The sequence below is a fragment of the Gobius niger genome (assembly GCF_951799975.1).
Source record: "Gobius niger genome assembly, chromosome: 19".
Classification (NCBI taxonomy): domain Eukaryota; kingdom Metazoa; phylum Chordata; class Actinopteri; order Gobiiformes; family Gobiidae; genus Gobius; species Gobius niger.
In genome coordinates this window covers 5,604,754-5,748,932 of record NC_136870.1, presented here as the reverse complement: position 1 = coordinate 5,748,932, position 144,179 = coordinate 5,604,754, and the positions used below count along the sequence as shown (strand labels likewise).

At 41.7% G+C, this 144,179-nt stretch overlaps 5 protein-coding genes and 1 long non-coding RNA gene across 7 annotated transcripts; 2 read left to right on the top strand and 4 right to left on the bottom strand.

Moving 5' to 3' along the window:
* Positions 1-23,011: 23,011 nt before the first annotated feature.
* Positions 23,012-24,771, bottom strand: LOC306978757. The gene is made up of 3 exons (XR_013793923.1): positions 24,592-24,771; positions 23,716-23,771; positions 23,012-23,176 (listed from the first exon to the last, which is right to left on the bottom strand). It is a non-coding gene; the product is annotated as an uncharacterized lncRNA (long non-coding RNA).
* Positions 24,772-35,205: 10,434 nt separating this feature from the next.
* Positions 35,206-49,784, bottom strand: narf (nuclear prelamin A recognition factor). The gene is made up of 12 exons (XM_079578065.1): positions 49,514-49,784; positions 45,534-45,604; positions 45,399-45,461; positions 43,212-43,340; positions 41,565-41,697; positions 41,294-41,428; positions 40,081-40,199; positions 39,185-39,314; positions 37,641-37,713; positions 37,432-37,569; positions 37,202-37,359; positions 35,206-35,770 (listed from the first exon to the last, which is right to left on the bottom strand). Exons 2-12 carry the CDS (start codon positions 45,588-45,590, stop codon positions 35,526-35,528), a joined length of 1,380 nt encoding a protein of 459 aa, XP_079434191.1. The 5' UTR covers positions 45,591-45,604; positions 49,514-49,784; the 3' UTR covers positions 35,206-35,525.
* Positions 49,785-50,340: 556 nt separating this feature from the next.
* Positions 50,341-54,176, top strand: cybc1 (cytochrome b-245 chaperone 1). Its single transcript, XM_079577888.1, has 6 exons — positions 50,341-50,468; positions 51,292-51,379; positions 51,451-51,492; positions 51,595-51,765; positions 52,490-52,634; positions 53,807-54,176. The coding sequence occupies exons 2-6, from the start codon at positions 51,292-51,294 to the stop codon at positions 53,958-53,960; spliced, it is 600 nt and encodes a 199-aa protein (XP_079434014.1). The 5' UTR covers positions 50,341-50,468; the 3' UTR covers positions 53,961-54,176.
* Positions 54,177-55,675: 1,499 nt separating this feature from the next.
* hexd (hexosaminidase d) lies at positions 55,676-66,390 on the bottom strand. Its single transcript, XM_079577980.1, has 11 exons — positions 66,137-66,390; positions 64,553-64,668; positions 64,220-64,307; positions 62,245-62,409; positions 61,735-61,918; positions 61,151-61,222; positions 59,929-60,127; positions 58,566-58,727; positions 58,386-58,493; positions 58,181-58,270; positions 55,676-56,076 (listed from the first exon to the last, which is right to left on the bottom strand). Exons 1-11 carry the CDS (start codon positions 66,218-66,220, stop codon positions 55,899-55,901), a joined length of 1,446 nt encoding a protein of 481 aa, XP_079434106.1. The 5' UTR covers positions 66,221-66,390; the 3' UTR covers positions 55,676-55,898.
* A 101-nt stretch (positions 66,391-66,491) lies between these two features.
* On the top strand, positions 66,492-123,277 carry ogfod3 (2-oxoglutarate and iron dependent oxygenase domain containing 3; the record flags this gene model as incomplete). The annotated part of the gene is made up of 9 exons (XM_079577999.1): positions 66,492-66,661; positions 67,800-68,026; positions 77,313-77,388; positions 77,477-77,519; positions 82,394-82,458; positions 83,613-83,669; positions 86,819-86,972; positions 99,448-99,571; positions 123,135-123,277. Exons 1-9 carry the CDS (start codon positions 66,594-66,596, stop codon positions 123,275-123,277), a joined length of 957 nt encoding a protein of 318 aa, XP_079434125.1. The 5' UTR covers positions 66,492-66,593.
* A 31-nt stretch (positions 123,278-123,308) lies between these two features.
* Positions 123,309-142,016, bottom strand: LOC306979143 (urotensin-2 receptor). 2 transcript variants are annotated; one of them, XM_079577992.1, is made up of 3 exons: positions 141,031-142,016; positions 136,878-137,036; positions 123,309-123,327 (listed from the first exon to the last, which is right to left on the bottom strand). In XM_079577992.1, exons 1-2 carry the CDS (start codon positions 141,957-141,959, stop codon positions 136,919-136,921), a joined length of 1,047 nt encoding a protein of 348 aa, XP_079434118.1. In that variant the 5' UTR covers positions 141,960-142,016; the 3' UTR covers positions 123,309-123,327; positions 136,878-136,918. The 2 variants fall into 2 exon arrangements, with proteins under 2 accessions (XP_079434118.1, XP_079434117.1); XM_079577991.1 differs by lacking the exon at positions 123,309-123,327 and having other exon boundaries at positions 136,877-137,036.
* Positions 142,017-144,179: the final 2,163 nt, after the last annotated feature.

Here is a 144,179-nt window from a genome sequence, read left to right as displayed (position 1 = left end):
CTAGACTCCAGATGACCTAAGTTGATCTTGATAAGGTTTACTGACTGTGTGCTTTGCCTTGGGTAAACCTGGAGCAAACCTAGTCACAGGCGGAACATGCGAACACTACACAGAACTACTGCCATTGAACATTATTTTCTTTTATAAAGCAGGTTTAATAAAAAGCTTCATACTTGAAACACAGTTCATCATCATGGAAATGTAAGAGAGGCGTTTAATGTTCCATTCGTTATCATTGGATTCGTTCCAGCACTCGTAAAAGTGATCCGACTGGTCTAAAAATTCCGAAGGCAGTTTCAGAGCAAAATAACAACAGCTCCATTCATTACATTCATAATAATTGCCATGCTATGTGACAGTTTAAACAGATTACTGAAGGATAAATGATTATATGGATGCCTAAGAGAAAGCCGGAGGGGAATAACGCTGCTGCTGCTGCTGCTGCTGATCTTTCATCTTTGATTGCTTGGGTTATGTACACAGTATGTGCAGTAAGAGTGTTCATTGACTCTTTTGGCAAGTAACCGAGCGCATTTTCTCCAGCTTGGCATGACCTAAATCTAAAAGCTTCTTGAAGTCGAGCATCAAAACAACTGTGAAAACAAGGATGAAAATACAACCAAAAAGTGACCAAAAAAAGCAACAGAAACAAAATGAACCGGCGACAAAAACACAATAAAAAGAATTATATCAAAATTAAATAAAATTTGATGAAAACATGACCAAAAAAAAAGCAAGGGAAAAAGAGCAATGGAGAAAGTAACAAAAAAACACAATAAAAACACGGCAACAAAACAGTCACAATCAGTTTTGTAGGTCTTAGCTTTCAAGTGAGGCGTGACACTGGCCCATAGGCTTTAACCCCTTAACTCCCACCTGAACCGAGCACATTTTCTCCAGTTTGGCTTTAACCCCAGTCCAAAAGCTTCTGGAAAAAAGCTGTGAAAATAGAAACAAAACTGAGACGAAAACAATGATGGAAATGCGACAAAAAAGTGACGAAAAATGGATGAAAATGTGACAAAAATGTCACAAGAAATGGACAAAAAATGGACAAAAAATGGACAAAAAATGGACAAAAAAATGACAAAAATGTGACACAAAAATGTGACAAAATGTGACCAAAAAAACGACAAAAATGTGATACAAAATTGACAAAAAAATGACAATAAAGTAACAAAAATGAGTTGAATACCCAACAAAAATCTGATGACGTGGGGAAAAAGATCCTCTCGGTTCAGGCGGGAGTTAAGAGGTTAAACTCCAGTCGAGAAGCTTTTAGATTTGGGTAATGCTGAACTGGAGAAAATAGGAATTTAAGGGATTTGGGCACAATCTTCATGTTTTTGAAGCCGCAAAGTTATTATGCACAACTTGGAATGATTTGTAATTTCTTCTTTCTACTACACCAGTATCTGTACTCCTACTCAAGTAGTGTAATCGAGTACTTTGACCACCACTTCTGAAGGACAGCTTCATCCACCAGGCTGTCAGGAAGCTGAACTCTCCCCTTCCCTCCCGCTACTGCCCCTGTTGGGTTTTGCGGGTGACATCACAGCGTTCTAAAGGCCTGTAACATTATATAGAGGTAAAATTATCTTGTATTTGAGGAAATCTTTGGTCTTGTACAGAGATCATGGACCCAGTGACTGGTACCAAGGATCTTTTTCATAATTCATAGATGTTCTTTTTATATATGACTTTTAAAAGTGTATTGCAGTTAATAGGAAAAACTGGCTCCTGCCCCCACTGGGTAGTGTGACATCATTACATTCTAGAACCAGAAAACAACCAATTACAACCATACAGCCATACAGTCAGGGCCATAAATATTGCGACATCGACTCAATTCTTATGTTTTGGCACCACAATGGATTTGAAATGAAACAAAGACTTGCTTAAACTGCAGACTTTAGCTTTAATTTGAGACAATTTACATCCAAATCGGATGAACGGTGTAGGAATTACAACTGTTTTTATGTGAGCCTCCCACTTTTCAAGTAATGGGACAATGAATCAATAATAAATCAAACTTTTTTTATTTGTAATATTTGGTTGTAAATCCTTTGCAGTCAATTACAGCCTGAAGTCTCGAAGGCGCAGACGTCACCAGACGCTGGGTTTCTGTCAGGCGTCTTCAGCTCCTGCTTGTTCTTGGGACATGTTCCCTTCAGTTTGGTCTTCAGCAAGTGAAATGCTGCTCAGTTGGATTCATGTCAGGTGATTGACTTTGCCATTGAATAACATTCCCTTTTTTTGCCTTTAAAAGCTCTTTGGGGCTTTGGCAGTAGCTTCGGGTCATTGTCCATCTGCACTGTGAAGCATTTGGCTGAATATGAGCTCACAATATTGTCCGAAACACTTCAGAATTCATCCTGCTGCTTTTGTCAACAGTCACATCATCAGTAAATGCAAGAAAACCAGTTCCATTGGTCCAAACAAGCCCAGGCCATGATGCTGCACCACCATGTTTCACTGATGGGGTGGATGTTTCCTTTAGTTCTCCATACTCTTCTCTTCCCATCACTCTGGTGCAAGTTGATCTGTGTCTCATCTGTCCCAGGATGTTGTTTCAGAACTGTAAAGGCTTTTTTAATGTTTTTTGCCTCCTGTTTTTGAGGCTCGCCAGTGGTTTCCACCTTGTGGTTAATGGTCTGTGTCCTCCCTGGTGAAGTCTTCTCTTGATGGTTGACTGATGTTGTGAAGGGGTTTTCTTCTTCTTTGGTCATCCAACCACATTGTCTTCCATGTTCTTCCAGGTGTTTTGGTGTTGTTGAGCTCACCGGTGTGTTCTTTCTTTTTAATAAAGTTCCAAACTGTTGATTTATTCAGCCCTAATGTGTTTGCTATCTCTCTGATGGATTTGTTTTGATTTTTTCAGCCTAATAGAAGAAGCAGATCTTTATTTATAAAGCGTCTTTCACAGACATGGTCACAAAGCGCTTTACATGAGACACTTGTACATTCACTCCATACTCAATGGTGGAAAGCTACGTTTGTAGCTTCAGTTTCCCCTGGGGGAGACTGACAGAAGCGCTTTCGCGACTACACACGTCTGCGCCGACGGACCCTCTGACCACGACCATACATTCACTCACACACATCATTCATCCTGGCCTATTGTATAATGGCTTAATAATGGCTTGCTTCTGTGATAGTGAAAGCTCTTATTCATCTCCTATTTATAATTAACAGCAACAATATCCAAATGCAAATATCACAGTTGAAATGAGCTCTGGACGTCTCATCTGTTAATTATAAATGTGATAATGAGGGAAGAGCAAACACCAGGCCATGGAACAGCTGAGCAGCCACTTGTCCCATTACTTTTGGTCCCTTGAAAAGTGAATACTCTCAAATGAAAGCTGAAAGTCTGCAATTAATGGACATCTTTGGAAAACAGAAGAATTGAGTCAATGTCCTGATATTTATCGACCTGACTGACAGTTGTAATGCTGGTATGTGGTATTGCCAAAGGTATTTTTCCGTCATTCATGACATTCGTAGCATGACTTAATGCATCGTTATAGGGTTCGTCACCGGTTCGTGACATTCCTGATGTTTGGCCAAAACAAAGTGCTTGAAAGTATTTGATTTAGCAAATAGAAATTATTTTGAAAATTCTAATTGACCTAAAAATGTGAAAGTTAATTCTGGTTTTACGTCAGACATTGAGAAAAAAAGGCTTATGTGTGTTTGTATATTGTGTGAACATGGGTGTGTAAACTGGATCCCACTGTTAACATTCTTAACAGAATCCAGGCAAGACTTGACAGTTCCCAATGGCCCGCAGCGGGACACTGCCATTTGTGGGGGTGCACGTGGAAACAGTCATTGACAGTTTGTGATGGAGCGTGACGTTTCTCCCTGAATCATCAAATTCCATCAGCATTCGTGATCCTCGGGTTGCCCTATGGATTTGTGTTTGTGCAAATCAACCATGACACAAATCTCTGCATGTGCTAACTGAACCTAAACACTATTACCAAGCTTTACACAATCATATCTATTCATTCTATTAAGAGGCTCTGTGCATCGGGATGGTTTTGGCTAACTTCCTGTCGGCCAGTGTGTATGGTAGCAACTACTTCCTGTCCACATTTTTACGTAGATAAAAAATGAAACAAAATGTTTAAAAAGAAAGAAAATTGAACTAAACAAGAAGCTTGGAGTATTTAAAGAAAGCATCAAATTAGCCTGTAGCTTTAAAGAGACTATACAGAATTTAAAAATGTTAAAATGATGTATTTTCCACCCCCGACATGTTCCAGCCATGTCCTAATGTGTAGCACAGGGGTGTCAAACTCATTTTGGGTCGCGGGCCGAAATTCAGCTCCCACGGCGGGTCGCGGGCCGCATATAATAGAGAAACTTTTCCCAATAAATGAATAATTATAAGCTGTGATTTGGTCAAAGCCCCAACTTAACTGTAGCTGCATTAATAACAACGGCTTACACTTGTTTTGCACTTTACAAGCCCGTGTCCTTCATAGTACTACATAGTAGTCATTATTCATTCACTCCACACTTGGTGGTGGTAGGCTGTTATTGAAGCCAAAGCCGCCCTGGGGCAGACTGTCCATTTACCACGTGGCTATATAATGTGTTTTTCATATCCTGAGCTCTTATTATGTCAGTGCCCTCTGCTGGACACGTGTGGAACTCTTTGACTAGAGGCTAGAATGAGCATTCTGGATATTCTTTAAATAATCCTAACTCCGCACAGGAATGGGCTAGAGACTTACTTTTTTCCCTACATACTCTGAAATGTGTGCTCTATAAGGCAGGGGCATCCGGCCCGCGGGCCGTATGTTTGACACCCCTGGTGTAGAATGAGCTCAGACCTGTTCACAACAACTGACTCTAAAATCCTGCACTGCCACTGAAAAACTATCGCCATCATCATGCATGAAGTTAAAGGAACGTTTTTACATACTGAGATTATGTTGCCAACAGAGCTGACCACATTTTTCACACCAGGCTAAAAATGACTTATATTAAAGCAAACTTGTTCCCATAATGTACTGTAATTTGTGTGTATACAAGAGTGTGCAAATTAATGCTTTGGAATAAATGCAGTGTTCGTTAATTTAATGCTGTTTTGGGGAAATGTATTATTCTGTATTCATATTTTTTATGACTTTTTATCTGTTGACATCAGTCTGCCCAGGGACTGCAGGTGGTGCTACAACCTGGTCCAGCATCTCTCCCTTTTGAGGTGAATGTATATTGCACACTGTCCCTGTTCAAATAAATAAATAAACAAACAAACAAACAAATGTTCTTCCCTGGGCTTAGACGAGTTGATGCGCACCTGTCTGGTCTTTATGTGTGCGCTCAGTCACGCAAAAAGACCAAAGATGTTGTTAGCATTTAGCCTCTCCTCCTCTCCTCTATGGGGCCAAATGGGGTGAAGTTAGAAGCGACCGAGCTCTTTCACGTTCCCCCTATTTAAATACGGTTACACAGACACAGAGAATTCTATAGGCGTGAAGATATTACTGCGCGGACGTCGAAGTGCATCTATAAGGTGTTATTACGCCTTCAAATATAGTACTTTTTAAAATTTTACATGTTAAATTTTGTGTAGGCAAGAACATATCTCAGTATGTAAAAACTGTGGCCTGTTCCTTTAACACAGAGACTGCAGTTACGCAAAAGACCAGAGGTGGCAGTGGTGAGTAAAAAAAAACAACAACTTCCGTCCGTCTAGTCCCTTTAATGCTAAAACACGCCGCATATATTGGATCTATTTAGCAATTTGCGCCAATTTATCCAGGAGGCTCAGGACCAAGAAACATTCTTCCAAGTGCCGCGTCTGGCCCCGGGACCAGGGTTTGGACGACACCAATGCCAGGTTAGACACTTTGTATCATAAGTGAAAGTTGTAAAAGTGGTCAGACAACGATGGGTGGCGGCGTTCTGCATGTGAGCAAACACACCCGTAAAGGCTTTTGTCCTGTCTTTAATCCTTTAGTGGTTTCTGTTGCAGAAGGTGAATTCAGGAAGTTCCCAAACCCAAAAGGAAATGATTACAGATCAACTAGGATTTAGGGCAAGGGTAGGCAACGTCAGGCCCGGGGGCCAAATCCAGCCCTCCAGCACAGAACCTCTGGCCCCCGATATGATTTTGAGAAATATTATTATGCAAAAAAGGGCCCAAATACCTGTTAAAGTACTCTAAAAATGCAAGAAATAGTGTCTTTTTAAAGGTCCTTGCAGAACATCCCACTAGATCATATATAATGTAAAACAGTGATTCACACCTGGTGGGTCAGGGCTCAAAAGTGGGTCGCGAGCCTACAGGGAACTTTTTTTTCTTCAATATTTTCCATATAAAACTACACGACAACACACTGGAGTCTGTTAAAATTAATGTTATTAGGTTGTTTTTTTTAATCATAATTTCAGTCTAAAGAGCAAATCTACGGCTTGTTCAATAAAAAACATGTGTGGTAGATACAATATTCTATACGATATATGACAAATGACAGTTTTATTTGGGTCGCAGCTTGTCAACATTTGCAGAAAATGGTTCTTAACTTTAGGCTACCATGGTGAGGTTCGGCCCTCCGTGTTTTGGCATTGATGGACGTGGAAACAAGTCTTAACATTTGTGATGGAGCGTGAAGCCAACGGCCTGAATCATCAACATTCCATCAACATTCGTGATCCTCGATTGATTAAGGTAATGGCGGCTCTTGGAGCCGGACCACTGTAGAACCACTGATGTAAAACATTTGCATTTGCAGAAAATGGTTCTTAACTTTAGGCTACCATGGTGAGGTTCGGCCCTCCGTGTTTTGGCATTGATGAAAATCGGCCCTCTGTCACGCAAACTTGCCTCCCCCTGATTTACACAGAGATGTTCACTGGGAGGCTCCACAGGTTTGTAAACACACCCTTAAAGGCTTTTGTCCTGACTTTAATCCTTTAGTGGTTTCTGTTGCAGAAGGTGAATTCAGGAAGTTCCCAAACCCAAAAGGAAATGATTACAGATCAACTAGGATTTAGAGCAATGTTAAAAAAGTTACTATAAAAGCCAGAGTGTAAATGAGGGCTGCACAATGTCTTCACTCTGACGGAGATTTTCACCTTTTTGTTGTTGCAAAAACAACCAAAAGGGAGAAAAAACATCCAGGTACGAGTTCAATCAATTGTGCAACCCGGGATTTCTTGATATAAATACTGACATTCTGCAACAAAACATGGAAGCACCTCCAAAAAAGGCTTGCACCAAGATACTTATTTTTATACTGACAGTTATTTCACGGACTTTGCCCCCGCCGTGTTTTAATGTTTCTGAATATTTGAACATGTAAGTCACTAAACTATCCACCTGTCTATCCAGCAGTGGACGGTTACACATGACAGCGCTGTGTTTGAAACCTGCGCAGTCATTAACCTCTTAACTCCCACCTGAACCGAGCACATTTTCTCCACTTTGGCTTTACCCTAATCAAAAAGCTTCTTGGGAAAAAAAGCACATAAACAGCTACAAAAAATGAGAAAACAAGGATGTAAACGCAACAAAAATGTGACAAAAACTCAACCCAAGAGTGACAAAAATTCAACAAAATGTGACAAAAATTCAACAAAAATGTGACAAAAATTCAACAAAAATGGGACAAAAATACAACAAAAATGTGACAAAAACTCAACAAAATGTGACAAAAACTCAACAAAAGTTCAACAAAAATGTGACAAAAAATCGACAAAAATTCCACAAAAATGTGACAAAAACTCAACAAAATGTGACAAAAATTAAACAAAAGTTCAACAAAAATGTGACAAAAAATCGACAAAAATTCCACAAAAATGTGACAAAACCTCAACCAAAAAGTGACAAAAATTCAACAAAAATGTGACAAAAATTCAACAAAAGTTCAACAAAAATGTGACAAAAATTCAACAAAAGTTCAACAAAAATGTGACAAAAACTCAACCAAAAAGTGACAAAAGTTCAACAAAAATGTGACAAAAATTCAACAAAAGTTCAACAAAAATGTGACAAAAATTCAACAAAAGTTCAACAAAAATGTGACAAAAACTCAACCAAAAAGTGACAAAAGTTCAACAAAAATGTGACAAAAATTCAACAAAAGTTCAACAAAAATGTGACAAAAAATCGACAAAATTCCACAAAAATGTGACAAAAACTCAACCAAAAAGTGACAAAAGTTCAACAAAAATGTGACAAAAAAAAAAAAAAAAAGGGGACACAACACAGCAACAAAACGAGGAAAAGATCAGTTTTGTGGGTCTTAGCTTTCAAATGAGGTGTTACACAGGCCTATATAATAGCCAAAGAGGACAGAATGCATTTGGTTTAGACGGGTGGTAAGAGGTTAAACAATTTCTGATTCAATCTAGACGACAAAGATACAGCATCTGAAATACGAGTCCAATCAATGGAACCAGCCGGATCCAAAGGCAGATCTTGTGGGACACAGTCGGACCCGGCCTTGGTCGTCTCGTTCTCTCACTGGGAGGCTCCACAGGTTTGTCCCTCCATCAGGCTGTGGGATGAAGCCACTTCAGCTGGATGCCGTTAAACTATACCTGTCTGGTATCGGAAAGAAAAGTCTCATGACCTCATAGTGGCCCAGTGGCTCCATCAGTGGGGGAAACCTTCCAAATAATTGATTCTGATTCGTCCTAGTGACCACTGTGATGGAAAGTAAAAGTAAAGCTGGAGCTGCCCAAATCACGCTGCACCAGCCTCTATGGCTCCTCCTGCAGGTGGTGGGTCCACAGAAGGACGGCCTCATGGTTCTAACCAGGCCTGTCGGTCTCTCATAAGGGGTTTCTGAACCGCTCTTTGTCTGACCCGTCACCTAGGACCTGTTTGCCATGGGAGACCCTACCAGCGGCATGAAGACCCCGACAACAGAGCTCCAGGATCATTCGGGCGCTCAAACTCCTCCACCACGTTAAGGTGGCGGTTCCAGGAGGGGCAGTTCATTTATATTCTATTATAACTTTATTATATATACCTGAACTAAGTGAAAAATGGGTTGGCCAAAAAAAAAGTGCTTCATATACAAACACATATCCAATACAATGGGTACTTTTTCATGGTTTGTTTGTTTATTTGTTTCAAGTCAATGTTTGACTTGTAATTGCATCTGATTTGGCTTCAGTTACAGAAATTGAATAACCTGTAATCCTGTAGTGACATAGATATTTAGATCAGGGTGAAATATTCTACTTTCATTGGGCCAGAGCATAATGAATAATTGGGTAGAGCATAATGATTATTAGCATCACATTAAACAGGAGGACTGCACCAGGGACATGGGATATTTGTGCTGAGAATAACACATTTGTCACTTTAAAATAGGCACTAAATGCTATTTTACAAAAAATAATGATACTATATGATGTCTCTGTGGCCCACAGGCCTGAACAAAAACATGCGCGCGGCTAATTAGAATTCATTTGGCGAAAGTAACGTGCGCGACCTGTGGCTTTTGTCACTGTATTGGCCTGATGGCTCAATTATAATAAACATGAGGAAAGAGAAACTTTAGAGGTTAAAACGAGGAGAGAAGGAGCTCTGTCTCTGTCTCTGCACCTGCTCCATCCTCTTCTCAGGTAGGTCGAGGCAGGATTCACTTCACCTCATGTTTAACTGTCATTTATGACAAGAAAGATGCCTCTAAGGTCCGCTAGAACAGGCTAGTGTTAAATAAAAGCACATTAGAGCGAGGCCAGACTAATATATGTCTTTCCCAGCTCTGTGTCATTACATTACAGAATCCACCTCATCAGAGTCACTGCTGAGCTGAAGTGCACGGTGCTGAACACCAGTGTTGTTTGTGCAAAATTCTGTGTAGCAACCATTGTATTTTAGCCCGGGTGTTTTCAGTTCTTACAGCATCAATTATGAGGAAACTATAGAAAGTACAATACAGAACGCTTTCTGCAGCATTTTTGAGGGCCCCTACCCTGCTCTGGGCCCTGGGTTCTCAGCACCCTTTACCCCCCCAGTCCGACGCCCCTAACAGTATAAGCACAGAATTATCATTGTCGAGTGTGGCCACATGGGTGTAATAAAAAACACTAACCACACGAGGGCAGTATTTCTTCAGAAATAACAGCTTCCCTTATTGCCAAGAAATCTGAATTCCTACTTCTTATCCATCCATTCTTGTTTATTTCCACCGTTTATCCAGGATTGATTACTTCTTCTACAACTAAATGCGACAACCAAATAGTGTTTCAAAGCTGTGATTGGAGAACCATAAACCTGCCTCCTTGACAAAAAGCTGTTTGTGTGTGAGCGGCAGATTCTTCTCCGGGACCCGCAGCCTGGAGCCCGTGTCCGTTTGGTTCCATCTCCAGGCAGAAATGGCAGCTGACTCTGTAGCTCCTGAAGAAGCCCTGGTGTTTGTGAACCACTGGACTTGCAAAAACAAGGACGTTGACCCTCTGTGTCTCACAACTACAAACTAACCTGTTCTGACCAGACCACTGTAATGTAATGGTGCAACTGAAAAAACAAACTCCTCTGTCTCTCATTGAGGCAAAATCTGTGCTGTTTATAAAACTGTACTTGTAACAACTCCCCAATGCTTTCTAAATAAGCTCTGAACAAAAAAGACAATACAAATCATCATTCTTATTTACTTACGTTTATTTCTCACTGCTCAAAGTGTTGTACAGGTGGCGCTGCACAGTCAGGGGGACACATCATAAGGACACGGCTGCAGCGCCGTCTCACCTCTGCCGGAGCTCCTCTACGGGCAGGTCAGGGACATGTGACTTCCACAAGAAAGGAAGACAGTGGTGCAGATGGTAGAGCGGGTCGTCCTGTGACCGGAGGGTCGGCGGTTCCAATTCCTCAGATGCAAACTGTCATCGTGTCCTTGGGCAAGACACTTCCCCCTCCTTGCCTCCGGTGTCTGTGTACACTGGTGTATGAATGACAGAGTGAATGGGTGAGTGGTTCCTTGATGTAAAGGTGCTATATAAATGTGAGCATTTACCCTTTAGAGCGGGTGGTCTCGTGATCAGAAGGTGGGATTCCTGGCTCCTGAGCGTTGTGTCCTTGGGCATGTGGTCCACCTGGCCTCCAGTACCTGTGCACATCGGTGTATGAATGAGAGCCAATGGATGAGCGGCTCCTTCTTTATATATACACATATATAAATATACATATAATGTTGAGACAATTTACCATTTATAAAGAGCAGCGGCCTCCTGAGAAATCACAGGTCACTCCGAGGTCGTGTGGTGTCGGGTCAGGACGTCCTCTGCTGGTGCGGCGATCACTCCCAGTTGTTTCCCCTGTAAACAAACAAAACAAAAACACACACAACCCGACCGCCGAAAACTAACAGTCCTATTCATCTCCAATATTCATGTATCATCAGAAATGGAAGGCATTAGGTGAAGACGTTTTGGCCCATTTTAAATTAACTTTTATTATAAAAAGCTCCTTCTCTGTCACACCTTTTAATATTGGTTTTGTTTCTTTTGACAAACCAAAATCAAGTGCAAAGAGACAAATCCTTTTATTAAACATGTTAATACAGTTAATACAATACCAAACAAAAACATGAGAAACGGGGGAAGTAGGGAGTGTCCCACAAACTGCTGAGGTCATGGACAAACCCAAATCTCCTGGTTACAGTTTATTACAGTCAGCAAGTGTGAATGGACCGGCTCCAAACACACACTTACCTTACAGTACAGCAGTCAGTCATTCACCCACACACGCTCTCCACTCACACATCTACACTGGGGCAATGCGGGTCAAGTGTCTTGCCCAAGGACACAACGACAGTGTGCGCTGCCAGTATTAGAGATCGAACCACCAACCTTTGAATTAGAGGTGGAACTCTACCAGCTGAGCCACTGCTGCCCCAGGACAACGTTCAGTTTACAACACACACAGCTAAAATACAGAGAAGCAGTCGCACCAACAACCCTCTGGTTATGGGACGTCCTGTCTAACACTGCTCTGCCCAGAGTGGAAAACAACCCTCTGGTTATGGGACGTCCTGTCTAACCCTGCTCTGCCCCGAGTGGAAAACAACCCTCTGGTTATGGGACGTCCTGTCTAACCCTGCTCTGCCCAGAGCGGAAAAGGGCCGACACAAAGAGAAGAAACTTTTTTCTCTCATTTTGTCTTAAAGTGCAACAGTTATGACTAAGAGTAGAATAAATAGAGTCATTTTTAAACAGATACTTTTACATTTAGAAAACTAGAAACACAGATACTTTTACCACATTGTTTTATGTCTTTTGTTTTTAGAGCACACACATAATATTACTACTACTACTACTACTACTACTACTACTACTACTACTACTACTACTACAAGAAATATGTTTTTTGTCTTTTTGTTTATAGAGCACACAAAAATACTACTACTACAATAAATATGTTTTTTGCCTTTTTGTTTTGAAAGCACACAAAAATACTACTACTATTACTACTACTACAACTACTACTACTACTATTACTACTACTACTACTACTACTACTACTACTACAGAAACGTGTCTTTTGGTGTTTTGAAGCACACGCAGACACGACTAAGTGAAGGTTATCTACAGGTCAAAGGTCAGCGCGTGGACGGTGGTAAATGTCGCCATTACGGACTTTCCAGGTCCGGAATTCAGAGGCTAAAGTTCAGTCCGAGTCTGAATCCGGGTCCTGGAACAGGTGGGGGTGGAGGAAGTAGCGGGTGAAGCCTCCGGACGTCCCAGCTGAAGTGGAGGGGCCGTCGGAGTCTTCAGAGGAGGAGAGGCGGGGGCGCTTGGCGTCGTCTTCCTCGTCTTCATCATCTTCATCCCTGCTGCGCTTGGATCCGCCGAGGGGCAGGAAGTCCGGAGCAGGGCCTGAAGACAAATCCAGGACGGGACGGGAGGGTGCAGGGAGAGAGAGCTGACCGAGGTCCTGACGGTGAAGCGCTTCCTCTTCCATCCTCTGCAGGGCGCTGAAGGCTGGAGACGGGCTCTCTGCTCGCTGCTGTGGGGCAGGGATCTGGGGAAGACCCACCGGCTCCACAGCTTGAGCAGGAGGGGCCCGGAGCTCCAGTCCAGGAACGCGCAGGTCTTCATCTTCCTCTTCCTCTTCCTCTTCAAGACTTCCGTAGCCAGAGTCCCCGTCGTCCCAGTCCTCCTCCTCCTCCTCCTCCTCTTCATCAGAAAGGGCGAACACCTGCAACAAAACAGGAGCCCAATGCACATGAACCTCACCTCCGTCGTCCGCGTCTGAGTCGACCGCCTCCGCTGGAGCGTCCTCTGGGTCGTCCCACGGGTCGTCCCACGGAGGGAACCACGGAGCGTCCACAGGGTCTGAAAAGTACAAACATGAGCAACTCGCACCAACCAGAGTTCATTTTGACAACATGTTTTTAGTTCTAGTCTTTTGACGGAAATGCAATTCAATTTTAGACACGATTCAGTCAAATAGTTCTCTTCAATTTCACTCTAGTTTTAGTCGACTAAAATTGCAGGTAAGATTTTGTCGACCGAATCGAAGACAAACTTTTATTTATTATGATCATATTTAATCCAGGTCCTCGGCTTCATGGAGCTTCTCCTCATGAACAAAGCTCAGAGCTGTTCCTTTGGCACTGACTGTAAATGACATGAGGCTCTTTCAAACTGTCATTGGAAGTTTGGATGATTTTAGTTTCTTCTTTACATTTTTATCTAATATCTGGACATTTTAGTCATAGTTTTAGTCTCATTATCAACTTTTAACTTAGTTTTAGTCCAATTTTAGTCGACAAAAACATACATTGAATAAAATTATGACTAAATATTTGAGTCAACAAAATGAACACAACAACAAATGTAATTCATGTTAATAATTCAATATGACTGACCTCAGGCTGGCATCTCTGATGTAAGTTTACAGGGCACCTGGTAATGCCATCCAAACCTAACAACGCATCAAAAGTTAACCAATATTAATCTACTTTTAAGCAAAGCAAATGCATTTCTGAGAAATAATCGACCAATTTAGAATGTTGGGCTGGAAAGGTTTACATCAAACAACGATGATTTTCGACGCCCAGAAACTAAACTATCTCAGTTTTCCATCAAATTCCTTGATGACGTTTTACTTAAGATTCCTACTGATAAATTTAAACCATTTTTATCAGGTATTAACCACGTCCAAAATAGAAATAGACCAGTGAAAGTTACCAAGTGCTCTCAAGACTGACCGTTCCGTTAGCTTGACCACTTTTGACAACAACAAGACGTCGTGAAACTAAACTACCTTATGTTTCCAACAAATTCCTCGATAACTTTTTACTTAGGACTCCTACTGATAAATGTCAGCGATTTTTATCAGGTATTAACCACGCACAAAAAAGAAATCGTCGAGTGAAAGTTACCAAGTGCTCTCAAGGCTGATGGTTTCTAGCTTGACCACTTTTTACTACAACAAGACGTCGTGAAACTAAACTACCTTATGTTTCCAACAAATTCCTCCATAACCTTTTACTTAGGACTCCTACTGATAAATGTCAGCCGTTTTTATCAGGTATTAACCATGCTTTAAAAAGTTATCGTCGAGTGAAAGTTACCAAACATGACCAGCTTCCTTAGCTTTAGCTACTTTGACCACTTTTGACCAAAACATTAGCATTAGCAAAAGCCGCACTGCCCCCACACGGACAAAACGGGTACTAACATTGAAAATTCAAGCTATTTTTGCAATATTTGTTGATATACAGTATTATAAAGACACTTACCGCCAGGGAAGAGCTGCAGATTCGGTGCCATGATCAATCAGAGTTGAGCGTTGGTTTGTAAATCTGGAAAAAACACATACAAGCACAGAAACAAAGTGTTAGAAAGCGTTTTGAATGTGTCTATGAGCAAGAACTGACAGAAACTTGGTGAGAAATGAAGATACAGACCTCTCGTTTAATCTCTCAGTCGAGCGTCAAAGTGACTGTGAAAAATGACGTTCCAGTTGCGGTTTATATAGCGCGCCTGTTGCCAATGGCAACGACGCCAACGACGCCGACGCCATGACACAGATGTGAGATTTATTATGATAATAATAATGATAATAATAATGATAATGATAATAATAATAATAATAATAATAATAATAATAATAATAATAATAATAATAACTATAATAATAATAATGCAGACTTAGAGCATAGGGCATGGCGGGTGGACAAATATGGGCAAAAAGAGGCGAGGGAGGAATCAGTTCTGCTCCATTGTACTAAGAGGTGGTCCCAGGTGTTATTGTACTTTGGAGACTGATTGTGCTCTCTAAAGTTGCATGATCTGTTAGCAACAAATCAGGACCTTCAGCTGCTCTGGGGCGGTTTGCAGCCGAGTGTGAAGCGGCCAGGATGAGGGTCAGCACCTCGAGGCCATGGTTCTCCACCGGAAAAAGGTGTCTTCCCCTCTTCAGGTCGGTGGGGAGTCCTTACCTCAAGTGGAGGAGTTCAAGTATCTCGGGGTCTTGTTCACGAGTGAGGGACGGATGGAGCGTGAGATGGACAGACGGATCGGTGCGGCGTCAGCAGTGATGCAGTCGCTGTATCGGACTGTCGTGGTGAAGAGGGAGCTGAGTCGGGGCAAAGCTCTCGTTTTACCGATCGGTCTACGTTCCCGCCCTCACCTATGGTCATGAGATTTGGGTAATGACTGAAAGGACAAGATCGTAGATACAAGCCGCCGAAATGAGTTTCCTTTGCAGGGTGGCTGGGCGCACCCTTCGAGGAAACCTGGCTGGCTGCCTTCAGTGCTCCTCTGATCCTCTGAAATGGTGCACCGCCTCCTCCTTTGACAATGTTTCAGAGCGTGGTGTCCTGCACTGGTCAGCTCCCCCTCCTTCTTCCTCTTCTTCCTGCGCAGCTCCCTCCGCTCCACAACAGTCTTTCACCATCTTCTCCTTGGTCCCTTCCTTGTTTCCTGTAGCAGCTCTTGTGATGCCATCATTGTGCTGCAGGTGTGGGGGCTCTCGGTGCCACTTCAGTGTTTCAGAAGAAGAAATGTGTAGGTCTCATATGCCCTTAGCTCATATACACCCAAATAATTTACCTGAAGAATAAAGTATATAAACACAAACTACATCTATTTTATGTGTCAAAGTAAAGGTTTTTCTTTTCGAACTGTGGAACGAGTAACAATCATTTTTGCTCATGTAAAAGTACACATACTTCATTCAAATATGACTCAAGTAGAAGTATAAAGTATCAATCAATCAAACTTTATTTATAAAGCGCTTTTCATACCAAAAGGTATCACAAAGTGCTTTACAGATTACAACATTGAAAACAATGCGCCTGGGACAACCTCCCATATATGTATTTTATATATTAGCATTATGAATAGATTAGTCAGTTAAAAGCTAAGCTACTCTTGAAAACATGAACGTTCTCTGCAGCCCTGAGCTCCTCCTCAGCCCTGAGCTCCTCCTCAGGTCTGAGCTCCTCCTCAGCCCTGAGCTCCTCCTCAGCCCTGAGCTCCTCCTCAGCCCTGAGCTCCTCCTCAGCCCTGAGCTCCTCCTCAGGTGGTTCCAGAGGCGAGGGCCGCAATATTGGAAAGACGCCTCACCATGAGTCTTTTTGTTGACTTTAGGAATGACTAGGAGACCCCTGCCGGAGGAGCGAAGGGGCCGTGAAGGTTCATAAGGTAAAAGCAGTTCTGAAAGATAGAAGGACCAAGACCATTAAGACATTTAAAAACCACTAAAAGAACTTTAAAATCGATCCTGCCTCCTGGTCTTCGTCAGGACACGAGCTGCCGAATTTTGTAAAAGTTGTAAACCTGAGATCCTCTTTTTGGGAAGACCAGAAAGCAGGGCATTACAGTAGTCGATACGACTGGTGATAAAAGCATGCGTGAGCGTCTCCGTGTTGGCCCGAGAGAGAATGGGGCGACTCTGGCTATGTTCTTTAGATGTAAAAACCTATCTTTGTAATATTCTTAATGTGTGGAATAAACGCCAGCTCAGAGTCAAAGATCACACCAGGTTCTCCACCTGTGAGGAAGGATTCATAGACAGTGACTGTAGTTTGGGTAAAAGTCTCTCTCTCTGGGCCTCAGGGCCGATGATTAACATTTCAGTTGGCTAAAATATAGTAAAAAATAAAGTAGGCCTACCATATTTTAAAACTCCTCAGGGCAATGACTTCAAAAAGTAACTGGAGAACTACTGGAATGGAATATTTGAGCCACGTATCAGTGATGAAGCACATCTGCCTCTGCAGTGTGTGACCTGATGTGTGAAGATAAGATATGATAAGATAGGACTTTATTGATCTTACAATGGAGAAATTCACTTGTTCTCTCAGCTCTCAAGAAACACTCATGGGGTGCAAAATAGGCAATCAAGTAATAGTAACTAGACATATTACTTGATATATCCTGTGAGTTTTATACCTCGATTCTTGCACACTAGGGATAATTAACAGTATTCAAACATAATGATCATTGCGGAGTGTAATCATCATGGAGGGGTCGGGCTGGACAAGTTATTCAATTCTTCCTACTCCCTTTGAGCGGCACTGCACTTATGCTTATTATGTTGTGAATAATTCTGTAAATGATATGTATACTACACCTGTATGCTTCTTTTATGTTGCTCAAACAAACTAAACTAAACATCATGTCAATTTTGAAATATGAAAACCATGAGCGATATATTCTGTAGCCGACTTTCAATCCAACACTCGGAGGCGCCAAAGTAAAACAAACTTAGAGTGAACGGAGAAGAATCAGAAACTGCAGGAATGGATCATCATCGGAAACAACATGAGTTGGGCTATAGCCTACAGTCGTACCCAAAGTCAACATGATCCAGTTGGAAAGCAGTACATACTATACTTGAGCTTGATGCAGCACGCTGGGTACATAGTAAAATGTACACTGCTCACACAAACTTAGGGCACACTCAAAAAACACATCCTAGATGTCAATCAATTCGATTTTTCGGATGAAAATCTTTATTCATAGTGTAGGGCAATGTGTTGAGAACAAAATAACATAAGAATGATAAATGAAAATCAAATTCTCAGCCCCTGGAGTTCTGGATCCAAAATTATAGTCAAAATCAAAGTGACAACTCAGGTCACTGGTTGATCCAAATTCTGTAGAAATTCCTCCAAATGAGTCTGTATCATCCTCAGTCGTGTGTGTGGCCTCCACATGCCTGAATGCACTCCCTACAACGCCTGGGCATGCTCCTGATGAGACCACGGATGTCCTCCTGAGGGATCTCCTCCCAGACCTGGATTAGAGCATCAGTCAGCTCCTGGACAGTCTGTGGTGCCACCTGGCGTTGATGGATGGACCGAGACATGATGTCCCAGATGTGCTCTATTGGATCTAAGTCTGTGGAACGGGCAGGCCAGTCCATAACATCAATACCTTCATCATGCAGGACCTGCTGACACACTCTTGCCACATGTGGCCTGGCATTATCAGGCATCAGAAGGAACCCAGGGCCCACAGCACCAGCATATGGTCTTACAATAGGTCTGAGGATCTCATCCCGGTCCCCAATGCCAGTCAGGGAACCTCTGGCTCGCACATGGAGGGCTGTGCGGCCCTCCAATGAAATGCCTCCCCAGACCATCACTGACCCACCACCAAACCGGTCATGCTGGATGATGTTGCAGCAGCAGAACGTTCTCCAGGGCGTCTCCAGACTCTGTCACGTCTGTCACATGTGCTCAGGGTGAACCTGCTCTCATCCGTGAAGAGCACAGGGCACCATTGGCCAATCTGCCAATCGCTGTGTTCTCGGGCAAATGCCAATCGGGCTGCACGGTGTTGGGCAGTAAGCACCGGCCCAACGCCCTCATACCCCCCCATACCCCCCTCATGGAGTCGGTTTCTGACCGTTTGAGGACCAACATGCACATTTGTGGCCCTCTGGAGGTCATTTTGTAGGGCTCGGGCAGTGCTTCTCCTGTTTCTCTGTGCACAAATGAGCAGATAGCGGTCCTGCTGCTGGGTTGTTGGCCTCGGTCGGCCCCCCCCAGGTCTCCTGGTGTACTGGCCTGTCTCCTGGTGTCTCCTCCATGCTCTGGACACTGCGCTGGGAGACACAGCAAACCTTCTTGCCACAGCATGAATGGACGTGCCATTTTGGATGAGCATCACTCCCTGAGCAGCTTCTGTGGGTTGTAGATGCTCCTCATGGTACCTCTAGTGGTGAGAACACTGGACAAATGCAAAAGTGTTCCAAAAATACGGTACAAAGGATGAAGACAGGGAAATGGTCTGTGGTCACCACCTGCAAAACCATTCCTCTTTTGGAGTGATCTTGCTAATTGCCTCTCATTTCCACCTGTTGTCTGTTTAATTTCCACAACACCAAGTGAAACTGATTCACAATAAGCGTGGCTTCCTAACTGGACAGTCTGATATCCCAGAAATTTGACTGACTTGGAGTTACATTGTGTTTTTTGAGTGTGCCCTAAGTTTTTGTGAGCAGTGTATAATGTCAGGTTGAACTGAATGTTTTCCAAAATACATGCACTTAAAGATTACACGTGCATGTCTGGAAGTTATAACAACAGAATATTGAATAAAAGTTCATTTATTTCAGTAATTCAAAGTGAGTTGGATTGCATGAGTGGTGCCAACCATGACAAAAAAGACAGTTGGTTCAGAATGCCATGCTACTGTGTGCACAACATCTATGTTACACGTGATCTAATGTGACGTTGTTAGTTACATATTTCTTTAAGATAGACCTGGACCCCATTACCTCCTGTGTTAGGCTGAACCCACCAGAACACTGCTTTACTTTTTTGTATTTATCATTTTTAATTGAATGATGTGTGATATTGGTTGACCTGTTCTGTTGATTAAAGCAATGATACACAGTAAACAGATGAAAAGTGTTCTGATTATCTCAAAGACACACTACAGACCATTGAAATGATTCCATCCAAAGGTGTACTATGCACAAAAGCATTTTAGAGCTGCCAGTGTGGCCACATGGGTGTAATGTAAAACACTAACCACACGAGGGCAGTATTTCTTCAGAAATAACAGCTTCCCTTATTGCCAAGAAATCTGAATTCCTACTTCTTATCCATCCATTCTTGTTTATTTCCACCATTGATCCAGGATTGATTACTTCTTCTACAACTAAACGCGACAACCAAAACGTGTTTCAAAGCTGTGATTGGAGAACCATAAACCTGCCTCCTTGACAAAAAGCTGTTTGTGTGTGACCGGCAGATTCTTCTCCGGGACCCGCAGCCTGGAGCCCGTGTCCGTTTGGTTCCATCTCCAGGCAGAAATGGCAGCTGACTCTGTAGCTCCTGAAGAAGCCCTGGTGTTTGTGAACCACTGGACTTGCAAAAACAAGGACGTTGACCCTCTGTGTCTCACAACTACAAACTAACCTGTTATGACCAGACCACTGTAATGTAATGGTGCAACTGAAAAAACAAACTCCTCTGTCTCTCATTGAGGCAAAATCTGTGCTGTTTATAAAACTGTACTTGTAACAACTCCCCAATGCTTTCTAAATAAGCTCTGAACAAAAAAGACAATACAAATCATCATTCTTATTTACTTACGTTTATTTCTCACTGCTCAAAGTGTTGTACAGGTGGCGCTGCACAGTCAGGGGGACACATCATAAGGACACGGCTGCAGCGCCGTCTCACCTCTGCCGGAGCTCCTCTACGGGCAGGTCAGGGACATGTGACTTCCACAAGAAAGGAAGACAGTGGTGCAGATGGTAGAGCGGGTCGTCCTGTGACCGGAGGGTCGGCGGTTCCAATTCCGCAGATGCAAACCGTCATCGTGTCCTTGGGCAAGACACTTCCCCCTCCTTGCCTCCGGTGTCTGTGTACACTGGTGTATGAATGAGAGAGTGAATGGGTGAGTGGTTCCTTGATGTAAAGGTGCTATATAAATGTGAGCATTTACCCTTTAGAGCGGGTGGTCTCGTGATCAGAAGGTGGGATTCCTGGCTCCTGAGCGTTGTGTCCTTGGGCATGTGGTCCACCTGGCCTCCAGTACCTGTGCACATCGGTGTATGAATGAGAGCCAATGGATGAGCGGCTCCTTCTTTATATATACACATATATAAATATACATATAATGTTGAGACAATTTACCATTTATAAAGAGCAGCGGCCTCCTGAGAAATCACAGGTCACTCCGAGGTCGTGTGGTGTCGGGTCAGGACGTCCTCTGCTGGTGCGGCCATCACTCCCAGTTGTTTCCCCTGTAAACAAACAAAACAAAAACACACACAACCCGACCGCCGAAAACTAACAGTCCTATTCATCTCCAGTATTCATGTATCATCAGAAATGGAAGGCATTAGGTGAAGACGTTTTGGCCCATTTTAAATTAACTTTTATTATAAAAAGCTCCTTCTCTGTCACACCTTTTAATATTGGTTTTGTTTCTTTTGACAAACCAAAATCAAGTGCAAAGAGACAAATCCTTTTATTAAACATGTTAATACAGTTAATACAATACCAAACAAAAACATGAGAAACGGGGGAAGTAGGGAGTGTCCCACAAACTGCTGAGTTCATGGACAAACCCAAATCTCCTGGTTACAGTTTATTACAGTCAGCAAGTGTGAATGGACCGGCTCCAAACACACACTTACCTTACAGTACAGCAGTCAGTCATTCACCCACACACGCTCTCCACTCACACATCTACACTGGGGCAATGCGGGTCAAGTGTCTTGCCCAAGGACACAACCACAGTGTGCGCTGCCAGTATTAGAGATCGAACCACCAACCTTTGAATTAGAGGTGGAACTCTACCAGCTGAGCCACTGCTGCCCCAGGACAACGTTCAGTTTACAACACACACAGCTAAAATACAGAGAAGCAGTCGCACCAACAACCCTCTGGTTATGGGACGTCCTGTCTAACCCTGCTCTGCCCAGAGCGGAAAAGGGCCGACACAAAGAGAAGAAACTTTTTTCACTCACTTTGTCTTAAAGTGCAACAGTTATGACTAAGAGTAGAATAAATAGAGTCATTTTTAAACAGATACTTTTACATTTAGAAAACTAGAAACACGGATACTTTTACCACATTGTTTTATGTCTTTTGTTTTTACTACTACTACTACTACTACTACTACTACTACTACTACTACTACTACTACAAGAAATATGTTTTTTGTCTTTTTGTTTATAGAGCACACAAAAATACTACTACTACAATAAATATGTTTTTTGACTTTTTGTTTTGAAAGCACACAAAACTACTACTACTACTACTACTACTACTACTACTACTATTACTACTACTACTACTACTACTGATACTACTACTACAAGAAATGTTTTTTGTCTTTTTGTTTATAGAGCACACAAAAATACTACTACTATTACTACTACTACAACTACTACTACTACTACTACTACTACTACTACAGAAACGTGTCTTTTGGTGTTTTGAAGCACACGCAGACACGCCTAAGTGAAGGTTATCTACAGGTCAAAGGTCAGCGCGTGGACGGTGGTAAATGTCGCCATTACGGACTTTCCAGGTCCGGAATTCAGAGGCTAAAGTTCAGTCCGAGTCTGAATCCGGGTCCTGGAACAGGTGGGGGTGGAGGAAGTAGCGGGTGAAGCCTCCGGACGTCCCAGCTGAAGTGGAGGGGCCGTCGGAGTCTTCAGAGGAGGAGAGGCGGGGGCGCTTGGCGTCGTCTTCCTCGTCTTCATCATCTTCATCCCTGCTGCGCTTGGATCCGCCGAGGGGCAGGAAGTCCGGAGCAGGGCCTGAAGACAAATCCAGGACGGGACGGGAGGGTGCAGGGAGAGAGAGCTGACCGAGGTCCTGACGGTGAAGCGCTTCCTCTTCCATCCTCTGCAGGGCGCTGAAGGCTGGAGACGGGCTCTCTGCTCGCTGCTGTGGGGCAGGGATCTGGGGAAGACCCACCGGCTCCACAGCTTGAGCAGGAGGGGCCCGGAGCTCCAGTCCAGGAACGCGCAGGTCTTCATCTTCCTCTTCCTCTTCAAGACTTCCGTAGCCAGAGTCCCCGTCGTCCCAGTCCTCCTCCTCCTCCTCCTCCTCTTCATCAGAAAGGGCGAACACCTGCAACAAAACAGGAGCCCAATGCACATGAACCTCACCTCCGTCGTCCGCGTCTGAGTCGACCGCCTCCGCTGGAGCGTCCTCTGGGTCGTCCCACGGGTCGTCCCACGGAGGGAACCACGGAGCGTCCACAGGGTCTGAAAAGTACAAACATGAGCAACTCGCACCAACCAGAGTTCATTTTGACAACATGTTTTTAGTTCTAGTCTTTTGACGGAAATGCAATTCAATATTAGACACGATTCAGTCAAATAGTTCTCTTCAATTTCACTCTACTTTTAGTCGACTAAAATTGCAGGTAAGATTTTGTCGACCGAATCTAAGACAAACTTTTATTTATTATGATCATATTTAATCCAGGTCCTCGGCTTCATGGAGCTTCTCCTCATGAACAAAGCTCAGAGCTGTTCCTTTGGCACTGACTGTAAATGACATGAGGCTCTTTCAAATTGTCATTGGAAGTTTGGATGATTTTAGTTTCTTCTTTACATTTTTATCTAATATCTGGACATTTTAGTCATAGTTTTAGTCTCATTATCAACTTTAACTTAGTTTTAGTCCAATTTTAGTCGACAAAAACATACATTGAATAAAATTATGACTAAATATTTGAGTCAACAAAATGAACACTGGCACCAACAAATGTAATTCATGTTAATAATTCAATATGACTGACCTCAGGCTGGCATCTCTGGTGTAAGTTTACAGGGCACCTGGTAATGCCATCCAAACCTAACAACGCATCAAAAGTGAACCAATATTAATCTACTTTTAAGCAAAGCAAATGCATTTCTGAGAAATAATCGACCAATTTAGAATGTTGGGCTGGAAAGGTTTACATCAAACAACGATGATTTTCGACGCCCAGAAACTAAACTATCTCAGTTTTCCATCAAATTCCTTGATGACGTTTTACTTAAGATTCCTACTGATGAATTTAAACCATTTTTATCAGGTATTAACCACGTCCAAAATAGAAATAGACCAGTGAAAGTTACCAAGTGCTCTCAAGACTGACCGTTCCGTTAGCTTGACCACTTTTGACAACAACAAGACGTCGTGAAACTAAACTACCTTATGTTTCCAACAAATTCCTCGATAACTTTTTACTTAGGACTCCTACTGATAAATGTCAGCCGTTTTTATCAGGTATTAACCACGCACAAAAAAGAAATCGTCGAGTGAAAGTTACCAAGTGCTCTCAAGGCTGATGGTTTCTAGATTGACCACTTTTTACTACAACAAGACGTCGTGAAACTAAATTACCTTATGTTTCCAACAAATTCCTCCATAACCTTTTACTTAGGACTCCTACTGATAAATGTCAGCCGTTTTTATCAGGTATTAACCATGCTTTAAAAAGTTATCGTCGAGTGAAAGTTACCAAACCTGACCAGCTTCCTTAGCTTTAGCTACTTTGACCACTTTTGACCAAAACATTAGCATCAGCAAAAGCCGCACTGCCCCCACACGGACAAAACGGGTACTAACATTGAAAATTCAAGCTATTTTTGCAATATTTGTTGATATACAGTATTATAAAGACACTTACCGCCAGGGAAGAGCTGCAGATTCGGTGCCATGATCAATCAGAGTTGAGCGTTGGTTTGTAAATCTGGAAAAAACACATACAAGCACAGAAACAAAGTGTTAGAAAGCGTTTTGAATGTGTCTATGAGCAAGAACTGACAGAAACTTGGTGAGAAATGAAGATACAGACCTCTCGTGTAATCTCTCAGTCGAGCGTCAAAGTGACTGTGAAAAATGACGTTCCAGTTGCGGTTTATATAGAGCACCTGTTGCCAATGGCAACGACGCCAACGACGCCGACGCCATGACACAGATGTGAGATTTATAATAATAATAATAATAATAATAATAATAATAATAATAATAATAATAATAATAATAATAATAATAATAATAACTAGAAATGCAATGGCTGCGCCATTGCGATTGACTGCGGAAATGCGGGAAGCGAATACAGAAATTGCATAAACTCTTCAATTTGCATAATCAAATTTGCATAAACTGGTAAAATGCATAAAATGTCATGTTGCATAAACTGTATAAACTGCATAAAGTGGTATAATGCATGAATGGGTTAATTTGCATATATTGTGTAAATTGCATAAACGCTTTAAAATGCATAAATCCTAAATGGCATAAACTCTTAAGTTGCATAAACGGTTTAAAATGCATAAAGTGGTTACTTTGCATAAATTATTAATGTTGCATAAACTTTTTAAATTCCATAAACTTGTCAAACTGTTGAAAGTGCTTGATTGGCAGAAGCTGCACAAACGGCTGAAAGTCCTGGAGTCTCCTGATTGGCTGGATTCGCACATACACACCAATGCAAACATTTCAAACTCTCGTATAAAAAAACTGGAAAACTGCAGAAGCCAATTTTTTCTCAAAACCCACAAGTTGCAGAAGCTGAACATGCACAAAGTGCAGAAAATGCAGAAAAAAGTGCAGAAAAGCATGGATTTGCGGCAGCCCCATTATAAGTCAATGAAAAAAATCTCCGACATTTTGGCCGATTGCGGAAAAACCGTAAGTTGCAGAAGTCCCAAAAGTAATAGCACCCTTCTCCTCAACATGCGGAACGTTCTGATGCATAACTTGCATAAATTGCACAAAGCATGAAGGTGCTGAAAGCTCTAGAAAATCGGGAAAAAGATGGAAGAGGAATAATAATAAAGAACATGAAAACCAATAATTGACTGCGGAAGAATTCCGCAGTCAATCAATAATAATAACTATAATGATAATAATGCAGACTTAGGGCATAGGGCATGGCGGGTGGACAAATATGGGCAAAAAGAGGCGAGGGAGGAATCAGTTCTGCTCCATTGTACTAAGAGGTGGTCCCAGGTGTTATTGGACTTTGGAGACTGATTGTGCTCACTAAAGTTGCATGATCTGTTAGCAACAAATCAGGACCTTCAGCTGCTCTGGGGCGGTTTGCAGCCGAGTGTGAAGCAGACAGGATGAGGGTCAGCACCTCGAGGCCATGGTTCTCCACCGGAAAAAGGTGCTTCCCCTCTTCAGGTCGGTGGGGAGTCCTTGCCTCAAGTGGAGGAGTTCAAGTGTCTTGGGGTCTTGTTCACGAGTGAGAGACGGATGGAGCGTGAGATCGACAGACGGATCGGTGCGGCGTCAGCAGTGATGCGGTCGCTGTATCGGACTGTCGTGGTGAAGAGGGAGCTGAGTCGGGGCAAAGCTCTCGTTTTACCGATCGGTCTACGTTCCCGCCCTCACCTATGGTCATGAGATTTGGGTAATGACTGAAAGGACAAGATCGTAGATACAAGCGGCCGAAATGAGTTTCCTTCGCAGGGTGGCTGGGCGCACCCTTCGAGAAAACCTGGCTGGCTGCCTTCAGTGCTCCTCTGATCCTCTGAAATGGTGCACCGCCTCCTCCTTTGACAATGTTTCAGAGCGTGGTGTCCTGCACTGGTCAGCTCCCCCTCCTTCTTCCTCTTCCTCCTGCGCAGCTCCCTCCGCTCCACAACAGTCTTTCACCATCTTCTCCTTGGTCCCTTCCTTGTTTCCTGTAGCAGCTCTTGTGATGCCATCATTGTGCTGCAGGTGTGGGGGCTCTCGGTGCCACTTCAGTGTTTCAGAAGAAGAAATGTGTAGGTCTCATATGCCCTTAGCTCATATACACCCAAATAATTTACCTGAAGAATAAAGTATATAAACACAAACTACATCTATTTTATGTGTCAAAGTAAAGGTTTTTTTTTCAAACTGTGGAACGAGTAACTATCGTTTTTGCTCATGTAAAAGTACACATACTTCATTCAAATATGACTCAAGTAGAAGTATAAAGTATCAATCAATCAAACTTTATTTATAAAGCGCTTTTCATACCGAAAGGTATCACAAAGTGCTTTACAGATTACAACATTTAAAACAATGCGCCTGGAATAACCTCCCATATATGTACATTTATATATTAGGATTAAATAAATAGATTAGTCAGTTAAAAGCCAAGCTAAAAAGGTGGGTCTTGAGCTGCTCTTGAAAACATGAACGTTCTCTGCAGCCCTGAGCTCCTCCTCAGGTCTGAGCTCCTCCTCAGCCCTGAGCTCCTCCTCAGGTCTGAGCTCCTCCTCAGGTCTGAGCTCCTCCTCAGGTCTGAGCTCCTCCTCAGCCCTGAGCTCCTCCTCAGCCCTGAGCTCCTCCTCAGCCCTGAGCTCCTCCTCAGGTCTGAGCTCCTCCTCAGCCCTGAGCTCCTCCTCAGCCCTGAGCTCCTCCTCAGCCCTGAGCTCCTCCTCAGCCCTGAGCTCCTCCTCAGCCCTGAGCTCCTCCTCAGCCCTGAGCTCCTCCTCAGGTGGTTCCAGAGGCGAGGGCCACAATATTGGAAAGACGCCTCACCATGAGTCTTTTTGTTGACTTTAGGAATGACTAGGAGACCCCTGAGGAGGAGCGAAGGGGCCGTGAAAGGTTCATAAGGTAAAAGCAGTTCTGAAAGATAGAAGGACCAAGACCATTAAGACATTTAAAAACCACTAAAAGAACTTTAAAATCGATCCTGCCTCCTGGTCTTCGTCAGGACACGAGCTGCCGGATTTTGTAAAAGTTGTAAACCTGAGATCCTCTTTTTGGGAAGACCAGAAAGCAGGGCATTACAGTAGTCGATACGACTGGTGATAAAAGCATGCATGAGCGTCTCCGTGTTGGCCCGAGAGAGAATGGGGCGACTCTGGCTATGTTCTTTAGATGTAAAAACCTATCTTTGTGATATTCTTAATGTGTGGAATAAACGCCAGCTCAGAGTCAAAGATCACACCAGGTTCTTCACCTGTGAGGAAGGATTCATAGACAGTGACTGTAGTTTGGGTAAAAGTCTCTCTCTCTGGGCCTCAGGGCCGATGATTAACATTTCAGTTGGCTAAAATATAGTAAAAACTAAAGTAGGCCTACCATATTTTAAAACTCCTCAGGGCAATGACTTCAAAAAGTAACTGGAGAACTACTGGAATGGAATATTTGAGCCACGTATCAGTGATGAAGCACATCTGCCTCTGCAGTGTGTGACCTGATGTGTGAAGATAAGATGTGATAAGATAGGACTTTATTGATCTTACAATGGAGAAATTCACTTGTTCTCTCAGCTCTCAAGAAACACTCAGGGGCTGCAAAATAGGCAATCAAGTAATAGTAACTAGACATATTACTTGATATATCCTGTGAGTTTTATTCCTCGATTCTTGCACACTAGGGATAATTAACAGTATTCAAACATAATGATCATTGCGGAGTGTAATCATCATGGAGGGGTCGGGCTGGACAAGTTATTCAATTCTTCCTACTCCCTTTGAGCGGTGTGATGTTTTCCAAAATACATGCACTTAAAGATTACACGTGCATGTCTGGAAGTTATAACAACAGAATATTGAATAAAAGTTCATTTATTTTAGTAATTCAAAGTGAGTTGGATTGCATGAGTGGTGCCAACCATGACAAATAAGACAGTTGGTTCAGAATGCCATGCTACTGTGTGCACAACATCTATGTTACACGTGATCTAATGTGACGTTGTTAGTTACATATTTCTTTAAGATAGACCTGGACCCCATTACCTCCTGTGTGAGGCTGAACCCACCAGAACACTGCTTTACTTTTTTGTATTTATCATTTTTAATTGAAAGATGTGTGATATTGGTTGACCTGTTCTGTTGATTAAAGCAATGATACACAGTAAACAGATGAAAAGTGTTCTGATTATCTCAAAGACACACTACAGACCATTGAAATGATTCCATCCAAAGGTGTACTATGCACAAAAGCATTTTAGAGCAGCCAGTGTGGCCACATGGGTGTAATGTAAAACACTAACCACACGAGGGCAGTATTTCTTCAGAAATAACAGCTTCCCTTATTGCCAAGAAATCTGAATTCCTACTTCTTATCCATCCATTCTTGTTTATTTCCACCATTGATCCAGGATTGATTACTTCTTCTACAACTAAACGCGACAACCAAATAGTGTTTCAAAGCTGTGATTGGAGAACCATAAACCTGCCTCCTTGACAAAAAGCTGTTTGTGTGTGAGCGGCAGATTCTTCTCCGGGACCCGCAGCCTGGAGCCCGTGTCCGTTTGGTTCCATCTCCAGGCAGAAATGGCAGCTGACTCTGTAGCACCTGAAGAAGCCCTGGTGTTTGTGAACCACTGGACTTGCAAAAACAAGGACGTTGACCCTCTGTGTCTCACAACTACAAACTAACCTGTTCTGACCAGACCACTGTAATGTAATGGTGCAACTGAAAAAACAAACTCCTCTGTCTCTCATTGAGGCAAAATCTGGGCTGTTTATAAAACTGTACTTGTAACAACTCCCCAATGCTTTCTAAATAAGCTCTGAACAAAAAAGACAATACAAATCATCATTCTTATTTACTTACGTTTATTTCTCACTGCTCAAAGTGTTGTACAGGTGGCGCTGCACAGTCAGGGGGACACATCATAAGGACACGGCTGCAGCGCCGTCTCACCTCTGCCGGAGCTCCTCTACGGGCAGGTCAGGGACATGTGACTTCCACAAGAAAGGAAGACAGTGGTGCAGATGGTAGAGCGGGTCGTCCTGTGACCGGAGGGTCGGCGGTTCCAATTGTGTCCTTGGGCAAGACACTTCCCCCTCCTTGCCTCCGGTGTCTGTGTACACTGGTGTATGAATGAGAGAGTGAATGGGTGAGTGGTTCCTTGATGTAAAGGTGCTATATAAATGTGAGCATTTACCCTTTAGAGCGGGTGGTCTCGTGATCAGAAGGTGGGATTCCTGGCTCCTGAGCGTTGTGTCCTTGGGCATGTGGTCCACCTGGCCTCCAGTACCTGTGCACATCGGTGTATGAATGAGAGCCAATGGATGAGCGGCTCCTTCTTTATATATACACATATATAAATATACATATAATGTGGAGACAATTTACCATTTATAAAGAGCAGCGGCCTCCTGAGAAATCACAGGTCACTCCGAGGTCGTGTGGTGTCGGGTCAGGACGTCCTCTGCTGGTGCGGCGATCACTCCCAGTTGTTTCCCCTGTAAACAAACAAAACAAAAACACACACAACCCTACCGCCGAAAACTAACAGTCCTATTCATCTCCAATATTAATGTATCATCAGAAATGGAAGGCATTAGGTGAAGACGTTTTGGCCCATTTTAAATTAACTTTTATTATAATAAGCTGCTTCTCTGTCACACCTTTTAATATTGGTTTTGTTTCTTTTGACAAACCAAAATCAAGTGCAAAGAGACAAATCCTTTTATTAAACATGTTAATACAGTTAATACAATACCAAACAAAAACATGAGAAACGGGGGAAGTAGGGAGTGTCCCACAAACTGCTGAGTTCATGGACAAACCCAAATCTCCTGGTTACAGTTTATTACAGTCAGCAAGTGTGAATGGACCGGCTCCAAACACACACTTACCTTACAGTACAGCAGTCAGTCATTCACCCACACACGCTCTCCACTCACACATCTACACTGGGGCAATGCGGGTCAAGTGTCTTGCCCAAGGACACAACGACAGTGTGCGCTGCCAGTATTAGAGATCGAACCACCAACCTTTGAATTAGAGGTGGAACTCTACCAGCTGAGCCACTGCTGCCCCAGGACAACGTTCAGTTTACAACACACACAGCTAAAATACAGAGAAGCAGTCGCACCAACAACCCTCTGGTTATGGGACGTCCTGTCTAACCCTGCTCTGCCCAGAGTGGAAAACAACCCTCTGGTTATGGGACGTCCTGTCTAACCCTGCTCTGCCCAGAGCGGAAAACAACCCTCTGGTTCTGGGACGTCCTGTCTAACCCTGCTCTGCCCAGAGCGGAAAACAACCCTCTGGTTATGGGACGTCCTGTCTAACCCTGCTCTGCCCAGAGCGGAAAACAACCCTCTGGTTCTGGGACGTCCTGTCTAACCCTGCTCTGCCCCGAGTGGAAAAGGGCCGACACAAAGAGAAGAAACTTTTTTCACTCACTTTGTCTTAAAGTGCAACAGTTATGACTAAGAGTAGAATAAATAGAGTCATTTTTAAACAGATACTTTTACATTTAGAAAACTAGAAACACAGATACTTTTACCACATTGTTTTATGTCTTTTGTTTTTAGAGCACACACATAATATTACTACTACTACTACTACTACTACTACTACTACTACTACTACTACTACTACTACTACTACTACAAGAAATATGTTTTTTGTCTTTTTGTTTATAGAGCACACAAAAATACTACTACTACTACTACTACTATTACTACTTCTACTACTACTACTACTACTATTACTATTAATATTACAACTACTACTACTACAAGAAATATGTTTTTTGTCTTTTTGTCTTGAAAGCACACAAAAATACTACTACTACTACTATTACTACAGAAACGTGTCTTTTGGTGTTTGAAGCACACGCAGACACGACTAAGTGAAGGTTATCTACAGGTCAAAGGTCAGCGCGTGGACGGTGGTAAATGTCGCCATTACGGACTTTCCAGGTCCGGAATTCAGAGGCTAAAGTTCAGTCCGAGTCTGAATCCGGGTCCTGGAACAGGTGGGGGTGGAGGAAGTAGCGGGTGAAGCCTCCGGACGTCCCAGCTGAAGTGGAGGGGCCGTCGGAGTCTTCAGAGGAGGAGAGGCGGGGGCGCTTGGCGTCGTCTTCCTTGTCTTCATCATCTTCATCCCTGCTGCGCTTGGATCCGCCGAGGGGCAGGAAGTCCGGAGCAGGGCCTGAAGACAAATCCAGGACGGGACGGGAGGGTGCAGGGAGAGAGAGCTGACCGAGGTCCTGACGGTGAAGCGCTTCCTCTTCCATCCTCTGCAGGGCGCTGAAGGCTGGAGACGGGCTCTCTGCTCGCTGCTGTGGGGCAGGGATCTGGGGAAGACCCACCGGCTCCACAGCTTGAGCAGGAGGGGCCCGGAGCTCCTGTCCAGGAACGCGCTGGTCTTCATCTTCCTCTTCCTCTTCCTCTTCAAGACTTCCGTAGCCAGAGTCCCCGTCGTCCCAGTCCTCCTCCTCCTCCTCCTCCTCTTCATCAGAAAGGGCGAACACCTGCAACAAAACAGGAGCCCAATGCACATGAACCTCACCTCCGTCGTCCGCGTCTGAGTCGACCGCCTCCGCTGGAGCGTCCTCTGGGTCGTCCCACGGGTCGTCCCACGGAGGGAACCACGGAGCGTCCACAGGGTCTGAAAAGGACAAACATGAGCAACTCGCACCAACCAGAGTTCATTTTGACAACATGTTTTTAGTTCTAGTCTTTTGTGCAATTCAATTTTAGACACGATTCAGTCAAATAGTTCTCTTCAATTTCACTCTAGTTTTAGTCGACTAAAATTGCAGGTAAAATTTTGTCGACCGAATCGAAGACAAACTTTTATTTATTATGATCATATTTAATCAAGTCCTCGGCTTCATGGAGCTTCTCCTCATGAACAAAGCTCAGAGCTGTTCCTTTGACACTGACTGTAAATGACATGAGGCTCTTTCAAACTGTCATTGGAAGTTTGGATGATTTTAGTTTCTTCTTTACATTTTTATCTAATATCTGGACATTTTAGTCATAGTTTTAGTCTCATTATCAACTTTTTACTTAGTTTTAGTCCAATTTTAGTCGACAAAAACATACATTGAATAAAATTATGACTAAATATTTGAGTCAACAAAATGAACACAACAACAAATGTAATTCATGTTAATAATTCAATATGACTGACCTCAGGCTGGCATCTCTGGTGTAAGTTTACAGGGCACCTGGTAATGCCATCCAAACCTAACAACGCATCAAAAGTTAACCAATATTAATCTACTTTTAAGCAAAGCAAATGCATTTCTGAGAAATAATCGACCAATTTAGAATGTTGGGCTGGAAAGGTTTACATCAAACAACGATGATTTTCGACGCCCAGAAACTAAACTATCTCAGTTTTCCGTCAAATTCCTTGATGACGTTTTACTTAAGATTCCTACTGATAAATTTAAACCATTTTTATCAGGTATTAAACACGTCCAAAATAGAAATAGACCAGTGAAAGTTACCAAGTGCTCTCAAGACTGACCGTTCCGTTAGCTTGACCACTTTTGACAACAACAAGACGTCGTGAAACTAAACTACCTTATGTTTCCAACAAATTCCTCCATAACTTTTTACTTAGGACTCCTACTGATAAATGTCAGCCATTTTTATCAGGTATTAACCACGCACAAAAAAGAAATCGTCGAGTGAAAGTTACCAAGTGCTCTCAAGGCTGATGGTTTCTAGCTTGACCACTTTTTACAACAACAAGACGTCGTGAAACTAAATTACCTTATGTTTCCAACAAATTCCTCCATAACTTTTTACTTAGGACTCCTACTGATAAATGTCAGCCGTTTTTATCAGGTATTAACCATGCTTTAAAAAGTTATCGTCGAGTGAAAGTTACCAAACCTGACCAGCTTCCTTAGCTTTAGCTACTTTGACCACTTTTGACCAAAACATTAGCATTAGCAAAAGCCGCACTGCCCCCACACGGACAAAACGGGTACTAACATTGAAAATTCAAGCTATTTTTGCAATATTTGTTGATATACAGTATTATAAAGACACTTACCGCCAGGGAAGAGCTGCAGATTCGGTGCCATGGTCAATCAGAGTTGAGCGTTGGTTTGTAAATCTGGAAAAAACACATACAAGCACAGAAACAAAGTGTTAGAAAGCGTTTTGAATGTGTCTATGAGCAAGAACTGACAGAAACTTGGTGAGAAATGAAGATACAGACCTCTCGTGTAATCTCTCAGTCGAGCGTCAAAGTGACTGTGAAAAATGACGTTCCAGTTGCGGTTTATATAGCGCGCCTGTTGCCAATGGCAACGACGCGAACGACGGCGACGCCATGACACACACGTGAGATTTATTAAAAGCAATAAAAATGATAATGATAATGATAATTCTTAGAATAAGAATAAAGCATAAAAACACAAACTACATCTATTTTATGTGTCAAAGTAAAGTGTTTTTTTCTAACTGTGGAACGAGTAACTATCATTTTTACTCATATAAAAGTAGCCTACACATACTTCATTAAAATATTACACAAGTAGAAGTATAAACTGGCAGGAAATGCGCAATCAAGTAATAGTAACTAGACGTATTACTTGATATATCCTGAGGCTTGTATTCCTCCATCCCTGCACACTAGGAATAATTAACAGCAGGGGCGCAGCACCAAATTCTGGGCCCTGGGTACAAACTATCTTGGTTAAAGTGCACTGTGCTTGGGCTGAACCATTTGGCACATTTTTAAAGGGGTGTCAGGGCCCTAAGATATTATCAATCTTTGTTGTTTGCGCAAAATTCTGTGTAGCAACCACTGTATTTCAGCCCGGGTGTTTTCAGTTCTTACAGCATCAATTATGAGGAAGCTATAGAAAGTACAATACAGAACGCTTTTTGCAGCATTTTTGAGGTCCCACAGTACCCTTTACCCCCCCCCAGTCCGACGCCCCTGGTCCCAGCCCTACTATCTCCGTAAATACTATCTGCCTAGTTCCTTTGTAATATGTCATCATTATGAAGTTGTAGTATTTTTACTAACAGCGAAGAAAATAAAGCAATGAAGAGACAACACAACACAGCTCAAAGCTCATGGACCAAACTGCATTTTACTGTTTTGTTGCATGAATCCAGTTTACAAGTTAAATTAAAAACTCCCACTGACCCCCCCCCTTTGTCCCCCCCACCCCCCCGACAAAAAAAAGGAAGACATGCTACACATTATTGGACCATATTTGATGAAACAATGCCCCTTCTTTGGGTCACAAACAGTTCTCGTGCTCCTTTTTGGGGAGGCTGACAGCACCGCCTAGTGGCTGCAGGGAAGAATAGCTTGTATACATAAAGTCTGGTGTGAGAAGTTCAGATGGAGGGCGGGGGGTCGAAATATTTAGTCAGAGGGAAAAAAATGACCAAAAAAAATCCCTAAAAAAATAAATGTATGGTTCAACTTTGTGACATATTAGTAACAAAGACATTTTCAGAGGGGATTGTGGATCTTGTTTAGTTTTTGAATTATCGCATTTTCAAATGGGGGAACTTGGAGGTAGCAGTGAGTAAAGTCTCTGAGCTGCTGCCCAAACTCAATGTCTGCAGTGGCTCAAATACTTTTACTTTATGGCTACTTTAAAGGCAATCTTTGGAAGAATTTACGAGCAAGAAAATCCACACTTGAATTGATTTTGGGGGATTTAGTTGGTGATTTGGTTGATGAACTTGCTATTTTATTCTTAAAGGCCCTGTACCCCGTTGTAGTAAGTAGTTTGTAAACAGAAATAAATCTGGTACAGGTCCTTTAAGTCCTTTCAGCTTCTATAGTCACTGCTTCTGAGACGACGGTGAAAAAAACGTGACGAACTTGGCTGCCCTCCATCCGCTCCACACTTTGTCTTCACTTCTGGCACCTCCGCGGAGCTCTGGCCCGTCACCACTGCATGTGCGGCGGCGGCGGGTGCGCGTGGTTGCCGGGGCGATACCCGGTGTGCAGCAGGGCGTTGCTCTGAGGCGAGTCCTGCCCCTGGAGCCAGTCCTGGTACAGCGTGTGGACGGCGGGGTTGAGCTCCGGCAGGCGGACGGGGAGGCTGGTGTAGGCCTCCTCCATGTGCTGCACCAAAGGCTTGTCCACGCGGCCCCCGTCGGACTCGGCCTGGCCCCGACCGCTCAGGCAGCCTGGGGCAGAGGAGGAGAACGCGTCACATGTTGCAATCAATTCTGGAGCCGCCACAGTCTGGAGCCATTTGCCAGTTTCCTTCTGTTGGCTCTCCTTTGCAGTGGAGTGTCTCGCTCAAGGAAATGACGAAAGCAAACGTCTTAGTAAAAACAACAGTTAAGCGGAAATAGTGTTTTTGCAGCTGATAAAAGGTTTGGGACCTCATGCCTTTAAAAGATAAGATAATGGATAAGAGATCTTTATTGTCTGTCCCAATAGAGGCAGAAATTCATCTTTGACATGGGTTTAAATCATGTAAAAAGAAAAAAGGAAAACAAACAGACCAATTTACACACAATGCAAATAGATTCAAATTTGCGTACATACAAAAAGGCCAAATCTGTGCAAAAATGAGGATTCAGTGTCATTTTCTGTCTGGTAGAACTCTATCATGACGTCCGGATGACAGAGGCAAAAAAAGTTTGGGTTGTTGAGCTACATAAGCAGGGGCCTCTCTCCAGCCAATCAGATCCTCCGGCTCAGTGCTGGGGATATCCCATCAAAACGTGAATTTTATTTTTGGCCTTTGCATCAGGATGTCATGACAGAGTGACACACAAATTCACCTTTTTTCACAGATTTGGTCTTTTAAAGGCATGTGGTCCTAAACTTTAGATTTTTGAGTATTTCAGTTTCATTGTTGTTTTCAAAAAGAGCTTTACTTAAAATGTTTTCTCTCTTTTCTTCTTGTTGTCTATTGAAGTTCTACTTTGAACTTTATTCAGATCCAAAGATTTTTTTGGTGCCATTTTTCAACTGGACTGTGCCAGCGCCGAGGCACCAAAAATAATGTCTATATTTGAGCAGGATATGTCCACTTTAAAGCATATTATTATTACCCAATTATTATTATTGCATGACTTGACATTTATTGATAATTTGTTCATTGCTACTGCACGTCATAATCAACCTAAGGTTCGAACAGCAAACCAAACACATATCCCACCAAACACATTATTATAGCAGGGGTCGTCAAGACAACATGTAGCAGTTTTAGCGTTGAAGCTAAAGGCCAATGTTAACTTGACGCTAACAAAAGTCAAAATAGCGCCACAATCTCAACTAATTGTTTGGAAAAGCGCTCTGCTCAATGTTCATGTGGAGTTTCTTTAGCTTTTTAATCAAATTTAATTTTGGAATATTAAAATGTTAACAAGAAGTGGCTGTTGCCCTATACTGGCCAACAGGAAGTTAGCCAAACCATTGCGTCTACTGAACCTTTTTTAGGTCCTACAATTCTGTCACTTTATAACAAATCATTTATGAAACTGAAAGATCTCTCTCTTCATTTGCTTTGTTTATCCATAAGTTAGTTTATTTATAAAGTTGCTGTTCAGAATAAAAACCCTGATAAAAACCTCGCCCCTGCGGATTAGCAAAAGCACGCTTACCTCCGGGACAGGACAGCACCTCCACCAGCTGGTAGGGCAGGCGGCCTTTCTTCATGCGGTGGACCAGGGTCTGAATGTTCCGGAAGCCGTAGACCGCGGCGAACTGCAGCAGCGTCTCCCCATCGCGCTCCAGACTCACCTCCTGGAAGTCTCGGTTTCTACAAAACATGACTGACATGAAGTAAAGCCGTATTCCCACATCTCAGGATCGGGTCCACCACCGCGCGCACCTGAGCGTCTTGTAGGTGATCTTGTGGACGTCCAGGCCGAACAGCTCTTTGGCGGCGTGTTTGAAGACGTGCTCCAGGAAGCCCTCGGAGCCGCGGCCCTCGTGCCTCAGCAGCTCGGTGTCCGCACTCTCCCCCAGGCTGAACGCAACACAGCATTCACTCTTCACTGATCGTCATGTGGACAGAGTGCAGAGCAGTGCAGTACTCACATGTGGTCCAGAGGGACGGAGTCCAGCTCCTCCACAGACACCTTCTGCTGCTCCATCAGCCCAAACACCTGACCTGCAGAGACACATGGACAGTAACTACAAGTGTACAAATCATCTTTTTTACTCTGTGAACTACTTTTACATAAACAAAACCATCAGAGAGACACTTGTTCTTCAAAGACACTCGTGTAACTCGTCGACCAAAATGGGTTTTTCAAAGACTGATTCTGATGTGGACTGCTGATCATTTAGTTTAATCTATAATCCTGTGTATGTACAGTCTAAAGTGTGAAATGTGTCAGTGTTGGACTGTGAGAGCAGAGGCTCATTTGAAAGACAAAAATCAGCAGAATCCAAAACAAAAAATGTCAAAAGTCAAAAGGTCACATTTATATACGCGCTTTACATGAAGGAACCACTGACCCTTCCACACTCTCATTCACTGTGTGTACGCAGACACTGGAGGCAAGGAGGGGAAAGCGTCTTGCCCATTGACAAGACAGTGTGCGGGATTTGAACCGCTGACCCTCCGGTCATAAGATGACCCGCTCTACTCCCTGTGCCACTCTCGCTCTGACAAGTCTCTCTCTTATGGTTCCAAACAAGTAAAGTCTGCAACATAACATACATGAACTAGGTGTGCAAACAAGTTTGATTTTCAAAGCGATGTTTCTCAGTGTGTAAATACTCACTTTATGTCCATGTTTGTTTGTTTGTTAAACATTTGTTGTCTTAAATGTACTAGGACTATGGCTGGAAAGGAGCCCATGGCTAAATCTGGCACATTTACACAAGTATGTACTGAGTGTTCATTAATGTGCACTGTCCTCTCTAAATAAACTAATAAAGTGAAGTAAAGTCAGCTCCTCTGAGGCCTAGGAATGTGTGGGGTGCATTTGAAAGTCCTGACGAAGCTCTTTCCAAAGCAAAACACCGAGAAGTCTCTACGACTTTCGGTTCCGGAGATATCAGCCTTTTATTTGCATGATATCAGTCCATAGCAGATATTGTAAAATACCCATATGTATCGGTCTGATATATCGGTTGGCCTCTAGTTTTAGTATATATATTTTTAAAGATTATGTGGCGAACGTCCTGGTAGAACTTGATGTGCGATAGATACATAGTACTTCACTAGAGGAGATGTTTGTTCATAATAGTAAGAGAGTTTGTCTTGAAGCTAAAATCACTTCAATAAAATCTAGCCACGACTATTTTTATGCAGATTAGTTCAGATTTGCTGAAATATTTGTGAATTTGTCTTGAAGAAAGAAAATTCTCAAACTCCTTCATAAACACAGATGTCCTCTCCTCTGAAGTGTTTACATTAGACATCAAGTTCTAAACAAACAGCGACACAAAACTTACTGTCCACCATGTAATTAAAAATATTAACAGTATGTGTCAAACAAATCTATTATCCACAGGAAATGAATATGAATGAATGACACATTTTTATGTTCTTTTGTATTCATGTTAGCATGAGCATGAGCATGAGAAGTGCTAGCATTAGCATTAGCCGCAGAGATCTGGTGGATGTGGACCTGAGGTGAGGACACAGTCCACGTCGCGGCTCTCCAGGACGCTGTTGTAGAACTCCTCCCTGACCGCCTCCAGCTTCTTATCGAAACACGGAGCCACCACGAAATGGTAGAGCTGTCCCGGGCTCAGCTTCTGCGGGGAAACGACAGGCCGAGGCGGGGTTACAACTGCTGCAGAAGAAAGACATGGATGCAGCCACCGAATATTTTGTTTAATCTGATTCATGCTAAGGACTTTCTAAACGTTATCATCTACCACGGTCATTCTTATTTTCAAATTGCAGTTCACTGATTTACCACGAGGGGCAGTACACACACAGTTTTAGATGGTTTTAGATCGGGTACAAATCTCATTAGTTTACAGTAAAATGGAAGGAAATAAGTGATTTTTTGTTGTTGTGATCGCTTCACACATAATCAACAGTCAAACAAACATTGCACATTTTCTCCACTTTGACTTTACTCAAATCTAAAGGCTTCATGAAAAAACTCAAAATAGCGACAAAAACAAGACGCAATTGAAGATTAAAATGCAGTAAAAAAAACGTCAAAAGAGCGGCAAAGACGCAACCAAAAAGTGATGAAAAAGTGATTAGTTTCATTACAAAACTAATCTAAGATGCTAATTGCGGGTCTTAGCTTTCAAATGAGGCGTTACACTGGCCTGTAGGCTGTAAACTCCAGTCGAGAAACTTTCAGATTTGGGTAAAGTTGAACTGGAGAAAATGCGCTTGGTTAAAAATAATCATATTTCATCAAAAGAACTATTATACTATACTATTATATGGAAAAGTTAAGACCAAATCAGACAGAATTCCTTTAGCATCTTCTTGAACCGGAATGAACGTTCTATGATTTCTGGTGAATGCGACCGCTGGAGAGTCGACCAGAGGGCGGACCTGCTGTTTGGAGAAGTAGTCTTTGATGAGGCAGCCCATGACCTGCTGAGGGGAGCGGGCCGTGCAGATGTGAGGGGTGACCAGGCTGCCCAGGACGCGCTCCGCGTACCGGATCCACCCTGGACACACAAAACATCAACTCAAATCAGCGAGTTTCCCTCCAGGCCCTGAGAAAGAGTCACACTCTCCATTATCATTGCCTTTTAGCCTTTGAGCATGTAATAATATTCTCTGTGGCTGTGGTTCATTTGAGTAATCATTTAGAGCAGAGTATTCCATTCCATCAGTCATTCACCTAAAATAATCATTAGCTGGACTCCAAAACATGCGATTAGAAAAGACAGACAAAGGGGTTTTCAAAATAACACCGGAAACATTTAGAATAGGGATGCACCGATACAACTTTTTCTAAAACCGATACGAGTACGAATACTTGGATTTAAGTACTCGCCGATACCGAATACCGATACGAGTACAAGGCATTTTCTTCAACATTCTTACTTTTTTCACAGCAGATTGGTTTGTAATTAGTAAATTTACTCATAAGTAAAGTAGGCGACACATTTAAGAGCAGTTATATTAGAATTGTGCTTATTTATTTATTTTTTATTTTCATTCAATATAATTTTTAATTTTTAATGCACTGTCCATCATAGACAGAAAAGCCCATGTCCAAAAGCTCCCAATGCCTGTGCTTTATTTATTCATGTCTTTTTATTGAACAATAGTATTGAGATGTTACTTAAATGGTGTCTTTTCGTCTTTACTTTGCTCCGTGTGGATTTTCTCGCGTGTTTGTAGTAACTTAGCGAGAAGCTACAGCGTTTTCATTGTTCTGCTGCAGCTCATTTTCGCTCAATATAAACATGCTGTATGTCTTTATTTTGGATTTTCTGAGGACTTTTTAGTCGCTGGGTTAGTTTTTTCAGATGAATAAACCCCTGGGCATAAAACGGCGTCAGAATGGCCAAAACTGCTAGCCGCGAGTTAGCAACATTAGCCTGTATCTCAGGAATTAGAAAAGACAGATAGAGGAGTTTTCAAAATAACACCGGAAACATTTAGAATTTGCTATCTTGGGGGAGTGGTGCAGAAATGTCCCCTATCTCACTGCACCAGCTCTGCTTCTAAATAACAAGCCCGGCCTGGACAAGTGCAGGCAAATACAACATGTTAGAGGAAAGAGGATGTTAGACTGGAGGGAAAAGATGACCTGGGCAGGAGGAGGTGAACATGGGCAGAGCGTGACTGTCGTGGCTCCTCCGTCTGTACCTCTGGACAAACTCACTCTGGCTCTCCAAAACACTGAAGCCCGCCGCGAGCGTGGTGTCGAACACGTACTGGACTCCTGCAAGCACAACAACACATGAAGGAGAAAATATAACAAAAGAAATTTAATGTAAATACGTACACAGCCATTGGTCTCCTTTTCCTCGTCAACATCTTTTGAAATAAATGTGAAAAATGAAAATCCTTCAGCTCACCTAGACTCTTTAGAAAGCCGCAGAGTTTCCGAGCCGCCTCGCTGATGTCCAGTCCGAACTTGACCGCGAAGAAAGGCAGCGACTGCGGACAGACCGACGCCACCAGGACCTTGTGCTTGGACGCGTCGCATTTCTATGATGGGAGATCGGCAGGTTACACTTGTGCTGTACATTTACTCCAGGGAAAAGATGTTACTTGTTACAATGCTTTTTTTTTTCAAGTTGAGAAATTCTCTCAGAGTAACGCAACCTTTGTCCAGAAGAAGGGATGTCCTGATCCGATATTCAGTAGCCTATCTGGACAATTTGAGAGTATCGGATCCGATTTAAAGCAGAACTGAGTGACTTGTTTACCTTAATAAATAAATCTCGTAGTCCCTCTGGGTGTAATACAAGTGTTAATGAGATGATTGGGGGTCTTTCATCTCCCCCTGGTGTCTCTGGCCAGGTAAACCACAATTGCAGCTTGCCCTGCACCGGGTTGGAGTCACCAATACACACTAATGGAATCACGAAGAAGAAGCTAACAGGCTAACAGGCAAAGCTAACTCCGGGCCAGCGCCACTTTAGCAGTATTTATACAGCCAAGTGAAAAAAAATCTCCATTGTGTAATTGGGTTGTGGCACAATGTACGATATCCTTCTCTCCTTTTGTCTTTTCTGTCAGCGTAGTATTTACTAGTTAAAAAAAAAACACAACTACACGACCACAGCTATGTCACCTGCAGTCATCAAAAAACTCCAAATTTAAGGTTTAAAATTTTACTTTCAAAAATTTTACTTAAGTAGGAAATGTTTAAAGCAGTACTAAGTAACTCTTCCCCCTAGAGGCCATAAGCGCAACTGCAGGTGTAGTAGCAAGTTACGATTTTTTCACTTATTAATTGTCTTGGAGAGTAAATACTACGCTGACAGGAAAGGCGAAGGGAGAGAGGGATACTGTGCATCCAATTATACAATGGAAATTCTTTTTTCACTCAAACCTGGCTGTAAATACTGTTTAAAGTGACGTTAGCCCGCAGTTAGCTTTGCCCGTTAGCATGTTAGCTTCTTCTTCGTGATTCCATTAGTGTGTATTGCTTTCTCCGCACCGGGGGCAGTCAAGTTGCAAACATGGTTTTCTGGCCAGAGACACCAGGGGAGATGAAAGACCCTCCAATGATCCCATAAACACTTGTATTACCCCCACAGGGACTACGGGAAGGATTTATTAAGGTAAACACGTTACTTAGTACTGCTTTAACTAAAACACATTTTTAGAAAGTGTCCATTGTTTGTTTTGGGCTGAAAATGCAAAAAATGTGTTGATCTCAGTCCGATGAAGACTTTAGTGATGTTGCCACATGGCTTCTTGTGATGCGGATATTGCATCACCTAACATCGCAATACAATATTTTTTGCGATATATTGTGCAGCTTTAAAACGCACTCAGCGTAAAATGTGGACAGGAAGTCGTCTTTGCCCTATACTGGCAACAGAAGTTCTGTCCTGCAAGAATGTGTGTCTGAACAGAGAAATGGACTGAATAGGTTTGAATCAAGGCTATTCTGCGAGTGTGATGAGCTCAACAGTGAGAGATACTTCCAGTGGATCAGGTCGCCCTGCAGATATGAACTCCCTGATTACCCAGCATGCTATTGCAAATACCTTGTTTAGAGCCAACGCCCTGTGCAGGTCCTCCAGGCTCTGCTGGGAGATGCTGACCGTCTCCTCCTCCGTCAGACAGCCCTCACAGGACAGGCACGCGCTGAGCAGCAGCTGAGGGGGCTCTGCCGCCTGAGGGAGGCAAGGGTCAAAGGTCAGGGTCAGGGTCACATCAGGGTTGAAATACTGACTTAGTAAATTGTCTCGTGTTTGCAATTTTGTTGAGATTTGAGACTTGTGTATTCAAATCCAGGTTTAATTCACAGTGGAAAAATGTAAGAACTTTTATCTTTTTGAGAGAAATAAGATCATTCAGTAAGAAATTATTATTATTATTATTATTAAAGTCATTTCCTAATAGTGACGATGAAAAAGCTGCAGATTGCACTACTTTTCTATTAAATGCAATTACTGATTTCAATCCGAAGAATTTCACAAGAATTTCAAAACTGTAATTTTGACAATACCTTTTTTTTAGTGAGTCTTAACGCTTTGACTAAAATGCACAGACTAAAAATACTTTTAGTGCAGTTGCTTTGTCGAGGAAATGCCATGTGACTTTATCTACAAACAAATCAAGTCATCAAATATCACATTTTGCAAATTTCAGTTCAGATCCTGACAAAACATGCTTAGGCAGCCCTGCCTTGGATCCTCGGGCCTGAACCTCCACACCGCCCCGAAGACCTGCTTTGAAATAGAGCTGGACGGTTTCCCCCAAAATCTTGATCTCAATTTACAATTCCATTCAGTTTATCCCTTCATTTAAAGACAAATGACTAAATTTTGTCCCTCAGCACCCCCTAACTAAATTATCTTCCCACGGCTCTGATAACTGCTGACTGTAAGTTTATTTTATAAATATATGTATTTATTGTTTTCAGTTAAAGTGCGTCAACAAACCCTGAAAATATATTTAAACATCCAAATTATGAATACAAAAAATATATATCGATTTGACTTACCAACTCGATTTTTAAATCAAATACATCTTTTGGCCAGCCCCAGGTTAGTGTTTTAGAGCTTTGAGTGCCTCTGTTTTACTTCATGAAGCAGTTTGTGATCATACCTCTGAAAGCTGCTATATACATAAAGTTTCCTCTTATTCTGACGGTGAAAGAGACAGAATTGGCTTCTTGTTTTACCAAGTTGGTTTTGTAATGAAGCTTTTGTTAACCCCTTAACTCCCACCTGAACCGAGCACATTTTCTCCAGTTTGGCTTTACCCCAATCCAACATGGAAATGTGACAAAAAAGTGAGAAAACATTGACAAAAAAGTGACGAAAAATTGATGAAAAGGTGGCAAAAATGTCACAAGAAATTGACAAAAAATGTACGAAATAATGACAAAAATGTGACAAAAAAATGACAAAAATGTGACAAAAATGTGATAAAAATTAGACAAAAAAATGACAAAAATGTGATAAAAAAAATGACAAAAATGTGACCAAAAAATGACTAAGAAATGTGACAAAATGTGACAAAAAAAATGACAAAAAATTTGATAAAAAAATGACAAAAATGTGATCAAAAAATGACAAAAATGTGATCAAAAAATGACAAAATGTGACAAAAAAATGACAAAGAAATGTGACTAAATGAGACAAAAAAATGACAAAGAAATGTGACAAAATGTGGGGAAAAATGGACGAAAAAATGACAAAAATGTTACAAAAAAATGACAAAAATGTGATAAAAATGTGACAAAAAAATTACAAAAATATGACCAAAAAATGACAAAAAATGTGACAAAATGTGACAAAAAATGGACCAAAAAATGACCAAAATGTGACAAAAAATGACAAAAAAGTTACAAAAATGAGTTTGAATACCCAACAAAAAAATGATGGAAAAAAATATCTGATGACGTGAGGAAGAAGATCCTCTTGGTTCAGGCGGGAGTTAAGAGGTTAAGTATGAGGGGGATCGTCCGAGGCTCTGGTGGGCAACGCAAAATGTCTCAAATAGATAAAAGTAGTTCCATGGTGGGTCAAAACACTGTTCACAAACAGAGCTTCTGTAAAAAGATCTGTGCTCCAAAAGATCTGGCACTTAAATAAACAGCTCTTGGAAAAATCAGCTGTTTGCACCACCATTCACCAAAAACATCTGGTGCAAATCGCGGAAAGAAACAACAACAACGGTCCTCCCCATCCACAAGTCAGTTCAAAGGTTCAAAAGCAGCTCACCTCTTCATTTGCTTCACTGCTGTGGTGCGAGTTCGTCCCATCCTCCGCCTGCCTCTTGTTGCACTGGAAAAACCAAGCATTTCATCAAGATACATCCACAGACTTCTCGCCAATGTTATGACGATACTTGCTTACCTGTTTGGTGCAGTTCTCACACTTCTCCTTCCGCTTGGCCAGATTCACCTCCGCCATCGTTGGTCCCCCGCCTGTCAATGAAACGCCAAAACCATTCGTATATGTCGTATATGTCCGATCATGTTGAGCGCGGCTTGTTCCTTAAAAGCCGTAGTAACAAAGTGACCTGAAGTAAAGTGTGGTATTGTTCATGTGACGCCTCGCTCCTCCCTGTGTGTGTGCTATCTCTCCTTATCACCGCCATACGAGCGCCTTGTAACAGCGGGAGGCAGACAGTGGGCCGAGCTAGTATCCGGTGGTTAGGCGTTTAATGGCTTTGGCTAATTACAACAACAGAGCAATGATAAACAGCAATCTTACGGAAGGGCTTTTGGGGACACAACCAGCAAGGAGAGAAAGTTAAAGGCGTTAAAGGCGTTAAAGCAGATTTTGCTGGAGAAGGTTTACAAACAGTGAAAGAGGGAGCGAGTTAAGTTCCTCGTGTTTGCTGTGGACCAAACCGGACTCTAGGGCTGCTCGATTATTGAAAAAAATAATAATCACGATTATTTGTTCCCTATAAAAAAAGGTCTTTATTCTATTTATATGTTTATTAATAAAAAAAAACTATGCTGAATATTTCCTGTTTTCTGAACAGTCATAAAAGTACAAATGATTTCAAGTGTGCCTCGATTAAGGAGAGGTCTCTGTTTCACACCTGCCCCCTGCTGGCCAGCCCTCACACCTGCGCAAGCAAACTGAGCAGCACTGTTTGTTTTTTATGTCAGGCAAAAGCGTGAGCCATGGCACGTGAAATGCGAAGGGGAAATAATCCCAGCGCCATGAAATATGCAAGTCTGCTTTGCAAAAAAATAAAAAATAAAAAATAAATTAAAAAGTGAAAAAAAAATAATGATTATGCTAATTTTGTAATCGTTTAGTGGAATAATCGAAATTGTAATCACATTTCGGTTAATTGCACAGCCCTACCTGACTCACTTTGCTTGAATGCATTTGTAACAGGGCAGTTCAACTTCACACCAATGCTAACAGCTAGCCTGCCAATTCACCACCGATAAAATCATTATAGTTAGATGAACAGTGCTCAAAACGTTGTTGAATAAGTAAGTGAACCCCCTTAATCTCACTGAACTGCAGCAGTTTTGTAAAGAGGAAAGGTCCAAGATTCATCAGTTATTGCCGTAAAAGAAGGATCAGCCAACTGTTTAACCTCTTAACTCCCGCCTGAACCGAGAGCATTTTCTCCGGTTCAGCTTTACCCAAATCCTGTAGGCCAGTGTAACACCTCATTTGAAAGCTAAGATCTACAAAGCTCATCTAAATGGATCTTTTTCCTCCAGTCATCAAATCAGATTGTCCTTTTTTTTAATCAATTTTTTGTAAATTTTGTCAAATTCTTTGTAATTTTTTTGTCGTTTCTTTGTAAGTTTTTTGTCATTTTTTTGTAAATTTTTGTCATTTTTTCGTCACTTTTTTGTCAAAGTTTTCTCACTTTTTTTTGTCACATCTTCATCATTGTTTTCTTCTCAGTTCTGTCGCTATTTTCACACCTTTTTTCCAGAAGCTTTTGGAGAAAATGTGCTCGGTTCGTGAATGTCTCAGGTTTTTCTGCAAAATATCTGGATAAACTTGTGAATTAAAGTTTCTATTGATATTTCATTTTTCCTCCACAAATGATGTTGTGTGTTCCTCCCAAACTATTCAACTTTGGGTCCATCAGTCCACAGTATATTTTTCTAGTAGTGCTGTGGAACATCCAGGAGAAGTTGAATAGTTGGGGAGGAACACACAACGTCATGTGTGGAGGACAAATGGAACATCACATCAAAACCCCTCTCCTCACTGTGAAGTCTGGAGCAGGAGCATCATGGTGTGGGGCTGTTTTGTTACCTCAGGGCCTGGACGTTTATTTTGCAGAAAATCCTGAGACATTCACGACATGCATGGAATAAGTGAGTAGTGTACCCTGTGTATTAAATATGTGGCTGACCCTTCTTTTGTAGCAATAACTGATGAATCTTGGACCTTTCCTCTTTACAAAACTGCTGCAGTTCAGTGAGATTAAGGGGGTTCACTTACTTATTCCCCCCTCTCCTGTGAATGTGTTATGGCCATTAAAAATGTGATAACAGGTAAATGTTTGGGTGGTATTAGTTTAAACAGACACTGTTTAATTATTCTTATGATTTTGAAAAAGATCAGACCACATTTTACGACCAATTTAGGCAGAAATGTGAGAAATTCCACACGGTGCACTTACTTCTTCCTCCCACTGTATGCCTGATTTTTTGATCGCAAACAATTAAAGAGGAAGCTACGAAATTCAAATGTTAGTTGTGTCCAAACTCATTCCTAACTTTCCTAACATATTTGCAACATCCAAATTCTTCACAAGGACAAGTATAGGCACGTTTCACACCTGGCAGGGTCACTTCTCAGGGTCACTTTTCAGGGTCACTTTCACAGCGATGCTAGAAAACTGGCCTTCAAGTTCATCAAATGTTTACAGATGCTTTATAATTAATTGCAGTTGCACAGAGCTTTTCCTCATCAATGTATGAGTTTACAATATACTAAAGCAGGACAAAAAAATGTGGTTCCATTACTAGAAAGAAACATTTAAAACTTCAGAGACTGAGCAATAAGACGGCACGATATCGGAAAAACTTGTAATATAAAATACAGGTCTGCAATATTGTGATAACGATATTTGATTAAACTGCTTTAATACAGTATGTTCCATTAAATTTAAACACAAATCCTTAATCGGAGCTTAATCCCTCCTTTGGGGAAACGCATTCCCCCATCTTTCAGTTTTCAGGGTAAAGGATTCGGGAACTATTTTGGAAGATCCGGCAAAGGTTTCAGATGATATAATGGTGTCTGATGAGAGTGTTCTGGTATCTGTTCCTGACCTGAATCCATCACATCAATCCAAAAGTGTTCCTGAAACTATTTCAAAGCTCAGCACTGTCCTTAATGATGTATCTTTCTGCAAATTTCACTAAATCAGGTCAAAAACAAGGATAAATGGAACGAAATTAGGAAATATAATACAACTAGAATTTAACTTTTGCACATTTGTAAAAAACACTTTTTTTTATAAGGCTGAGCTTGCAAAAACATAGTGTCAGTCTCAGACTTTAGGGACTTTGTGATATATTGTTGAGGCTTCTTTGAATACAGTTGTATTGATAACTATAGCCCTGCTGACCAGAAACAAAGAAATTGGCAAATATTGTATATTTTCCAAGTAAAACGGGTAAATATTAAACATTCAAATTAAAGTTTGTTAAAGAATTATATTTGTGGCTTTGTTTTGTTCACATATCGGATGCTAAGATTTTTACAGACAGGACTTTTTAATTAGTCTTATATATTAGGCTCCTATATTTCTCTGTATACTTTTCCTGCATGTACTCGTGTCTTGCCTGAAGACATAAACACCTCAGATACTACGGGGCAGGTCACTGACTCGTCAGAGTTCAACTGAGTTCAAATATATTGGGAAATACAAGCACATGATGACTGGCTAGAATCTGCCATATACCAACATTCAATTCAAAGTCTGATGCATATTAAGTACAAGAGTAGTACTTAAATAAAAATGCTAGGACTAAACCAGGACCAAGTCTAAATCAAGGCCAAACTAGTACCAACATGTTGATAAATAACACTAGATCAGCCTTGAAACCAGGACAAAACTAAACCTTGTATAAAACAGGGATAAAGTTAAATCAGAACTAAGCCAGGACTAAATAGTCTTTGGATTAAAACAGGTCTATACAAAGAATTTAACTTTATATAATCCAGGACTAATCTGAGACAAAAATTAGTAACAATTGTAATATGTAGTTGCTATCAATCATTTGCACCAAATTTAGTGTGCGATTTTACTTAATAAGCCGAAACATTATTATGCATATTTAGTCTCATAAAATCTGTATAGGCCTATGTTTATATAGTTTTAATCCACTTACCCACAGGGCTTGTATTTCACTGTTAGCAGACAATGGCATCCAACCAGCACAGTGACATTACACAACACAACACGGCGGACTAAAGTGCAGCCGAAAGGACACAACTTTGGGCTGTTTATACGGTGGAAAAAAATGTCAGTGTTGGGCTGCTGTCACCTCCGGCGCATGGCTACACATTTCTTAAACATATCTCCACGATTACTTCAAGGCAATCACATCTGGAGGGCAGAAAAAGCGATAACCAGGTCCATTGTGTTCGCCGGTGTCCTCGCGCATGCGCACAATGTGGCTAGCGTACCGCACAGGAAGTAGCGGTTTGACTTTTGTAAATAATGAAACAATAAAATCTGAATTATTTTCCGTTTGTTGTGTTGGAATTTAACACATTTACCGTAATCTGTTGAAGTATAAAGTGAAATTATTTTTATTTCGTTCCCTCATTTCTTCAAAGTGAGATAACAAAACAAACAAAAAACACTAAAAAGCCTATATTAAAAAAAAAAAAAAGTATAATTAGTATTAATATATGTATTTTTTTCATGAGGAAATACAAATATTTACGCACAGAACCGGGGAAAAAAATGCTGGGCTAAATTAAAAGTACTGTATAAATTGTTTTTAAATAAATATATCAAAGGGATGTATTTATTTGTGGACAAAACAGATTAACCTATGCAATATATGAATTATTATTATTATTATTATTTTTATTTTTCATTTATTTTGATCTGTTTATTTATTTTTGGGCTTGGCTTTTATTTTGAAGGCACCAGGTGAGTCTAGCCAATCAGCGCGCCCTGAACCAGGAAGGAAGAGGCGTCCGTTCATGACAGTCGTGTTGCCAAATCGTGCAGAAAAAAACAGAAGTGCTTCCTTATGATTTACTGGTCTTTCTTCGCTTCTTGCGTTTCTCTCTGCCGTTTTTCTTGACGAATAATCCTGGAATAAATTAAAAGTAAGTGAAATCATTTGATCTATTCTTTTTTACTGCAGCGTGGTGTTGTTTACATCTTTTCAATGGAGCAGCTGCATTCGTACAATTTGTTCATATTATGGTAACTACAAGGAGGTGTTTAAGTGTGAATTATGTTTTGCCTATGATTCAGCCGTAGATCAGTTTACTCCTACACACAGTAAGCCTTTTAGACCAGTTGATTTGTGTTGGTCCTGGTAAAGTTATAGAATAAATAAATAAATACATAAATACAGTATACTAGGCTTCTTTTAAGTCCTCTGTGGTAGCTACTCTTTGTGATGAGATGGATGAGAGGCACAATTCCCTACACTTCAACTGCAGAGTCCAGATGATGACTCAAGAACCTTTGTCAACAGATTTTTCACCAGAACATGGTTATCACAATTATTTATTTAAGATTCTTGGTTTCTTTGGCTTGTAAGATTCAGAAAATTGTTAAACCTAGCTTTCTGTGGTTTGATATATTTTGTGAGGTTTATTATTTCACTTCCTTATTGGATTTTTGAGGACAGGATGTGGCATGAGAAGAGGAAAACTGCCGCCAATGCTGTACATAAGGGCTTCTTATCCTTGAATTACGAAACTCTCCCTCTTCCCATGTCACTTACAACAGTCATTTTTTGACTTTTGTTCAGCTTTTCTTCATGAAATTGCCACTTCTTCCTTGGTATAAAACTATATTTAATTCTGACCACAGGCATTTCCCCATCAAAATGTTTTTGAAAAATATATTTTTGGTAATAAGTGTTTTTGTCATAATCAGTTTAAGTTGTTTGCTCTTTCTGTTTTGGTCCCTGTCCAGATGGGCTACATGATGGTAGAGGAGCAAAGCCCCACCCTACTTCATCTTAAGAGGTCCCCAGGGATACGTTCTTGGTCCCTTCTTGTTGGTAAGTGTAAATTATCACGCACAAAGTGTTAACTAAATGGAATAATAAAATGAATTCAATGTTTATTTCAGGCATCGCATCAATCGGATTAGCTGCTGCCTACTACAGTTCAGGTACACCTGGCTAACTTCTCTTTTTTCAAGAGGGAAAAGTTTGTTGAGTCAAAGTGCTGTCCTGTCTCACTCCTCATTGCAACACTGTCTTGTGGTTTATAGACGGCTTCCTATGGAAGCTCTTCTATGTGAGCGGCTGCCTGTTTGTGGCTATGCAGAACATGGAGGAGTGGGAGGAGGCTGTGTTCGATAAAACCAAGAACCTGATTGAGCTCACGACCTTCAGCTTGTACGCATACGTCCTGACGATGTGGAAGAAGGGCCAGGAGAAAGGTAAAGTAAAATGCAGACGTTTTGAGCTGGTTCATGGTAAATATCTCTTCTAAATATCTTTCACTATTGCATTAGAAAGTGGTGGTAGTTTCAGCCAAACAGGCTTAATGGATCCCAACAGTCCTGCCCACCTCAAAACCTGCTCCGGTTCCAAAAGTAAAATTCCCACAAATTTTTCCTATAGACATTGAAAACAATAAAATACGATTGAGAGACACAACAGGCGCTCATTTAAATTGAGCGTTCTTTCCCCATACAAATGAATGGTGAAGCCAGGCCCAATGCCTAGGTAGTATGGTATGTCCGTTTCATGGCACTTATATAATTTCTGTGTTTCTTCATCATTAACATCTTATCAGATGATTGGTAGCCATTGGATGCGTATCGGACCCATAGATATAACATATTGATGATTAGCCATTTAGCTCCGTTCATAGTAATGTGGTCTGTGAAATTAACATGGTTGTGAAGTCACCTCATGCGAAGCCTGTTCCTTATAAATATGTTTATAGTCCGTCAGAAAACATATTCAAATAGTATATAATAGTAATAAAATGATAATTCCCTTAACAAGCTCCCTTCCCCCTCTGCGAGGCCACGCCCCCTTGTATGATGTGTTGCCGTCTGTATTTTGTGATACATTCCACGGGAAAATTTAATGAGAATGTTACTTCCATTGTCAAGTGATGAAGTGATAAAGAATTCCTTTTGTATCGTCCTGCAGTGATCCTGGACATGACGCAGTTGCAGGACATCTGCGTTCAGGAGGAGAGGGTGCGATACTTGGGGAAAGGCTACCTGCTGATTCTGAGGCTGGCCACGGGCATCTCCTTCCCCCTGACTCAGAGCGCCACGCTGGGAGGCCGCAGGTACTCTCTCTATTTGCCCGTACTGCTTTTGGCCGAAGGATATGGCAACTGAAAGTCTGGAGTCTTGTTATCTTCTGTCATGTCCAGTAAAATCAATGATCTCACTGACCACCACTCCGGGGTTCTTCACGGCCCTTTGACCCCTTAAAGCCGGGTAATGGCCTGAGCAGATGAGCACATAACTTAAGTTGACCACAGAGCCTTTTAATGGGTCACTTCAGGTAGGTCCTTCATTAAAAGTTATTGGCTGAAGGCTGCACTGGAGTTTGGAAACGGCACTAGGACCACAGCTGAATGTGGGTTGCCTCAAAGAGCTTTTTACCACGTTACATTCTTGTTTTTGACAAGCTTGGAACCTTGCAGCTTATACAACAATGCGGCTAATCTATAGATTTTTACCTAGCTTTGTTGTTTAGCCTTGCAGTTTAGTCTTTAAAGAGGGGGTATTATGCTTTTTTCAATCACATAGCACCAGTCTATAGCACACTACAATGATGACCAAACCTACTGTTGGTCTGTAAATGCAGTAAATTTAAATCACTGCCTTGTATAAAATTGCTCTCTCAAAATGGCTGTAGTGAATGTCTTGAAATAGGCCTCTGTCTCTTTAAGAACCTCTGACCCTTTCAGACACGCCCCCTCCACACGCTGTCTGTGGCATCAGTGGGGAGGGGGTTCTGCTGAGGAGCAGTGGTTGGTTACTCGGCTGGTGACGAAAGCTCAGGGGCGTCTCCAGGAGGTGGGGGCGTTCCTAGGAGGACTCAGGCAAACCTATCCCTAAAATGGCCGCCATCAGAGTTTTTACAGATTACTCAAAAATACGAAAATGTGCCAAGGCAACACTTCAGGCATGTTATTAATGAGGGAATGACAAAATAACATGATGGAAAGCTTGAAAAAGTCGATTTTGCATAATACCCCCCCTTTAAATTCCATATTTCCATTTTTCTTCCTTACAAAAGTCCTCCAGAGCGGAGAGATTTCTCAGCCTGCGCCTCTTGAGATTGTCCATCGTGGATTTTTACCAGTGTGTACCCATTCGTAGAAGCTTTTTAACGTCAGCTTTTAGATGGTGTTACATTTTCCCCAGAATTTGTTGGAATTGAATTGTATCCGAAAGTGTCCTCGTGCATTTCCCCCCCGTAATCCTGTGGTTGTGTTTCCTGTGGCAGTGACGTGGAGGCAGTGGCCGCGCTGCTGAAGCGGTTCGTGGGTTTGGACGAGCTCACGCACCGATCGCAGCTGGAGCAGGCAGAAGACTACGGGGCTGACGAAGAGGACGAAGAAGAGGAGGAGGAGAGCAGTGACTCGGAGGGGGAGCTATGACCTCTGCGTGTGCGCCGCCATTCGGAACTTTCTGCTTCAGTGCGCTGATTTTTGTGAAAAGATGACAAATGGAGACAGATTTGCAGATATGTAAACAATATATCGTCAAATTATTGTTATTGCAGACACAAGATCCATACAATATATAGCAAAATCACAGCGGTCATCCATCTGACTGAGGTTTACTTTTTTTTTTTAAGATATCCTAGAACAAAAACACATATATTTGGTAAAATTTACGCTTGTTTTGGTCTTGATTTCTTTTTTTTGTCTGGAAGGGGGGATATTTTATGTTTTATAGTTTGAAATATTTTCTATGTAAGGATAGGATGGTAACTTTGAAACACCGGGCCCAGGGCTGGTGGGGATTTGGCATGGAACCCCCTCTACAGGTAGAAGTGGGAATGACATAGCATAAACAAATCTTCTGTTGGTTAGCTCTGGGATCAAGGTCAGCACATGTACACCTAACACTTCCTAAATTGGTTCTCAGGCAAAAAAAACATAAAAACTAAATACAATGTACTTGGCACACAATAACAACAGGCTTGCTCAGGCCTTAAAGGGATATTTCAGTATTTTTGACTTGGGGCCTCATCATAGAGACTGTTTTTAATGCAGTGTAACTGATACCATAGAAATGCGCTAGCCTAGCACAAGCCTAGCGCCATGTAACTCTTCAAATATAACAACTGCATGAATTACAAAAAAAATATCTCCAGATATTCCTAGTTATCTTCTGGGTAACTAGGAAATGAGGCCCTATGTCAAAACTCCTGAAATATCCCTTTAATGTCCAGGATGTGGGAAAATTAATCTGAATTTGTTCTGTTGAATTTAAGGGCTTAATTTTAAAATATTTTATGTATACATGTTTCCATTTGAATTTTTTTCTACTGCAAATTTTACACTGAATTGGAAATATTTAAAACACAACACTGTGAATATTTAATAATAATAATAATTTAAAAAAACTTTAAATATTGTGTAATGTAAATTCTTCCAAAGCGTAAAATTCACAATCAAAATTCACATTCTGATGACACAAAAACGTCTTCCATACTCTGGCCAAGTATTTACATTCAGTGTTAAGTTTTTGATACGATACTAAGTAATTATCTAACCCAGCTGCGAGACACGGCTGAACAGTGTCTTGCAGAATAGAATCACTGTGTGAACATTTTCTTCCCCACATTTTTCAAGAAGCCACTTTGGTTCTAATAAAGAGAATCGTGTTCTGTGTTAAAGGAAATGTGCAACTGATCAAAAATGTAGTGACATCTCTAATTGGATGTCACTACATTTTTGACATCCAATTAGAAACTAATGTACAAAACAGTACATTAGTTTTAATGTACTGTATTTGTGACTACTGTATGCAACTTTTTTTGTTTTTTTACTTTCCCAAGTGCAGCTGTATTGTGCCTTTCCCACTTACCAATAATAAGTGTTTATGCAAAACAAAGCGCATTTCCCATAATCTCCTCATCCACCCCATAATGACTGATAATCAGTGTTTTAGAATTTCCCAAACATCGCAGGAGATGAATGCAAACAGCCATCAGGCTCGGAGGATTCGAAGCCATAACTCGTCTTGGGAAATGATGTTGTTTTGTAAAATTCTACCAAAACCAAAGTATGAACACAAAAAAAACCCTCAGGAATGTTTTATTGTTTATGCATAAAGACAACTTGACTTACATTGTGTGGAGATGTTTTCAATTCCCGCTGAAGCCGCTCTTTGCGATAAACATAAGGTGCATTTTGAAAACTACATTTCACAAAAGTGCATAATCATTCAACTTATTCTTAACTTTTGACAGTTTCTAGATTATAACTCATTGTGTCGTCGTGGTTTTTTAACTGGATTTAAGTTAAACGGAGTAGTGGTATGGTTGAACATGGTTGAAGTCATTTCAAAACTTTGTAAAGTAGGATTTAGTGAGTTGGCAGCATTTCCGTCAGGCAGGCGGAGATCTCCTCCACGGTCCTCTGCAGTGGGGCTCGGACGGGCCACACGTGCTCCTCCACCCACTCCTGCACTGTGGACTCTGGGTACAGACGCCCCATCTCCACCATGAGGAGATCCAACTTCTGCTGCAGCGCCGTCAGATACCTGCAGGAGAGAGTGTTAGTTTCGTTTAGTTTAGTTTATTTCAGTATCTTCACACAGACACGATTGACTACAAAACATGAAAACACTGAAACAATGACTGAAAAGGGTTTTGGCTGATGTGAAACACGTATCTAAAGCCAAACCCTATTCCAACATAATTGCAACTTAAAGTATACAGCAGTTTTACCATCTGCAAGATGAGGACCAAATTATTATGTTTTTGTATCAATTAGTCACAAAATTAATTCACACAAGTCACACAATCAATAAATTTGGCTCGAAGCAGTCAATTGTAATGTAAAGACAAAATATAGTGTACACAGGAGAGTTTATACAGTATGTGAGTTAGGGCTAGTACCTTATAACTGCTAATTACATAGATTTTGAACATTTTTTTGAAAGTGTTCAATCACATAGCACCAGTCTATAGCAAACTACAATGATGAGCAAACCTTCTGTTGGTCTGTAAATGCAGTACATTAAAATAACTGCCTTGTATAAAATGTCTCTCTCAAAATGGCTGTAGTGAATGTCTTGAAATAGGCCTCTGTCTCTTTAAGAACCTCTGACCCTTTCCGACACGCCCCCTCCACACGCTGTCTGTGGCATCAGTGGGGAGGGGGTTCTGCTGAGGAGCAGTGGTTGGTTACTCGGCTGGTGACCAAAGCTCGGAGGCGTCTCCAGGAGGTGGGGGCGTTCCTAGGAGGACTCAGAACCTATCCCTAAAATGGCCGCCATCGGAGTTTTTACAGATTACTCAAAAATACGTGAATGTGCCAAGGCAACACTTCAGGCATGTTTTTAATGAGGGAATGACATAATAACATGACGGAAAGCTTGAAAAAGTCGATTTTGCATAATACCCCCCCTTTAAGGTTTCATTCAGACTATTCCACACATTTACTCCTCTGATTGAGACACATCTGGCTTTAGTGTTTGTTCCAAATGCACTTTTCTGATAAATATGAGTTCCTCTGAGATTATAGCCAGTTTTTTGTAGGATAAAAATGGGTTGGATTGTACTTTTATAATTATTCCCCCAGAGTACCACACCGTAATTAAGTTATGGAACATTTAGAGCATTGTATACTAAATGGAGTGATTTCTGATTTACAACTGCTTTGATTTTACACAGTATGCCAATTATTTTTGATACCATTTACATGCACTTTCCAATTTAGTCTTTCATCAACATGCACTCCCAAAAATGTTGTATGACAAACCCTCTCAATTTCCATTTGGTTGATTTTTAGTGTTGTTGGATTATCAATTCTCTTATTACCGATATAATATATTTTGTTTTATTCACATTCATTGATAATTTATTATAGTCAAACCATCTTTTTAGTAATTCTAGTTCCTTTTCAACTGTATGCATTAACTGTTCAACATTTTGTGCAGAACAATAGAGGCTGGTGTCATCAGCAAACAGGACTTGACAGATGTTTTACCAGGATGTGTCTTTACTTCAATAGTACTGACCCTTCACAGGGCACAGGAGTTAAAAAAGGGTTAATTAATTGTGCCAAAGTTAAGGCCTTAACCTCTTAACTCCCGCCTGAACCGAGAGGATCTTTTTCCTCACGTTATCAGATTTTTTTCCGTCATTTTTTTGTTGGTTATTCAACTCATTTTTTTTACTTTTTTGTAAGTTTTTTGTCATTTTTTGGTCATTTTTTGTCACTTTTTTTTTTTTTTTTTTTTCCACATTTTTTGGTCAAATTTTAATCACATTTTTGTATTTTTTTTTTGTCAGATTTTGTCACATTTTTTTGTCATTTTTTGTCACATTTTTTTTGTTTTTTGTATCAATTTCTTGTGACATTTTTGCCACTTTTTCATTCATTTTTCGTCACTTTTTTGTCAAGGTTTTCTCACTTTTTTGTCACATTTCCATCATTGTTTTCGTCCTCTGTTTTGTTGCTATTTTCACAGCTTTTTTCCAGAAGCTTTTGGACTCGGGTAAAGCCAAACTGGAGAAAATGTGCTCGGGTTCAGGTGGGAGTTAAGGGGTTAAATGTCAAACTGTCAAAAATACCTAAATATTTGACTGACTGCACTGTCCTAATATGAGGGCGCTGTGTCGTGTGGTGACCGTTCTTACGCTGTGGCTTGATTTTGGACTTGCAGCACGATCAGAGGGTTCACCATCTTCATCCGCCGCTGGTAAGGGCTGAACCAGCCCCTAAGAAACCTGCAGGGACACCAAAAATGTATAAAAAAAAAAAAGAAAAATCTATCTTGATTCGTTGCATGGTATAAATGTACAGATATAAATGTAAAAGATGCTTCTGGCTAATCAAACTCACATGTTTTGCTCGAAATATCGCACGTCTTCCAAATTGAGAAATGAATTTAGGTCGACAATTAACTCTGCGAGCAGTCTTCCTGGAAACATGGCGGTGTCTTTTGCAACTCTGTAAGAAAAAGCAACAACGGTCTTGCTTCGCGAATGAAACACTCTCTTTGATTATTTTTTTTAAACATACTTTTCCATGGCTTCCACCTCCACAGACGAGATGCCCAGTTTAGAGGTGACCCGGCTCTGGGTTTCGGCGCCAAACTCTCCATCCGCCAGAGTTTGGAGACAGGACGCTAAAGACGGCAACGCCACGGGCAACAGCTCGCACAGCACTGACAGATGGTCGTACCTGCCAGTACATCATTCATTTATAGCTTCACTTGTTTACATAAATAGCACTCACATTTTACTGTTTAATATTCTCTGGCATTTTCTTTGCCATTTTCACATTTTGTTGTTTGTATGTTTTGTTTCACGTAATTGTGCCACCATTCAAACATAAATCAAACCTAAACGGTCAAAGTAGTTTTTTCTACAACTTCTTTATTAATTTACTTTCATTATTTATCAAACTTTAACTCAAGCTTCTAAAACATGATGTACAAAGGATGTTGTTGCAAAACGAAGGGCTTGATCTAAATGTACATCGCTCAGAGGCTGTGATTCATGGCTGAGAATGCACATTCACTATGATAAAGTTATTTCCATAATAACTTTTGCTTCATATTTTCGTTAGGCTCATCCAGATCACTGCTTTACTTCATTAGGTACTTAACTTAACCATTTCAAATTTTAAAAACTCCCACGTTTTCCCAAACTAAACCTCTCGCTGAGGGCGGAGAGAGAGGCAGCAGCCCTCGCTGAGACCCATGGACATGTTGGACATCACTTACATGTGCAGATTTACCAAATAAAAAGGATTAAATTGATTGATTGATTAAATTGTCACTTTGGCTGCAGAGAAGTTGCAGAGTTCTGCAGCAGCTGCAAAGAAATAGTTGCTTGTTGGAACAGTTGAGCTCCAGTCGCAGGATGAAAGTTTTCTTTGTTTGTGAAATGCGCTCCAATCTTATTCTCATTTTGGACTGATCTGTAAATGAGGAGAAGCCTTTTCTCACATTTTTAGCGTAGCAAATGCAGTCTCCATATGACCCATACATGAGTAACTGTGCCGCGCTCTGGCCCACCTCCACCCAGCGCTGAAGGGCCTTTCCACGCTTGAGCACAGTTCAGATGGACAAGTGTGAGTGCGCCCTTAAAGGAGATTGACAAAAGGGAAAGCAGCGAGCGCTTTTTGAACTCACCTCCACTGACCCACTTTTCCCCCTAAGTGACGCCCTCAGGCTACAGACGATGATCGGGCCCATTTCTTTTACATTTGCATCATTTATTTGAGCTGAAACAATCAAGTCACTTCCTTTAACGCTGCCCCTGGACCCTAACCCTGGACATCAGACATCAATACTCATGCTCTAAAGATAGGATATATTTTTCAATAGCTGCTTTCAACACTTCATTATTTTTTTTTTTAGAGTTTCAGTGGTGGATACCGTTGCCAGCCGGTGAGAGCGACCCCCCTGATGTGCACGTCGCCGGACACGCCCTCGGCCACGCGGAGCCACTGCAGCGTGTTGTCCACGTGTCTCTGAGAGCCGGGGACGCTGGTGTGGACGCTGCTGGAGCCTTTGAAGGAACTGGCCGCCCACACCTCCGCCAGGCCCGCCCGGCCGTACTTCTCCAACAGCGACACTGACGGAAAAAGCAACCAGGAATCAGGGCAAGCTTTTAGTCATGAACGGAAGACTTGTATGTGATTTCTCTGCTTTTTTAATGCCATTCTAAAGCCTTATCTATAATAATAATAATCTATAAATTGTAAAGATTTGTACCCACTATTAACAGAATATCTGAGTACTAACTAACTGTATCAAGATGTTGCCCTACTCTGTCTCTCTCTCTCCCCCCTCTCTATTCTCTTTCTCTCCCTTATTTCTTTTTCCGGGGTGACAGCGGCGCTGGGTTGTCGCATGAGCCGAATGTCCTTGATGTAAAGCCCTTTGAGTGCCTAAAGCAAGTACAACATATATGTGACCATTTGCCATTTGTCTCCCCGTCTCTTTTCTCTCTCTCTCTGTCTTTCCTCTCCTCTGTCCATTCCTGTCCTCTCTTTCTCCTCTCTCTCTCCTACGTCCTCTCCATCTCTCTGTGCTCTCCTCTCTCCCACAGTCCTCCATCTTCTCTCCTGAAAACCACCTTGTTTTTACATCTCCTGCCGACAGAGCCTGTAGTCCTCCTTGTCCTCGAGCAGAACCTGTGTGTTCTCATCACTGGACATCGCGCTCCTCAGATGTGGCTCTAGGGCCTGACTTCTCCTTCTCATCGTGATTAATCTATTTGCCTTTCTCTCACTAAGATGACCTAAGATGACCGGTCAGAGTGTCGCAGTCTTCAGCCCTCTCCACAGAGGAACCGTACTCTCTCGCTCTCTCTCTCGCACGTGGTTGTTGTCCTCAGTTTGCCTGACCGCACGAAGGCCGTGGAATCCGAGCAAGGTGGATCAAATTAATTATTTATATCTAGATTTTGATTTGAAGTATTATATATTATTATTAGGAAAAACAAAACAACAGAAAAGGGCTGCGTGTGCACTGAAAGCAGCTTCATATTGGAGAGCTACTGTTTTTCATTGTGTTGCCTTAACCTTTGCTGCCTGTGAAGATATGATGGTTCGTTCTTATATTGGGATAGGAAGTGAACTAACTAAATCACTACCTGTTTTATCCACATCCAGGTCAGGATTGTAGTCCCACAACATCGGCTGGACCAGTCCCACTAGGCCACTGTCTGCACAAACAGACAACGTCAGTCTAACCAAACATCTGCACATTTATATGGATGTTCTTATTGATTACCATTGATTTAGTTCTAGAGAATATGAAATATTTAAAGGTACACTGCGTAACATTTTGGACTATACTGTTGCCACCAGTACAAAACATGCTCCTAATGACCAGCTCCACACAGAAAATGCTATTACTGCAGTGAGAAATCAAAGAATGGATTTGGATGGGAACCGAACCTGTTTAAATCTGAAATTCTGCTGACATTAGTCGACATCTCCATGGAAACGAGCTGGAGACGTACCCACTCCCAGTAAAGTTATGTCATCTCTTAGGAGAGCTGAGCAGCTCACAGCAAAATCACATGTTTGTTTAAGGTGTTTTTCAATGTGGAAAACATCTGTCATAAAATAAAAGCTTGTATTGAAATTTTCTTTTTTGGGTAAAATTCTACGCGGTGTGGCTTTAAGTGAATAGAATGACTACATCCACAGAAAGTCTTTCCCCCTGACCCACCTCTGAGCGTGTCCTCGCTCATGTCCCTCATCATGTCGTCCCACATCAGGATGCTGAGCTGCGGCCACGCCGTCTTCGCGGCCTGCGCCACTCTGGTCACATGACTGAGGAAGAGCTGTGTCACGCCGCCGTCATGTGACTCCAGCCACTTCCTGGACTGCTCTCCCTCTCCAAGCAAGTACACCTGCGGGACGCAACAAGTGGGAACTCACACAAAGGTTTAACAACAATCAGCTGGTTCTGCCGTCGTCTGTTTTCATTATTATTCGTTTTGGACCTCAGGGCGCAGAGACTCATGAGTATTAAGGTGATGTTCCTCAAATACAAAGTGTCTTGAAGATTAGAGGCCGTGGCACATATTTGAATCAGTACAATGTCCACAATATGTTTTTATTTTGAAAGACAGATGGCAACCCTAGTGTCTAAGTGTGCTAATGTCTCCTCAGAACGATGTATTTCCTGGGATTGAATACTGACTTTAGAGCACCTTGTATAAATCCTCCTCTTTACCTCATCCGCTCCTATGTGCAGAGTAGTGATCCCGGGGTGCAGCTCCATGACCTGCCGGACCATCTCCGTCACCAGCTGCAGCGGCCGCTCTCCGTGTGGGCTCAGGGTGCCCAGGCAGTGGGGCACCTCTCTCAGCCCAGACAGGGCGTCGTGCTTCAGGACAAACTACACGAACACAGCCACAGGAGGATTCATCAGCACCAGTCTCCAGAGATTATTTCGGTAGCTAAGTTTAATATTGTCACAAAAGAGCAGCAACTCACTAAAGCCACGGAGGCTGAATGACTTGACCAGTCTCAACGTGGGTTAAACAAAAGCCATGTTCTTTTCAAAAACTAAAGTCAACATTGCAACTTGACATTTTCATGACACTGTGTCTGAATTGAATTATCTTGTGGTCACATTAGACGCTCATTCAAACCTCAAAACATTTGAACACAACAAAGAATATCAGATATTACACGGTCATATTAGATTTCTCTTTCTCTGGTTGCAGTCATGAAAAATACTAATGTACACTTTTATTTTCTCCCTGCACTATGACTGTAAACTTTATTTTTATACTTTAAATATCTTATATTCTGTTCTATTTTATTTTTATTTTTATAATGGCTAAGGTGAAGGAAGGTATACTTTATTGTCCAGTGTCCACGTAAACTCATTTGGAGCAGGGGCCAAAAATGTAAACATAGTGTCGGAGCCGAAACGGACACAACCTTACTAAATATTGCCCTGATGAAAACTCTTGAGTTGAAACGCGTTGGCGTAATAAACTCTCCACTTTGATTCGAGTGCCTCGGTCTCATTTTCTTTGATTTTTTTCTTACTAAATTTTGACTTTCAATGATTTGTTGAATGAGCATTAGATAAGCCTAAAGAGCGGACATCATGATGAAAACAAGCTGTCAAGTCATTTTAACAGACCCAGATGGTGTTATACTTTTTCTTTGTGTCATTTTGTAATAATTTCGCTTTGGCGTGCTATATAAAAGTGATAAAATGTGCAGTAACGCTTTATGATGACTGTGCACTATTAAAGCGTTTGTAAATTCTTATTTATATTTTCTAAAACATCTACAAAGCTTAGCTCATCACATGTTACTAATTTATAAACAGATTAATAATGATTATCTTTAATGTTTAGTCAACAGCCTCTGTTATACAACTCGCTCCAAACCGTTTCCTTCAACTGAACCCTTTCGGAGCTGTCCCTGACCTTAACCAGACTCCCGGATGGTGCACATGTCTCTGTACGATCTGTTCAGAGGCTTATATATGCTACGGTTAGCAAACTGTGTTAATGTCTTGTAAAGGATGAATGAAGTATGTAAAAGTAGAGTAGTATTGCTAACTGCTTGATAATGTACAGTCATCAAGTTTATTACACAATGAAGTTCAAATTTTGTTTTGGACAGTTATAACATAATGTGGTTTTATTACAAAATGCAACTTAACATGTCTCCTGCCCACTAGATGGAGGCAAATTTGCCTCAACTCACGATTGTATTTTATTTAGCCTCTAATCCAAAAAAGCTTCTTACAGCCTACAGGCCAGTGTAACGCCTCATTTGAAAGCTAAGAAGTTGCGTTTCCACGTGTTGTTGTCGTCACTTTTTCATCACTTACATGTCAAGTTTTTGTTACTTTTTCCATCACTTTTTTTCCCATCACTCTCATTTCTGCCGCTATTTTCTTAACAAGAAGCTTTTAGATTGGGGTAATGCCTGGATACCTGGATTATAACTGGAGAAAATGTGCCTGGTTAAGGCGGGGGTTAAGAGGTTAAACTGGAATTCAAGAAACCTTTCAAGTTCCAGTACCGCACACTATGATTGGTACTTACTGTCTTTCCCTGGTTTTGTTTACTTAGCCTATTGTATGCAGGAAGGAATGGCTTTGGGGGAGATTCTACTGTATGTGTAAATATTCTACGTCTTTGCATGCGGGCAACTCCACATCATATTGAGTTACTCACCTCCATGTGCCCGAACGTCTGGATGAGGGGTATGACCTCCATGCCTGCAGCCACAGCAGCCTTCTGAATGGACAGCACCTCCTCTCGGCTGCCCAGAAAGCACAAGTGTACATTTTTCACACTGAAACCCTTCACATATTTTCACTCAGGCAGTCGGCTTACGACCTTTCAGGACATACTCAAATTATAGAGTATGTTCTAGCGAATTTAAGAGAAGAGCTGCAAAGTACAGAAGCGAAACTCAGTCACTGTTATTTGCAAATGGGGTACAGGACCACTTTGTATTACAGCTCAAAGTCAGTGTCTGATTAAGATTAAGCTGAAGAAGTCCACCTGTAGGCCGAATGTGCCGAGGCTTGTAGCATCTTTAGCTCCCCCTCGTACGGAAACATGTCTTCATACTCCACCAGCAGCCCGTCTGCGCCCAGCTCGGCAAACGCACCGATCAACTGGGAGAAGGCAAGATCAGGAAGACAAGAGGAGAAATGAGAAAGAATTCACAATGTGCAGCTTATAATAGTATTACGATAATACATGTGAAATGGAAAAAAGATATAAACTGCATAAAAATACTTTGCTGAACTGTTTAATCCAGGCTTTTTAAAGGTGCACTATGCAACTTTTTATGTGAATTTTTTTTTTAAATAGTTTGTGGTGACCCAGCAGCTGTATGAGTGGTTATAGTCACCTTTACTTTCTATCACAGTGCTCTCTAGAACGCTCCAGGATTAATTGTTTTTCTGGTGAGGGGCTTCATCAATAGAGGAAACCTTCCAAACAATTGACTTGTGATCGAAAGTAAAAGCGACATCTCTAACCACTCATTCACAAGGTGAAATATGCACAAATATCAACTTTTTTTTCCCACGTAAAAAGTTGCATAATGCATCTTTAAGTCATTTAGTTGTTTTTTTTTAGCATTGATTAGATAGATAGATAGATAGATAGACCTTTATTGTCCCACAGGGGGAAATTTGTTTTCACAGCAGGGATTAACCTCATGTTTTGTCGCTTGAGGTTCTTCAAGTTTTCACATGTCAAAGTGCAGTACTATTCTTTTATTGTAATTTCTTAAAAACAATTCAATTACACAATTGGATTTTGCCACAGACTTGAACTTTTATGATTTTTTTTTTTTTTTTTTACACATATAGATTTATATTTGGAATTAATTATTTCTGCCAAGTCAGTGGTGCTTTTTATTTTGTTTTGTTTTTTTACTAAATACAAATTGATTATTTCAGGCTCTGAGGTAAAGCAGCTTTTAACCCCCACTTTTACCAAGCACATTTTCGACAGTTCAACTTGACCCACATCTAAAAGCTTCTTGAAAAAAGCATCAAAATAGCAACAAAAAACTAGAACTAAATGAGGTTGAAAACACAACAAAACCAGTGACCAGAACACAGCCAAACAGGTGACACAAAAACAAAAAAAGCAATAAAAAAGCGACATAAAAGTGATGAAAAAGCAAAACCGGCGACAAAAGAAAGGAAACAAAAGTAACAAAACAGCACCAAATTTGCAACAGAAGAGTGACGACAATGCAAGAAAAAAGAAAACTTGGATCAGTTGAAGGTCTTAGCTTTCAAATGAAGCTTTTAGACTTGGGTAAAGCTGAACTGGAGAAAATTCAAAATAAAAATTCAGATGGGAGTTAAGAGTTTAATACAGCAAAAAATATATATATTAGCAAGATATGGTAGGTGAACGTGAAATGAATCAAGCATAAAAATACAGGAGGCGGAGAATTGCTCCACTTCATGACAGCTTGAGAAGGACACAGATGATACTCAGGATTACTCATGAATAAAACAAAAATATTTTCCCCCCATGATGAAAACAAAATAACTTAAAATATGAAGCCAGTAAGAATACGTCGTTTAAAAATTATGAATAATAATGTACTTCTGTTACCTTGAGGAGGTACTCTATTCTTGGAGGGGCACCTTTCAGATCTAAATGGACAAGTTTCTTTCCTGCTGGCCACGGTGGAGACATTTTCAAGCAGGTTAGACCAAGATTATTGCCAAATTAGCTACACTCGTGTTGGCAGCTTTATGTAGCCTTCATGTGTTCATTGCTTTTAACCCGAGGCCGAGTTCTTTAATTGTAATCCTTGTTTTACGTAAAAGGCAAATACAAAAGCCCCACACTCGCCACTTTGTTTACATTCCTGCTGCTTCCGGGTCCAACTGTACGTGGACCAATCACAACACGGCTTTCTCTTCGGCTCGCCCAATCAGGACAGCGAATGCGGGTGAACCAGGAAGTGTGCCGCGCAGTGGCGGTTTGAATGATGTCGTGGTGAAGATGAGGTGTTTGCAAAAAGCGTGAGGTTGAACGCTTTTCAACAGCGCTGTTTTAATGCACGATGGCTCAGATGCGGATGAGGAACGCGAAAGGCGGGAATGCGAGCGAAATTGAGAAGAAAATTAAGCGGTAAGTGCGAGTTTGCTGATAACATGTGGGCAATAACAAGGCACGGATGGGTGTGGGTGTGCCTGGATTCCATTTGCCTTTTATAGAAATGAGATCAAGTTGGTCAAATTTAAAATAGTCTTGGGTGAATTGGCAGATTTGTTTTTAAAATGCTGCATCTGATGCCCGTTTTATCATCCATTTGCTACATCCAGAATGCTGCTGCTGCAGTCCTCACTAGAACCAAGGAATATGACTATATTAGTCCAGTGCTCAGGTCTCTGCACTGGCTTCCTGCACCAAAGAACGTCTTTGACATATCCCAATGAACCCTCTCAGCTCTGAGAGCCTCAGGGAATCTCCTGCTGGTCAAATAGTCAGCCAGGACTAAAGTTTAAGACTAACACAACTGTGAAGCACTTTGAATATACTTGTGTGTACGACTTGGACTCTCCTTTCTCCATGAGTCTTGGGCTGCTTCTGAATTCCTCAATTACTAACTCCTATGTCCTGATCCTAGCTCCTATCCCCTTGTCACATGAGAAGGTCAACTATTAGATTCCTATGCAGTTTGGAACAAGAGCTTCAGAGCTGTTTGCCCAATCCGACCGTCCTCACCCAGCGGAGGAAACACCAGGGGAAGTGACATCACCACCAGCTGTTTCATAAAACTACATCACCCATATAGTATTGGACTACAAACAAACGCTCCTACTTCTGCCGCTGACTTTAATGACTCAAACATGAACCACAATAACGATTTGAAGCCAAACAGAAAACAGACGATGATAAAAAGCTGTTTCAGATTTAACATCCACAGAATCTTTTTTTATTAACTATTGAATAAAATGTGCGCGTGTCAATCAACAGTGTTTGGACATGAATCACTCGAGGGTTGGGGTGCGGTGGCTTATGGGATGGCACATAGCTCCTAACCGCTGGTGAGGAACCTCCAGAGGTCCCTATGCTAAAGGAGACATGAGAGGAAGCACGCAGGCTCCTTTCCCTACCTCCTTCCTCACTAACTGCACTATTCGGACGCTTCTTGTCATGGCGGGCGCTGATGCACATGCGGCTTTGCCTTAGACCTCTCACCAATTTGCTCCATTTGGAAAGAGCCTTTTTTATCATGCTTAAAACCTGCATCTTCCTTTTGCAGAGGAAATGCCCTGAGACAGAGCTCCGCCTGGCGTGGCTCCAGACTGCTCCTGGCCCTCCTGCTGGTTACTTTGCTTGCCTGCGGCGCCTCCGTGTGGCTGTACCTGTCCACTGCAGACGCGGACATCACGGAGACGCTGGTGGGACGGGGCGAGCTGGTGTCCCCTCAGCCCAGAGTCTTCGCTGTCCCCTGCTCCGAGGACTACGACCAGCACAAGCGGTTCCCAGGTCAGATCATGGAGTACTACTACTACTACTACTACTACTACTACTACTACTACTACTACTACTAGTACTACTACTACTACTACTACTACTACTACTACTACTACTACTACTACTACTGCAGCCCTGATCAAAATGTTGTCCATGTTAACAATGAAGCAAGGGGAAATGCACTCCAGAAGGTGTGAAATTACAGATGAGACATTCATTTGAAAGATTTCGTTTTCATCTTTTACATTTCCAAAATAATATGAGAGAATATAAGAGTTTGGGCGCCCTGCGTAGTTAATACCAAGTAACCCCCAATTTGGCATTATCACAGCCTGTAAATGCTTTTGTTGAAAGTCAGGAGTCTTTCAGTTCAAGTTTGAGGGATTTCGGCTCATTCTTCCTTAGTAAGTACATTTGTTGGAATTTCATTGAGTCCACTCTTCCCGCGACCTCGATGTTCCCTGGGTCACTGGCTCTAATACAACCCCAAAGCATGATGGATCCACCCCTAGGCTCCACGGTTGTCTAAATGTTCTCTTATTCGGAGACCTGGGCATCCATTAGGCTGATTAGCGAATGGGATCCAAAACAAATGAGCTGAAAGTGGAAAAAAAAAACCTGCACAGCCATGTAGCTCCCAGGAAGATGTATTTATTGCATAGCACTGAGTCCGGACATTTACATTTTATGTAATAATATTAAACTTATCGCTTTCACTTTATTATACACTGCGTCACAAATTATTATGCAAATGACATTTTTCTAAGATTTTCTAAATTGTCAACTCAAATGAGAGTCAGCATAATTTTCAAGTCTTTCACTGGTAGAGGATCATTTAAATGTGGTGGAAAAAATCTCCCAGTGATAAGTTTTTTTCCCAAAAATAAATACAGTAAAAACCTCAATCTGCTGTTCCAAATTATTATGCAACTCATCGTTTCAATACATTTTAAAGCTTGTAATTAACTGAAAATGGTCATTTGTTGAATTTGTAGCATTAGGAGGTCATATTTACTGAAATCAAAAGTTATTTCAATCAAAAAAATCTTAACAGGTCAAGTTATATTTTGCCATAGGAGCCCTTGTGTGATAGCAGCTTCAAAATTCTTAAATCCATTAAACTTGTGAGTTTTTGGACAGTTCCTGCTTGGTTTTCTTTGCAGGATGTTAGAATAGCCTCCCAGAGCTGCTGTTTGGATGAAAACTGCCTCCCATCCATGAGTTTCATTAATTATTATTATTTTTTTTTAACCTTTTTGACACAAGAATACAATTTGCATAATAATTTGGAACGCAGTGTAAGGTGTACCGATAAAGTATTTCAAAGCTAGAAAGTCCTGGGTTTGTCTTGCTCTCTATGGACAGCAGCACTGGCCGGGGCTCTCCTCAGGGTCCTTCAAAAGTACATTAAAAAGATTAAAAAGAACATTTATTCATATTTAGTTTAGTACTAGTCCATTTTTAGTTGCCTAGATGGGTTCTCAAATGTACATATTCCGTGAGTTCGTTTACCAGTTCATATCTAACTTGCATGTGTAATGTTGGGTTTGCACATGATGCATTACCCATGGTATTTTTCTGTGATGTTCATGGAGGAAGTTTTTGGCCAATGTCACGATTCCCTCAATTCATGGAGGTTGCAACAGAGACCCTTTCGTGATGATTAGTGATGATTTGTATTTCAGCGGGAGAGCATTCTTACTGCATTCGTAGTGGAGGAATCACTGTTTTCTCTCTCGCTCACGCTCAAAACTGATAGAAACCCTGTGCCGATGGAGAGGGCAGTGAGCAGCGACGGGCGATGGAGGCGGTGTGCAGCTCGGTGTGAGGCGAAGGTTAAACAGGACACATCAGAAGCAAAAGCATGTACCAGTGCACCGTCTCTCAATGTTAAAATAGCCTATTATTGAAACAATATGTTAATCGTTTTGTTTTCATTTATAAACTAAACTGCAAGTCCACATGAACGCTAATATACTGCAAGCAATTAGATTTAGATTTATCTATACTTACAGGTGCCACATTCGCCTGATTCTTGACATTCTTAACAGATTCCTGACAAGACGCGACTGTTCCAAACAGTGCAGGACAAATGTACTACATGTTACATATTATGTTGCACGACTGAGCTGAAAAATAGATCAATATTCAGTTGTCGTATTCATGAGTAAAAAGAACTGTTTTCAGCCTGGATTTGAACATTGTCAGAGTTGAGGCCTGTCTTACATCCTTATGAAGACTGTTCCAGATTTTAGCTTTAGCCTCAGAGTGTTTAGTCCTGACTCTGGAACCACCAGGAGACCCCTCCCTGAAGTTCTCAAAGCCCAAGATGGTTCACACGGCTCTAACATGTCAGAGATGGACTTTAGTGCTATTCTCTGAGTGACAGGAAGCCAGTGCAGAGACCTGAGCACTGGACTAATATGGTCGTATTTCCTGCTTCTGGATGTTCTGCAGCTCTAACAGTGAGCAGTTACAGTCGTCTAACCTGCTGGAAACAAACACATGGATAAGTCTCTCTGAGTCTGGTTTGGACACTATTCCTCTGATCTGAGCCATGTTTTTCAGATGGTGAGAAGCTGCTGATGTTATTGCTTTGATGTGGCTGTTTAAGCTCAGGTCTTGAGTCCATGATTACTCGTAGATTTCAAATCTGATTTTTTGGTTTTAGAGAGAGAGGCTCAAGGTGACTGATAACACTTTGTCTTTGTGTCTGTGGGCCAAAATCATCCACAAACTGATCTGTTGGATGCAATAACAACAGTCTCTGAATCATCAAATTCCATCAAATCCATCATCCTAGATTTGATGTTTTCTATAGTTATCCTTATCCTTATTTGTCTTTGCACTTCATAATGAGTCCAGCAGATGGGAGTGTTGGCCAGACACTGAACGTCCTCCAAAGAGTACATATTAGTTACATCAAATTTGGGACAATTATTCTAAAAAACTTAACTTGTTTTGTTTTTCAAGAAGTTATTTGATAGTGGAAATATCTGTTTAAAAAAACAACAACAAAAAATCAAATTTTGCCTTTTGTTTTGGATTCAAAGCTCAAAAGTGCTGGTTTCAGGTGACATCACAGCATTCTAAAGGCCCATAATATTTACACAGGTAAAATGATTTTTAGTGTTATTCAGAGAGATCATGGACCCAGTCAATGATATTAATGATCACTTTTCACAATTCATACGTTTTCTTTTTAGATACGACGTGTGAAAGTGTAAAGCAGTTTAACCTTTTAACCCCCACCTGAACTGAGCACATTTTCTCCAGTTTGGCTTTCCCCAAATCTAAAAGCTTCTCGAAAAAAGCGTCAAAATAGCGACAAAAAAAAGAGATGAAAACGAGAGTGAAAATGCAACAAAAGAGCGACAAAAATGTCAGAAAAAGGTGATGAAAAAGTGATTAAAAAGCCATGGAAATGTGTTTAGATGAGTTTTGTAGATTTGGGTAAAGCTGAACTGGAGGTCATTTCGGTCGCCGCCTTTCGTGCCACACGTGGATACCAAACTTGTCAGTATTTGTGAATGAATATGCGTGGGAAAGACAAGGGAGCGCCGCAATGATGATGTATTTTCTGGGAAACTCTGACGTGCTACTCAACAAAAACGCGACAAAATAAGCATCGTAAAAGGAGACTTTGGTCTAGTTTATACTCTGACATTAAAACGAGATGTTGAGGGAGAAAACTAGTCCAAAAAAAAGCCAGCCACTATTGTAGACAGTTCCCTTGGGCTGTTGACTTAGACGATCCAGGGATTTTCTCCAAACATGTCAGAGATGAGATCAGTATCTGCCAGAACACCAGGGGAAATAAACTGCAATTTATAACAAGTCTTTACGAATAGAATAGAAAAATAACCGCAAATCTCGGTGCGAGCTTTCATTACCTTCTAAATCCCTTGGAACATATACACAAAACCATGTGATTAACTTTAAAGCCACTCGAGCGCAATATATAGAGCTATTCAGCAACTGCAGTGTCGGAAAACTGTGTTGCTGTGTCAGCTCGACCAGTGGTTCTCAAACTACAGGTACCACTCAGGGTCAATTTAAGACTTTAAGACTCATTCTGGTTAGTGATTCCTTTTTAACCTCTTAAGCCCCGCCTTAACCAAGTGAGTTTTCTCCAGTTCAGATTTACCCAAATCTAAAAGGCCAGAGGAACGCGTCATTTGAAAGACTTATAAAACTAATCAAAATGGATCTTTTTCCTTGTGTTGTTTTTTGACAGTTTTTTACCATTGCGTTTTCGTCACATATTTTCTGTTTTGTGGCTTTTTTGTTGCGTTTTTGTCACCCACTTTTGTCACTTTTTCGTCACATTTTTGTCAATTTACTGTCACTCTTTTGGGGCTATTTTTTTTGTATATTTGTCACTTTTCTGTTGCTCCTTTTTGTAGCATTTTCATCCTCTTTTTTGCTGTTTTGACACTTTTTTCAAGAAGCTTTTATTTTTGGCTTAAGTCGAACTGGAGGAAAAAATTTCTCCAGTTCAACTTTACCCAAATCCAAAGCTTCTCGTCTGAAGCATCCTAAAGGCCAGAGTAATGCTTCACTTGAAAGCTAAGACCAACAAAAGTGATTTATTTTTATTTTTCCTTGTGTCACACATTGTCATCACTTTTTCGTTGTGTTTTTGGTGATTTTTGGTTTCCTTATTGTCGCCTGTTTCGTTGCTTGTTGGGTAATTTTTGGTCACCTTATTGTCGCCTGTTTCGTTGCTTATTGGGTGATTTTTGGTCACCTTTTTGTCACCTGTTTCGTTGCTTATTGGGTGATTTTTGGTCACCTTATTGTTGCCTGTTTTGTTGTGATTTTTGGTTTCCTTATTGTCACCTGTTTCATGCTTATTGGTTGATTTTTGGTCACCTTATTGTCGCCTTTTTCGTTGCTTATTGGGTGATTTTTGGTCACCTTATTGTTGCCTGTTTTGTTGTGATTTTTGGTTTCCTTATTGTCACCTGTTTCATGCTTATTGGTTGATTTTTGGTCACCTTATTGTCGCCTTTTTCGTTGCTTATTGGGGGATTTTTGGTCACCTTATTATCGCCTGTTTCGTTGCTTATTGGGGGATTTTTGGTCACCTTATTGTCGCCTGTTTTGTTGTGTTTTTGGTGATTTTTGGTTTCCTTATTGTCGCCTGTTCCGTTGCTTATTGGGTGATTTTTGGTCACCTTATTGTCGCATGTTTCTTTGCTTATTGGGTGATTTTTGGTCACATTACTGTCGCCTGTTTCGTTGCTTTTTGGGTGATTTTTGGTCACCTTATTGTCGCCTGTTTCAGTGTGTTTTTGGTGATTTTTGGTCGCCTATTTCATTGTGTTTTTGCTGCTTTTTTTGAAGCGTTTTCATCCTCATTAATGTCTTATTTTTACGCTACTTTGACGCTATTTTCAAGAACCTTTTAGATTTGGGTAAAGTGGAAGAGGTGGAACTGTGCTCGGTTCACCTCTGCTCCCCCTGATAAAGTTGATTGTTTTGTTATGAAGCCGCGAGCCTGTGGAACACTCTTCTCTCATGCACAGGCTGTACGTCCACGCGCCTGATCAGACGCTGGTTATTGTCGGCAAACCTGTCCGCACTGAGTGATTGTGACGTGAGTGGCGCGGTGAGGGACTGATTGTTTCTTGAAGGTGGACTGGTTGAAAGTGAAATAACAATTGCTTTTATGTGGAGTGAATTTGTTTACAGTTTATGTGGGTTTGTTCAGGGAAATAAGCATTTCTTTGTTGTAACCTGGAACATGACTTTACTTTTTTAGCCTGTCTTTTGTGCATTGTCCCTGATCAAATAAAGTATGCAGTGATTGACCTCTGAAACCTCACCTTACCCGGTGGTTTGGCTTTACCCAAATCTAAAAGCTTCAGAATTTCAACAAAAACAAGGATGAACAACGCGGGGGAAAAAAGTAACAGAAAAAGTGGCAAATGGGTGACAAAATCATGCCGGAACATCAACAATAACGCAATGAAAAAGTGACATGAACACGACTAAAGAGTGATGAAAAAGCAACAAAAAGCCGCAAAAACGTGTCAAAAATGCGATGGCAAACCGATGTATACACGGCAAAGAAGAAATGAAAAAAAGCAACAAAAACACGACAAAAAAACCTTCAAATACACAACAAAAAAACGCCAAAAACACGACAGAAAAAGCGATAAAAAAGAGACAAAAATACAACAAAAACGCTTAAAAAATGTGAAAAAAAAGCAGCGACAACAAAGTCACAGTGGCTCCAGCAGAATAAAGTGAAGGTTCTGAAGTGTCCATCTCAGTCTCCTGACCTCAGTATCATTGATTCTCTCTGGGGAGATCTTGAACGTGTGGTTCATGCAAGACATGCAAGTTTACAGGAACTGGACGCTTTTTGCCAAAAAGAACGGGCCGCTTTACCATCCGAGGAAATAAAGAACCTCATCCACAACGACTGCGAAAGACTCCAAGCTGTCATTGATGTTAAAGGGATATTTCAGGATTTTTGACATAGGGCCTCATTTCCCAGTTGTCCAGAGTGTTGCTGATTTCTGGAGATATTTTTTTTGTATTTCATGCAGTTCTTATATTTGAAGAGTTTCGTGGGGCTAGGCTAGTGCAAGGCTAGCATATTTCTATGGTATCAGCTAGCCTGCATTAAAAACAGTCTGACCCGCTCCACAGAGCACCTGAGGCAAATCATGTTCAATCTTCAATCATCTTATAACACCAGACTAACCATATAAATGTTTGTGTCGATAGAATAATGTTTGGAATATAACTGACCTTGCAACACATGAATGATCACATTTTGAGGGACTATTTTCTAGCAGATCACTCCGCCGCTGCGTAGCTTATACAAACACAAAACTGATGCTGCTCAAATATAAGTTATTTTAAATGCAAAATGGTTAAAATGACTCTATCGACACAGACATTTATATGGTTAGTCTGGTGTTAAAAGTGATTTGCCTCAGGTGCTCTGTGGAGCGGTTCACACTGTTTTTAATGCAGGCTAGCTGATACCATAGAAATGCGCTAGCCTTTCACTAGCCTAGCGCCACAAAACTCTTCAAATATAAGAACTGCATGAATTACAAAAAAAATATCTCCAGAAATCAGCAACACTCTGGATTACTAGGAAATGAGGCCCTATGTCAAAAATCCTGAAATATACCTTTAATGGGGCAATACACAGTATTAAGACCTGGAGTATGTAAACTTTTGATCAGGGTCATTTCAGTAGTTTCTTTATTCGTTATGATTTAAAAAGAGCAAACTCAGTTGTTTCAGCATAAATGGCTTTGCTCAACCACTAACTATGAGTGATTTATGTAAACTTATGCACAACTGTATATTTAAATATTTCTAATCCAAGTAAAAACTGCAATTTAGGCCATTGGTGCTTCCTCACCAGCCTCGGTTAATTAAATTTATGACAAGGTTATGAAAAAGAAGGACTTTTTAAAAACAGCGCACAAATGTAATCCGATTTTTCTGTATTGTTATTGAAAGAAAAGGCTTGCTTCTCGCTTCATTCGATTTACCGTTTCTCAGTGTGGCTTAGACATTAAAAGGGACTCCACCGTCTCAGTCCGTGTTTGTGGGATCATCCTGTCACCGTGGGAAATGGGGGAACGAGCTTCTAGAAATGTGCAAATAGGAAATGACTTAACAGGCGAGCGAGCTCCCGGGTCAGACAGGTCCACAGCAGCGCCGCGGTGGGGAGCGGTAGCCTAAAGATACATGGTTTAGTTTGGGAGCGAAATGTCAAAGGGGTTAGAATAATGAGCCGGCTCTTCCTGAATTATTAAAAGATGTGATGGGATTTTACGTTCAGTCGCAACAGCGCTTTGTGTTATAATGGGGAGTATATGAGGACAAAACCATGAATGAAAACATGAATTGGAGTGACTGGAAATAAAAATGCAAGGTAATTGCGATGAGAAGCAAACGCTTAGTCTTATACTTTTCACACCACGTAATTCCTTGCTTCCGAATATACCATCTGTGTACCAGAACTGTAGAATATTTGCGGGACATGGGGAATCACAGTCTAAAAGAAGCGGAAAGTAGAACTGACAAACAAAGTTGAAGCCGCGGAAAAGGGAATCGTTGAGCTGGAGCCTGAGGAACTCTCCCACAAAGCAGGGAAGAAAAAGCCAAGGTCGGCCTCTTTGTTGGTTAGCATTTAGCATAACCCGGTGACAGTGTCAGTATCACTCTGTCTCCTGGTCACTCATTTAGATCACTGCTCATCATATTGGCTCATGCTGTACGGCCACACCATCTCTGTAGTACAGCCTTGGTTCCATTTTTTAAATAATCAGGGTTGCTAATATCAAAATAGTCAAAGTCAATGACGCCATCATTCAGTGGAGGAATAACGGCTTATTTACAACGAGTTCATTAAGTCCACATCCAAACCCATCATGTAATAATGTAGGCTCACATGTAAGCGAGTTTTGCTGATTATTTTCTGAGTTAAATGTATAATGTAATTATTTACATTTCCGAGGTTTTAACTTAGAAACATTGCGTAGGTCTGCGTCCTCTCTCTTCCTCCTCTGTTTGTCTCGCTCTCCTCCTCCTGGCCTCATCTGTACTCCTTCATGCTGTTCGGATAATCCTCGTTGTATATCCAAGGTCTGAAGTTAACAAGCTTTCGGTCCTGGAGTGTGAGATCATAGTTGATGAGGTTAAAAGCCGTGCGCACGATGGGCCGTGGTGACGGTGGAGACTGTCCCGGCGTCAGCTCGCTTATATCAACTGAGGCAAAACTATATGTGGAGCACTAAAGGTTAATGCTAACCGGCAAAAACAACTAATGACTATAGTACTGTTTATTGTCCCTGCTTAAAACAACTCTGGCTGAATGAGTCCAACAGCCTAAAGTACGTGCCTTTGTTCACGCAATATAAAGTAGCCATGTGCTCTGGGTGACTCAGGCTTTCAAAGTAATACAATCGAACTGGAAAGGCCTTTTATGCCAATAGGACTATAATAGCACGTGTCTTCAGTCTTCAACTCAACTCAACAGACAGAACAGAGATCTCTAAGTACCACTGGACTGAACCTTGGTCTATAACCGGTTCAAATAGGTCAAACCTGGGCTGAAAGCTCGACCTACAAGCCAAAAAATATCCAAAACCATGACTAAACAATCCCAAAGAGGATGACTTTGGTGGATGTCTTAAACTCTCAACCCCAAAATGGCAAACTCGCACCAACTGCCTCGGTGGAAATACTACAGGATGTATGCAAACACCTTTTCCCTTGTGCAGGCCCCAGGATGCTGAGTGTTGTGCTTGTGTTGCAGGGTGCACGCCTCTGAAGTGCGGCCGTGCGGTGACGGACGGGCTGGTGAGCAGAGAGGAGGCCCAGGCGCTGCGGAGGTCAGTTCACCCATTTCTGTTTCTCCTCTGCCGTGTGCACCACTGTCCCTGCACATACTGAGCTGTACCTCCTGTCTGTGCTTCTTAGGCTGGCAGAGCGGGGGCTGGCGCTGGCCGGGTCCGAGGGAGGAGTGAGTACTACTTTTACTATTACTGCCAGGGCTGGGAGCATTTTTTCACTTTTGCCACCTGTCACAATACTTAGGAGCCGATCCGATACGTATTGTGGTACAGTATGTATTTATGACATGAAAACAGTCATGTGTCCAAAAGTGTCCACAAAAAACTGTAGCAAAGTGCTGTGTAAATGAAATGTGTGCAAGATAAAACTGCCTCCAAATACATAGCAGTGCTAAACAAAGGCCTCTTCACTTTATAAAATACTTCAAGAAACAAAACTTTGAGGAAAAGCATCTGCACACAGTTACTGGATGTGCAAAAAAAGTAAGCTTAATAAATTAACATATTTTACTGATACTTTGATAAAGTATTGATATCTCGGCAAAAAGTATTGCGACATACAGTATTACAATAATTACTACTACTACTGACCCCTAACAATTGCAGCTATTAACCAAAGCAGAGCTGGAAGATAAGGCAAAATATATATATATTTTTTTCTCAAATAGACCAATCTTGATTTTTGGTTTTGACTATCTACCGATATCTGATATTAACCGATACCAAGAGACTTTCTTAAAAGTGGCTGTGATGAGTGAAAAAGTGAATGGTCCTCTTAACTCTATTTTGAGAACAATAAAGTCTTCTCAGTCATCAGCTACCAGATAAAAAATAAAGATAAAATAAAGATAAACTGTAATTGAAAAGCATTAAACAAGGATCACTGGACATTTCTACACTAAATATCCTCAGGAATATGACAGGCTTTTAGGTTACATTAAAAGATCTGTATCCTGCTATTTTTTATATGATATATTGTACCCATACCACCATGGAGTTCTATTTTGTTCTATTTGTGAGAAGTATAAGTATTTTTATTACTAGTGTCACAAGTCAGTCGTTCACCAGCAGAGGGCGGAGCAGCTGCTCAGAGAGCAGGATTCAGGAGAAATTCTCAGAACTGTGTGAATGAAGCCAAAAACCACTCTGGGGTGTTTTTGAGGAAATAGCATAACAAGGTTAGAAGCTCCAAAGAGTCGATTTTGCAGGATATAGCTCCTTTAATATTAACAACTCACATAAAGTGTTCTTATCATATCGTATAACTTGTTTGTGCCTTACAAATATGTTAGATCAGTTATTATTTAACAGCAGTTTATTACCTAAAATATGAACCATTGGCCTCTACAGCTGTGGGGGATATATTTGTATTTTACAAGGCTACTTTAGGTGATCCATTTATATTTTCTGTCCCAGCCTTGATTATTTAATTTTAGCATTAGCATGCTGTTGCTAGCCATAGCATTTTGTGCAGCAATCAAAAATAAGTTTGTGGGAGTTCAGTATATATTTGATACCAGTATCGGTGAACCCCTATTTTTCAAATAAAAATAAATTCATGTAGCTGATTAATTACCTTAAACATATATTTTATACAAATATCAGCTCAAACCAAAACAAATGCCTCCAGTTTCTTTTAGCACTAAAATCGCAAAGCTCTGCTCCAGTACATTTATGGAATCCACAGGAAGTTTGAAGTTTAACTCCTTAGGGCACTGCGCGTCTGTCTGTTTGTCACATTCATTCCAAGCCCAGCCGGAGGACCAGGGAAAGCCGTTGCAAACATTAAACTCATTTCATTTAAAAAAAAAATGGGTTTCTCTTCTTGAGGAGCCACTCTACTTTTACATAATCTCCTAATTACCATATTTTAATCATCCTTCCTCCAAATTTCCTGTTGGCGTCCGACCAGCTTAGAAGTGGCTAAAACTTCAACTCGCCACAGTCTCGCTGCAAAGTTTTGCCCAAGCGTCTTCACCAGATTGTGGAAACTGTTTTACATTTTCATTTTAATTGAGTGAAGCAGAAGTTTTCGACCTTGTACTTTACGTTACTATGTGCATATAAACTACAGCTATGCAAATGTCCTCAAAGAACCAGGTATAAAAGCCTTATTATACTTTCCACTACAGTCTGTACCGAGTGTCTCCAGCTGCACAAAGACAAAGACAAAGTAGGTGCAAAACCAGGTTACCCTCCTCCATAAAATACGATTGGATCATTCTGCCTGCTTTAATGTTCATAATGTCAACGCTAATGCTCGGATTCTGGCCTCACACACACTCTTATTATTTTATTTGCATTTGCTGTGGCATCATTTCAATAAGCTTCTGCCAGAGATGGAGTATTCAAGTTCCACACTCTGGTTGTTGACTCGTTTCTGGAACTTGGGACTCGACTTGGAACACAGGACTGCGGACTTTGGACTTGTGAGGTCCATTGACTCGAACTCGTTGAAGCACCTTTAGCTTTGACTCCAGCACCATCTGCTGTGTCATTCCAATAAGCTTCTGGAACGTCTAAAGATCCAGCGTCGTATTCGTTTTTTCACCATGATCTTGTATTGATGATGGGAGTGTGTGATCACTGTGCAAACCCTTCTCCAGCACATCCCAAAGATTTTCAACAGGGTTAAGATCTGGACTCCCTGAACCGCTCTTTCACAATGTGAGCCCCGAGAATCCTGACATTGTCATCTTTGAATCTGCCCGTACCATCAGGGAAAGAGAAATCCTGTGATGGAATAACCTGGTGATAGGGTTATTTCAAGAATGTACCTATTGCTTCTTGTTTATGGCCTGGATTTGAGTGTATGCAAATGTTATGGCTGTGCCTTTGTGTCTTTGTTTTGTGGTTAAAGGATTAGATTTAGTTAATTAGTGCTGTGTTATGTTGCAATGGAAAAATCACGGTTTTAGACCAGTTTGGCACAAAGATAGCGATGTCATTGAGCCTCTTCAACCAATCAGTGCTAAGTTTTGTTTATTAAATTGCTCGAATAGAGCTCCACAATCCCACCCACTCCTGGTCACATGTCGGGGTCCGACACAAAAAATCTGTTGACTTTTCGAAAAAGTCAATTTAATAGCACGAAGCTAGCTAATCAGCTATGTGCTAGCTACCGACACTTGCGCGGGTATTTTACAAGAAAGAAACTAACAATACTTGAAAATACGAGAAAATTACTTTTATAATGTTGCAGTTTATAACGTTGTAATAATAATAATTCATTGGTTTTATATAGCGCTTTTGTGGACACTCAAAGACGCTTTACATTGCATTATTTGTCGACAAAGACGCGGTGGTGGAAAGCTACTATTGTACAGCTGCCCTGGGGTAGACTGACGGAAACGAGGCAACCAGTCTGCACCATCAGCCCCTCCGACCACCACCAACCACTCACTCACACACCACGACCAGGCCCTTCCTGCTTAGCTTCCAAGTAGGGCTGCAGCTAACGATTATTTTGGTAATCGATTAATCTACCGATTATTTTTACTATTAATCGATTAATCGCTTGGCTGTGAAAGATGCATGGAAATTTTATTTTTTCAATTTTTTTATCACATAGAGCTAAAGTGACGCTGCTTGAGGACATGTTGATGGAGTAAACTTAAAGCAAACGTTTGTACAAGGCTATTTGTGCGAATTCTGCTTTCTGATTGGACGAGACAAAGACAGATATTTATGAAATTTACAATGTACAAAACACTGCAGACCCTAACTTTAAAAACAAAGTAGGTTTTCATCCAAAATACATAATTTTCATGTCTTTTTTGCTCTACTTTAGTCTGTGTTTACTAGAAAACGATTAATCGATTACTGAAATAGTTGACAACTATTTTAGTAATCGATTAGTTGTCGATTAATCGATTAGTTGTTTCAGCCCTACTTCCAAGGTCTTACAGGACTGGGCAGAGCAAAGACCACAAATCTTTAGACAAATGTTAAATTTGACCTCGTATGTTTCATGTCCGTGAGTTAGCACATAGCTGATTAGCCGGCGCCGTGATGAAGCAACGTGACGCAAACAGACTGCTGGCCTCTGAATGGCCTCACTAAAACAGGCAGATTTAATATTTCACAACATCATACCACTGTTGAAACAGTTAATTTTGCCGCTGTTAGCACAACTTTAGCTGGTGTTAGCATAACATTACCTTACCTTCATAGTTCGTTTTTAGCTGCTTCTTTCCTCTAGTATTTCCCTTGGCACCTCTTAATAATCCCATAAACCAAACCAACAGGCATTATTTGTCTCCAGTGCTGCACCAAGCTTCCACAGCTCTGTTTCAATAATCAACAGCTGCAGCCTTTTCTTGACACTGAAACGCTGACCTATAGCAGCCCTATATATCTGCACAGAGCTTTATTATAATGCATAAGTTGCTTATTCTACATCTTCAATAATTTTGCCATTATCGCACTACTTTATGATGATAAATGCACACGGAGAGAAACATCTCCGTGAGCGAGATTGCATTAAATATTTATGAAAACAAAATAACTATGACTTACATTAGCGATTGGAACAGCGCGAGAACAGATTAAGTCCTTGGCAGAAGAAGAATGGATCTTATAAATGTTATTTCTGGGTATATTTGTTCAGTCTGAGCTGGGGAGCTGGTTATTTAATATGAAAAGAAAACATGTCAGTAAAACAGACAAATGTGATGTTATGGCTTAAAGGAATAGTTAGAATTTCTTTTGTGTTTTAGGAGTTTGAAAAGATTCTCACAAAACTACCGAAAGCCATTAAGCATCTCTTCTCGGGGACAGTGGTAAGTGGAGCCAAGGGTCGGAAATTGACATTTGTAGTATTTTGGAAAATGTGTGCCAAAGATTGGGTTAGTTTGTAAAGTCGCCCACAGAGTAAATCAAATAAACGGGCTTAAAAAGGACAAGAAGCCAAACATGCAAATCACCAGCGTTCCCCCCGTCCCCTGCGTCCTGAACGCTCCTCACCCTCCTCTCTCCATTACCTTCATTACGCTAAGGTTAAAACGCTCAATTTGCTCTGATTTCATTTGTGTGTCCTTCACAGGCTTCTATACTCGACCTGCACTCCGGGGCCCTGTCAATGGGGAAGCAGTTTGTCAACATTTACAGGTAATTAATACAGCTACCTTAAAATGTATAAAAAGAAAATCTATCCTCCCAACCCTTTCTTTCTTTCTTTCTTTCTTTCTTTCTTTCTTTCTTTCTTTCTTTCTTTCTTTCTTTCTTTCTTTCTTTCTTTCTTTCTTTCTTTCTTCCATCCCTCTTTTCTTTCCTTCCTTCTTTCCCTCCCTCCTTCTTTCCTTCCTTCCCTCCCTCCTTTCTTTCCTTCCTTCTTTCCCTCCCTCCTTCTTTCCTTCCTTCCTTCCCTCCCTCCTTCTTTCCTTCCTCCCCTCCCTCCTTCTTTCCTTCCTTCCTTCCTTCCTTCCTTCCTTCCATCCTTCCATCCCTCCTTCTTTCTTTCCTTCCTTCCTTCCATCCATCCTTTCTTTCCTTCCTTCTTTCCCTCCCTACTTCTTTCCTTCCCTCCCTCCTTCTTTCCTTCCTCCCCTCCCTCCTCCTTTCCTTCCTTCCTTCCTTCCTTCCTTCCATCCCTCCTTTCTTTCCTTCCTTCCATCCCTCCTTTATTCCTTCCTTCCATCGCTCCTTTCTTTCCTTCCTTCTTTCCCTCCCTCCTTCTTTCCTTCCTTCCTTCCTTCCTTCCTTCCTTCCTTCCTTCCTTCCCTCCTTTCTTTCTTTCTTTCAATTTCCCTCCCTCTTTTCTTTCTTTCATTCTTTCCCTCCCTCCTTTTATCTCCTTATCTACTTTTAAGATGCCTATTCCTTTCAAATGATAGTGACGTTTCTCTTTTTGTCTACCCTTGGAAAATGAAACCCTCCATCAAACTTTTCTTTGTGAACTTCCGTCATTGTCTCGTCAAACTCGCGCGTCATATTAACAAACAAAAAAAAGCAACACGCGCCTGAACACGAGCCAGCGAGTCGTCCGTCTTCGTGACTAAACTCTCTCAGTCACGTGATCCCTCGTCCATCAACGCCGCCCGATTTCACATCATCTCCCCTGTCGTCGCACCCAAACACGTCCCCCGTCATCATCAAGCCTGACTCCAATTAGCACGCTGCCCTCCACCTCCTGCTGCGCCCCCTTCCATCTCATCCATCGGCGTGCTAATTTATGCTAACTGCTAATCTCTGCCCCGTCTCTCCCCGCCACCCGCTGTTTTTTCGGCGAGTTGGCTGGAGCTAATTTGATTTCCTCTGCACAGGTACTTCGGGGACCAGATCGGGGAGGTGTTCACGCAAGAGGATTTCCGGCTTTACAGGTGAATGAGGAGAAGTAATTGAAACGGCACGGCTTATTCTGCATCGGCACATCCAAGTGAACAAAAAAGAGCGCAGGTCTCGCGGGGGGATTGACGCGACGATTGCAAAGACGCAACGTTGTCGAAGAATCTCTTTCAAGAGGTGTTGTATCGACGTCACTCTCCCAGAAGAATAGGTTTTCTTTTGTTAAAGAAATCCCAAACCCTTTTAACAGCTATTCACAAACGCAGCCCCTGCAGTCCCTTAGCACTTTTGTGTGATTTTTCAATTATTTGAAAGCTCTGAAGTGAGATGAGAGGGAGCCAAAGAAGGTCCAAACCTCAGAACAAGGAAAGAGGGGAGCGCTTGACTTTACAGCACAGCACTAGGATGGAAACAACATTGTACCTGATGGGGCTCGGACGATTCTATACATTACAGCAGGGGTAGGCAAGCTTTCTTGGCGGAGGGACGATTTTCTTTATTGTAAATAGACCGAGGGCCGACGCCGCTGATTATTTGCCCAAAGTAAAGCGCAACACTGGAAAAATTACCATCATGAGATAAATGACTTGAAATTGCTTGAATTAAAGTTCTTCTATGTTGAATTTGAGTCGGTTTGAACTAATCCAAGATAAAAACGCTGGCGCCAATGGAACAAGAATAAAACCCACTTGGAATCAGAAAAATAATTGTTTTTCACTTGAAATGACACACAATTATTTGAATTAAGAGAATAACTACTACTAGAGGTTTTATCTCATCCAAGACCAGACCAAATCTACTCAAGCCTTAGATTTAATCTCTTAATTCAAGTAGATTTATGTTGTTTCTTCCTTAAAACGATTATTCTTTTTCCAGTGTACTTCTTTCAAATGCCATTGTTATGACCTAATTGGATGTATTGACAGTATTTCTTTTTTTTCTCCCATTTAACTCTAATAATGTTAAAAGTACTCTGTGATTTGTGTAATAGTGTTTCTCAAAATCATCTTGAGGGCCAGAGGTTCTGTGCCGGAGGGCCGGATTTGGCCCCCGGGCCTGATGTCGCCTACCCCTGCATTACACTGTACTTTGGAGCCGATACAATGCATACATTTGATTAAGTATTATGTTCACCTCGATTTAGAAAAGGATGCCATTTGACATTTTTGAAATGTTATGATTGAAAAGTGCATGAACACAAACAACCCGAAACTTAATTTCCACCAACGCTTTTCATTCTATACTTCCATAACTGGAAGTATAAATGTTTCAGCTTAACTGGTATTTTACCGTCCAAAATATGGACATAACATATCACGCAGTTCTTTATGTAACAACAGTGCTTCACCGATACAGCTTTTTTGCTTCAGATACCGATTTCAATATTTCGAGTTTAAATGTCTACTGATACCAGATCCAAACCGATGTCACACACAAGGCTTTCTTAAAAGTGGCTGCTGTGAGTGAATGATAAAAAGTGAATTTCTCCATTGTCTTGCCATTGAGATGTTACAATTAATTATTTGTAATGCAAATACAGCAAACTTAAATAATAGGCTTAAACACTGACACCTTCAACAGCGGCCAATATCATTTTATTACTTGCATTGTTACATAATGTCTGTTCCAGACTTGATTAAATGCTGCTAGCATTAGCATGCTGCGGCTAGCTGCTCTAATTTGTGTGGCGATCAAAAGTATATATACGGGGAGTAAAATTAACTCAATGGTTGAATTCTCCAGGTTAATATCCATATTCATTGAGATTTAGTCGGTGAAAGTTGTGTATTGAAAATGGTGAACGCCAAAACGGGGATCAGTTCAGTATCGGATATTCAGAATCAATGCACAATATTGTAATTTGCCAGGATCCGTTCTGATATCCAATACCAGTGCATCTCTACTTCGAATAGCTGTGCATTATGGAACTTCATATGTGGAAAAAAGACTTTCTATTAATGTGTTTTTAGCCTTTTACTGACTATTCTGTCCTCATGATGGTGTCAGCACCAGGGCTAGACAGACAGCGAACAAAAAGACTCCGGACGCCATGTAGAGTTTGCTGTGTCTTTCCTCATCAGGCAGTACTTATGATATTTTGTACAAATGTAGCAGAACACATGAACTTGTGTATTAATTAATTGTACTGACTCACTGTACCCATTTGTAAAGAAAAGTAGAAGTACACCCAGTAATGCATTGAATGCACTAATTTGCATAGAATATAAATGAAATATGTTTTTAACTTTTTGAATACACCTGATGTGCTTATGAATCAAAATATATGTAGATTTAAAACAAATAAGACATGTGTGGCCAACTGGCCAAGCTTAAACTCGCATGGAGCTAAACTGTAGCTAACCTTACTTGTGCTAATCAACAACAAACATTTTCCAACAATGTAGGCCTACATTAACATTGCACTGTGAATATTATGTGATTTACGGACTAAGGCAGACCCAGGCTGAAAACTGTCACCTGCTGGACAGTAAGCTGGCCATGCTGGGACTGACTGTGTGCAGCAAAAATCAAAACCTAAATTAAATCCGTCCTGTAGGGGGCAGTAACCTACCATCTTATATCAAGAAGTTTAGCATAGGTAAACTTTATAGCAGTGACCGCAGCTGTATAAGTGGTTAGCTCGGTGCCTTTACTTTCCATCACAGTGGCTCCAGGGTCAATTGTTTTGAGAGTTTCTTGGAGGTTTTCACTGCTGACCGAGCCTCTCACTAGAAAACCTACAAAACAATTTGTCCTGGAGCGTTTTAGATTCTGCCACGATCAAAAGTAAACCGTGCAGCCATTGGGTCACAAAAAGTTAAATTACGCACAAATATATATATATTTTTTTAAACAATTGGTAACAAATGCTTACAAAACCTTTTTAAAGCATCCGACACTGAACGGCCAATACAAATTTTAAACGTTTTGAAAGTATCGATGCTTTGATTTAACACTCCATGTTGGCCAATTCTGATACCAATCCAAGTCTTTTTGTTTTATAATCTTTTTTAATGAGGCTAATTTGTAGACCTTTCGTACATCGTACATTCGAATGCCTCGTTTACCACAGTCCTTTTATAACTAGTAGTTTCTCATCTACTTCACTACATGATCTCAGACTCCCTGAATATATATATACAAGTATGTATTTTGAATGAAACTGGACTGTACTGTGTCGCAGAGATGTTCGTCGGCGAATCCAGGACACCATCGCCCAGACGTTTGATTTGGACGTGAGGCTGCTGTTCCTCACCAAACCCACCTTCTTCTCCAGGATCAACAGCACCGAGGCCAAGACCCAGCATGACGAATACTGGCACCCGCACATCGATAAGGTGAGCCTGCTCTCCCTGCACATGTCAGAGTGAAAACCTTCTGCACCTCTGAAACATGACGGACGGACATTTTTCTACTGTTAGTAATGTCAAAAACAATCTTGTCAGAAACTAGACAGCATACGTGTTCTTTCTCACACTTTTTGTGAGAGGAAATATTGTAATGCAATTCCTTCTTGCTGTGAGGCACTAACCGCTGCGCCACCGTGCAGCCCAAATTAATTGAACATTAAAGGGACTACACAGAGTTTACAAATGTTAAAATAATGTATTTTCCTCCCCCTACATGTTCCAGCAATGTTCTAATATGTAGAATGACCCCAGACCTGTTCACCACAACTGCCTCTAAAATCCTGCACTGTCACTCAGAAAGGTGTTAATTCGGTTCCCAATTGGCGTCATGCACGAGCTTAAAGGGATATTTCAGGATTTTTGACATAGGGCCTCATTTCCTAGTTATCCAGAGTGTTGCTGGTACCCGGAGATTTTTTTTTTTTTTGGAATTCATGCAGTTCTTATGTTTGAAGAGTTTTGTGGCGCTAGGCTAATGCAAGGCTAGCGCATTTCTACAATATCAGCTAGCCTGCATTCTGACCCGCTCCACAGAGCACCTCAGGCAAATCATTTATAACGCCAGACTATTGATATAAATGTCTGTGTTGATAGAATAATTTTAACCATTTTGCATTTAAAATACCTTATATTTGAGCAGCATCAGCTTCATGGTTGTATAAGCTACGCAGTGGCGGAGTGATCTGCTAGAAAATAGTCCCTCAAAATGCGATCATTCATGTGATGCAAGGTCAGTAATATTCCAAAAAATAGTCTATCGACACAGACATTTATATCATTAGTCTGGTGTTATAAGTGATTTGCCTCAGGTGCTCTGTGGAGCGGGTCAGACTGTTTTTAATGCAGGCTAGCTGACATCGTAGAAATGCACTAGCCTAGCATTAGCCTTGCGCCACGAAACTCTTCAAACACAAGAACTGCATGAATTACAAAAAAAAATATCTCCAGGTTTCAGCAACACTCTGGATAACAAGGAAATGAGCCCCTATGTCAAAATTCCTGAAATATCCCTTTAATATAGAAGGTGCAATTACGCGTATGACCTGAGGTGGCAGTAGGGAGTATAAAATGTCTACAGTGTTGGGAAAGTTCATTTCCTACATGAACTAGTTCAAAGTTCGGTTCACAAATTTCAAAATGAACTAGTTCGTTCATAGTTCATAATTGTTCATGCTTAATAGTTCGTTCATGGTTCCAAAAATGAACTAGTTCATAGTTCTTTTTTCTTTTTTTTCTTTTTTTTTTTGCTGCGAGCTATTATTCAGGCATGAAAAAGGTGAGAAGTATATTCCTCTCTCAGGGAAATATTTTTAAAATCCATATCTTAAAGCAACAATCTGAAGTATTTTGAGATGCATTTTTGCCAACCTTGGGAGAGCTGGAGAAAGTTGACTTCAGCCATGAGTCAAAAATATCATGGCCTCCTCACTTAGTGTTAAAGCTATTTCATGTCAGCCTGTCACTGTTTTCAGAGTGGATTTTGGAAATCTTTGCTAATCATATTTTGTTTGGTTTTTATTTTTTTTAAGTTTATTTTTTAAATTCTTAGTGGAAAATGAAGCTACAGATATTCAATTGCATTTGTGTTAATTTGTTAATTTATCGTGTGAAAAAAAAAATGTTTTAGGAGCTAATTTGTAGTTAAAAAACTCCGCATTGTCACTTTATGCAAATGAGTGGCAGCGCGGAGCAGACAGGAGTTTGGAGAGACAGACGTTAGACAAGGGAAACTAGCGTTGTACCTTCACTCTGTGGCTGCTCGCGGACACCGTGCGGACCCGCTGGTTACCGGTGTGCCAGGGCCTGTGCCAGAGCCATGAACAGCAGAGTTCAGCGCCACAGAACTGGACACAGTCGGGCCGTGGGCGCGGGGGCGGAGCTACACCGTGGACCCGCCAGAGTTTAGACCCGCTGGTAAACTCTGACGGCGCGGCGGGGTTTTATAATTATATTCACTGATCCGCGGTCTTAAACCACAGATATAAGAAATCTGGCACCATAATGAACGAACGTAAAAAGAACGGGAATGCCGTTCACAGACACCAGAATGAACGCGTTCATGGTTTCGTTCATCAGGCAGTAACAATGTGCGTTCAGTTCACGTTCGCCCAAAATATGAATGCGTTCATGAACTTTCGTTCAATGAACGCGTTCAGGTACATCACTGTCTATCTAGCCCCTTTAAGCCTAGTTTTTCTCATCTTTATGCTAAACTGCTAGTTGTAGGCCTGACCCTGAGGGCCTTGTACTGCTGTCTGCAGTGATTAATGACATAATGAAAGTGTTACCTCTGGATCGGGCTACGGCGCGACGACAGACTGTGTATTTGAAGCTCTCTAGTGAAAATATGTCCAACAGATGTGTCTGTCTCCGTCTCCCTCCTGTGCTCTGACATTCGGTGCTTTGCTCAGGGAGCAAACGTCAGGTCTCTGTGTCCAAAATCATGAACACAGAAAATCTGTAGTGTCAAGAAACGGCTTTAAAGATGATACAATTACAGCAGTCGAGGCTTAATACAATGAGCGGCGATGATGAGCGTTGTTGGTTGCTCGGCTTGACTTTAGTCTGCAGTTTGCACAGTGAGACACACGCAGGGGTTTTGCTCAGGAGCATATCTCTCTATTTTGATAGACAGGTTGGTAAAAAAAAAAACAGTTTTAGTTTATTTATAATCATTAATTAAGCTCTCCTAATGGGCATTTTTGAGGCGTTTGAAGAGATAATTATGTTAAACTAAATCATGGAACACAAAAAAAGTGTTAAAACTCATGTGTAAAAGTCTCAAAAGAGAATTACTTCTTCAGAGCATCATCTGCTCCTCAATATTAAAGGAACAGGCCACGGTTTTCAATAGTGAGATATGTTCTTACCTGAGCTTAGACGAGTTGATGCGTACCTGTCTGGTCTTTCTGGTCGAAGAGCGTGCTCGCTTCTAACTTCAACCCGTTTGGAGCTATAGGAATACATTGGGAGAGGCCAAATGGTAGCAACATCTTTGGTCGTTTTGCGTGACTGAGTGCACGCACAAAGACCGGTATGGTAAAGACAGGTATGTGTCAACTCGTCTAAGCTCAGGTAAGAACATATTTCATTGTGTAAAAACAGTGGCCTGTTTCTTGAAAGCTCATATTTCACTAATACAAATGCTAATTGGAGCTTATTTTTTACATAATAAGGGGCAGATTTCCTGAGTTTTAAGTTCATGTTTAAGAAACACAGTGGGCGAACAGGGCAATGTTCAGCCGATCACATGGTGCGTCTTTAAAGCCTGCTCTACACACACCTGGCCTACCTTCGTGGTGCACTCTCTCTCCTCTCTTGGTCCTTTGAGTATTTATGCTCTCTCAGCTCTGATGACGGCAGAAAAAGTTTAGTTAGGGCTGCTCGATTATAGAAAAAATAATAATCACGATTATTTTAGTAATAATTGAAATCCCGATTATTTGTGGCCTTAAAAAAAAACATCTTTATTTTATTTATTCATTTTTATTATTATTTAAAAAACAACAACTATGGACTACATTTTCTTTGGACAATAAGAGCATTTTTTTTTTTTTTTTTTAATATGCTCACGTTTCTAAACTAATCATATAGGGACACCTGCCCCCTGCTGGCCAGCCCTCACACAGGTCCAACAGAGCCGCGCGGCCTGATGACATCATCACACAGCGCTAATGTTTTTATGTCAAACCAAAGCCTGAGCCTTTAGCTCGTGAAATGCGAAGGGAACAGAAACAATCATCTCAGCGGCATCAAGTAGTAAGAGTTTGCTTGAGCTCCGCTGATCGGCTCCTGAAGAAGAGTTTTAGACTTTTCTACTAAACAAAACCAGTGCCTGAGCAAAAGATGTCGAGGCTTCTAAAACAGCGGTTCTCCTTTCAGCACAAGGTGAGCACTTAACAGGGGCGTTATCTCAAGAGTTGGGTATAAAATAGTGATGCACGATAATGCCAATTTGAACCGATAACCGATAATTCCGCATGTCCCGATACCGATAACCGCTAATGACACCGATAATTATGTATATATATTTGCACTTTATTTTGTGACAAGAACTCGCTGTAACAGTTCACAGTTCTGCCCAAAATGTATTAACTCTACCAAGCAATATACAAGTGTATAAATATAAATCAAATAATGAGTTTTACTTTGGGTTAGGGTCTCCACCTTTTTCTAAAGCTCTGTTTTTTTTTACAGTTCCATCATGAGCTCTGTTTTTTTTACAGTTCCATCATGAGCAGGTCTGACTCTGCTCATCTGTGCCACATCTTATTAAAAAAAATAATAATAATAATAATATTACTACTACTGCTTAATTCCTAGTATTTTTCTTTTTGTTGACATCATACTAATGAATTCTTATTTACAATACTGGAATATAATCCTGCATTGGGCTCATTTAGGCATTTGTGCCTCGTGTGGTTAAAAAAAAAAAAAAACACATACTGTAGCTGCGTGGCTCATTTCATCAATGTAAAACTCCTCTCGTTCATAGCGCTTTAATCGCGGGGCTATCGTGTTTATTTCATCAGAAATGCTAAGATAATACATGGGTGTTCAGGCCCCGCTGTGTTCCAGTAATGCTCACTTACATGAGCGGGTCCGCGGTTCACATTTCCTCGTCTTTTTCTCATGTTGTTGCGGTGCTAATGTTGAAGTTACTTCGATGTAAAAAGTCGATCAACTCTTCCTTCATGGAGAGCGCCTGACAGCGCTGTTTTGCTGGAATACTCGTCGTATTTTTCTGCTAAAACCGTGCACAAGTCGGCCGTGGAGAGCGTGTATCTGCTGCTGTGAATGTGCTGTCCTGAGTCTGCAGCAGCTCCGGGCTGCAGGACGTGCGGGCGGCGCCGCCGAGAGAAAGGCAGCGAGCTGGAGCCGCAGATTCAATGTAATTTGAGTTTATAATTATCGGGCCTAATTATCGGCCGAATTTTTTTTTATCGGCTTTATCGGGGATGGCGCCAAAATGCCGATAAATGCCGATAATTATCGGCGGCCGATATTATCGTGCATCCCTAGTAGGGTTGGGCGATGTCCCCTTAATTGGCCGTTGACGATGTTTACAGTGAACCATCGTGATGGACGATGATATCGTCCATTTCTCATTATAAGCATTTTTTTTTAAAGACGTTTGCATAGCCTATATATGCTATGCAAACGTCTTTAAATAATATAATGTGAGATTGCAGGATAAATGGATCTAAACTAAACATGATTTGAACAGAGTCACGGACACGACTTTTGCAAAAGAAATATGTTAAAACTTGTGCGCAAAGTCTGAGAGGAGAACGACTTATTCAGCGTGTCAACTCCAAGGCTCTTATCACACTAATACAAATGTAAATCGGAGCTTATTATTTGCATTTGCTCAATTTTAACGTAATGTTTAAGAAACAGTGGGTGAACGGGACAATATTTTGAAGTTTGCGTCGTAGCTACATTTTTGAAGCCGCTCCATGCGCCGCCCGGTCCGTGTGCTCTAACCTCTTAACTCCTGCTGCACCGCGCCTTTCTCTCTCCTCTCTCTTTCCTCTCTCGGTCCTTCGTGAGAATAGTCCACGCGCTCAGCTAGCTCCGATGTGAGAGCCATCTCATTTTAAAACGGTTTAAGTTTCAATACGCAGCAAAGCAAAACAAAACCACGCGCTGTTAAACTCTGAGCTGCAGAGAGAGAGAGAGAGCCCTGCGCGTCATAAACAGAGCAGCTGCGTCTTTACGTTAATAATTACGGCCAACACATCGTGGCTTCTGCCAGGCTACTGACGCTAGCGCGCATATTAGTTACATCAGTGATTTAATTTACAGTGCAATCCCTGCAAAGTTTGTAGGTTTGCAAGGCCTACAGAAGACCAGTGCGTGTTTTTGACGGGAGGGGGCGTGGCATCACGATGGTGGCGCTCCATCGTGATGTTGCTCATCCATCGCCGATGGACGATGACATCGTCCATCGGCACAACCCTAATCCCTAGTATAAAAAATACTAGTACGATAATATTTACAGTTCTGCCGCTGTGCTGGTGTTTCAGCTGATCAGACGCGTCACACAAACCGCGCAGGACGGACTTTTTGCGCTTTGGATGGACAAGTGGGAGGGCATCCTCAATAATCAATTGTTCTCGATTATGCTATTTTTATGATCGTCTAGTGTAATAATCGAAATCGTAAGCGAATTTCGATTAATTGCACAGCCCTACGTTTAGTTGCCATACGGAATGCAAAGTGAAACCACGTGGCGGTCCAGTTATAGCTGCTTTAGCGAGAGCCCAGAGACCGAGCCCAGAGACCGAGCAGAGCTGCATCTTTATTTTGATTTCGGCTTGATTTTCAATCCGTCAAAAGTTTCCGTCAAAGCTAGAAATATTCCGTAAATAAATATTTTCGGTTAATATTTATTAGACACACATAGTACAGACACTTTTGATTGGACGATAGACTCAGTAACTCTGACTGCCAAACATGTCACTCAAAGGACGGAGGCACAAACCAGGAAATAAAATAAGTCAGCCTTTTGCGGTTCGGTTGCAGCAGTAGCTAAAGCCTCAACATCGATGTGAAAATACCTCCTTTTGCAGATAACGTGTCTTCAGTGGTGTGTAATCCCTTATTTTACATAGCACTCGTTCACTTCTCTGCATTGTTAAAGCTCTCTTGGCCTTTAGACTTACTTGACATTTCCCACATGATTATATTTTCAAATCTTTCCGTTCTTATAATTCTCATCAGGATCGGGCTGATTAGGTCTCACAGGACCAATCCTTCCCCTGCACAAAAGCCCTTTAGCATTTCCCCAGCACAGAGCAGCCGGAGGATCTTTAGATGAACTTACTGAGTAACACTGCACAAAAGCCCAAAATAAGCTGAGCTCCAAGTTCTAAAATAGTCACTGCCAGATTTTGTGTTGTGCTTGGATACAGTGTTGGAGCCGCAGATTGTACAGTTTGTAAAGATACGGTGCTTTTTTTTGCTCCTTGTGTCACAGACCATTTCAAATAAACAGGTTTAAAGATTGGTGTAACGTGGGGGGGGGGTTCGTAGATTGCTTAAGTTCAACAAAACATTGATGCATGATTACTGCTATGTCCCCACACTGACATCACGGTTACATAAACGAGCGCCGCATGGAACAGCCCAATCAAAGAGCACTGTGGCTCAAAGTTTCTGCACATGCTGTCGCTGCCCGAAGGCTAAACGTCAGCTAGCATCGTGTTAGCAAAAGCGTCATGTTTGGGGAATCATGTTTGTCTGCTGTACATAAAATAATCATTTCCTCGTGAAGCGGGTCAGGGTGGTCCCAATGGCCGCTGGCTGCTCTGCTTTATGCCCCCAACACTAGAGGCCGCCATTGCTCTGCCATTGCTGCAGTACCTCCATATCGCCGCTGGTCCCCCATTGAAAAGCATTGCACTTTAGACATGTTAAAAACAACTTTAAAGCCTGGTCCCAATTTTCTTGGGACTATCTAGAGCTAGATATTCCTCCTGTGATAACGCTGGGTTAGTCACAATTTAAGAAACCAGGCTGGTTTTCGTAAGAAGAATTTTAGAAATCTCGTACTTGATGAGGGTCGGACTGTTAGCATTGGAGCTGCGCGAGCTACACGCACAGACTGTAAAAAATAATGGACAGCTTCTGCTCACTCCTCCCCGTTGACCATAATGACCACGGTCGAGGGGGAATTCATGGAGGATTTACAGACTCCCCCTCCCCAGCTCTGACGAAGCATATTCCTAAAAAGGGCATAAGGGCGGGATCTTCACTGTAGACTCCGCCCTTGCGTGACGTGTAGCTCGCGCTGCTCCAATGCTAACAGTCCGGCCCTCATTAAGTACGAGATTTCTAAAATTCTTCTTACGAAAACCAGCCTGGTTTCATAAATTGTGACTAACCCAGCGTTATCACAAGAGGAATATCTAGCCTAGTCTAGTGTTGAAAAAATAGAAATCAGGCGTTAAAGTTGTTTTTAAGGTGTCTAAACTCCAATGCTTTTCAATGGGGGCCTAGTGGCGATATGGAGGTACTACAGCAATGGCGGAGCAATGGCGGCCTCTAGTGTTGTGGGCATAAAGCAGAGCAGCCAGCGCCCATTGGCTACACGTCACGCAAGGGCCGAGTCTACAGTGAAAATCCCGCCCTTATGTCCTTTTTAGGGGGAGTCTGTAAATCCCCCACGAGCGTGGTCATTATGGTAAACGGAGAGGAATGAGGAGAAGCTGTCCATTTATATATAGAGTCTATGGGTGGTCCAAACCATCCGACGTATGTAATAAATGAGTCGCATGATGTTTAACAGCAGTTTGAAAAGTTTATATGCAGCTCAATTGCATGAAAAATTAAACATAGCTGCAGCTCAGTCCGATCGAATTAAGTACCAATATACATCCTGGAATCATTTAAACCATTGGCTCCATAAGTGACCTTTAAAATGACTGCACACCTGGTTGTGCTGGTTGGATTTATAGTTTATTACTCAAACACGTCTTTAACACTATCAAATCACTCACGCATCACTTAAATAACTCACTCAGGCCGCGAGAAAATAGGAAATCGTGTCCGTTTAGACCTCAAGTTAAAAAAAACTTAAATTCCAATAAATGAGATTCGACTCGATTCAAATTGGTCAGCGCCTCTGTCCCCGACACGTGGAGAATTCAATCAGCAGCTCTCCGATGTTTGGCCGCTAATTGGCCTTGGGGTTGTAATTTAAATGCAAATTGTAAGTGACATAGCAGACATCGATCATACTGCTGCTATAGTGTCATAGCACAGCGCACATGATATTATGGGTTATCTCCGGACGGCAGAGGAATGGATATTATTCTCCATGTGTTTGTCCCACATGCTGCAGTTGGGGAAGTTTGTTTGCAGTAAAATATTAAGCAAAAGTAATTATCTTTTATAATATTGAAGAACGGGAGAGCCATGGACGACAAAATAACTGAAGTAGTCATTATTTTGGCAATTATTTATTTTACTTTCAAGTTTAAGATTAAATTGGCATGAGTTGGAAAATAAACAAACCAAATTAATAACATTATACTGCTCGCCGAAAACCTTTTCTATAATCACAATTTTGTTCTCAATAAGGGCTGGTTACCGTTAAACGATACCAGTTCGCAGTGTTGGGGAGACTACTTATCACGTTAACGTATCACGTTACTTTGTCTAATCAGAGTACTGTATTCTGAATACTTTGAATACTTTTTATAGTAGTTTCACATTGATTGTCATTATATTTATGTATAAATATGGTGTACAAATTACAAAAATGAAGACTGATTGTTGGAACACACGTACCATTAATGAGGAACTCTTTAACTCTAGCACGAGCCAGACTGATCCTCCATGTTCAGAGATACATGGGGAGACAGTCTGGAACTGTGCGATTTGAATCTTGCTGACTCCGGCAAAACTAAGACGAGCCAATCATAGCACAGGAGGCGGGAGTTAATGGTGCGTCAACCAGTGCTCCTCCGGGCCGTAATCAAAATCAAAACAGTGAAGATGGCGGCCGCGACTCAACGATCTTTTACCAGTGCCCTTTGTTCTGTTTAAAATGAGCTGGACCTGTCCTAAAAGCCACAGCAGAAGCTGCTCTGAGGGCTTTCACTAGAACATTTACTCCACTGCACGTCGAACAATCATGGCGGAGGACGTGAACACAAAGCGAAGGTCGCTTTGTGCTTGATTTGTTCGCTCTCGTTCAAACTGCGATGGTTAACCCCGCCTCCAGTCTCGGTTTGGAAATTGCGTTCTATTACCACAATTCCAGACGGTCTTTTATATGTATTTATAAATACATAAATTAAGTCAGTCTGGCTTTGTGCCAGGCTAACTCTCTTGGCCAATGGAGCAGCAGATACAGCATCATGCGACACATGTGCAGTGTTTGTATGAACTGTGGCATAAAGCGTTTTAATTCTTTATTTTATTTTAAAAGGAAAACATTAAAAGTTCTTTCTTAATGATGTGCAACATGGAGCTAACATTTCCCTTGATGTTTGGAAAGTAACTGTATTCTATCTGTTTGGAGGCGGCGTAATGTAACCATGCAAGGCCGGCAAAATAGAGTATCTGAGGGCGGCTTTAACATCCATTTTATTTTTTACACCAATTCACATTTTAAACAGTTTAAATAGTTTTTTTTTAAATTGATTCGCTGCATCCCTAAGTTCCACTTTTCTCTTCTGTTTTTGAACCAGCTACAACATTAATTTACCTTTTATTCTAACCTGTGCCTTGAAATGTTTCTGGTCACGTCTTGCCTCAGCAGTTGTTCAGTGATAAACAGGCAGTGGCTAATCTATCACTGAGTTTCGTTTTCGAACTCTTCTGTGCTGGTGCGAGTCGGGAGCAGCCAGTCCATCTCATCGCCTTTGTTAGGAAAGAAAACCAAATAGTGGAAATGCATTAACAGTTTGGTTTAGACAGGCGTGTGCTCGTCGGCAGTAGTTTTTCTTCGTGTCAGTGTCTCGTCGGCAGTAGTTTTTCTTCGTGTCAGTGTCAGAGTTTTTTTAAATATTGACGAGCGGCGGCCGGGGTTGTAAAAATTGCAGATGGAGCAACAGGCTTTGAAGGCAGCCGAGTCCGTCGTTAAATGAGTGTTTCGCCCTGTGTTCCATATCGGCTCTGAATCTTTCATTCTTTTGAAACACGATCAGTTGGAGTTGTATTACTGAGGGACTTGGGGAAGCGTGCTCTCCAGCCAGCTCCCTATTTGAAATATGATGTTTTTTACTTCACTGTCTTTGTGGTCTCCATAGTAACATATTCTCCAATGTAATGGAAAAATATTGATACATACGAGGAGCAGCAAATATAATTTTGTCCTCACCTGGCAGTACAGTCAAAAGTATTAAAGGTCAAAATAGACAAAGTATTAAATGCATTGTCCATTTTGACCTGTTCAATATTTGTAATCATTCAATCAATCGAAGTTTATTTGTATACTACTTTACAACAACGCTAAATTTAAAATGCTTTCCTTAAAAACACAAAATGGTAAAACATCTGTCACTACGGGGTAAAAAGGGTTTGATCAGAACAGTTTGCGTGGACGTCGAAGTGCTCCTAAAGTATTATATTACGCCTTACAATATAGTTCCCCCATTATCCACGTAGAAAATCCACATGTTTAGTTTTGTGTAACTAGACTTGGGTCGTGTAATGCTTCACATAACTGTGTTTAAAGAGGGAAGACCTGGACCAGCTTGGTAGCTTCTAACTTTACCCGAGTTATACCTATGCTAGGAGCGGCTAATGCTAACAACATTTGCATGACTGAGCGCACACACAAAGACCAGACAGGTACACATCAACTCGTCTAAGCTAAGGTAAGAACATATCTCAGTATGGAGAAAGGGTGGCTTATTCCTTTAAGTATCTTTATACGCATCGGATAGTGAGAAAAGCGTATTGTCCCAGCCCCAATTAGCCTCTGTAAACGTTAGCCCTAGGCACGTGATGTTAGCATCAGTTATTTTTTTTTTATTATGGAACCAAGGCTATGAATGTACTACAGAAATGGTATATGGACATACAGCATGAGCCAATATGATAAACATTGATTTAAATTAGTGACAAAGTGACAAACAGGCTTCAGCTCTTTCTTCTCTGCTTTGTGGGAGAGTTCCTCAAGCTCCAGCTCAACGTTCCTCTTTTCCGCTGCTTCGACTGAGTTTTTCAGCCTTTTGCATTTGCAGTTTCTGTATTCCACATTGTTCTGCGGGATGTTTTTGTGCATCCTTGCTGTGTTTTTGTGGGGTTCAGCTGATTTTTTTTTGGGCTGCGGAGAGTCCTTGTTGGCCTTGAAGGAAACCACTTTTTTTAAGTATGCAAACAGCTAATGCTAGCTATAAATCCACACATTTCTTCATCTGAAACATTGAATAGGCACTAAGAGCCCTCCACACCTGCACCACAGTGGAGGCGTCACAAGAGGCGAGAAGGAGAGAAGGAGTGAGAGGAGGCGGGAGTGGAGGGAGCTGCTCAGGAGGAAGTGGAAGGAGGAGCTGGTCACCACGCTCTGAAACGGGGACAAACCCAGGAGGCGCTGCACTGTTTCAGAGGAGATTGAACGCTACCAGTCAGGTTTCTTCCGTGTGCTCTGGTTCCCCCGACCTCCAAAAACATGCGGGTCAGGTTGGCCCACAGTGGCTCAGCGGCTCAGGACTAACCAACACCAGAACTATGACAAATAAAGCGCTTGTATTTCAGGAATTCAGTCCTAATTCCTGAGCATTTGCTGGCAAAGGGGGCGTGGAGCAGTTCAAATTTAAGAAAACAAAAATAGCTGCCAGAAAAAGAGAATTTGTCCTGGTGGCAATTTGAGCGCTGAAATGATCATCAATGACATTAATTCCTGGCACGTAAGTAATTACTTTGTCTCTACATTCTCCCCCAGGTGACGTACGGCTCGTTCGACTACACGTCGCTGCTGTATCTGACCGACTATGGCACGGACTTCACCGGCGGCAGGTTCATTTTCATGGATAAGGACGGCAACCGCACAGTGGAGCCCCGGGCAGGTACTCCAGCCTCTTAGCAAACACAACACATAATGCCGCTAACCCCCGGTAAACCCGGCTCTGTCACGGTAAGCCTATTAAGAACACTTCAAGATGGGTGCGATAAACGCTCGGAAGGAGGGGGATAAGGGCTCCGCGGTTGTTAAGGTAATCCCTATGAGTAAACAGCACTTAGATTAGACTTCACAGTAAGCACAGGATTTGAAGGTTAGGTGAAAATAAAGAATAGAGGTGATGTCAAAGTGCTGTGAGATGAGACCATTTATATTACACGCCTTTTACTCGGCCTGAAGTGTTGTATATATATTTTGTATTATTCTTGTGGCTATGATCCAATCAGAAAGCAGAATGAGTCCCACACTTTGGACACCAGTTTGAATTTTCTGTTTATTTATTCATTTGATATGGCCATGACAATCACAGTGGACAGACCACATGCATTGTTTAAAGTGGGCATATCATGCTTACGAGGCTTAAAGGTGCACAATGCAATTTTTTATTTACTTTGCTTTCCATCACAGTGGTCTCTAAAACACTTCAGGATCAATTGTTTTATTTTGGTTTTCCGGTGAGAGGGTCAGCAGAGAACACCTTCCAAACAATGAGACCACTGTGATAGAAAGTAAAGGCGCCATGCGGACCACTCAAACAGCCGCTGGGTCACTACCAGGTGAAATACACACAAATGTCAACGTTTTTTTCTATATAAAGTTACATAATGAACCTTTATAAACAGCCTTTTGGATGCCTCAGTGTTGATAAGTTACATTTTAAATAATGTGTCTGTAAAGCTGGTGCCTGATTTTTCCTGATCAAACCCAAACTTGTTTCTCACAGTCCCTCCTGTGTGTTCAAATTGTTCAAAGAATGGAATTATATGCACATTTCACACACATATACAGCCCTGAATGATAAAGTGATAAAGTGAAGCAGGGGCAGCCACCCCCAAGATAATTTCCACTCATTTAGACTAGACTTCCATAATCCATTGCTCAATAAAACTTTAGGTGAAGACAATACAACAAGGTCTGTATTTTGATGTATTTACAACAGACTCTGAGGCGGCAAAAATAAATGTATTCTACACCAAAAAATCAGGCACACCAGCTCCAACAATGAAATACAGGCACGAGAGTTGGTGAAGACTTGACCGGGGCTCCCCCTACAGGCAAATAGTTTTGAAAATGCACAATGTGCAGCTGTGAGAGTGGAGGACTACTACTTTCAGTATCGAGGAATCATTTTGATCACCCGAGTGCAATCCAGCTCTTTCGCTTCTCATACCGATACTGGAGGTTTGAGAATCTGCCGATATGCCAAGAGACTTTCTTAAAAGTGTGTGAATGGTCCGCTTTTCAGGCAGATGGATAAAGTCTTACCTTTTCTTGCAACAACATGTTATATGTAACAATAATAATAGAATTGATGTATTATTATTATAATTATATATCAATAAACTAATAGAAAAAACATTACACAAGGATCACTGGATTTTTCTACTGAATATCCTTGGGGATATGATATGATATATATGATATGACATTAACTCACTTAGGTTAACTCATATAAAGTGATCAGATGATTACAATTTGTCCATTACACACATAACATCAGTTAAGATAAGATAATCCTTTATTGATATCACAATGGAGAAATTCACTTGTTACATTCGGCATTCAATAAGATCACTCAGGGTGTACAAAATAGACAGGAAATGTGCAAACAGTTAAATAGTAAAAAAAAAAGGTATCTTATGTACAATAAGTAATAACAGGCAAAAGTTGTCAGTTATTCTTTAACAGCATTTCATAAACTTAAATACAAACTCCAGCAGTGGCTATTTTATTTCATTAGGTGATACTCATAATTTCTGTCCCAGCTTTGATTAGTTGCCGCTAGCACTAACATGCTGCTGCTAGCATTAGCATGCTGTTGCTTGCGGCATTGTGCGTTGCGATCAAAAATACATTTGCCTGAATTCTCCAGGTTCTTCACTTAGATTTAGTCGGTGAAAGCTGTGTTTATAAAACGGTAGCAGGCATTGCTTCATTGGTACCCGATATAGTTAATTTTCCAGTATTGCTGGGTTGCAGGTGACATCACAGCGTTCTACAGGGCCATACTATTGTATGCCAGCGAATGGTATTAATGATCATTTTTGTAATTCATATATTTTCTTTTGAGCTATGACTTGTGAAAGTGTAATGCTGTTAATAGGAAAAACTGGCTCCTGCCCCCCGCTGGGCCCGATGACATCATTTTTTTTTTTTTAAATATGTTTTTTTGATAGATACAGAACAAGAAGCATTGTTACAATAACCAATGCCATGTTCATAGGCCGTATAGCTAAAAGCTAGTTCGCAGACCTGGCCCCTAAGACATAAAATAATATCACATTATAGAACCTGCAACCCAGCAATTGGCTCTGAAATCCGACACCAGTACTGGGTCGGTGCGTCCCTAGTGCAGGCCTTCAATTGAGTGACTCATTTTCAGCGGTTCTGAGGAGAAAAACAAAACAAAAACAGTTCTCTTGGGTGGTTGTTTCTTCTACTGCTGAACTGTTTTACCCTTAGACCTTACTTTGCATTGTGTTGCATAAAAACGTCAATGCAAAGAATATTTTGAGTCTGAATTATGCATGACATGTCCACTTTAATAGAGAGTTACATTTTGAATGATCTTTCTTTGGTCCTCCCACTGTGAGGCTGTTTTTTCACACACATTCCCTTTGGAAGCTTGCAAGAATTTGAGCTGTCCATCACTGTCAACCTGGTGTCTCTTCACATTTCCAAGCAGTTGACAGGGCCATTCCCCCCCCCCCCCCCCCCCTTGTATTATTGTCCAAATTTATAATCATCTAAAAAATAAGCCCTGCAGAGAAGGACTATTCCTAAAATGAACAATGCTTTCATTTTTGGTAACGGGTTAGCTTGATCACAGTTCGCATTCTTCACTGAAAGCGCTGCGTCCTTGGAGGCTGTGATACAATGTCTGAAGGGCGCATGTTGAAAGGCTTCATCTTGAGACCTTATGAATAGTATGCCTTTCACCGCGGAGGACAACACGGAGGAATGACTAACAGATTAGGTGTTAAAAAATGTATCTTACCTCTGACGGATGGCTAAGACTTTGGGCCTGTTATTTTCAAAGTCCTCTGCAGGTTTGTAACCCCAGACAAAGAATGTTACCGGTCAAAACATGTTGGCATCCCGCTTACAATAAAGGACTTTTATTCAGTCTGTGTACCCCGGATTACTTTGCCTATTTTCAGGTTTTTTTCATCAGGGCATGTTTTATAATTCATTCTTATGCAGGTTTGTATGGAATCATGTGATATGACGAGGCCAAGACAAGTCCTGTGACGCAAATTGCTCTTTATTTATAAAGATTTAGAAAGACCAAGATACATGCACTTGAGTCACTTCTTTAAAGGGACTAGATGCAAGCTGGTCATTTTTATACTCACTACTGCCATCTCAGGTCATACGTGTAACTGCAGCTTCTATGTTAAGCTCGTGCATGACGGCACTTCTGACCCAAAGTAACACTGTTTTTAGTGACAGTGCAGGATTTTAGAGGCAGTTGTGGTGAACGGGTCTGAGCTCATTCTACACATTAGAACATGGCTGGAACATACTTCATTTTAACAATTTTAAACTCTGTATAGTCCCTTTAAGTCATTTGACCTTATTACTATTTAAGTCTCTTTAAGGAAATGACAACAATATCTGTCCATATTAAGAGATTAATATATTTTTTTTATATTAATAAGTTTGCGCAGAGATTCATACAACAGAACAAAACACAGATCATTAGATGAAAGGGACAGCAGTCAGCTAGCCTGGCGAGACCAGAATGATCCCCCTCTGTATCGAAGCTAGATATTAAATTGAGCAGGTATCGATACTTTCGATACAGAGGAGTCTCCAGCTGCACACAAAACTAAATGCATCCATTGTCGAAGTGTAGGCTCTGATTACTGGTGCTGGACCAGGTCGAAAGGAGCAGGCGTTTTTATTAAAACTGTAGAATTTGCGATTTGGCTAACATTAGCTTAGCGGCGTCCATTGGTTTACATGTATGCCAATGTCAACTGTACAGTTACATGTTTCCTATCTGTACATAACTCATGAAGAGGAGTTTTAAAGGCCAATTTCTAATATTTTTTTATATTATGGTATTATATTATATTATATTTTGGTGCTTTGAATGAATGCACTGTTCTGCTCCTAAATGTGACGGTGGTGACTGTTCCTTTATACAGCATTTTATACAGTTCAACTACCTTTTCTTGCACATCCTCAGACAATTCTTTTGCTTTCCTCATGACTCAGAAACCAGAAACACCAGTGCAGCGCTGGATGAAAGATGCAAGAGTCTGTCAGGAGCCCAAAAAGTCACCTTTTATACACACACAGTAATTACTAACACAGGTCACAGGTGAGGATGCTGACCTTTAGTAGCCATTCAAACCTGTTTGTGTAAACCTGTGTGCATATTATCAGGCCAAGATCACCAGGGTATGTAAACTTTTGAGCACAACTGTAAAAGTTTGGAATACTGCTTTGAATTTTTAGACTTACTTGTACTGTGAAGCCAGTCCTTAGGTTCATTTTACAAATTTCACATATTTTGTAAGCATTGGACGGTAAAGAGGAGGAGGCAGAGACTGAAGATGATTCTCCTACACATGTGCTGCAGCTCTACCACTACGCCACACTTCCAACATCAGTGATACCTGTTTTTCCCACAGTACCTTTTTGCACATTTGAAGCTCAAGAAGACTGGCAAAATTGACAGGAAAATAAATATTTTGACAACAAGCTAAAAAAGATGGTTTTCGTCGCGTGGTTTTGAATTTAAATCTTCCAAAAGAAAAGCGGCCACGACAGCCTGTCACAGGCCGCCACATTTAACCGAGGAGTTGTGACAGCGTCTGCTGGCGCAGTGACGAAGGCTCTTGTCCGTCCAAGCACGGAGGCACGACTGCCGAGGCTATGCATAAAACATGCGCAAACATCAGCTGCGTCAGGGACATATTTGACCCGAGCTCGAATACGTTTACCTGGATGGACGGTCACTCATCACGATTCAGTAACGAGTTGGCAGGAGAAGTAGAAGTAAAAGTAGCAGAGTTCACAAGAGGCCGATCAAACCCACAGCAGCAAGCAGCCGCGAGAGGACAGGTTTTTATGGAGATCATGTGTGTGAAAACGCTAATGGACTTAGAAGACAGCTGAAGTGTTTTAGAGCTTTTACTAGAAGTATTGTTTTTGTTTTTTTACAATATAACACACACACAATTAGTCACAATCCTGAAATTTCAAACTCGACTTCGATGAAAATAAAACTCAATATTTTCGATACCACAAATATATATGTACTGTATACAGTACATATATATAATAATATATAATATATACAGTTAAAACTGGCCTTTAACATTTCTCCAAATATAAGAGTCAAGAACACATAGGAAGCATGTAACTATGCAGCTCGCTTTGATGTAATTTCATTATGTTGAGAGAAAAAAAAAAGATCTTAACAGCCAATGCTAACTGATACATGTGAACCAATGGAGGTCACTAGGCTAAGCTACGCCATAGGAATAAATGGGCCACTAAGCTAACGTTAACAACACTCGCTAATTCTAAAGTTTCAATAAAAATGCTGCTCCTTTCGACCTGGTACAGCAGTAATCAGATCCTACACTTCGACAACAGAGGCATTTATCTTTAGAATTTTATTCAGGGTACTTTTTAGCTTTAGTGTAAGCTTTGAGTTGCGCTCTGGGAGCGAGCAGGAGGAGGAGGCGTGACACTGGAAGAAAGGACAGATATTATTGATACCTGCTCAAATGAATATCTAGCTTCGATACTACTTTTAGTATCGAGGAATCGATTGTTTTTGACAACCCTTCACATAATGGACTATATGAGGAGAATCGACCTCTTCCTGGACTCTCCTTCTGTTCCCGTTCTATTCCTATGAGGTTTTAATATCACATAAATAAATTCCACGGATGGACAGTCGCTGGCAAAGTGTTAATAACTGGGCCTTTTCACGATATTATTGAAGACCTTTTAATGCCACAGAAACAAAGCTTAAAAATGACGGTAACGCTTTGTTTGAAAAGTACTTCATACAATGAAACACAACTTAGAACTGAGCCCAGAAATGTATTGTTCATCTGCCATTTGTTGAACGCTTGGTTGATATAATTATGGAGACAGCCCAAGGTACGTGCTGTTGTTTTTGATCTCGTTTAGCCAAATGGAGAACACGTCACTTTTTTGATGCCAGAGCAGGACCATCTCTTTCTCTGGAGACACGGACAGTGTTGAACTCACAGTGGGATAAATCAAGTTTGTAGTTTGTCCAGTGAGAGCAGAAGGAAGAGATGAGGCTGCCAATGGGAAGCAGTGCATTTATCACTCTTGCGGCACACCATGCCTCAGTCAATCTCTTTTTTTTCTAAGCAATGCCCTCGAGCCGCTGGCGTGGACAGGTGTGTTGCACGCACAGTTCCAGCCTCGTCTGGACCAGCGCTGTTGTTGTGCCAGGGCCCAAAATGTTGGATGCGAATACTTAACAGGACAAAACATCTATGTTCATTGAGATAGGAGTTTTATCTAAAGCTAATGGCTAGTGTTGAATAAAAAACATATATAATGTGATAGAGTGAGGAGCTCAGTCATGCAGGAGGGACTCAGAGTAGAGCTGCTGCTCCTTCACGTTGAGAGGAGCCAGCTGAGGTGGCTGGGGCATCTGTTTTGGATGGTGTTCTGGGCGCGTCCCATTGGGAGGAGGCCCCGGGGAAGACCTAGGACACGCTGCAAATGAAAAGTCCAGTCAGAGGTCACGTGTCGCTCTTGTGCATATAGTAGAAACAAACCGAGACAGTGGATACTTAAAACTACAAATGGCTATGTGGCCACATGCTCCAGTCTCTAATATAACTCAGAGAAACATGCTGAATAGTTGCTTTAATAAAATGGTGGCGAGTGTGTTTACCTTTTAGTTTGTCCTTATGCAACTTGCAACATGCGGAAAGTGCCACTCTCTTTGGCACTTTTCGTAACACTCCTTTGTTTTTTATCCACTAATATGCCAAGATTGGTTAAATCCAGCTTAAAGAGGGGGTATTATGCTTTTTTCAATCACATAGCACCAGTCTATAGCACACTACAATGATGACCAAACCTTCTGTTGGTCTGTAAATGCAGTAAATTAGAATAACTGCCTTGTATAAAATGTCTCTCTCAAAATGGCTGTAGTGAATGTCTTGAAATAGGCCTCGGTCGCTTTAAGAACCTCTGAGCCTTTCCGACACGCCCCCTCCACACGCTGTCTGTGGCATCAGTTGGGGAGGGGGTTCTGCTGAGGAGCAGTGGTCGGTTACTCGGCTGGTGACGAAAGCTCGGAGGCGTCTCCAGGAGGTTCTTAGGAGGACTCAGGACTCAAAAATATGTGAATGTGCCAAGACAACACTTCAGGCATGTTTTTAATGAGGGCATGACATAATAACATGATGTAAAGCTTGAAAAAGTCGATTTTGCACAATACCCCCCTTTAAATTCTCATAAAGAACTGATAAATGTGTGCAAGAACGGTGACCATGGTTATTATGCTCTTGTCCCGAAGCACGATTTTGTTCCAGGGTTAGGGTGGGACCCATTGGGCGATGCTCGTGCTTCACAGCTAGAAGTTCCCCGGTTCGATTCCCACCTGGATGGGACCTTTCTTTGTGGAGTTTGCAAGTTTTCCCGGCGTCTGCATTGGTTTCCTCCGGGTACTCTGGTTTCCCCTACCACAATAAACATGTGAATCCACTAGCCAGGTGTTTCTGACCCCACCAGCCTGGCCCACACATCATGGAGATGGGTCCCCGGGCGAAGCAGTGCCGCTGCCCACTGCTCCCCATGTGTCGTCCAGTGGCGTCGAGGGGTGGGGTAAATGCTCTGTGGAGGCTCTGCAGGGCCTTTTTGCCCTTTTAAAGAACAGGCCTCGTAGGAAGAGATTGAGCTGACATGTTAATTTCACAGAGCACTCGGGATCATCACTATGAATGGGGCTAAATGGATAACCGGTTATTTCTTGTATATTATTGTATATTCTTCTTGTTTCTGCGTAGGTTCCCCTCATACCTTCAGGTTTCCCACACACTGAAACATGTACAGGAATAAGATTTGTGAGTGTGCGTGCAGGACGATGGCTATAAATGACCTCATGGCTTCAGTCTGGCGTGTTTACATACATGTGTCTCATGTGTGTTCATTAACATGCACAGCCCCCACCAAATGCAGTGTCATTTGTTTATTTCCTTTATTTTATCAGGCAAAACATTAAGAACAGAGTCTTATTTACGAGGTTGGCCTGGCCAGTGTATACAGGGAATTTCATATGACGTTTGAGATTATTTCACCGTTGTTTTTCAGTGAGCAAAAGACATTTCCAGGAATCTGTGCGAGTCAGTAATTATACTAAAGGTTTTACCGCAGAAAGAACATTTCAATGTGTGCTTTTGTCCAAAAGGCTCCTCATCGTTTTGCTTTGAGCTGTCTGCACTCACTCGCGTTCAATCTAATGGGTACAATAATGAACCACATAATAGCTAAGGCTTAAGTACCATCATAAGCTTTCGGGATGGCCTTGGAAGAAAAAAAAACGCTAAATTGCTAGGTGCTACTGGTACTGATTTTTCTTTCCCTGGAAATGAAAAAAAACTTTAGATACCCAGTTTTACCAAGAATTAACAATGTTCCAAAACTAGAAAAAAACATGACTTTTTTGCACCACCATTCACTATGTACTGTCATTTTACAGTGTCGGGCACGCTACTGTAAAATTTCAATACATTCTATATTGGTTACGTCGGCTCAGTCCTCACTCTTCCTACTTTTGCTTGCTTCTATTATTTCTCGATGTGTTTTGAAATTTTCTTTTAAAGTAGGGAAGACATTGGGCATTTGTGCACATGGGAACCTTTGTCGCACTTTTGTTTGGATTCCTACTGTTTTCGGCACTTGGCGGTGTAAGATGGCTGGTCCTGGGATTGGCTGGGATCGTTGTGCTGTTTGTTGCCATCGGGTTTCTGTACATTGCTCTGCTACTGGCTCCAACCACATGGATGAAATAATGATACTTACAGGGGTGGGAGCTTATAAGTTTACTTCCTCCCACTCCTTTTCGAGTTTATGTACAGTATTATGTATATATGGAAGCGTGTGTAAAAGCTGCACATGTTACTGTAAAAACTAGACATGTGTATAATATGTAGTGTTCATTTAACTCGGAATAAACAATCAATAAATCAATCAAAGACCTACTCTATGCTAGTGTGATGGACCATAATCTCGTCCATCTGCACCCGGAATACACACCCAAGGTGCAAAAGGGGCCTGCACAGAAGAGGTCTGTTAAAGTGTGGAGTGACGAGGCCAATGAGAGACTGAGGGACTGCTTCCAGACCACGGACTGGAACATGATCTGCAGCTCTCATGGAAATGACATCGATGGCCTGACCCACTGCATCACAGACTGCATCAACTTCTGTGTGGACAGCACTGTACCAGGTACGGTGTTTCTCCAACAACCACCCCTGGGTGACCTCTGAGCTTAAAGGGCTTTCAACTCAGGGGGCAGAGAGGAGTAGAAGAGAGCTCCAGTGAAGGATCAGGAAGGAAAAGAAGGACTCTGGGGAGAAGCTGGAGCGTAAGCTGAGACAGGGTAACGCGCGGGACATGTGGAGAGGACTAAATGACATCTCCGGATTGGGCCGAGTGCCAGAGGGACAGCTGATGGAGACCAGCGTGGGGTGGATGAATTCAACGAACACACCGGTTTAATTCTGTCCCCCTTCCTACCTCCTCCTCTTCACACGACTCCAGCCCAGCGGACACTGCCCCCCTCCACTGACTACCTTCACTTGCCTCCACCCCCCCTGCACCCACATCTCCAGCCCCCACCATACAGACCAGCACCTGCCCCACCCCCGGCAGCCCACCCCAATCCATCACACCAGACCAGGTGAGGAGAGAGCTGAGGCGACAGTCCCAGGCTGCTGAGGTCCTGTGCAGACCAGCTCTCCAAGATCCTCAGCCACATCTTCAACCTGAGCTTCGGTCGGTTATCATAGACTTTGTGGACTGGTGTGAGCGCAAACACCTGTGCTTGAACACCAGTAAGACGAAGGAGATGGTGATCGACTTCAGGAGGAAGACACTACCGCACACACCGCTGAACATCCAGGGGGAGGACATTGAGGTGGTCGACAGTTTCAAGGTCCTTCGGAGTGAGCAGGCCTCTGCTCAGGACTTTTTATGACTCTGTGGTGGTCTCTGCTCTCCACTACGCTGCCGTGTGCTGGGCCCCGGGCAGCACAGAGCGGGACAAGAACAGACTGAACAAGCTGGTCAGGAGGGCCAGCTCTGTCCTGGGCTGCCCCTGGACTCTGTGGAGGAGGTGAGGGACAGGAGGGTGTTAGCCAAGCTCACCTCCATCATGGACAACACCTCCCACCCACTGCACGGGACTGTAGAGGAGCTGAGCAGCTCTTTCAGTGGAAGACTGAGACACCCTCAGTGAAAGAAGGAGCGCTCCTGCAAGGCCTTCATCCCCACTGCTGTCAGACTGTACAACAAGACTGTAAAGTAACATGTGCAATAACCCCTTTGCAGAAATACATGCAATAATCCCCGTATTTAAATCACTTATCTGCATCAATTTATCAACCACTTGCACTATGACTGAAGACCTGCATTGCTAATACTGACATGGGGTTTGCATTGGAAGTCAGCCAGAGCTTCATATTTGGATCTTTTTTAATATTATATAATATGATAATATATATTAATATTTCATGTTGCAGACTTTTGCTTATAAGTTCGGAATTGAGACTTTTGTTTTTTGTTTTGGAATCTGTCGACTCACCGTTCAACGCCGACACATTTTACCGCTAAGAGGCTTCATACACAGGATTATAAACAGGACATCTGGAAAAATCGGCAATGAAAAACTGACAAATCTACACAATTGAGTTAGCTCAATTACTTTTTATTTGGTGAAGCAAATAAAAGGAGTTTCTCTTGGAGTTTCACAGAAAGATAATGATGCACAAAGCACAGATAAAGATGGCGAGTCTGTCTTACAAGTTTACATTCACAGCAGCGCCACAGCTCTCCGAAGAGCGAAAGGTGAAAATGGCTTTGGGCGTGTGGAGAAATCCAACATGAGAGGAAGTGAGAGGTGCAGGTTGGACAGCCAGTCAAATGGAAAAGGGTTATCTGATGATGGCGCTCAGATATGGCACAGGCTGGAGTGCACAGATAGGCTCTGATATCCACAATAGGCAGGAGAGGAGGGTTTGACCCAGACATGACCACAAGGCAGTCAGGCCACCTCTAAATGGAACTGCAGAAGAAAAAGTCCATTATTACTGTAGCATCCATACAACCACTGTGTTCAGGATGTACCTGAGAATGGAAGGTTCGGTTTAGTTATAGGTGGATACAACGGAGGTTCACCTAAATAAGTGGATATTTCCAACCAACGTAAAACTAGCACATCACCTAGTTAATAATAAAGAGACCCAGAGAGGCAAAAATATGAAAATGGCCCTGAAGATAATTGGACACACAAAAAGATTAGAAAAAGAAAAACTTTAACCCACACACACACTCAGTACTCACGACTCCGGAGCTCAACGAACAAAAAAAAACTTGTTTGCGGCCTGTTTAGTCTTCCAAAACATTGAGTATGTTGAAATATCAAGGAAGCTTAGCATTAGCCTTCGTCCACAGCGCTCTCTTCAACTCCTCCAGCCTCTCACAGCCTCGTTCCAAAGTCGGGTCCAGCAAGAAAGAGATCGTCAACTTTCCTGCCTTGTCCCTCGCTAGGTCAAGAGGACTGAATGTCAACAAATAGACCTATGAATTATTAAGGGCGAGATACTGCAGGTGATAAGGGAGCAAATAAATATTTTATTTGGATATACCAATTTGAAACTTTAGCTGTAGAGACATAAATATGAGAAAACAACGTATTGCAATTGTCTTTTTTCATATTACAAGGCATTTTATGCATAAGAATGGTCAAGGTTTAAATGGTTTAAATTTATGGTTAGTTACAAAGATTTGGTTCAGACGGGATTTTGGATCACTTTGTTTGGATCGTTTTTAATAAGCTGGAAAAATCTGTTAAAATTCAAATTTTGCCTTGTTTTTTGTGGTTCAAAGCTCAATAAATTAAGTTTTAAAAACATCCCTCGAAAAAAAACTTTCAAATATTGTTCAGTCCGAGACTGGAAAGTTTGGAGTCTCTACAAAAGTAGAGAAGTTGTTACAAGAGGGATGAAAATGGGCCTGTGTTTCTCCCATCTATAGCCGCTGCTGTCTGCCACAAAGGAAATGACCATATTTGGGTTAAAGGGTCATCTCGAACAAGCGGCGCTCAGATGAGTGAGCGCTGCCATATTGTTGCGATGGGGCAAGTTTTTTTTGTTTTTTTTTAATAGTTTAACAAATAAACAAATAAGAACTCTCTTCTTTTGAAGGTTACTGTGTGTCAACATAATTACATCTTAAACTTTCATTACATGAGACACCTCACAGTGGCGGATAGAGAGTGCAAATGCAACATTACGCAGAGGTGCCATGGACCAGGGAAAGTATGTGTAGTGTGCTTTCTTCTTCTTGAGTCTTTAAATTCTAACGGCACTACAAAGTCAGTTTACCCCGTGTAGTTTCAATGACACTGTTCATTTCACCTCAGCTTTGGCTCTATTGTTCTCCGGTCGGGGCTCTCGTCAGGGGTGTCCGCTCAGCCCGGGACTCTCGAGACCCGTGTGAGTCACCTGAGCTAATGACTTGCGAGTGTGGGAGCAATCGATAATGGTGTCAGCGCCTTCTTCCCCCACGCTAAACTGCTTTGCGACAGCTTCACCCCCGACAGCGTATACGCCCGTATCGACCCGCGCCGAATCATGCGGCGAAAAGCACCTCGTTAGCGACCTTATAATTATCTAAGCCGGGGCTCTGAAGTTTAAACTCCTTAATTAAGCCGACGAAGCTGCGGAAAGCTAAACAGATGAGCGACTTGACTCCTTAAGCAGCGGGGCAATAGATTTCGTGGAGGAAGAGAGCGGTGGAGTAAATGTGGTTACAAAATAGTGAGAGGACCAAAAGAAATTAAATGAAAATGCTGTTTTAATCATTAAGTAAATAGATGTAATAAGCGAGACACTGCAGGTGAGTTGGGGGAATAGATGGAAATATCAATTTGAAACTTTTGCTGTAGATTACATGAGGAAAGAAAAGTACATGAGAAACACCTATCTTTGTTTATCTTATTCAGTTTTAAAGTAAAACTTTAACCAGTTCCAGTTTTGGGGGTGAAATGCTCAATAAATCAGTTTAACGTCTTAACCGCCACCTGAACCGAGCACTTTTTCTCCAGTTTGGCTTTGACCAAATCTTTGAGCTTCTTGGAAAAAGCGTCAAAAAAGCGACAAAAATGAGACGAAAACTGGGATGAAAATGCAACAAGAGTGACAAAAACATAAAAATGTGACAAACACGCAGCTGAAAAGCCACAAAAAGCGACTGGGAAGTGACAAAAGTGATGAAAAAAGTCATAAAAGACATAAAAGCAACAAGTTGTAGGTCTTAGCTTTGAAATGAGGCGTCACTCTGGCCTGTAGTGTGTAACCTGGGTAAAGCTCTGACAGCACCCATGCCCTGTTAAATTGTATTCATGATGTAAAGGACTGGATGGCCCGAAATGTTTTAAAACTTCATGAATCTAAAACGGAAATTGTCATTTTTGGAAATCCTTCTGTTCTTGGCCCAATAAAAAGCTACAGGCACCAGTCAGCCAGGAACCTCGGTGTGGTCCTAGATGGATCTTTTAAGTTGGATAAGCAAGTAATTATTGTAACTCTTTGTATTGTGGCCTTGACCAAAGCTGAATCCATCGCCTGCAGTTGCACTGGAACCAAAAAGTCTGAACACATGACCCCCGTGTTGGCCTCTTTGCATTGGCTCCCTGTTGTTGTTGGTGTTTAAATGTTTGAATGGGACGGCTCCTCCGTACCTGTCTGAGCTTCTGTCTGTTCATACTCCGAGCAGAACATTGAGGTCAGATAACAGCACTTGAATAAACTTGACCATGACCTAAAGCTGAACTGGAGAAAATGCACTCGGTTAAGAGGTTAATAATGGCAAATTTGCTGTTATACGTGCTGCTTTAAGTGAAGACTTTAAAGAAAATGGATAAATAACAGACACTTGGGGTGTTTCCAAAAACACTCGGGTGTTTCCAAAGTCGGGTCCAGCAAAAAAGAGATTGTCAACTTTCCTGCCTTGTCCCTCGCTAGGTCAAGAGGACTGAATGTCAACAAATAGACCTATGAATTATTAAGGCGAGATACTGCAGGTGAAAAGGGAACAAATAAATACATTTGGATATACCAATTTGAAACTTTAGCTGTAGAGACATAAATATGAGAAAACAATGTATTGCAATTGTCTTTTTTCGTATTATAAGTACTCCGAGCAGAACATTGAGGTCAGATAACAGCACTTAAATAAACTTGACCATGGCCTAAAGCTGAACTGGAGAAAATGCACTCGGTTAAGAGTTTAATAATGGCAAATTTGCTGTTATGCATGCTACTTTAAGTGAAGACTTTAAAGAAAATGGATAAATAACAGACACTTGACTCAGATGAATAATATTGTGTGGACTAGACTTCTTTTCAAGTGAAAACACATATTAAAAGGAGACACATGCTATTTTTCTGGCATTTGGAATCATCTGTTACACTCATCCAACATTATTTAAGACTTAAACATTCCAAGAGGCAATATTGATCTAAAACGACTTAAAAATAGAAACCAGACATTCATTTCCGGGCCGAAAGCCTGTGGAATTAATTCAGACTTGACCTTAAACGTTGCTATAGTCGTCACCAAAACACAGAGTCACGGCAAAAAATGTCTCTCCCAAACCAATAAGAAACTAGGGCACAACCTGTCGCCATGAATGGAAAACATGAAGAAGACGGTGAGTAAAGCACATGTAAGGTAGAGCGGGATTCCTCAGATGTGCGTGAATCGCTCATAAAACCACTCCATGTCCTAACTACACAACGGTAAAAGTTTGTAGGAATCCGACTAAGGCAGTGCAACTTTTGAAAGGCGGTTTTCTCTCTTGAGGGATTGTGGTCCGCTGCCAAATTTTGTTCAGACAAGCTGGGATTCTCAAATGCAATTAGCCTAATGTTAGCTTTCTGTCTTGTCTTTAATTAGAAGGTTATAACTGAACATTAACCCAAGACTCAATGTTTTCTTCACATATATAGTAAATATAGTAAATACAAATTAATGTTTGGCATAGCTTCAAAAAACAGCAACACCAAACCAACAGCATTTTCACACATGGATCAGCCGCCGCCGCAGAGTCCAGACCCAACCCCCATTGAGAGTCTTTGGGATGCGCTGGAGAAGGCGTAACACAGTGGTCATACTCTCCCATCGTCAATACACGATCTTGGTGAAAAATGAATTAAACACTGGATCTTTTGACATGGCTGAAGCTTACTGAAACAATGCTGTGATCAAAGCTAAAGCCGCTGGAACCAAATATTAGACTTATTGACTTTTTGGTTTGGCAGTGTATCATTTAGTCGTATGTTTTTCTGCTTGATATCTCATCTATAAACGACAGAAATTGTGGAATTCCTGGATTCAGGGTTTCCGCGGGGCAGTAAAAAGTAATAAAAGACATTCAAAGCTGGGGTACCTGAGGTTTTGTTGTTGTAGAGTAAAGTCATTTTTGCCACCACAGAGTATGTTGTAAACACAGCAAAACACCGATCTGGTTACATTGTCCTCACCCAACATTTTATTGAGTGACGGATGATAGAAGTAGAATCTAAATCAGTCCAATTTATTTTTGGGCTTGTCACCACCTCCTTCACTTTGCCACCGCTCATTTCTGTGCATGAGCATGAAACATGAAGCATATAATTCGCTTGATTTGCTTGAAGAATTTGGATGTGCAGGAGGGATTGTGAGAGCAAGAAACGAGTTTGGGCCAAAACTAAAAATCAGATACCACAGCATTTATACATTAAATAGTATATTTAATAGTATATTCCTCGATCCTTTATTGATACTTAATGTAGTATGGATTCTTGGAGGCATTTTAAAGGCCAGTTTTAAAGGAATAGGCCACCGTTTTAACACACTGAGATATGTTCTTACCTTAGCTTAGACAAGTTCATTTGTACCTGTCTGGTCTTCACGCGTGCCCTCAGTCACGTAAACACAGCGCAGACGGCGTTAGCATTTAGCCTCTCCCCCTCTACTGTATAGCTCTAAAACAGGTCAAGATAGAAGCTACCAAGCTCTTCCACGTTTTCCCTATTTAAATATGGTTACGTGAAGTGTTACACTACAAAGTAGAATTACATACATTACATTAATTTTCTAAGCGGATAAAAGGCGTAAGGCGTAATAATACCAGGAGTAGTTCGACACATCCGCACACAGTAAAGTGAAGATTTTACTGTGCGGATATTGTTGTTTGTGTAGCCTAGCATAATTTTTGCATTTGACTATGAGTATTGCAGCTGAAAAAGGCAAAAAAACCTTAAACAAACAACAAATTAGACTTAGATTTGATTTTTTGCAATGATTTTTGAAGAACATGATGAAAACCAAATGAACTAATATATTGTTGAGTGTCCTGCAATGTCTATAAAACAATGCAGATGTAATAGCGGCACAGCTCCCAGCCAGCAGAGGTTAAAAACTATCCCAGTTAGCCTTAGGTGCTGTTTTGGGGTTAAATGTGACTTCCTATTGATATTTAACTAAACACCCACAGTTTTCACCAGTGTTTTCCCCGGTGATTAAGCTCAAATCCACCCAAAACACTAATAAAGAGGCCCATCAGCACTCGACGGCTAACGGATAACGTTATGTGACACTATGCAATTATCGGCTACGGCTCCTTGTGAAATAAACTATAAATTCAACGAGCACAACTTGAAAGGCTGCTTTTTATGTAGCTGGTGGCTTTAGTGACTTCATTGGTTGTCATTTTTTGTTTTTATGTGATGGATAGGAGCTTATCTTAGCTGTGTCTCATGCCCCAACACACATTCTCCAAAGTTAGCTCTCCTCTCATCCTCGTTGTGATAGAAGTGATCGGCTTTGCTGAACAACAGCAGTTGGTCCAGGCCAGTCGCCGAACGGTTCAGGGGAAAGTCGGATCACGGCCCCCCAATCAAATCTGTTGGATTTACATGGGTTTGGGAGATTCTTTTCTGGTCTGAATAGGTGAGAGTTTCGACTTTCCCTTTGTCGGGTAACCGCAGTGACTGTTTTGCACAAATGTTGCCCATTGTATTGAAATATCCTTATGGAATGTTTGCAATTTTGCATTTATGCCATTGACATATAGTAAATGGCATAGCTAATATGTAAAGCTAATATGTAAACCTATATAAAGTTTGGAAAATCTGATTTTTAAAGTAATTTTGGACCACAGAAATGTGCTTTATCTCCTGTTGTTCACTGCCTGGAGTTGTGTTTGACTAAAGCAGTGGTTCAGCCTTAGCCTTGACTTTGGCTCATCAATATTTGCAAATATATATTTATCCGCAGATTACGATTGTGGCGATGCAGCACATACCCTGAAATGTTCCTTATTGTGTCTTTGAGTTCGAAAACATGAAATATCTATGTACGGGTGAGCAAAAGTAAGGCATGAACTGCCGCAGGACTTTTTAGCATCGACTAGTATTAGCTGTTGTGTCCTGAGAAAATCCTTCATAAAATATAGAAAACTCTATTGAAATGTTCCATTGCGGCCCTGAAGCTCTAGAATTGTGAATAACATCTTGGGGCCTCCTGTGATTTGTTTTTCCTTGATAACACTAAAACATTCATGGCAGCTCGAATTCTTTTCAACTCCAAAATATACACAGGGAGTTTGGAGATTACGGTATTGGCTCTTCTCACTTTTTCACATAATACACTCCCTCTGCTCTGCTGAGTGAATTTTAATGAGTGATTATTCATCTCTTTTGTTTGGCTAGTGATCCCTTTGTTTGCACCAAGGAGCGTCGAATTCGCAGGGATTGTTCATTTTAGACTGATCCAAACCTGTGGCTTTTTGAACTTTAACCGTGGTGTTACGTTTGCATGACAAAAACTAATCTGGGGATTTTATTTTAAAGTGTATGTTAAATAATGTTGTTTGTTGAGGTCGTCTCCAACGGAACAGAGGATGACCTTAATTTGTTTTTCGCTTCTTAAGCAACTGACCGTTAGTGTTGGGATCATGTTGACACTCTCTGTGCTGCACATTTTTCATTTTAGAGTCGTAGGTGTTTTATTCATTCATTCCTCCGTCACACTCCGGAGGTAGTTGTCTACTTCAGCAGCCTTTTAGCACTTTGAGGTTTCCTTGAAATGTAAGGTGCAATATAAATAAAAGTTATGACTATTATTAACTCATTGACTGCCAGCCATTTTCAAATCAGTGCGCTCCCCACTGCCAGAGGTTTTTCAGGATTTTTTCAAGACACACAGAAAATTTCGGTCTAGGTCTATGTCAACACGAAACCCACCAAAAGAAAGATTAGACTCTCTTCTGTCATCTAAAAAAAAAGTTTGTTTGCACCTCTTTCCATTCTTTAGTAATCGTCTGTAGAAAATAGGTGAAATCACCCAAAATGCTGGTTTCTGACCAAAAAGCTGAGAAAAAGAGTTTTTTGTAATCAAGCAAAACAGTGACTGTGATCGCATCTTTGGGTCACCTAGTGACTCAATAAAAGAACTGGTGCTAAGATTTTAACACCAGACATGTTCAAGGCTTTGCTGCAGCCATTCCCATTGAAAAACCCAATTGACTATAGGGGTCTATAGGGGTCTTGGCAGTCAATGAGTTAAGCTGGGCACATACTAAATGATTTGTAGCTCGATATATAGCCTGATTTGCCTCTCCTCAAGTTTGGGGTGGTGCGGCCCAAAATCAGTTTCTCGTAAGCGTTGATTTGTCGTGGCACTCCAGACGAGTGTGGCGTCAGTGCGACTGTGTTAAGACAACTTGCCAAAAATGTTTACAATTCATGCTTACAAATGACGCCACAGAGGCAATTAGTGAAACTCGCCGCCGCGGTAAGTTCACTCACATCCACCCAGGGCTGGACAGGCCACCAGGAGACCCGAAGTTTCCTGGAGGAGTTTGGGCCAGTCAGATCAGATGTGAGAGAACATTCACAAAGTGGACTTTGTGTCATGCTTCAACGTCCCGTAGCTCCATTGGAGATATGATACATGAAAGCACAGGCCGTTGATGTGTCCAGTATTGGTCATGTTTATTTGTGTCCTGATGGTCCGAGCCTCACGTTTGGTCACGTGACTCAGATGGGGGTCTTGCGTGTGACACAAAACCATGGCCACTCAAACCATCACCACTGGCACACGTACACTACAGGGGGAGGTGTTTTATTCATGGTTTTCAATTCATCCCTTTCATTTTCTTAATTTCACTGCAGATTGTTGTTTATTTCTGCAAAGTGCAATACAAGCACGCAGAGTACAGCGCAGTAATCAGTGTTTTATTGATATGCACATAATGAGGTAAGTCGTGACAGTCTCTGTACACACATACAAGAGGTCTTCATATGAAAAGATTGATGAAATTCTTCCAGGAAGTAGAAACACTATACAAACACTTGTACATTTACAGTCATTTAAAGACCTGCCTTCCTGCACTTAATAAAGTAACCATTCCAAATCTATTATATTGTAGATTCATAAGAAATATCCAAACGGCTTTACAAAGGCTTTACCTGATTATTTACTGGAAAGTAGCATCACGGTCATGTTTGTGTCCTCTAAAACAAGAGGCTTAAAAAGACACTTATGGCAACAGAGCGATATTTAACACTGACCAGTCGTACATTCATTCCATTTCCTTATTTATTTCAGTTATTAATCATAAATGTGAAAGAGCAGAAAGGAGTATCTTCCCCCTGACTACCTTGACGGTGCGGGCCCTGGAGTTGAGTTCTGCTTCATTTGTGCATTTGTTTAGTAATATTTCGGCTGCACTGTTGCTCCTTGTGCTTCCTCAGGTGGTGATTCTTTGCACAGAAAGTTGTGGCTAACTTCCTGTTGGCTGTTGTAGGCTAGCGACTGCTTCCTGTCCACATTTTAACAAGAATTAAGAGTATTATAGTAGTAGTTTTTTTTTTTTTTTAAGAAGAAAACGTAAATAAACGTGGACCCGACTGTGTTCCATTATAATTGGTTCAGATTGAGGCGCTGTTTTATCATTTGTTAGCGTCAAATTAACGTTAGCCGTTAGCTTCAAGGCTAAACACACTCTTCTGGTGAAGTACATCCTGAGGAAAGTTATTAATATGTTGTAAGAAATTATCCAACAGCTGCATGTTATCTGCCATGTACTGTTTAAACGTTTATTTAGTTCATTTCAGCGAGACACGGCTCACTCCCCATAAAATATAACAAAACAGGAAGCAGTCATTACGTGGGAAGTTAGCATCATGTTTCTATAAAACAGTCAAAACGGCTAATGCTACAAAAGTTAGTGAATAAGATGCTAACGTTATATTATTATAACAATTCTTCAAAACATATCTAATTCATAATGTCCTAAATAACGCTATAATTGGAGCCTGTGACCAAAAGTAATTCATCGATGTAGTGCTTTAAGGGACTATACAGAGTTTAAAAATGTTAAAATGATGTATTGTCCTCGCCCTACATGTTCCAGCCATGTCTTAATGTGTAGAATGAGCTCAGACCTGTTCACCACAACTGCCTCTAAAATCCTGCACTGTCACTGAAAAAGTGTTTACTTCGGATCCGAATTGCCTCATGCACGAGCTTAATATAGAAGGTGCCGTTACACGTATGACCTGAGGTGGCAGTAGTGCGCATAAAATGGCCAACTTGCATCTAGTCCCTTTAAGTTCCAGCTTTTTTATTAGCTGCAGTTAGGTCCGATGGCCGATATGTAGGCCGACAATTTAATTTGATGAATTTTGTTTTATTCTCTCAAATAGCTTATAGTTAAACATTCATTATTATAGTAAAGGTTTCAATCATAGAACTACACTGCGTTCCATATTATTATGCAAATGAGATTTTCTAAATTGTAAACTCAAATGAGTCAGCATAATTTTCAAGTCTTTACCTGGTAGAGGATCATTTAAATGTGGTGGAAACAATTTTCTAGTGATAACAGTATTTTTTTCAAAAATAAATATAGTAAAAACCTCAAAATCCACTGTTCCAAATTATTATGCAACTCATCGTTTCAATACATTTTAAAGCTTGTAATTAACTCAAAATGGTCATTTGTTGAATTTGTGGCATTAGGTCATATTTACTGAAATCAAAAGCTATTTCAATCAAAAACATATTAACAGGTCAAGTTATATTTTGCCATAGAAGCCCTTCTTTGATAGCAGCTTCAAAATTCTTAAATCCATTAAACTTGTGAGTTTTTGGACAGTTTCTGCTTGGATTTGTTTGCAGAATGTTAGAATAGCCTCCCAGAGCTGCTGTTTGGATGAAAACTGCCTCCCACCCTCATAGAAGTTTTTTTTGTTGAGGCTCCAAAAGTTCTCAATTGGGTTGAAGTCAGGGGAGGAGGGGGTCCACATCATGAGTTTCTCTCCTTTTATGCCCATAGTAGCCAGTGATGCAGAGGTATTCTTTACAGCAGGACATGGTGCGTTGTCATGCATGAAGAGGATTTTGTTAGGGAAAGCACGGCTATTCTTTTATTATCTTCTTTTTATATATTTTTTAAAGGTAATTTTCACACCTTCAGGGATCCTAAAGGGGCCGACCAGCTCTCTCCTCATGATTCTGGCCCAAAACATGACTCCGCCACCTCTTTACTGACGTCACAGCCTTGTTGGGACATTGTGGCCATTCACCAACTATCCACTACTCCATCCATCTGACCATCCAGGGTCACACGGCCTCATCAGTGAACAAGACTGTTTGAAAATGAGTCCTTATGTATTTCTGAGCCACTGCAGCCGTTTCTGTTCATCAGCATTCAATTAACAGTTTAGGGGAGGCCGGATAGAAGGTTTTTGCACAACTGCAGCCTCTGGAGGGTCCTACACCTTGATGTTCGGGAGACTCCAGAGGCACCAGCAGCTTCAAATACCTGTATGCTGCTTTGTAGCATCTGTTCCCTTAATCTGATGTGTTTGTCTGGCAGAAACCGTCCATGTTGTGCCTTTATCTGCACAAACCGGAGTGTGCTCTGAATCATCCACAAATCTCTTATCAGTACGATGATTATGCTTAATCTTTCATGAAATATCGAAGGTTTTCATATCTAGACCAAGGCATTCAACTATTTCAAGCTTTTCATCAGCAGAAAGACCCTTTTTCTTTCCCATATTGCTTGAAAATGATGATCTGCATAATAAAGTGGAACACCCTTTTTCAGTAGTTTTTCCCTTAACTGGGCTTAACCTGAAAACCAATAATCCCAGGTCTCTGAGATTAATGTCAGTGATTCATAGAGCCCCAAGACACGATACCATCCATGAGTTCCATTATTATTGTTTTTTTTTGGTACCTTTTTGACACAAAAATCCAATTTGCATAATAATTTGGAACGCAGTGTATATAGAAATATATCTAATGGAGGTCGACTGATATGGGTTTTTCTCAGGCCGGGGATTTGGCTGATTCCAGGCACCGTGCTTCTAAACGTGTCAGTGTTGTACTGTGTTTGCTCCATGATTGATTAATTCTGAATTTATAAGCAAAAGTCTGCAACATAAAATATATAAAATAGGTGAATAAATTTGTGACCGATTTTCTCCGCAATGTTTCTCCGCTCCCCTGAGGCCTCGGAAGAGCTCATTTTAAAGCTCTGTATTGGTATATAAACCCAAGGTATCAACTCCGAGCAGGGAAAGCCTTTTTTTATAAGTAACGGTGCTCTAGTTTTTTAGTCGGAAGGTTTATTGTCAGCGAAACAAATATACAGTAAATTCATTTAAGCAACCAAGCTGGACAAAATATCTTCCTAACTAAGGAATCATTTTAAAAACCCGAACAGTGAAGTTAAATGTACGATCTCATAAATAACCTTACAAATCAGTCAGAGTGCCGTCAGCTCTTTGTTGCCATTAGCTCATGGTAAACACAGCATTAGCATCACAGAGTAAACAGTCAGTTTTATATAACCACAGAGGCTCAACTCCATTGTTAAAAACTCAAGAAAAATATTGTTTTGTGTCCTTAACTTTGCGGGAAAATTCTCCTGGAGTTTTGTTTTTGTGTAATCCTGCATATTCAGCCTCTTTCCTTCTCCAGTAATAGTGAAATTAAGAACAATTAAACAAACACTTCCTTCAGACTTGACACTTTTTTTTTGCTACATTCAATTTTCATCCACTTAAATAATCCTCTGCAAAATAAATAAATACTAAAAGCCCCCCCCCCTCCGTCTCGCCTCATCTGTGTCCTTCTTCTGCTTTCAGGCCGGTTATCCTTCTTCTCGTCGGGCACGGAGAACCTGCACCGCGTGGAGAGGGTGGCCTGGGGCACCCGCTTCGCCATCACAGTGTCCTTCACCTGCGACCCCGCCCACGCCATCGCCGACCCCTCGCTGCCAGCCGCGTGACGCCCCTCCCCCCCCTTCCGCTCCAGCTGCAGCACCACACCAGACCGGACCTGAAAATCAAGAGACACATCGATTAGTCAACTTCGGGTTTGGACGACGGGAAGTGGGCTCTCTTTTTTGCAGAGGGCGATTGTTTTTTTTGTTTTTTTATTCTACTGGGTACTGCCTTTTGTAATTCCAAGAAAATTGCGGAGAAGGTTTTTCCTGGTGCAGTTGGTGAGATTTTCAAATGTGGTCGACTGAACCGGGTTGCGTTAGAGTTTGAAACGTTTCGCTTCTGTCTTCAGAGGATTCTTCTCAAAATGGACCCTTGCGAGCTTGAGGTATATTCCGATGGCGTTTGTTTCCCGCCTCAGAGCGTTCTAGCCGAATACACTTATATGCAGACAAAATGGCTAATGCTACAATAGTTAGCCAACAAGATGCTAACGTTACATGAATGTTCCTCCACAAACATATTGTTCAAAACATGCTAAATAACATTGTGTTGAATGACCAAAAGTGATGTTCACGTCATTAACTACTTCATTAGCGACGCTCCTCCACTGTGGGCCGCCATTGCTGTCTTCATCTCACATCCGAACTCGGAGCTCTCTGGACATCTCCGAGTTTACGAGTTGTAATGGAGCGGTCAGGACTCGGGATCTTTACCAGAACCCGGTATCAAAACAGCCTAGCTCCAGCTTTCCCCCCGCCCTTAACCCGAGTGCATTTGCTCCAGGTCGGTTTTACCCAAATCTAAAAGCTTCTCAACTGGAGAGCAAAAGTGTAATGCCTCATTCGAAACACTACAGAAGCGATTGCAACTTTTTTTGTCTCGTTGTTTTTTTAAGCGTTTTCGTCACGTTTTCTCACTTTTTCTTTTTGTGGCTTTTTGGTTGCTTTTTCATCCTCGTTTTTTTGCCACTATTTATGAGTTTTTTTTACTTAGCTTTAAGATTTGGATAAAGCCAAACTGCAGCTTCCCCCGCGTTTTGCTTCCTCCCTCTCCTGTCGCTTGTGATGCTCTGTAAAATATCCTGTTGCAGATGTACTTTTCGAAGTGCACGAGAAAGACACGCAGGGTTTAACGTTCAAAGCTAATTGAGAAACTCGAGCTGCTGAAGCTAACCTGCTAAAACGAGCTTTAGAAAGCGAAACTAAAAACGGCCACACCGTCGCTAGTGCTGTACCTGGACCGGGCATCAGAACTTGGTATAAAAAAGACACACAAATCGGTATCCATATCAGTAGTAACTAGTAGTAGTGGTAGTAGTAAGATTTTTTTCTGAAACCATGCAAATTCTGGCATTGTTTAAAGCTGCACTATGCAACTTTTATGTGGAAAAAAAGTTGATATGTGTGCGTATTTGACCGTATAGTGACCTAGCGGTTGTATGTGTGGTCAGCATGGTGCCTTCAGTTTCCATCACAGTGGTCTCTTGGAGGCTCCAGGATTAATTGTTTGGAAGGTTTTCACTGCTGACGGACCTTCTCACTGGAAAACCTACAAAACAATTGATCCTGGAGCATTGTAGAGACCACTGTGATGGAAACTAAAGGCACCATGTTGACCACCCATGCAGCCACTGGGTCACTCTAACTTTTTTTTTCCATATGAAAGTTGCATAATGCAGCTTTAACGTTACCCAGCCCAAGCATCTTATTTGCTTTTCAAGTCATAAGAGTATACTGTTAAAGCACTGGATCGGCATGGAGTATCGATAAGCATAGTAGTATCAATCAATCCTTAACCCCTGCCTTAACCGAGCACTTTTTCTCCAGTTCAGCTTTACCAAAATCTAAACCTTCTGGGGCAAAACTGGGAGGTGTTAGGACCCACGAAACGTCCACGACTCAACCGGCCCAGTCCAGTCGTCGATATTCGAAGGTCTTTACTGCAATGGATAAAAATCTTCAAAAACTTCTCTGGACCTCTGTACCTTCCTGACTCCACGCCACAGGAGGGTACATCTACATTACATTCCTCTTTTTCCTGACCGGATGTTTGCGAGAAAATCCAAATGTTTTTTTTTGTTTTCTTCTTCAAGGTTGTTTATATTTTCACGTAAATGCCACTTGTGTCAAAGCTTTGGTCAGTCGGCGTCAACGAGGGTCCAAAGAAATGACATGGTTTTGATGAGTTGTACAACAAAAATTAAAAAAAAGTGATTTGGGATAAAAAAAGCACCGTTGTAAAGTCGACGTTTTGTTTTTGAAAAAGTGTCTCCGTTAAACCAGCGATGACAAAAGCACCGCATGATTTAGCTTCTTTTGATTATGTTTGGAATAATTGGCCCAAAGTGTGCCGCCGACGCTCGGAGGGGGGTCGTGATCGTGCCGTGACAGAACTTTGAAAGGTAAGTTCCATTCCAGTGTCATTGTTGATAACAGTGAGACTGGAGCCCCGCCTCTCCACATATCATGGAAGATTATTCATGTTCACGCCGTTTTGTCCGCTATTGTCTCCGTGTACATTTAGCGGGGCGTGTTTTGGACGCTTTGCCCACACGGGTTAGAAAGGCTCCGTTTAGCGCCTTTGGATGATTTAGCATAAACCCCGGACACCTCCTTCGCCTCCTTGTTTGTGTTCCCCTCCGCATCCGCCGCCCCCTCTAATATAAATGTATCGATCGAGTTATAGATTCAGCGCCATCATCACCGCGAGGAGCACTGCCTGCCTCTCTGATTTTCCGCACAGCTGCTCCGACAAATCAAGCGATCCCTTCTCATTTCACTGTTATAGAGTCTGGGCCCCAAAGTCATGCATTATGTATGAGGTGTATGTGAGTATATGAGTATGGGGTGTGTGTTTGACAAGACGAGATGAGTTTAATATGTTAAAAGTTGCAAGAGTTTTTTTTTTCCTATAAGGATTTGCCACGGTGTAAAGGTTTCTCTCAATGCCAAAAGCAGATTTCCGAGTCACTTCAGCTGGCTCCTCTCGATGTGAGTGAGCAGCGACTCCGAGCCCCACACTTTCCCAACCACTGAGCTGCCACCATCCCCCAACCAGTAGCGTCTTCATTTCATTTCATTTATTTATTCATTTAAGCAGAAACGTATTTAGCAAAACAAGACTGTTGTGCTCAAAAGGAGAAGGAAGAAGTTCAAAGAACTTATAATAAACCTTCTCCTTATCTCTCATTCAAGTAACGTCACGTAAACTTTCAGCACACACACATGCAAGAAACCGATGCACGAGTCTGTGCATATGTATTAATGTAAATAGTTCATGATCGTACGAAATGTCAAAGGATTTATCATTTACAGCCGTACAGAAATAAATACACCATATGGTACTGAAGACTTGCATACCAAGGCACATTTCTTTTTCATTCTGATCATACAAAAATATACACATACACACTTCAATATCGGTCAACCCTGCAATACCAAATATACCCATGTGTACAAGCTCTGCATAACCATATAGAAATAGAAACTATCTGCCTATAGTCCTATACACTTCAATCAATCAATCAATGGTTTTGTATTGCCCAATATCACAACAAGAGTTGCCTCACAGGGCTGCACCCAACATTGAGGCAATAAAACAGAGTAAATATATAATGTAAAGTTCATAATGTCCAAATAAGCGTCTGCAGCCGGTGGCGACGAACGCCGCGGGTGTCCCCTGTCCTTAGACAGTGGGAGCCCCTCAGCAGACGGGCCACTTAAGATTGACAGGGGTAAAAAATTATACATCCGTACAGTATACATACGTATGTGTAATCCATGAACATTTAACATTGGAATCATGTATTTTTGTTCATAGTCATGAAAACAAACAAGCTGACCTCACTTTAAAGGGACTATACAAAAAGTTAAAATTACAGTATGTATTTTCCTCCCCCTACATGTTCCAGCCATGTCCTAATGTGTAGAATGAGCTCAGACCTGTTCACCACAACTGCCTCTAAAATCCTGCACTGTCACTCAGAAAGTTGTTACTTCGGGTCTGAAGTACCGTCATGCACAAGCTTAACTCATTGACTGCCAATGACGTCTATAGACGTCAATTGGGGTTTTTCAATGGGAACAGCTGCAGCAAAGCCTTGAGCATGTCTGGTGTTAACATCTTAGTTGTGCTGCCAAATGCTGCCACCTAGTGACTCAATAAAAGAAAGTTATTTTATTGAGTCACTAGGTGGCAGCATTACTCTTTTGGTCAGAAAACAGCATTTTGAGTGATTTCACCTATTTTCTACCAACGATTACTAAAGAATGGAAAGAGGTACAAACAAACTTTTTTTTAGATGAAAGAAGAGAGTCTAATCTTTCTTTTGGTGGGTTTCGTGTTGACATAGACCTAGACATACATTTTCTGTGGGTCTTGAAATAACAGTCAAAATCCTGAAAAACCTCTGGCAGTGGGGAGCTCTCTGATTTGAAAATGGCTGGCAGTCAATTAGTTAATATAGAAGGTGCAATTACGCGTTTGACCTGAGGTGGCAGTAGTGAGTTATGGCCAACTTGCATCTAGCCCCTTTCAGGTCACACAAAATGAATTCAAAACGCATTAAACTTACTGTTGTAAATGCTCATCGACACACTAGGGGCTTAACTTTCTCTATAATACTATAATACTCGAGTCTTGCTGATGGCATTTGCAGAGAATCGTGTTTCATCGTGTGGGGGCTCAATGACTGGACTTATGTCTCAGTCGCTGAATGTGGGTGACACGAAAGCTTGAATAAACCCGTCACAGGTGCTACATTTTGGATGCACAGGAGAAGTGTGGGGGATTTTACCGAACACACGGAACGCAGTGGCCAATGACCGAGTGAAATACACACACAGTAGCACAGCGGTTAGCGCCTCCGCTTCACAGCTAGAAGGTCCCGGGTTCAATTCCCACCAGGACGGGGCCTTTCTGTGTGGAGTTTGCATGTTCTCCCCGTGTCTGCGTAGGTTTCCTCCGGGTACTCCAGTTTCCCCTACCACTAAAAACATGTGCAATAGGTGAATCCTCCAGCCAGGTGATTCTGACCATCAGCCTGGCTCCACATCATGGAGATGGATCCCCGGGCGCGGCACGGCCGTCGACCACTGCTCCTTACGGGTTGCCCCAGTGGCATCGAAGGATGGGTTAAATGCAGAGGACAAATTTCCCTACGGGGACAATAAAGTATACACGATCTGCTGCAGACAACCTGAGATAAGCTTAGGATTGTAATGCGTGTGTGTCGGTGGTAGAAAGCGTCTCCAAACAAACACTGCGCACTTCCAATATGACCTCCATGAATGTATGCATGAGCCGGTGACACTCTGACATGGCAACAGCAGCGCCGCGAGGATATGTCAGCCGAGGCTCTGTACTTTTCAAAACCATTCAGATCTACACAATATAAATGTGGAGCGGACGGGCTGGAGAGCACTTCTGAAGAGGCGCCTTTCAGCTTCCAAGGTTCTGTTCTGTCTTTATAATTCATTGTATTTGTATAGGCTTCATGTTGTGTAACTTAAAGCTCCTGTACCTGATTTCTGCCGTCCTCAGACACTGCTTATCCGCGGCTTCAACTCGTTTCTAGCTCCTATAAACCCTCACCGCGTCCCGATTCTTCAATTTGGGGCTTTTGTCCCGATTCTTAGGACCTGATCAAATTTGTTTTGCGATTTCAAGATACTGCAGTAAAAAAACAAAACAATAAAAACACATTTATGTGGGCTTGCAAACTTCCAGGACTTCTTAATGTTGGAAATTTTGCAAGGAATTAACGGGAATGAATGGGAATAAACAACTGAAGGTCACTTCTTTACAGTCGTCTCTCCATACTTGATGCTGCTGGGTCGACCTGTAGGAGCAGTTTGAGCTGCCAGTGGAGCGAGGCTAATGGTCAGAAACACCTGGCTGGAGGATTAACCTATTGTACATGTTTTTAGTGATAGGGGAAACTGGAGTACCCAGAGGAAACCTACGCAGACACGAGGAGAACCTGCAAACTCCACACAGAAAGGCCCCGTCCAGGTGGGAATCGAAAAGAAAACCACCATGCAAACATGGCTAAAGGCTAACAATATGGGTTTTTTTTTCCTTGGTTTTAATTCACTATTATTGACTTCTTTTACAACAATTTATTCTTTTATTTACAATTTAATCATTCTTTTCTGAATCTTGAACTTCAAGCGCGGCACTTTCGAAGCTGTCGATGTTTGGCACCTGAGCAGAATTTCGTCGTACAATTGTGTGATGACAAATAAAGCACTTACTTATAGAATCACAACTGAATTTATTGCCATTGTTGATGAACACGTTCACAAACTAGGATTTTGTTTCTGGTTCAATAAAGGATTATCTTATCTTATCTTATCTTAAAGTTGTTTTTAAGGTGTCTAAACTCCAATGCTTTTCAATGGGGGACTAGTGGCGATATGGAGGTACTACAGCTAGTGTCGTGGGCATGAAGCAGAGCAGCCAGTGGCCATTGTCTGGAGCACGTTTGACAAAGCAGAGCGGCGTTCCATAGACAGATTGAAACAGTTCCGATTGAAACATTTTTGGGAGTTTTAAATGGTCTAAATTGGTCCAAGGACGGCTGAGAAACATCCTGTTAAAGTCCAGGCAGTAAAGAACCAGGCAGTTCAAATGCACACGCGATTGATCTGCAGCAACACGGGTCAACAGTGTTATTGTTGAAAATTAGTGTCCGTCCAGAGAGGAGGAGAGAGTTTGAGAGAGGAGTTAATCAGAAAGGAGAGTCTTTCATAAAACACGCATTATCTCAGTTTCCTTTCACCTTTCACCTTTCAAACGAGCCATAGCGTGTGTCCATAGCTATAACATAGAATACGCTGTGGTTCTACAAATATCATGACAAATATTCTGGATTGTTGGCACTCTACAGCTAAATCCCCAAAACAGCGCGGCACTCAATGTGTTAACTATAAAAACTTTAAAACTATAAGACTATAAGCATAAAGATTTGAATTTGAGACTGAACAACAGCGTGAGTGTATTTACAGAGGTGCAGGTGCATTAAGGTTTGCAGCAGATTACATTATACTAAAATATGCTACATCAAGGAAACAAAACAAAAACGTGTCTTGCAGGATGTGAACCCCCAGAGGTCCGGGTAACCAAGTAGCCGAGGGCCGCTCCTGTTACAGCTCCTCCGGTGGATCAGGTGAGCTAAAAATAAGTCGTCATCTCACTGTGGAGAAATGCACTGGTAATAAAGCTGTATTAAACTCATTACAGGGCCTTTGTTTTCAGTCTGAAGTTTTTTAAAGTCGTTTCTTCTTTCTCAGTTTGATAATGTGTTTTTTTCTGGGAACACACAAATCCAGCCAAATGAAATTGACGGCCGTCTTAATGTGATTTCGCTCTGCATCGTTCCTGAATGTGCTATCGCAGTGATTACTGAGGTATGTAGGTCACGGGTTGGTAAACAGAGCAGCGTGCCGCGCGTGCCGATGGAAGGATCTCACGCTGCAGCTGGAGGAGGAAGCATGACCACCAAAAACCATTTCAGCGACACCCGTCTTCTTCATCGTGTGCCAGAGCAGCGGCTTTAGGTCCCGGCTGCGTTAAAGACCCTCAAAGCTTCATTCAGAGGAAACGGAAGAGCAAAAAAGACTTCACACTTAAGGAAGGTTCTGTCGGGTCGAAATCTGGAGGCGAGACGCCGCAGGTGAGAAGCTTAAACAATTACACTGTGGGGGAAATAAAAGACCCCCCCAACCACCATCCCTTTAAAGGAACAGGCCACCGTGGACTGGAGAGGACAGGAGATGGAAAGTGATCCATCAGTCGCAGATCTAGTTTCAAATATATATTTGGCAGGAGCTCAAACACCGGCGCACTGACTTTGGTGCTAGGGATGAGCATTGTTAATATCGTTATTGATACTACTACTCTTATCGATACTCCTTATCCATCCGGTACTTTAACAGTACTCTTATTGGTACTTTTAAAAGCAAAAAATTGTTATATGGCCTATATACAGTGGGGGAAAAAAGTCTTTGGCCAAAATCCAATAGAATGTCTATGTGAAACGGACCAAATACTTTTTTTCCCCACTGTATATAGAGAGAGGCTACTGTATATAGGCAATATAGCAACAATATCTTCACTTAAAGGGACACACATTTTGGACTATACTGTGCTCATATTGACCAGCTCGACACAGAAAAATACTATTACTGCAGGGAATACTCAAAGAATGGATTTGGATGAGGACCTAACCTATTTTAATCTCAAATTTGACTGACTTTTCGTCACATCTCCATGGAGACGAGCTGGAGACGTACCCGCTCCCAGTAAAGTTACAGTCATGTCTTAGGAGAGGTGAGCCACTCACAGCAAAAACACATGTTTTTTTTCCAATGATGAAATGACCGATTATAAAATAAATGCTGGTATTTCAATTTTATTTACAAGTAAAATTCTACGCAGTGTGCCTTTTAGCATCTCCCACTTATAAACAGTGTTGGAGGTAACGCGTTCCAGTACTCGGATTACATTTTCAGAGTAATGAGTAAAGTAATGAGTTAGTTTGGCATTTGCAGAAACGTTCCTGATCCCTCCCTCGTCTCATTTCTTCTTCTGCTGCTCACTGCTAGCTCGTTGGTGCTAGTGCACATGTGCAGACTGTGTCCTCCACAACTCTACAGCCCGTCAGCAACAGTTTCCTGAAACACTCACATTATTTTCAACTTTGCTGGAGAAAAGGACGATACAGGAGTGATGACGAAGCTAAAGAGGAAAACCACGATGAAGCTCGTCCTCACAAAACACACTCTGTTTTTGACCTTCCAATGTCATCAACAAACTCTAAACCAAGCTGAGTGTGATGTTTATTATTCCCCATCCAATGCACTTTGTAAAGCGTAAGAACTCCTTTAAAGATGTTCTTTTTGTTGAAAAACTGGTGCAGTTTCTGGCAGGGCCAAACTGTTTACATAAAGCAAACAAAGCAACATTTTTATAAATATGGTCTAACCAATTTTATTGTTAAATACAGGCTAGTAGATCTTGTTATTTAATATTTATTATTTGATATATAATACGGAACAACAGCAGGTGGTGCAAATCCTGTAAAATCACGTTTTCTCAAAACGTGCTTTCCATTAAGGCTTGTTCTAGTTGGAACACTCTACCTTTGACAGTTAGCGAAAGCAGCACCTACGTCTCATTTAAGAGACAACTGAAAGAACGGCTTTTCTGACAACAAGGTGTGACCATTAAAAGGCATTAGACAGGAACACATTTTTAAATACTTGCAGGTTCAGGTGTGTGAGTGGGAGGGACGAGGGGAGTGGCGTACGAAAGAGATGCACTTTATGTATTGTGTAGTTGTTGTCCTTGCCTGTTTTGTCTGTAATGTACTGCTTGTGTGTTGTGGCTTATATGTTTTGTATTTTGTATGTTCTTGTCTTGTTTTTTATGGGACTGCGGATGGAAATTAGCCTTGAGCTAAATCCGGCATATTTACAGCACTAGTTGTCTGTTCATTAATATGCACTGTCCCATTCAAATAAATTAATAAATGAAATGAAATGAAAACCCAATGGCCGCTGGCTGCTCTGCTTTTTGGCCTCAACACTAGAGGCCGCCATTGCTGTAGTACCTCCATATCACCGCTAGTCCCCCATTGGAAAGCATTGGACTTTAGACACGTTAAAAACATCTTTAACGCCTGGTCCCATTTTTTTTGGAACTATCTAGAGCTAGATATTCCTCCTGAGATAACGCTGGGTTAGTTACAATTAAGGAGAATAGGCTGTTTTTTTAGAAATCTCGTACTTAATGAGGGTCAGACTGTTAGCATTGGAGCTGCGCGAGCTACACGTCACGCAAGGGCGGAGTCTACAGTGAAGATCCCGCCCTTATGCCCTTTTTAGGAACACGCTTCATCAGAGCTGGGGAGGGGGAGTCTGTAAATCAGCCATGATTTCCCCCTCGAGTGTGGTCATTATGGTAAACGGGGAGGAGTGAGCAGAAGCTGTCCATTTATATATACAGTCTATGGTAAAATGGTCATAGCGCATCATTCCCATGGCGCTCATGGGCGTGCGACGGTCGAGGGGTTTGATCATGTCCCTGCTTTTTCTTTTCCTGCTGCCTTGTTTTGTTTAGTGTCCGTTTTGTATGGACTTTTCACAACTGAAAACCAAATGTTAAACCATGAACTATGGACAGAACGACTTCCGCCATCTTAAAATAATGGAAATGCGAACAAAAGATTTTAAATGAAGCAATTATGATAAAATAAATCAGTCATATATTTTTGAAACATCTTACCCTCTTTCAATGAACAAACCTACGAGCCTTTTTCGAGGTCCGGAGCCTTCTCTCCGGTGCCGTTATCTTTTTAGTTTATCTATTTCATTTAAATCCTGCTAAATTATACACCACCACCACTCTTGGCCTTGCCACATAAGTCGACTACAGGCTCATTATTGTTGCCTTTTGCTGTCTGCGTACAAAACAAAGCTCTGTGATGCAAATGTATTGTGTTATCATGAAATACATTTACTGGTATCGGGCTGTCTGTGTGAGTTAGTTTTTTTCGGGGCGGCTTAGTTTGTGAATTGGAGCCAAATGAAGGCTATATATAGATGTTTGATTATTGGTAACGCATGAGTCTCTAACGTTTTACTTTCATATTAAAGTAGCGCAGTAACATAACAAGCTACTTTTCCAGAGGAGAAACTTGCTAACTAATATATGAACAAATAAACTCTACATTTAAACCAGACAAAGTTGAGTTGAACGTATTCTCCAAAGAGAGATGCTCCAGACTAAGCCATGTTGTCCCTGTCCTTGATATTCTTTCTCTTTGTACAGTACTTTCATATTGATTTGGCTCCATGGCGGATGTTTGATCTGGACTAGCACCAGCGCCGTCTTTGTTCTCCGCCTCAGCCTCCTCCCGCACACACACGCTCGCGGCTAATACCTGTCATTTCTCCGGACAACAAAGGCCCTTGTGAAGCACATGGGACAGAGCGCGGCGGATCCACCGGCTCACAGGGACCGCGATTGTAGCGCGGTAAACAAAAGGAAGAGTTATACGGGACGCGGCGGCTTATCAATCACTTACTGTGGGAGACGCTGCAGGAAACAAGTCACATTTAAAGGAACAGGCCGCCGTTTTGACACACTGAGATATGTTCTTACGTGAGCTTAGACGAGTTCTCATAGTGCAGACGGCGTTAGCATTTAGCCTCTCCTCCGCTATAGCTCCAAACGAGGTGAAGACAGAAGCTACCAAGCTCTTCCACGTTTTCCCTATTTAAACATGCTTACGTGCAGTGTCACACTATAAAGTATAATTAATTCATTTTCTAAGCGGAAAAGGGGGAACTATATTTTAAAGAGGGTGTTTCGTCGGATCGCGTGCGGCCCCGCCCCGCAAGACCCAGGCGGAACTGATTTCTAATCAATTTGCGCACACCCGGAGTTAGTAAAGGGACGGACACTTTCTCTCCACTGTGGAGCACTGAGGCAAACAAGACGCTACGGTGGTTTGAGGCAATCAACAAACTCAAACTATAAACTCTCAAAGCTGTGCCGAACCGAGTACCTACAAACAAAGCGCTGGACAAATGGCCGGTAAGCCCATCAGCTGTACTGTGCATGAACTCATGTGTGTAAATATTAGTTTAGTTGTTATTTGTATTAAACATTTAAGCTAAAATCAATTTAAGATAAATTCTAAAACCACTTCATTCATAAATTAAAATCTGTATATTAAAATATAATTCCATGCTGCAAAAAGTATTTAAAAGATATGAAACAGTATGTTGTAAAAAAGACTTACCTGGAATATACGAGTATTGTACATATTACTTACACAATGTTTCTTTTGTGTTTTATTCCAAGGTTTTTCACCTGCTTTTAATGAAGAAAATCAAAATAAAGACAAAAAGAACTCAAGAAAAGTCTTATGATTTCGAGTGGAATCCAGTTCTACGTTCAGTGTGGGTACTCACCCCAATCAAGTGCAGGCTCAGCACAGCAAACACAGATAGCACTTGACATTATGCTTTTTTCAATCACATAGCACCAGTCTATATCACACTACAATGATGAGCAAACCTTCTGTTGGTCTGTAAATGCAGTAAATTAAAATAACTGCCTTGTATAAAATGTCTCTCTCAAAATGGCTGTAGTGAATGTCTTGAAATAGGCCTCTGTCTCTTTAAGAACCTCTGAGCCTTTCCGACACGCCCCCTCCACACGCTGTCTGTGGCATCAGTGGGGAGGGGGTTCTGCTGAGGAGCAGTGGTTGGTTACTCGGCTGGTGACGAAAGCTCGGAGGCGTCTCCAGGAGGTGGGGGCGTTCCTAGGAGGACTCAGGCGAACCTATCCCTAAAATGGCCGCCATCAGAGTTTTTACAGATGACTCAAAAATACGTGAATGTGCCAAGGCAACACTTCAGGCATGTTTTTAAATGAGGGAATGACATAATAACATGATGTAAAGCTTGACAAAGTCGATTTTGCATAATACCCCCCCTTTAAGGCATAAAAATACCAGGAGTAGTTCGGCTGCATGGATTTCAAACTTCTTCTTCTTCTTCTTCTATATATATATTTCACTCATACTTGGCTGTAAACACTGCTAAAGTGGCGCTAGCCCGCAGTTATCTTTGCCCATTAGCCTGTGATTCTATTAGTGTATATTGCACCACCGACCCGGAGGAAGGGACGTTGCAATTGTGGTTTTCTGGACAGAGACACTAGGGGGAAATAAAAAAAGACCTCCCAATCATCCCTTTAAAGGATAAAGGAACAGGCCATGAGATTGTTAGCATTTAGCCTCTCCCAATGTATTCCTATAGCTCCAAAGGGGGGTGAAGTTGGAAGCGACCACGCTCTTCCACGGGCACAAAGACCAGACAGGTACGGATCAACTCGTCTAAGCTCAGGTAAGAACATATCTCACTATGGAAGAACGGTGGCCTGTTCCTTTAACACTTGAATTACCCCCAGAGGGACTACAAAAGGATTTATTAAGGTACACAAGTTACTTAGTTCTTCTTTAAGTTTGACCATAACCCTAGTTTGTGTCATGAAATCTCAAGTTTTCGCAGCAGAGCGTTTGTTCGGAGCAGACTATCCAGCACTGGCCATGTCAAAAAGGGGAACATTTATTCACGTGACATGAAGTACGAGCAAGTTTGGCACAATAGCTTGAACATTGTGGTTTAATTTAAAATATATAAGTATAAAAGACGGCTCAGACTTACAATTCACTGTCAAAGGTTCAGCTGCAGCCTCGGATATCCACACGGTCCAAAGACAGCCATAGTTTTCCTCTTCAAAGGTAAACTTCGCCCGCAAACACATCGGCTCTTTTTCCCATTGACGAGTTTGTAGGTGGTTTTACTCTTAAATTCACCAGATCCTCTTCCCGTCCTCGCACTTGACTTGGTGTTTTGTTTGTGAGTCATTCGTCCGGACTTTTTTCCAGAATGCGACAGGACTGACCAAATATCCTGTCGATCAAAACGCACCACGCAATTATTGAGGTTGACCTTTATCAAAATGGAGATTCATCTGCTTCATCATCAGTGTCAGAGCACCCCAGCTGAAAGAACTGGGTTCTTCTTACAGCAGAAATGTGATGGATGAGGCTTTAGTTCTTCTCTAAGGATGATAATACCTCACCTCTCCGGGTCTGCCGCCGTCCCCTCTGTCCTCGCTCCGCTTCACCTGAGCGTGCCCATCACCAGAGTCTCCGAGTTGAACTCGTACTGGTTACTGGAGGACGCAGACTTGCCCCACGAGTACAGGCTGGGCGGCCGATGCTTGAAGGACGACGTGTATCTGTGAATAAAGGCGGACGAGTTTATTATGGAGCAGGGGATCCCAGACTGTTCAGGCCCAAAATCACTCGACCAACAACTCAAGACCCACTCCTGTAAAATGTAAACAGCGTTTATATTCATTTAAGGTGCAAAACATTTAAAATCTGATTTAATGATGTCAGTTTGGACTCTGTATTTTGGATATTTGGCTGAAAGGTGCATTGTGCAACTTTTTATGCTAAATGAAAGTTGATATTTCTGCATATTTGATCTTGTAGTGATCCAGCAGCTGCCTGAGTGGTCAGCAGGGCGCCTTTACTTTCCATCACGGTGATCTCTACAACGTGTCAGGATTGTGAGATATTGAGAGGCTCCATCAGCAGTGAAAAGCTTCCAAACAATTTATTCTGTCTCCGCTGACTCCACCAGCCAATTTATTTTATTTATTATTTTTTTATTGATTGATATATTTGACAGGGACATTGCGAGTCAAAATAGTACAAAACAGGCTTGTTACTGATGCGATGCAAAAAGAGTTTATAGCTAGTGCTAATTTTCAACTCCAGTCCCTGGTTGGGCCTTTCTACACAAAATTAACATTTTCAATTTTATCTTACAAAATTACCTATATACACTATATAAATCATTTACACACACAAACTCAGTGCTATTTACAAATTTACAAACGGGTACATTTCTGTTTCGATTTCAGCCAAGACTTAACTCGAGAGGTGAACATTTTAAACTCAGTCATGGTTTTAAGTTCAATGGGTAATGAGTTCCATAACTTTGCACTTTTATATGTAAAGGCAGACTGACCGAATGCAGACTTGCGGTGAGGAACTATGCAGTTATTATTGATGGAGCCTCTGGTGACTCTTATGAATTTCATTTTATAAGGCGCCTTTATTAGCCTGCTAGCTAGCATGCTACCAGCAGTATTGTGCATTCAAAATGTGTTTGCGGAGGTTCAAACTCAGGGATTTAATTCTCCAGGTTCTGAGCTTCAAAATGACACCATGTCCATGTTCACTTAGATGTAGTTGGTGAAAGCCGTGTCTTTAAAATGATGAGAGCCAACATTGGTATCGGTTCGGTATCGGATACTTGTAGCCAATACCTTTTTCCAGCATCAGCTCCGATACCTGAGACCAGAATAAGATCACTGCATCCTAGTGACAGGTAGATGATTCCTCAAAGTGTGTGTTTACAAATGGTATCGCACTATATCACACATTGTTGGCCGGTTTATAGGCGCCATCTGGTGGTGAAAAAGCATTGCAGCAGTGAGCCTGAAAAAAGCAAACTCAACACTGACTGAGCCGCTCATTGATTCTCGCTCAGAAATGTGAACCAAATCATCAGGATTGAGCTGTTTAGCAGCTGAGAGTGATCATTTAGAAAGAGGAAAACTGCTCTGGATAATGAGAACCGACCCCCCTGATTAACCCATCAGATCCCTGGGGCCCGATCTTGAGGGCGAAGGCAAACGTGGCAGACTAGTGCAAAGGTGCAGACACACTGTGCACGTAGGCCTAGTACACTTCCACAATTTAAGTAGAGTCATTTGCTGACAGTCCCTAAATCTGACCGGCCATTAGTCTGAATAACTAGTCTAAAAACATAACAAATGCCAAGAAATGATCCTTGTTGCCTTGTTAACTTTCATTTAGCCTTTAGAGTCAGAAATTTGCCAGAATCTAATCCAATAGCTGTGATCCAGAGGGCTAACGTTTACTTGGCATAATAATTAGCTGGAGCTAGCCTACTGTGCTGGAGCTAATTGTCTTCAGTCCTAAAACATATTCCTTTCGAGGCTAAACGTACAGAGATGAAACAACAGAATGAGAGTTAAATTTACAATTATGCTGCTTTGCTGAACATGTATATGTATAAAATGTTAATTTCTAATTTTGCCTTGATATTACCAAATATTACTTTTTCATCTTAAATCTAAAGCTCTCACTTGTTTACGTCTAGGCATAGGCTTACAATAGTCTGCAACGTAATGTACAATGATATGCAATACAATAATGATTATACAGAAGGATTGAAGTATTGGATGAGATTGGGAATTGACCATTTCAAACAGTTATTTCTTGTACTTGCCATTTCTTATTCCGACTTTTGCACTGTCTGCACTCAGATTACCTCTGCTAATTCATCTGAGAGGCTTTTGACTTTGAAAATGAGCCGTCTGCACCTCACTGTCCTGGGCCCTGTGGCTGGACTAAATTAGGAAAGCCAAGGGGACAGCGTGGCTCTTCTAAACAGCACAGGGAGAAGACTCAGCCAGGTCTAAAACAGGACTAAACCAGGTCTAAAACAGGACTAAACCAGGTCTAAAGGGCAGGACTAAACCAGGGATAAACCAGGACACAACAGCCACCTTTTCACTGAACGTGGCTCTACTGCGCACGCCACAATACTTGTACTCGCATTGCCACGTATCCACTCTGCCCAGTACACACTTGTGTTTCCACTACACGACACAGCCACAGTTGTCGTGGGTGGCGCCTCCACAGAGGAGCACGCTGTACAGACCGTCATTAAAGGGTTTGTAAGCAAACTTTTTTTCTGGGGTGGCCCATTATGTGTAATATTTGTATGGTTTTGAAGCAGCACAACGTAAAGTGAGGAATACCAAATAGGAACAAATCAGGTTATTATACAGCTTTAGGTTTAATTTAATACATTTATGTTTTGTGCTGAATAAAAATGTAAAACAACACGCAGGCAAAACCAGCACCAGAACAAAGTTCGGAGGTAAAATGACATTCTTGTACCAACCAACCAAAATCCAAACCAAGCCAGGACTAAACCAGGGATAAACCAGGACTAAACCAGGGATGAACCAGGATTAAACCAGGGATGAACCAGGACTAAACCAGGATTAAACCAGGATTAAACTAAGACTTAACCAGGATTAAACCAGGACAAACCAAAACAAACCAGGGATAAACTAGGACTAAACCATGACTATTTCAGGACTTAACCAGGGATAAACCAAGACTAAACCAGGCATAAACCAGGACTAAACCAGGGATACACCAAGACTAAACCAGAGATGAACCAGGATTTAACCAGGGATAAACCAGGACTAAACAAGGAGTAAACCATGATTAAACCAGGGATAAACAAGGCCTAAACCAGGACAAACCATGATTAAACCAGGGATAAACCAGGACTAAACCAGGGATGAACCAGGCCTAAACCAGGATTAAACCAAGACTAAACCAGGATTAAACCAAGACTAAACCAGGATTAAACCAGGACAAACCACAACTAAACCAGTGATAAACCAAGACTAACCATGACTAAATCAGGACTTAACCAGTGATAAACCAAGACTAAACCATGACTAAATCAGGACTTAACCATGACTAAATCAGGACTTAACCAGTGATAAACCAAGACTAAACCATGACTAAATCAGGACTTAACCATGACTAAATCAGGACTTAACCAGGGATAAACCAAGATTAAACCAGGCATAAACCAGGATTAAACCGGGACTAAACCAGGACTTAACCAGGGATAAACCAGGCCTAAAAAAGGATTGAACCAGGATTAAACCAGTGACAAAACAGGACTAAACCATGACTAAATCAGGACTTAACCAGTGATAAACCAGGACTAAACCAGGATTAAACCAAGACTAAACCAGGATTAAGCCAGGACTAAACCAGGGATAAACCAAGACTTATCCAGGGCTCAGCTGTTAGAGCAGGTCTTCCTGTAACCCAGAGGTCGGCGGCTCGAATCCCGGGCTCTGTCAGCACAGACTGCTGTTGTGTCCTTGGGCAAGACACTTCACAAACCGCCTGTGTGAACATTGTTTTCGACTGGGGCCGATGGCACAGATGGGCAGCCTCGCTTCTGCCAGTCGACCCCAGGGCAGCTGTGGCCACAATAGTTACATACCGCTACTGAGTCGACACAGTAAAGCTCTTTAAAAGTTTAAATCAGGAAGAAGAAAAAGGACTAAACCCGAGGTGCACAGAGGGGGTTACCTGTAGAAGCTCCGGTGCCTGTTCTTCAGGTACTCCCTGTAGTTCTTGGTCAGCAGCGTGTAGAGGAACGGGTTGATGCACGAGTTGGAGTAGGTCAGGCAGGCCACCAGGTAGTTGATGCACGTGTGCGTCTGGGAGGGCAGGCTGAGCGGCTTGTTGTGGTACAGCGGGAGGAGCTGCCAAATCCAGAACGGCAGGAAGCACGCCCAGAAGACCAGCACTATGGTGAAGATCATGATCAACACCTTCTGCTTGGGCGAGCGCTTCCCCCCGTGGCTGATCACCGCGTTCCTCTGCGACTCCAAGTACGTCCTGGCAAGCCTCACGTACAGGTATCCGATGATGAGCCCGGGCGCCATGATGCTGGTGCCAAAAAGTACAGTGAGGTAGACCTTGTACGCCAGCGGCGCCCAGGTCGGCGCGCACATGCGTTTGGTCCCGCCGTTGGGCGCCCTCTGCGTGGTCTGCGTCACCATGACCATCATGGGCACCGTCAGCAGCCCGGAGAGCATCCACACGCCCCACGCCAGAGCCTTTCGGTAACTTTTGGAGCGCCTCACCGTGTCCAGGGGCTTGGTGACGGCCAGGTAGCGCTCCGTGCACATCACCGTGAGCGTGAAGATGCTGGCGTGCATGGTCAGCAGGTCCAGGCTGAGCAGAATGCGGCATCCCACGTCCCCGAAGTACCAGTCCTTGAGGAAGTACGTGGAGACGACGAAGGGGATGGTGGAGAGGTACAGGAGGTCCGCCAACGCGAGGTTTATGATCGAGATGTACATGGAAGTGGCGAAGCGGATCGAGTGGCACATCACAACGAGCGTGTAGATGTTCCCCGAGACGCCGATCACGTAAACCACGGACAGCAGAGTCCCGAAAGTGGACGTGACGATGAGCTCCTGGTTCAGCGAGGAGCCCGTGCGATTGCTCATTGTGCTCGTTCGTCCCGGAGAGCGCGGGGGAAAGTTGGGATGGAGAGAGTCCGGACTGCACGGGCGCGGAGCTCGTGCGTTCTGTTGTTGCTTGTCAGGAGCGCGCGCGCACACACGCCGGTGTCTGTGGGGCAACGCGACTGCTGCCGCTTGCTTCCTCGCGCACCTGACGTCATCGCATCACATCCACACGAGGCGTCACGCACGGGTCATGTGTGAAAGATGATGGATGGGCACGGGAGATGAGCGCGCGTAATGGTGGCGTTCGTGCGTAAAAGTGTCCAAAAATGAAGCCGGCTGTCTTTACGCGCGGGCTATTTTGAGAAATTTGTCAGAGGCAGGTAGTCATTGATACCTGCAAAAATACATTTACTTGAGTAACTGTTTGAAGTACTTATAGGAGCAGTTTTATACAGTACTAGCTACAGTTTTATCTGTAAAGTAACACAAAAGTACAGACAGACCGTCAGAACATATAAAACAATCACATCAGAGTCATTTTTCAAGAAAGTTTCCCACAATACTTACTGTAAGTATAGGCCATGTCACACACTTATAATGATACTTTAGATTATTATTTTTATTTTACTTCAGTACATTTTTAATTACAGGGTGTCCATCCAGTTCTTATCATAGGTTTCGCGTGTGTCTCCAATCATTTGTTTACACCTTTGTCTTTAATACAGACTTAAGGAAGAGTCAAGAAGCAAAGGTGAAAGGATTTGTGTTAAATATTTCAATGAGCAGACTATAAATATAGATGGAGTCCAATACGGCCCTCACTACCTTAGTTTTTTCTTGGAATGACTGTCTGAAACTATCAGGCTACACATGTCTCTGCACGATTCAGGTGGTGGTTTATAACACTCATAATTACATATACATATATTTATATTTATTTTTTAAATAGTAGCCACTGCACAACAGGGCACACTGTGACTTCACTGCTGTGTAGCTCAGTGTCAGCTAATGCCGTACTTTACTTTCTGTAGAATAGTGGAGTGTTAGTTTAGTTTAGTGTCCCGAATGCTGCAATAGTCCCAGATCAATGAGTTGGTAAAACGGGGGCTCACAGGACTCAGATCACACAGGACTTAGGTGGCCCTGGATGAATGATCGGGCGAGGTGGAGGATAACTGAACCTAGTTGTATCCCACACATCCAGTGTTTTTTTCATCTTGGAATTGTTCACGGACATCCAGAGGGTTTAGTGATTCATGTTTCTTTTACAAACTGGTGGGAGAGCTTGAATTTAGCTAGAATGCTAAGTACCACTTCATGAAATATTTGTGCATTAGGAGCTGCTGTATGAGCAGCTGCTTTTGTCAGTGAGTATTTAAAATGTGTCAATGCTGCAACACAGACTTTACCTCCTGATGAATGAAGAGCAGAGGCGGTAAGAAGCTCTCGCTGCTTCTCGTATTGGCAACAACTGAGAGTTTATTTCTGCTTCATAATCAACATTAGAACACATGTGACATACAGCAGGAACCAGATGTTTATATGAAGCCTAGGCGTTGATTCAATCTGGGAGACTAATTTAAGCATCACATGCCTCCAGCCAGTGATCGCTTCCGAGAGGGCCCCACCTCCACCTCAGCCATCAGCGTAAGAGCCACACCTCCATAGCAGCCAATCATCGCCCTCAGTCCGGCTTTTACGTCCCAGCAATCATGGTTCGTTCGCTTCCCAGCTGTGCTGCGACCCGCCTCCACCCCATCTCCGCCTCTTCTGTCCACGGCTTCTCCCTGCTGCAGCTTCACAGGTCTTCCATACCACCACCAGTGTCCAGGCTCCGCCGTCCGGGGGAAGACATCCCTAACTACAAGCTGTTCATCCATACTGACTTTCATGCATCGATGTTACGGGTCTGATCACCAAAACTAATATACATGTCAATAAATCTTCCTAATCGCTGCTTTTGTCTGTTTGAGTCTATCCAGGTTGAAATGCACAATATAAAAACACACCTATGAATGTTTTTTAGGTCAATTAGAATTTTCAAACTCTTTCTATTTGCTAAATGCCAGAAGAATGAGAGATAAATATTTTCTTTGGCTACTTTCTACAAAGTCCTACGTTTACATACATTAGATTACTATACCTTTAAACAATTTGTTAAAGCCCAGATGACGATGTCATGTCCTTGGAAGCACAAGTCGGATTCATCCTTTGGTGCAGTTTCAAGACACTTGAAGGTTCAGGGTCATTGGTTCAAAC

Bases quoted from the DNA above. Each gene is read 5' to 3' on its own strand.
- narf (XM_079578065.1), bottom strand. From the start codon at position 45,590: ATGGCGGAGGTGAATCTGGCCAAGCGGAAGGAGAAGTGTGAGAACTGC. The intron at 37,714-39,184 runs GTCCACATCCAC...GTGTCTCTGCAG, and splicing joins GGACTGTGTCCTCACCTCAG to GTCAGGTGTTTGGGCTGATG. The intron at 35,771-37,201 runs GTAAGCGTGCTT...CCTCTGCCCCAG, and splicing joins GGTGCTGTCCTGTCCCGGAG to GCTGCCTGAGCGGTCGGGGC.
- cybc1 (XM_079577888.1), top strand. From the start codon at position 51,292: ATGGGCTACATGATGGTAGAGGAGCAAAGCCCCACCCTACTTCATCTT. The intron at 51,380-51,450 runs GTAAGTGTAAAT...TGTTTATTTCAG, and splicing joins TTCTTGGTCCCTTCTTGTTG to GCATCGCATCAATCGGATTA. The intron at 52,635-53,806 runs GTACTCTCTCTA...TTCCTGTGGCAG, and splicing joins GCCACGCTGGGAGGCCGCAG to TGACGTGGAGGCAGTGGCCG.
- hexd (XM_079577980.1), bottom strand. From the start codon at position 66,220: ATGTCTCCACCGTGGCCAGCAGGAAAGAAACTTGTCCATTTAGATCTG. The intron at 64,669-66,136 runs GTAACAGAAGTA...GCCTTCTCCCAG, and splicing joins GAATAGAGTACCTCCTCAAG to TTGATCGGTGCGTTTGCCGA. The intron at 60,128-61,150 runs GTAGTGATTTAG...TTTTTCCGTCAG, and splicing joins CCTGGATGTGGATAAAACAG to TGTCGCTGTTGGAGAAGTAC.
- LOC306979143 (XM_079577992.1), bottom strand. From the start codon at position 141,959: ATGAGCAATCGCACGGGCTCCTCGCTGAACCAGGAGCTCATCGTCACG. The intron at 137,037-141,030 runs GTAACCCCCTCT...CTTTATTCACAG, and splicing joins AGGCACCGGAGCTTCTACAG to ATACACGTCGTCCTTCAAGC.